The 144,179-nt window shown below is 36.5% G+C and overlaps 2 protein-coding genes and 2 pseudogenes across 12 annotated transcripts in view; 3 read left to right on the forward strand and 1 right to left on the reverse strand.

Moving 5' to 3' along the window:
* The window catches only part of FAM221A (family with sequence similarity 221 member A), a 22,780-nt gene extending 20,689 nt beyond the window's left edge, over nt 1–2,091 (forward strand). For all 3 annotated transcript variants that reach the window (XM_025993129.2, XM_025993131.2, XM_025993130.2), the window contains one exon: nt 1,570–2,091. In XM_025993129.2, coding sequence (XP_025848914.1) covers nt 1,570–1,638 — 69 coding nt within the window. In that variant the 3' untranslated portion in view covers nt 1,639–2,091. The remainder of the gene's footprint in view (nt 1–1,569) is intronic.
* Nucleotides 2,092–9,937: 7,846 nt separating this feature from the next.
* STK31 (serine/threonine kinase 31) lies at nt 9,938–97,127 on the forward strand. 9 transcript variants are annotated; one of them, XM_072764554.1, is made up of 25 exons: nt 9,961–10,159; nt 10,502–10,713; nt 11,568–11,614; nt 11,701–11,753; nt 17,406–17,504; nt 20,420–20,494; nt 21,946–22,104; nt 27,998–28,356; nt 29,528–29,702; nt 33,258–33,373; nt 35,428–35,587; nt 38,419–38,541; nt 45,102–45,281; nt 46,868–46,984; nt 48,570–48,689; nt 50,179–50,310; nt 51,476–51,577; nt 53,525–53,605; nt 55,448–55,573; nt 56,373–56,498; nt 56,680–56,766; nt 57,431–57,580; nt 60,772–60,894; nt 78,999–79,067; nt 96,742–97,127. In XM_072764554.1, the coding sequence occupies exons 2-25, from the start codon at nt 10,685–10,687 to the stop codon at nt 96,967–96,969; spliced, it is 3,036 nt and encodes a 1,011-aa protein (XP_072620655.1). In that variant the 5' UTR covers nt 9,961–10,159; nt 10,502–10,684; the 3' UTR covers nt 96,970–97,127. The 9 variants fall into 9 exon arrangements, with proteins under 9 accessions (XP_025849127.1, XP_025849128.1, XP_072620657.1 ...); XM_025993342.2 differs by lacking the exon at nt 10,502–10,713 and having other exon boundaries at nt 9,938–10,159; XM_072764555.1 differs by lacking the exon at nt 78,999–79,067 and having other exon boundaries at nt 10,005–10,159.
* LOC112915787 (acireductone dioxygenase-like) lies at nt 66,874–67,506 on the forward strand (annotated as a pseudogene).
* Nucleotides 97,128–118,904: 21,777 nt separating the features above from the next.
* Nucleotides 118,905–120,672, reverse strand: LOC112915806 (large ribosomal subunit protein uL4-like; annotated as a pseudogene).
* Nucleotides 120,673–144,179: the final 23,507 nt, after the last annotated feature.

Below are 144,179 nucleotides of genomic sequence, written 5' to 3' on the forward strand. Positions count from 1 at the left end.
ATTGTGATTGCAGGGTCCTGGGATCGAATCCCACATCAGGCTGCCTGTAGGGAGCCTGCCTCTCTCTCTGTGTCTCTCATGAATAAATAAAATCTTTTTTTAAAAAAAGAGAGAGAAAACTGTTGGTTTAATATTTTGCCTCAAGTAGTTAATAAATGGTAGAGTTAAGATTCAAATACTCATACTCAAATACACTTGCTCTTCTATGTGACTCCAAAGCCTATAATCTTTGCCTTAGTGAAGGGTATGCCTTTGGAGGTCCTGCAGATGACCTGCTGACTAATATAGTGTACAAGTGATATGAATGTATGGTTTTTGAATGAGATTCCCAACCAACTCAGGAGGGAGAGGGGAAAACGGGGGATGAGACAGAGGTGAGATATATAAATTTTATTATTGGGAAGTTATTATTTACAATTTGATGATTGGGTAGACTGGTTTGACTAGGTCCCTTCTGGTTTCTTGATATTATTCCTATTACCTTAAAAGGTAGGAGGCCCTCCACCTACCATGCCCCATACTTTCCATCCCTTTCTCCTTGAAGGATAAGGTAGTGGGTGCTGCTTCAGGAAATTTTAAGAGGCAGTGGGCTTTGTGTTCTTTGTGGCCTTTTTTTTTTCCCATAGAAAGGGTTTAAATGTTTTTAAAAGGTCAGAAGGCCACTACTTAGGATATGTAAAGATATGTCTTTGCTTCACTGACACTGGAAGGCAGCCTTCAAAGAGTTAACTGTGGAAATGTAAAATCCAGAATTATAGGTATCTGTCCTCAAAGCAGTCCATGTTCCAGAGATAATCCAGCTGCATCCTGTGTAGGGAATGTGCATAGACTGGATGTAAGGTTAGGTATTTAAGCTTTTGTAAAACAATTTTTTTAGTGGCAGGTAAAGTTAACTTATGAATTTTCTCCAAAGCAATATTTACTATATGTTATTTTTATAAAATGCTTCTGCAAAGTTGTAATCATACCATATTTTTTAAAAAATATTTTATTTATTTATTTGAGAGGGAGAGAGAGCACAAGCAGGGGGAGCAGCAGAGGGAGAGAGAGAGAAGCAGGCTCTCCACTAAGCAGGGAGCCCAAAACAGGGCTTGATACCAGGACCCCAGGATCATGACTGAGGTGAAGTTGGACGCTTACTCAACTGAGTTACCCAGGCGCCTTAAAATCATACCATATTTTAAAAATGCAATTAGGTCCCTTTGACTATTAGATTTTGGCTTTAAAATTTAGCAGCTTAGGGATGCCTGGGTGGCTCAGCGGTTGAGCGCCTGACTTTGGCCCAGGGCGTGACCCTGGGGTCCTGGGATTGAGTCCCACATTGGGCTTCCTGCATGGAGCCTGCTTCTCCTCCCTCTGCCTATGTCCCTGCCTCTCTCTCTCTCTGTGTCTCTCATAAATAAATAAAATCTTAAAAAAAAAAAAAAGAATTTAGCAGTTTAGTCACAGCTAAATAACTGTGAAATGGCTGTGATAAATGAGACATGATTCCAGATAAGGTGTGTATAACCTTTTTTTCTTTAGAATGTTTTACAGATTATTTTATCAACAAATATTTTAATTTTACAGATAAAGATGGAAAAGGTTGCTAAGCAGAAAGGAAAAGCACCATTGCCATCAAGTAAAAAACCTTCATGAAGACTATTGGGAAAATTAAAACCATCATCCAAATAGATCTTGTTTGTGTTTATTTAAATATAATAATACACTTTATTTTCTCTCAGATTATTTACTTCTCTTACTATGTAAAAATGTCATTTTGATTGTTTCCTTTATTTAAACAAGTGAAAATACTTTATATTACTTTTGTCAACATTCATGATTTAGTATTTTGTATATATTTTTATCTCTCCTAACAAATGAGGTTATTTTCATATTGGTCAAAGTCTGAAAATACAGTAACTGTTTTTAGTTTGTCATAATTTAACTTTTTGAGGCTATTTAAAAAATTAAACATGTTATTGGGGGTCTTGAACAAATATATAAGGAGGGAACACTGTTTAAAAATAGTAAGTTAAAAATATCTTTTTTATTTGTCAAACTTTGTAATCTTGATTTATGTATTTAAATAAAAATTGTATTTAAAAATTATTTAATCATTTTTTAGTGGTGTCTTCTTTTTTTTTTTAATAATCTTTTTTTAAGATTTTTTATTTATTCAGAGAGAGAGAGAGAAAGGCAGAGACACAGGCAGAGGGAGAAGCAGGGTCCATGCAGGAAGCCGGACGTGGGACTCAATCCCCGGTCTCCAGGATCATACCTCAGGCTGCAGGAGGTGCTAAACCGCTGTGCCACTGGGGCTGCCCTAGTCGTGTCTTCTGATTTTTAAGTTGTTTTGTTGAGGGGATCCCTGGGTTGCTCAGCGGTTTGGCGCCTGCCTTCAGCCCAGGGCATGATCCTGGAGTCCCAGGATCGAGTCCCGCATCAGGCTTCCTGCATGGAGCTTGCTTTTCCTCTGTGCCTCTGCCTCTCTCTTTCTCTCTCTCTCTCTGTCTCTCATGAATAAATAAAATCTTAAAAAAAAAGTTGTTTTGTTGATTATGCATTGTATGTAATTGTATTGAACTTCTTGTGCAGCAATTCAAATCCTCTTGGCCCCACCTCTTACTCCAAGACTGCCGTGAAACAATTCTAGGCAGGCTTCTGATGGCTTCTCATGGAAGCCATTTGATGGCATTTCATCTTGAGAACATCTCATGATTCTCTTGTCTTTTTCTCCAGGGATCCTCTGATTGTGTGGCTTGGGATGCTTACTGGAGCTCCTTTGCATCATAGTTGTATGAAAGTTCTGGGAGTGTTAATGACCTTGGGACCATCCTTGACTTATGGATAAATGCTCTTTTTTCTGCTGGGAAGAGAATTCTGAGATGCCTTTCATAAGCTTCCTCAGAAAATCCTGTGGGATTGACTACCAGTTACCCATAGCAGTGGCCAGCTCTGTAATTCATTCTTATGTTAGCTTTCTCTAACTTCTCCCTTTCTGATCCCTCTCTCTGGTTCTCTCAGATTACTTCTCAAAGAATACTCACCTGTATGAATATTTGTCTTAGGCTTGCTTTTGGGTAGTGGGTAAACCCAAGCTAAGATGGGTACCAGGAATGGCCTTAGAAAGCAAACCCTCTGGATGGGATTCTGTGACTGGACCATTCACTGGACAGATGACAATAAAGACCCCATAGCTAGAGGTAAGTGGCATAGTGATAACTCCTGTCATGTTGATGTGTCACAGTTACTGTATTAGATTAGGGCAGCCCCAGTGGCTTAGTGGTTTAGCGCCACCTTCAGCCCACGGCATGACCCTGGAGACCCAGGATCGAGTCCCGCATCGGGATTCCTGTATGGAGCCTGCTTCTCCCTCTGCCTGTTTCTCTCTCTCTCTCTCTCTAATATTATATTATATTATATAATATTATATTATATAATTATATATATATATATAAAAGATGTGGGTAGAGTGTGGGTGGAAGGTGAAGTATTAGGTTATATAGTAGCTGTGACATTACAATGGAATGGGACTAATGGAAATTATAAAAATGGAGGTGTTGGTTAGTTATTGTTAACTGCATTAACAAAACTTTGAAAAAAGAAAATGACATAGATTCATGTTAGCTATTTAAGTCAAGGCATGCTGTGAAAGCCAGAGTGTCTCTATAGCACCCTTTAAGGAAAATCTAATCAGCAGATGTTGGCAATCTGTGCTGACAATCCAACCCAAATAGTAAAGGAAACTGAAGACACAGCCTTGATTATCTCCTCCAACAAAGTCAGCATGTTGACAGGAAAAGACTGGAACTTTGAATCATAGGGTGGGAACATTTGTGTTTGTGAGTCTGAGAATCTTGAGCCTTCATGTTTCCTTGATTCTCTGAGCTGCAGAAGTGGCCTCCCCTCCTCCACTTTTTTGGATGGAGAGCAGCCTTCACTTACGTGGAGATCCTACAAAGAATTTATCTGGGGCACTTGCATTGTAAGATGACACTTGTCGTCCTTAAGACTTATCCCTGCTACCTCTCCTTAATTCCAAACTGATAACTAGGGTCAGGTCTCAGCATATCCTTACTGGGGAAATACAGTCCTTTCTAATAGGAGGATAGGTTACAATCTGAATAAGCTGCAGGTTCTGGTTAAGATGTATTGACAGGAGCCCATGAAGCATGCTTGGGAGTAGATCTTGAGGGTGTTAGAGGGGATGGAATATAAGGCCTGATAGGAGAAAGTAACATGGTAGCACTTAAACTCTTGACTTGAGTTTTAATACCTTGGGTATCTGGAGTTCGTCCTAACACACTGCTAGGATGGCATCTGGAAGGTATGGTGGAAATGCTAGAATGTATTTGGCATGGTATTGCGGAAGGGGTCACAAAGCTCAAGGAAGTCACAGTGTTAGAATGGATTTGTTGTTTGAAACTTGAGAAGCTACCACTGAGTGCTTTCCCTGGGAAGGCTCAGATGACACTCATAACTGAGGCAATAAAAAATGTAATGGTGAAGAATATACTGGCGACTTTGAGAAGCCTGGCTAAGGCTGATCTCTATAGGCTAGAATTGATGGTAGAAGATGCTGCCATGACACTGGGCTCCTTGATATCAGCATCGATGATGGGATGCAGAAGGGCTGAAGGCCAAATTGTGGAACCTAATTGTCAGATACCAATGGATATAATTTTTTTAAAGATTTTATTTATTTATTCATGAGACACGTGCAAAGAGAGGTGGAGACATAGACAAAGGGAGAAGCAGGCTTCTTGCAGGGAGCCCGATGCGGGACTGGATCCCTGACTTGGGATCATGCCCTAAGCCAAAGGCAGATGCTCAACCGCTGAACCACCCAGGATGTACCCCAATGGTCGTAATTAATGGGTACCAAAACATGGATCTGTGAAGGAGTTTAAGATCATGATGTTTCAAGGGGCAAGACAGAAGGACAGCTGATTAGTTTGTTATTTGACTTGTTTCTTTTTAAGACTTTATTTATTTATTAGAGACAGAGAGAGGGAGAGAGGCAAGAGACACAGGCAGAGGGAGAAGCAGGCTCCATGCAGGGAGCCTCATGTGGGACTCGATTCCGGGTCTCCAGTTTCAGGCCCTGGGCTGAAGGTGGCGCTAAACCGCTGAGCCACCGGGGCTGCCCTGTTATTTGACTTGTTTATCCACTTGTATAACTACTGGATTCCTCACCCAGTTTTCAGTCTCAGGCAGGTCAGATCTAGAGCCCACTGATGGAAGGAAAAGCCCAGATTCCCTTAGGAAGAGTCCTCAAGTATATATGATAAACAACACTTTTATCCTTCCCTAAAGAGGCAGCCATTTACCAGGGTATATGCAGTGGAGAAAGAGAAATACTCAGATTTTTCAACCAAGGCTTTTTTTTTTTTTTTTTTAAGATTTTATTTATTTATTCATGAAAGACACAGAGAGAAAGAGAGGCAGAGACACAGGCAGAGGGAGAAGCAGGCTCCATGCAGGGAGCCCAATGATCCCGGGTCTCCAGGGTCACGCCCTGGGCTAAAGGCAGCACTAAACTGCTGAGCCACTGGGGCTGCTCTCAACCAAGGATTTTTAGATATAGAGTCTGAGCTAATATGGATCCCAAAGGACCCAAAACACAATTGTAGTCCTCTGGTTTTATGCAAGCCCAGTGATAAATGGAGTCCTGACCAAAGTCCATCTCAGTAAGTATAATGGGTCTGGCTCCACTCTTTATTTCTGAAGTACCTAAATATACATAATTGAGATATACTCAGAAGCTGATAGAATCCTACATTGAAAGCTCTTGCTTCATGCCTCAGATACTTTTCAGGTTCTACAGGCTTGTGTCAGAGTTAATGACCCAGGGGGCTCCCTTGACCAAAGTGTTTTGTAGGTCAGTGAGATATAGAAGACTTGAACTATTAACCAACTTTATGTAATTGACATTCATGGAACTCTCAACACAATAGTAGTAGAATTACCCACCTCCCCCCCTTTTTTTAATGCTCAGGTAACATTTACTAAGATTGACCATATTCTAGGTCACAAAACAAGTCTCAATACCTTTAAGATGATTCAGATCATGATGTTCTCTGACCACAGTGAAATTAAATTAGATATCAATAACAGATATCTGGGAATCTCCAAAATTTGAAAGTTATATAATACCTATCTAAATAATCCATGGATCAAAGAAAAAAAATAAAGGACTCAAAGTACTTTTAACTGAATAAAAATGAAAACATAACAATATCTGTGTGATTCAGCTAAAATAGTACTTATAGGAAAATTCATAGTACCAAATGCTATATCAGAAAAGGAAGATCTCAAGTAACCTCAGTTTTCACCTTAAGGAAGCAGAAAAAGAGCAAATGAAAACCAAAATAATTAGGAAAAAGGGAATAGTAAAGACTAGAGCAAAAATAGGAAACAGAAAGGCAATAGAGAAAATTAATAAAACAAAACACTATTTCAGAAGACCAGTAAAATTGGTATAGCTAGACTCATCAGAAAAGGATAGAGAGAACAAATCACCAATATTAGGAATGAGAGTGATGACATCACTATATATTATACAGATATTAGACGGATAACAAGGGAATATTATAAACAACTTTATGCCAATGAATTTTTTAAAAAGATTTTATATATTCACGAGAGACAGACAGAGAGAGGCAAAGACACAGGCAGAGGGAGAAGCAGGCTCCTCGCAAGGAGTTTGATGTGGGACTCGATCCCCAGACTGGGATCACACCCTGAGCTAAAGGGAGACGCTCAACCGCTGAGCCACTCAGGTATCCCTATGCCAATGAATTTGACAGATTGAAATAAATTCCTTGAAATACAAAAACTGAAGCTCATTCAATAATAAATAGAAAACCTGATTAGCTCTATATTATATACCATTAGCTCATATATCAAATAAAGAAATTAATTTGTACTTAAAAACCTTCCCACAAAGAAAATTCCAGGCCCAGGTGGCTGCACTGTGAATTTTACCAAATATTTAAGGAGTAAAGATTACTAATTCTATGTAGCCTTTTCTAGAAAATTGAACTTGGGAATTCTTTACAACTTATTCTATGTGGCCAGCATTACTCAAATATGAAAACAAAACAAAGACATCACAAGAAAACAAAGTTTCAGGCTAATTCCTCTCAAATATATATGCAAAAATTCTTAACAATTTTAGCAAATATAATACAAGAAAAGGGGCACCTGAGTGGCTCAGTTGGTTAGTTGTCTGCCTTTGGCTGAGGTCATGATCCTAGTTTCCTGGGATTGAGCCCTATGTCAGGGTCCCTGCTCAGGTGGGAGTCTGCTTCTCCCTCTCCCTCTGCTTCTTCTCTTGCTGGTGCTCATGCTCTCTCTCTCAAATAAATAAAAAAACCTTTAAAAAAATATGAGAATGTATAAAAAGGAAACACATCATAATCAAATGGTATAATCCAAGGAATGGAAGCTTGGCTTAACATTTGAAAATTAATCAATGTAATTCATCATATTAACAAACTAAAAAAGAACCACTTGATCACCTAATAGATGTACACGCATTTCACAAAATTCAAGACAAAATTCAACACACATTCAAGACATTAATTCAAGAAATAAGGCAATTTCTTCAATCCGATAAAGGCTATTTACTAAAAACTGACAGTTAACATCATACCTAATGCTGAAAGCCAAATGCTTTCCTCCTAAGATTAGGAACTTGGTAAGGATGACTGTCCTCAGCACTTCTATTCCACATAGTGGAGGTTCTAGCCACTGCAATAAAGAAAGATAAATAAAAGATCTGGATAGATTGGAAGGAAAAAGCCTTTATTTGAATATGATATCATATAGGTAGATAATTCTATTAAATACATTTTAAAAACTCACTAGAAATAAATGAATTTAGCAAGGGTGCAGAAGATCACTATGCAAAAATTATATTACTATATACTAACAATAAAACAACTAAAAATTGAAATTAAAATAATACCATTTACAATAGTATAAAAATTGTTAGGGATAAGTTAGATAAAAGATGTAAAATAATTTTACATTGAAAAATACAAAACATTGCTCAGAGAAATAAAGGAATATCTAAATAAATGGGGATATATAGAATGTTCTTAGATCATAAGACTCCATATTAAGATGTCAATTCTCAAACATGTATAAATTCAATGTAATTCCAATAAAAATCTCAGCAGACTTTGTGTATGTAGACATTGATAAGTTAATTCTAAAATTCACATAGAATTGTAAAGCTAAAACAACTTTGAGAAAGAACAAGATTGGAAGCCTTTCAGTACCTATCTTTAAGACTTATTATAAAACTGCTGTAATATAAAATTACTATAAAAGACTTACTATAATCAAGATGATGTGGTATTAGACTAAAGAAAGCAAACAGATCAGTATAACAGAATAGATAATCCAAAAATAGTCCTACACAAATACAGTCCATTGATTTTTGACACTGACGTCAAGGCAATTCAATGGAAAAATAAAGGTATTTTCAACAAATGGTGCGGGAAAAACTAGAAATCCAAATGTAGAAATACAAACTTCTCATGCTTTGCATCTTATACAGAAAATGAACTCAAAAAGGATTATAGATCTTAAAAAAAAGAGGCTAAATTAAACATATAAAACTTCTAGAAGGAAATATAGAAAACGTTTGTAAACTGGGTTAGCTAGTGATTTATTTTTTTATTTTTTTTTAATTTTTATTTATTTATGTTTTAGCTAGTGATTTCTTAAATACAACACAGAAGTATGATCCATTAAAGACAAAACATAGATTGGATTTCATCAAAACTAAGAACTTTTGTTCTTTGAAATACCCTTTTTATTTTATTTTTTGAAAAAGATTTTAAAAATTTATTTATTCAGGAGAGACAGAGGCAAAGGAAGAAGCAGGCTCCATGCGGGAGCCCCACATGGGACTCGATCCCGGGTCTCCAGGGTCATGCCCTGGGCCGAAGGCGGCGCTAAACCGCTGAGCCACCCAGGCTGCCCCAATACCCTTTTTGGGAGAATGAAAAGATAAGCTACAAACTGGGAGAAAATATCTGCAAATTTGAAGGTTACCATTAACATCAAATTCTAGAAAATGCAAACTCATGTAGGACGACAGAAAGCAGAACCTGTCACATAGGGTAGGTGCGGGGAGCCACGTATTTCAGGGGTGCACGAGGAAAACTTTGGGGGGCGGGCGAAGGAAATGATTGTTACCTTGTGAGGATGTGTACACATATGTTCACTTACCAATTGTGCACTGTTAATACCTGCAGCTTACGGAGTGTCAATCACACCTTAATCAAGCCGGAGATAATTTTTAACTGTTGAGCAAGGTTTGCCACGAAGTGTTAAGATCTGCAGATAACCGCAGAGCCAAGCTGTATTAATTTTTGTCCTTTAGTGTCGTGAAAAGGCTGCAACATGAGAATGATCTGGTGCCAACGTGGGGCTAAGAAATGCTTGTAAAGCCACTAATCTAGAAACCGCGTTCTCATTTACCAAACTCACTTTTCATCTTGTAAAACGAATGTTTGGGATACTTCTAATTTGGCTCTTTTAAATTTTTTAGTTTATTTATGATAGGCACACAGTGAGAGAGAGGGGCAGAGACACAGGCAGAGGGAGAAGCAGGCTCCATGCACCGGGAGCCCGACGTGGGATTCGATCCGCAGTCTCCAGGATCGCGCCCTGGGCCAAAGGCAGGTGCCAAACCGCTGCGCCACCCAGGGATCCCGATTTGGCTCCTTTAAAATTTAAATCACTGTGAGCCAATTAGCAAAGACTATGGAATCCAAACCACTATCTATCGTCCTTATTTGAAGCCTTGTAGAGTGAATCGCCATCAAGACACCCAGCGAGGGGCGAAGAGGCCCAGAAACAATCCCAGAGACACGGACTCCGTGCGCAGCTCCCCGCATGCGCGGCCCCGCCCCCGCGCCAGGCCCCAGGCTCTGTTGTCACGTGGACGAAGCAGCCCCTCCCAGCAAGCTTGGCAGAAGGCGCAGCGTCGTGCGCGCAAGCGCAGTGCGAAGCCGGAGCGGCCTCTGCGCGCGCTGTAAGTGTCTGCACGTGCGCGACGGCGGGCTGACGGCTGGCTGCGGTGGCGCGTGGAGGGCCGAGGGCCCAGCATGTGGGGCCGAGGACACTTTTCTAAAACTTCTGTGGCGGAAAGTGTGAGGTCAGTGGTAGATATTTTGGTAGGTTCGGTAGCGGCCACCTAAGGGACCGTCTTTTCCCCCGTCGTTGCGGTTTCGGTGCCCCACGTATGGGCCGAGGCCCGTTTCCTGGCCTGCCTTCGCCTAGGAATCGCCGCCCACTCCTGAGGGGGAGGGCGCCCCAGCTTTTGCGGGTGGTGCTGGGCGGCGAACCGGCTTGCAGGTAGCTCGGGCCTGAGTGTTCTCGGTGGAGATGGGGTCTCTTGGGCCCGTAGTGGGGTGGAATTTTCCCTGCCCGCAAGTTCTGTGCCATTTAAGCTTCAAAATACCTCATAAAGTGAGTGACCAGGAGCTGCCCATTCCAGATTCTTGCCATGAATTCGAGTTTGGGAAGTGCCGACCGGTAATCCAGTTTCGTCGGAAGCAGGCGCGGCGTCAGTTTCTTCATAGTCGTCGTGGGTGAAGTCCCGACCGCCTTTGAAATAAGGTCTTAAGGATGAACTTGGGATTTCTGACATTTTCAGTTTGAATCAGTGGCTTCTAGAGAAATGAGCCTCTTCAAACTGATTCCAACTTGGTATTACGACTTTTTGCTCAATTAAAAATTTTATTATTTTTAACCATTGGTGGAGAACAGTACTTGTGAAGATATATTCATGCCACTTAATGTACAGGAAACTTTTTCAGGTGTAACAAATCAGAAGAAATGAAACTTTTTTTTTTTGATTTTTTTTTTCTTGTGACAGCTTAATTTATCTCTTTCCAGAGTTGAGAGAGCATTTGAAACTTTAGTGTTAACTTTTAAAGCTCTTAGAGCCTAAAGTGCATTAATGATGAAACGATAAACGGGTAGACATTTGTTTTGAAATATTTCGGAGCTGGAAAGTATATTATGTAATGAAAATTAGTTTTGATGTAATGGGCAAAATTTGATTCATTTTGCAGCCTTTGGTTGCGGGGGTATCTTCAGAAGTAGAGACCACTGTACCTTTTAAGTAAGATTGATTACCAGTCTGAAGCATTCCTTCTCTGTATATTTGTAGTGTTCCTTTTTGTTTGAACTCTAGAATCCATGCTCTCCTCTGGGAGGGCATCGGTTACTTTGAAACAATATGCACATTGTTCTGAAGTATTGATTTATGTAACTGATCTAAATATGCCTAGATATCCACTACAGTGTAAATTTGTTAAAGCCTAGGGGAAGAGAGAATTTCAAAGATAGATTGTATATGGTGAAATGCAGAATACAGTATTCTCAGATAAAAGAATTAAATATTGAAGAAAATCCCTGAGGTCTTTTTTGGTAAGAGTTTGAATTTTGATTATTTAGGAAAAAAAAAAAAACATACCTGTATGAATTTGAACATTATATAGTCGTTATTCATTGTAAATGCACAGATTTTTAGAACTAAATTCAAGGTATTGTTTTAGCTTTTCAGGAATTGTCCAGATGGAGGAAGATAAGCATTACAATAAAGGTACTGACCCCAAATTATTTTTCGATGTAAGAGCTACATGGTTTTGATTAATTTCTAATTTTCATTGCATTTTGATTTGGTTTTAGTTGAAGATGTGGTTGGAAGTCATGTGGAAGATGCAGTAACATTTTGGGCCCAGGTAAATAGCCTGATTGATTTCCTCCTCCCTCTCCTTCCTCCACTAACCCAGGTTCTGCCCAACAAAAACAAAAATAAAACCCCCCAAATACAGATATCCTTGTCATTCTCAGTGCCTCATTATTCTTTGCATTAACACAAGAAATTAGAAGACAAGTGGCTACAGCTGAGACTTACTATCTGCCTTATGAGTAGTATGCTTATAATACACTGAGTTAAAAAAGAAAGCAAGATTATAATTGTGGTTTCAGTATTACACTCAATTGAACACCAAAAAGCTAGGCTGCAAAATTACTGAATGTGCTAAGAAACTTGTATTTGTGAAGTTACAGCCCCATCTAGGGGTCTTTTATAAAATTGTTTCTTAAAAGATTATGTTTTTAAGTGTCTTTTTTTTTTTTTTTTTTTTAAATGGCTTGGTTTTGAATTTGAGATAGAATAACTTTTTCATCATAAAATTGGAAGCACTAGTGGAACATTTATAATTTTCTGTTGTCATACTTCAAGTCAGATAAGTTTTCTTAGTTTTAAATATAATAGCACCAAAATGCTTATGTTCCAGAATTTAAGGTAAATCCCCCTAGTGCACGTAATTACTTGCTAATTTTTAACTTTGCGAACTGCGTGTGATGTGAGAGGGAAGAGAATGACATTTTTCTATACTTCCTGCAGTATGAGGGTAGAGTGAATTGGCAATGTGGGAAATAGAATTTATGAGAAGAAAACTTGTAGAAGACTGTGATTAGCCCAGAGTTTTAAAATCAATATAGAAAACATTGTAGAAGGGTGATATTCATAGAAAACTTGTGGTAATTTGTGTCTCTGCTTATGCAGATATTTTCTAAAGGACGCCAGTATATTCTATGCCAGTTGTCTCTGTATTAGTAACAGCTGTGTCATTCTCAACAGCGTCCCAGTTTAGGTGATAAATATGCTTAAGCTGATAGCATAAAGATTTTCTAGGAGCACCTGGGTAGCTCAGTCAGTTAAGCATCCAGCTCTTGATTTTGGCCCAGGTCATGATCTTAGGGTTGTGAGATCTAGCCCCACATTGGCTTCTGTACTGGGTGTGAAGTCTGCTTAAAATTCTCTTCCTAACCCTTGCCTCCCCAACATCTCTTAAAAATATATATATAAATAAAGATTTTTAGATCATCCCTGCCCAGTGGAAATATGTGAGCCGCATAAATAATTTGAAATTTAGCAGACACATTAAAAAGAGAAACAGGTGAAATACATTATATTAAATATATTTTATTTAACTTAGTGTATCTAAAATATTTCAAAATGCAGTCCACACAGATATATTTATAGGTATTTCATTTTCCTTTTTCATATTAAGTTTTGAAATCTGGTATGTATTTTAGACTTAGGGTATATCTCCGATCAGACTAGCTACATTTCAAGTGGGTATTGGCTATTATATATGGTCAGTGCAGCTGTAGACTTTGATTTCAGTTGACCATTATGTGAAGCTGTTGATTGAATTTGGAGGTATTACTTAAACCAGGAGTCAGCAAATTTATCCTGTAAAAGATAAGATAGTAAATATTTTAAGGATAGTAGACCATATAGTCTATAGAAACTATTCAATCCTATCAGCTCTTCTATAGTGTTTTGGGTCAGTTTAAATTCAGTTTCCTTTTTTCCTTTGTAGTAATACTGATACTCAGCATGATGTCTTTGGAATGGCTCTTTCCGAGTTTTTTTTTTTTTTTTCCAGTAATCAGAGATAATCATGTTCTTTCTAGCCTTACTGAATATTTTGCTGATGTATTTTTAAAGAACATATGTATATGTTTATTTTGAAATAACACTTATAGGAAGGTCATAAAATTAGTACAGCCTTTTTAAAGAATTTTTAATTTAAATTCATTTTAGTTAACTTATAGTGTATTATTAGTTTCAGAGGTAGAATTCGTGACTTAATTGTATAGAACACCCAGGGTTCATAACATAAAGTGCCCTCCTTAATGTCCATCTCCTAGGTACCCCATCTCCCTAGCCACCTCCCCTCTAGCAACCCTCAGTTTGTTTCCTATGATTAAGAGTTTCTTATGGTTTGCCTCCCTCTATTTTTTTCTTTGTTTTTGTTTTAAAGATGTTATTTATTTGAGAGAGCGAGCACAAGTGGGCTGAGGAGCAGAGGGAGAAGTAGGCTTCCTGCTGAGCAAGGAGCCCGATGTGGCGCTTGATCACGGAATCCCGGGATTGTGATCTGAGCTGAAGGCAGACACTTAACTGACTGAGCCACACAAGCACCTCCCTCTCTGTTTTTATCTTATTCTGTTTTTCCTTCCCTTCCCCTATGTTCATCTGTTTTACTTCTTAAAATCCACATATGAGTGAAATCATATATTTGTCTTTTTCTGACTTACTTGGTTTAGCATAATATCCTCTGGTTCTTTTTTTTTTTTTTAATTTTTATTTAATTATGATAGTCACACACACAGAGAGAGAGGCAGAGATATAGGCAGAGGGAGAAACAGGCTCCATGGGGATTCAATCCCGGTTCTCCAGGATCGCGCCCTGGGCCAAAGGCAGGCGCTAAACCGCTGCGCCACCCAGGGATCCCATATCCTCTGGTTCTATCCACATCATTGCAAATGGCAAGATTTCATTTTTTTGATGGCTGAGTAATATTCCGGGGGGTGTGTGTGTGTGTGTAGGTATGTGTATGTATGTGTATCACATCATATTAATCCATTCATCTGTTGATGTACATCTGGGCTCTTTACATATTTTGGCTTTTGTGACATTGCTTCTATAAACAGGGGTGCATATGTCCCTTTGAATCTGTATTTTTATACCTTTTGGGTAAATACCTAGTAGTGCAATTGCTGGGTCATAGGGTAGTTCTATTTTTAACTTTTTAAGGAACCTCGTTGCTGTTTTTCAGCTTGACTGCACCAGTTTGTATTCCCACCAACAGTGTAGAGGGTTCCCCTTTCTCTGTATCCTTGCCAACGTCTCGTTTCCTGACTTGTTAACTTTTGCCATTCTGACTGGTGTGAGATGGTATCTTATTGTGGTTTTGATTTATAGTTCTCTAATGCTGAGTAATTTTGAACATTTTTTCACGGATCTGTTAGCCATTAGTACAGTCTTTCTTTATACCCTTCATCTAGCTTTGGTTATTGCTAACATTTTACATAACCACAATATAATTATCAAAGCCAGGAAACTAACATTGGTATCATGTTGTTAACTGCAGCCCTTACTCAAATTTCAGGAATTTTTTCATTGTGTATTTTTCTCTTCCAAGATCCCACATTGTATTTAGTTGTCCTGTATTTTTAGTCTCCTCTGACATTAAGAAAAAAAATTTTTTTTAGGATTTTATTTATTTATTCATGAGAGATACAGAGAGAAAGGCAGAGACACAGGCAGAGGGAGAAGCAGGCTCCATGCAGGGAGCTGGATGCGCGACTTGATCCTCGGACTCCAGGATCACACCCTGGGCCGAAGGCAGGCGCTAAACCGCTGAGCCAAGGGATCCCCTCCTCTGACTTTGATAATTCTTTTATTTATTTTTGTCTTTCATGACTGACATTTTTGATGAGTACTGGTTATTTAATAGAATATTCCTTAGTTTAGATTTGATAGTTTTTCATAGATTGGCAATAATACTACAGAAATGATACCGTGTCCTTGTTAGTGTATCATATTGGGGATTCATGGTATTGCTATGTCATTATTGAAAATGAGGTTGCTTCGCTTGTTTAAGGTGTTCATTCACTGCTGAGTTCCTTCACTTTAAAGTTCTTTTTTAATTGATGTTTTAGAGGGAGATACATTGAAATTATCTAATCTTGTTTTTCTTCTACCTTTTCATCCACAAATTTTATTATTTATTACTATGGTCTTTGCCTAAAGATTTTCTGTTTCTCCCAGCTGCATTTATTAATTGGAATTCTTCTGTAAGGAAGAACTCTATCTGCTTCAGTCATTTATTCAATTATTTAAAGAAATATGGGCTCATGGTTATTTATTCCATGGGTTATAAACCAATTCTGTCACTATTTTGTTTGAATTATTCCAGCTTTGGGCATCAAGAGGTTGTTTACATTGGCTGCTATGCCTTTTAAACATGCCTCCATTTCTTTTTTGAGTATTTCTTTACTTTCTGGCACCACCAGAAGTTCCAGGATCATCGTTTACTTTCCTAACTCCTGAAATCTATCACTTTCCAAGGAACTCTGATTCCTTTTATTGGAGAATGATGTTTAGAAATCAAGATCTGGACACTAGGTTTTTGCTTATTGCTACAGGAGTGTCATTGATTTTTAGGCCCTTTCAGCAGAAAGAGCTGGGAAATATATATTTATGAAAACTTACACATATACACATCTATATTTTTGTGTTTTCTTTTCATGTATGCATATACACCTACACAAATACGTATACACATACTGATGCCTACTATGAGTTCATACGAATACCTTCCAGTTTTCATCTAACAGTGCAAGATCATACTAGCCTTCTCCCCTTGTTTGTAATTTCTTCCTCCCTGCTATCATTATGGTATATATACTATTTGTTCAATTGTAGTATATACTTAAACTATTTTAAAAGAGTTTCAGAATTTTAGCCTATATCCATGAGAAATGAATTTATTACCTAGACTGCAGTATTTGTGTATAGTGAATCATATACATTTTGAAATTTTTAAAAAATTTGTTTATTTGAAAGAGAGCATGAGGCAGAGCACAACCAGCAGGGGAAGGGGTAGAGGGAGAAGCAGGCTCCCTGCTGAACAGGGAGCCCAGTGTGGGACTTGATCCCAGGATGCCGGGATCATGACCTGAGCCAAAGGCAGACACTCAACCAACTGAGCCACCCAGGCACCCCTACATTTTGAAAATTTTTTTTTTCATTTTGAAATTTTTTACATTTGTTTCCTTTACCCAGCAACAAATATAAGAGAAAACTCATGTTATTTGACTAAAAAATGCTGTCTATTTTGAGCAATTAGAATTTGATCTGAAGAACAATCCAGAGATAGTTGTTTAAAGTTACCTCTTCTCGGGGATCCCTGGGTGGCTCAGCGGTTTAGCGCCTGCCTTTGGCCCAGGGCGTGATCCTGGAGTCCCGGGATCGAGTCCCATGTGGGGCTCCCGCCATGGAGCCTGCTTCTCCCTCCTCCTGTGTCTCTACCTCTCTCTCTCTCTCTGTCATGAATAAATAAATCTTTAAAAAATATAAAGTTACCTCTTCTCATGATTTAATAGTATTTGATTTCTTAGTTTGAATTCCAAGTAATTTGAACTCACTGCAAAGTAAAAATTCCTTACCTAGAACCATTTCTTACAAGAATTCATTTGAATTACAAAAAATACTGCTGTAAGAATTTGATTTTTTTTAAAAGATTTTTATTTTAGAGAGAGAACATGAATGAGGGGAGGGACAGAGAGGAGAAGCAGACTCTCTGCCAAGCAGGGAGCCCCATGCAAGTTCGATCCCAGGACCTCAAGATCACAACCTGAGCTGAAAGTAGACACTTAACCGAGTGAGCCACCTAGACACCCCTAATTTGATTTAATTTCTAATGCTTCAGAATCTTTTAAGTATTATGCTAATAGAACTCTCAATTATGTAACACCGTCAAATAATAGTTTACCGAATTTTATAATACAACTATTCTTCCTTCTAGAGTATTAGTAGAAATAAGGATATTATGAAGATTGGTTGTTCACTCTCTGAAGTTTGTCCCCATGCCAATTCAGTTTTTGGGAATCTTGATCCAAAGAAGGTGAGTAATATTCTTGGATATAATTATTTCATCTCTCTTGATAGCTTTTTTATGTCTTAGATTTTATAATTGTTGGAATTTTTTGAACAGAAAGGGCAGATTTTTAGAACTTATGTAAACTGTAGTCATAGGAAGTTTATTCTTTAAAAAATACTTATGGACTATATGCCATGTACCAGGTAAGCATTGAGTATACAGTGGTGAACAAGATAGAATCCTTGCGTTTGTTATGGATTGGAAAAAAAAAAAAATCCGTAAAAGTTATCTTTATAGAGTAGTTTAACGATCTTTTCTTTTTTTAAATAACTTAAGACATACAGTAATGTGTTCATGTCTTAGCTGTATAGCTGAATGAATTTTTATGTATCTATGCATCTATATAATCACCCAGATCAATACAGTCCATCGTCCCAGAAAATTCCTGCAGGCCCTTTCTCAGTCAATTCTTGGTCAGTAGTCCCTCTGACAAGAGTTAATTATTCTGAATTATGTCATCATAGATTCACTTGACTGTTCTTAAATACAGTATGTACTCTCTTGTGTATGTCTGGCTTCATCCAGCAGTTTCTGAGATTCTTCCATATTGTGCATATTTGTGTCTTGGTAGTTCCTTTTTAAGCTATGCAAATTTCATTGTGTAAATACACCATTATTCTCCTTTGATGGACATTTGCATTGTTTGTATTACTGTCAATTAAGCTACTGTGAAATACTTATATAGCTTTTTGTTGGATGTATTAATTCTTTTGAGTTTATACCTAGGAGTAGAATTGCTAAGTCATACAGGAGGCAAGCTTCACTTTGGTAGATACTAGCCAAATAGTTTGGTGAAATATTGAACTAGTTTTCATTCTTACCAGCAAAGTATGAGAGTGATGAGGAGGTATTTAAATTAAAGGAGGCACTCTAAGGCACAGAGTGAGTGCCTATTTAAATTTTGTGTCATGTGGGATGCCTGGGTGGCTCAGCAGTTGAGTGTCTGCCTTTGGCTCAGGGCATGATCCCGGCATCCCAAGATCGTTCCACATTCGGCTTCCTCCATGGAGCCTGCTTCTCCCTGTGCCTCGTCTGTGTGTCTCATGAATAAATAAATAAAATCTTAAAAAAAAAATTGTGTCATGGATGCCTTGTTTGCATCACCCAGCTCAGAGCTCTGGTTATTTAAGTAAGAGGGCTAGACATTATATTTTGATATGGAATTAAGTGTATAGAATAGTGTATGTAAAAGGAGCCCATTTGTGTAAATAAAAAGCATAAACATTCTAGCACATATGTAAAATTAGTGTAAATGTAAAATTCTTTTCAGGAGGTGCATGGTGAAGAGGTTTGGGAAGGAAGTCTTACTCTTTACCCTTTTTGATGTATTTTGATTTTCTTTTAATAATGTGCTTCTGTTTTATTTTAAAATAATTAAAATCCTGATGGCATATATAAAAATGTGCAAAAAGAAGAAATTAGAAGGAAAGAATGTAGCTTGGCATGGAACATCAGAATGGATAAGGGAATGCAATTTGTAAATTTTTAGGATTTTTTTGCTTGCTGAAAAATGAAGTAGGATAGTTAGGATAGTGTACCATGCTGCTTGTGCCCTCTCTTGACCTCCAGTTGTTGAAGGTTAGCTGAGGGAATCAGAATTAGTGCTTATTGAACACATCTATCCTTTGTAACATTTGCTGTTAGATATCTGTTGTGTGTCTGAATTGATTGTACTTTGTTGCTTTGGGGAGTTGAGGATTTTTGTATTTCATACTGTATATGTCTTTTGCTTCAGAATCTCTGAGTTTGTCCTACCTCAGAGTGATATACCTAAAAGTAATTTTCTATTTCACTTAAAGCAGTGTTCCTCAACTTTTCATTATGCCCTTCTAAGGCATTTTTTCCCCTAATGATTCTCCTTCCTTCAAGACATATTGACAATCATATTGTATGTTTATGTTTTCAGGTAGGTTTGAACTTTGGAATGATATAAACCATTGTAAATTTGAAGACACCCCTTACCCCTGAACCAGTTTTCATTCCCTTGGGAATGAAATTTCCTGCATTGAAAATGTTTGATTTAAAGTGGTTATCAACCTGGGCGATTTTGTATTCTTCACTCCCACCCTCAGGTGATACTTGGCGATATCTGGAGACATTTTTGGTTGCTACAACTGGAGGGTATGCACCTGGCATCTTGTAGGTAGAGGCCAAGGGGGAGGCTGCTAATCCTGCAGTGCACAGGACAGAGAGCCTGTGACCCATTTCCTTGCCAAAGAATTATTCTGTTTGAAATGTCAATAGTGCTGAGGTCTTGAAGTATGTAAATTTTCCTTTGTTTTTTAAAATTAAACGTAATTAAATTAACATAAACTTATATGAAAATTCAGTATTAAGGATATCTAATTTAATTTTATTCATTTAATAGCACTAGAGTCTTTTTATAAAAAGTAAAAAGTCTAAAATTTTTTCTTGGCTGGTAGGACACATGGATTTCCCACATGGTTGTGAATTAGACTTAAGTGGTATGTACTTGGCATGTTTATATTTTAAGAACAATTAATTGTACCAGTTATGTCTTCAGATATTGAAACAGCGTGATTTTAAGACTTTGATGCTTATGCTTCCTTTTGAATTTTGTTTTTATGTCTTTCCTCTTTGTTTTTGGAAGCAGAATTGCATTATGGACTCTGAAGTCAGATTGCCTGACTTTGAATTCTGATTCTGTTGCTTACTGGTTCATGACTTTGGGCCTATAATGGTGAACACAATATATCTGCCTCATACATTTGTGAGAATAAAATAAGTTGTATATAAAGTGCTTATTGCCGTATAGTAAGTACTTAATAAATGCTAACCATTATTCTGATCAATAGATCAATAGCATGCTTTGAATCATTAAAATGCCAAGTAATTTCACTTTCTTTTTCTCTTTACAGATTTATGGTGGATTATTTTCTGAAGATAAATGTTGGTACAGATGCAAAGTACTGAAAATCATCAGTGATGAAAAGGCAGGAACAAGTGTTCAGCTTTTTTTTTTGTTTTTTGTTTTTTTTTTGCCCTGAGTAATGATTATCTTGTTTCCAAAATATGATGCTTATTTAGCCCTTCTTTGCTTATACATAGTAGTAATAAGATCTGGTTCAATTGAACTTATAAATTGATTAAAACATGTTTTTTTCCTGGTGAACAGAAAAGAAATAAATAGCTTAAAAAAAATCCAGGTCAGGTTCAGGAATATTCTTCTGAATTTAAATTGTCATATAATCTCCACAGATTGTCCAAGAGTAGATTACGTAATTTGTAGATGATATTTGCTGACCAGTGGTTCTTAATCATTAATGTTTGATCCTTGCTAAATAACTTTTAAAAGTTCATTCTATTAAGATTGAGTAGGGAAAGAACATTTGATCTATCCTTAAGAAGTTCTTTTTATCTTTTGCTTAGTTGATTTGCATATTATTAATGAAGATTTGCTTGCTGCTTTCTCATGCTTTGGTTGAATGTAATGAATTTTCCTTGTGTATTTGATTTTTTTACATTATGAACTCAAGGGAGATTTTAAGATTTGTGGAGATGAGATTCAGAATAGCTGGTGGCAGTTGCACTTTGCAGCCTGTGTAAAAACATCTCTGTAGGCTTTCCTTTACTGTTTTTTTTTTCTTGTATTGCTTTACTGGATTTAAAAATATTTTCTTGTGTATATATTTTATAAATTTTTTAAAGTGTAATAAGGAGATGAGATGAAACAATTTGAATAATGCTCAGAATAACTTTAAAAAAGTTTATTGATTTATTACCATCCTAGCTAATGGTTTATCTTAGTGAAATAGACCTAATTAGACGTTCTCCTCACTGTTTGACAACTGGAGATATATTGTGTTTGTTTTTGCCTGGGCTTTAACTTTTTTAAAGTAAGGGGCAAGATGGCTTTTGACCTTGTGATATAAACTCTTTTTCTTTTGTTACTTTCTAAATTAGATACAGAACTGGAGGTGAGGGTGAATTTGATTCATTTCCTAGGTTTGACACCTGGGGTGGGTTTAATTTTATCCAAGGAAGTTTGATAGTTTGGCCTTTCTTTTCAGATTTTACTGTTTCCAACTTGAATTTAGGAATGTTGATTGATTTTAACATTTGAGTTAGGAGAGGTCATAAGCATCACAGATTTATGTTTATTGAAATACTAGCTGTTTTTAAAAAAAAAAGCCAAAATGAGAAATGGTACTGTTGGAAATAGTACTGTTTGGCATTTGTTGTTAACTAGTTAAATGGAAGTTCCTGGGATCTGATAGACTATTGATTTTCTTATTTTGAGGATATTGTTGGAGCTCTTGTTTTTGTCAATTTGAGGTAAAATGCTGTTTTGATTTATAGGTAATTAACAGAAAGCAAATTCGTAGTTTCTTTGGAGATGTTTAATCTAAGTTTTGTGTTAGTATTTGTCTCATTTTTTTCCTAGTGTCTGGTGAGATACATTGACTATGGAAATACTGAAATTCTGAATCGATCTGATATAGTTGAGATTCCTTTGGATCTGCAATTTTCTAGTGTTGCCAAAAAATACAGGCTTTGGGGACTGCAGATTCCATCTGGCCAAGAAGTTACCCAGTTTGATCAGGCAAGTCACAGATTTTAAATATTTTTGTTAATGGAAGTAAAGCTGTATGCTTGAAACAAAATATAAATGTAGTTAAATTTTGCTGATTTTCTTTAATATAAAAAGCTTGTATAAATTAGTGAAAATATGAATTATAGGATAATTCAAAAGTAATTGTAATAATTATAAAATATGAATTATAGAATAATTCAAAGCAATTATTTGTGTTCCTCTTTGCTAGGTGAATGTGATTATCAGAGTGATAGGTATGTGTATATATTTACATAGTAAGTGTAGATTCTTCTCATGTGACTGTTTAAGAGAGTCAATGATGGAGAAAATGATGAATATAATTACTGTTATCTCTTGCTTTTGAGAAAGTATTTATTAAATAAAAGTGATCTTCAATAAAAAAAAAAAAAAAAAAAAAAGGGATCCCTGGGTGGCGCAGCGGTTTGGCGCCTGCCTTTGGCTCAGGGCGCGATCCTGGAGACCCGGGATCGAATCCCACATCGGGCTCCCGGTGCATGGAGCCTGCTTCTCCCTCTGCCTGTGTCTCTGCCTCTCTCTCTCTCTCTGTATGACTATCATAAATTAAAAAAAAAAAAAATAAAATAAATAAATAAAAGTGATCTTTAACTTAGCCCTGGCCATAAATACCACAAAACTGAAATTAGTGGAGTTGTGAATTAGTCAAATTTTTATCACTTTGGCAAGGGTTCATACTGTTTGGTGTAGTAGTTTTCAGTGGTGTTTTATATAGATTTCAGTTTGTATCCATTTCAATTAAATTCGGGTTAGTAGCCTAATTCTGGCAGCCACCTGATAATTTTAGAGGTAGTCTTCTGGGAATTCTTCCTCCTTTCAAATCTCCGGTGCAATAATGATACTCTTTTGGTGGGTATTACTGCTGTTGAGATACTATTGCTAAATAATCAGATTTGTATTTTTTTTTAGCAGCTCAAATAACTTATGTAAAAATGTTTTAACCAGTACTATATGGAATAGTAAGATTCAGAAACCTTTTTGTTTCCATTTTGTTTTGTTTTGAGAATCTTAGGGGTTGTTGGGTATAGCTTTGTCTGCAGTATAGCTACTTATAAGAAACATTTCTGTTCTTGGAACTCAGACGTTCATAAATACAGAGTAAAGCTTAGATATTAAAAAAAAAAAATAAAGCTTAGATATTACTGTAAAATTACACCCCTGAGTTTATGGTTTAAAAATCTGAAGTTTTTTGTTTTTTTTTTTTAAATTTTTTTTTAATTTTTTTTATTTATCTATGATAGTCACAGAGAGATAGAGAGAGAGGCAGAGACACAGGCAGAGGGAGAAGCAGGCTCCATGCACCGGGAGCCCGACGTGGGACTCGATCCCGGGTCTCCAGGATCGCGCCCTGGGCCAAAGGCAGGCGCCAAACCGCTGCGCCACCCAGGGATCCCAAATCTGAAGTTTTTTATGTTTTCCTTTAATATAGATGTTTTGACCAAGGCGAGGTTTGTTTTGAATTTCTTGTATGCCTAAAACTCTAGAATCTTAAATTTGCTGACCTTAGAAATTATCTGCTCTCACTTTGTTATTTTACAAATAAAGAAATTGGGTCTAGAACAATTAGATGACTTTTTTAAAGTCATAAAGCTAATTATGGCTGGATGAGAGCTGGAAATCAAGTCTGTTGCTATTCTTATAGTAAGATGATGTAAAATTTATGTTGATTGAAACAAACCTGAATCAAGGATAAGAAGTCATTTTTATTTTTTTTTATTTTTATTTTTTTTAAGAAGTCATTTTTAAAAGTTAGTTTTAGGACTGAGGAGTAAACTTTAATTATTGGGAATGTTTTGTATGCTTTATAGATTCTTTACAGTTGATACTATTTGTATTTGCATGGTTAAGTTAGTAAAAAGAGTACTGATTAGAGTTCAGCTGTATAGCAAACTGGACGTTTTCTGGAAAACAAAAAACATATTTAGCCATTAATTCTCAGCTCAAGGCTCAAATATAATTTCCTATATAAAGTCCTTTGCTAATACCCACTATCCATTCCCCTGCATCTGTTTCAGTCACTCAGTAGTAAGGCATGTAGAATTGCATTTTTCCCCTCCCCAAGATAGTGGGTTTACAGCGATAAGACTGTCTTTTTTTTTTCTTTTTTAAAGATTTATTTATTTATTCAGAGAGAGTGAGAAAGAGGCAGAGGGAGAAGCAGGCTCCGTACAGGAAGCCCGACGTGGGACTTGATCCCGGATCTCCAGGATCACACCTCGGGCTGCAGGCGGCGCTAAACCACTGCACCACTGGGGCTACCCAAGACTGTCTTAATAGAGACAATATTTTATTCATTTTTCTATGCCCGTTCTCCTTGCTTTTGCGTGTTGAATGTTAGGTGAGCATCCAAACTTAACCTAGCATTTGAACAAATAAATGAGTAGTAGGGAGTTAGTTTAAATATAAAGAAAGTGAGTGAGAGAGAAGAGAGGCTTCCAGAGGGTGACCTAGGCACTGGAATACCTTCAGTATTTTTAAACCAACACTTTCTTATGTTATAGCACAGTTGAAATTCATAACTCATAATAGTGGTTATAACTGCTGTAGATCAAATGAAGATTTACGTCCTAAATGCCTTCCTTATTTTAAAAAATTTATGTAGAACCAGGGAATGAGATCGAAAGATGGAATTTGGGTTTAACAGATTAAAGGCTTTTTAGTCTTTTTTTCTAATATATCCAGACAAGATTAGGTAGACTAAAGTAGCAAGCAAGGGATGCTTTTTTTTGTTTCTGAATAAAGCTTACCAGTTTAGAAACACAATGAAATATATCTTAGAAAAATGACATCATTCATCCTTTTTTTAATCGTTGAAAGCTGTGTGTGTGTGTGTGTTTAAAGACTGTTTTATTCATTCATGAGAGACAGGCAGAGACACAGGCAGAGGGAGAATCAGGATGCTGGACTCAATCCCAGATCCCAGAGATCACGCCCTGATCCAGGCATCCCAAAGGCTTTGTGTTCTAAAACAATCGCCAGATTTTTTAAAAAGATACCTAAGTGTGTTTTAAAAATAGATAAATATATTTCTTTTTCTTGCAGGATTTAATGGAACTCTAACATTTCTCATTATAAAAACTAAATATTTGACATTTAAAAAAGAATATGTAGAATATGTATTTATGGCAAAGTATAATATTAAAAAACCTGTGTAATCCTCTATTTGGTTATTTTTTTTGTTAGATTTTAGGAGAAGAAGTTAGATTTTATTCCAAGTTTAGGGTGTTCTGTCTTTGTGGATTGTATATGATTTGGGAAGAATTTTGTTGAAGAACTAAATGTGATTGGTGACATAATGGAATTTGACCTCAGAGAAAAGTCTAAAAATCAGATTTTTGTATAAAACATTTAAAGTAGGAGTAGTATACCTTTAGAACATTCAGCTTTACGTGATTGGAACTCTTGTAGAAAATAGATTATTTGCATTTAAATCTGTTGCCCAAAGACAGAGTTTCTTGAAATATTAAGAATTTTGCATATTCCAATAATTCTCAGACACTGTCACTCCCATTAACATTGGTTAGGAATGGAAGTCATACTTGATTTTACATAGACCTCCAGCATAAAGGTGATGATGTGAACAAAGGCAAAAGAAAAAAAATTAAATTTCCTTAAAATTTACAGCCATTGACAAGTCCTTGGGACAGGCAGAGTGACCTTCCTCTAGGAACTTAACTGTCTCCTTGTTAATACTTTGCTAAAAGCAAAAGGCAGCCTTAGCTTCATATTAGCTCGATCTCCAAGATCCTCTAAGTCTCCTTTAACATGTAAAAATTCCTTTGGAGATTTCCTTTATCTCTGCCCACCTCTCACCCCCAAGATACATGCTAGCAGTCATCCTCAAAGCAAATGGCCCACTGATAAACACCTGAAGGATCTCATGACTAAGGTTTTACTAGACAATAATAAGTTACCTTTTCCTAACAACAGCTAGCCCCTCAAGGCCCTGGAAACCTTGCTTCTGAATTCCTTAGGGACTTAATGCTGTCATGCTATCCCTGACCCCCTCCCAACCTGAAAGTCTGTAATGGGTCACTCCTCCTGACCCCAGTGCAGCATTCTGCCCACGGATCCTGTCCCCGTGCTTTAATAAAACCACCTTTTTGCACCCAAGATGTCTCAGGAATTCTTTCTTGATCATTCCTGAACCCTAGCATTTCACATCAGTTGAAACCAAAGTTTCTGTGTGAAAGAGATTAACCCAAAACCACATTCTGATTGATCGGAATCTTAATCTGATACATTTTTATGAATTATATTTTGAGTTTGTTAACTTTGCTTGTTTGATCTCATTTGTTGGTGATGCCTTCTGAATCATCTTTGCTATCTATATTAGTATTCTTGGAAAATTCAAGCCTCTCAGGATGTATGTATTTTAAAATTTTATGATTGGAAAAATTTGTAAAACCCGTTTTTGTAAACTTAAAATACTTTGTCATTTTGGTTTGTGGATTAAAAAAACATTTTTTGTTTTTTTTGGATGGTTGATGATCCTTGAGCATTTATAGTTTGCTGCCTTCTGCCCTTCCAGGTGCACCCTTCCAGATCCAGGGGTTTTTAAATTGGGGTTAAAATGTATCATAGGTAATTTTTTCTGTAATGCTATGTTTTTTATTTTATGCATTTAAAAACATTTTTCTGTGTGAGATTCCAAAGATTTCACCAGCCTGATAAGGGAGCCCATGGCATAGAAAAGCTTAAGAACTCTTACATAGGTCTCATTTCTACTCTTTATAATCTTGTGTAGTTGAAAAAGAGAATATAGTAGTTACTCCCTACCAATGTTTTTTAGTTTTTTGGACTTTGACATTTTTTTTCTTTCTGTTCTTCCTTCTCCTCCATGGACTTTGAAATTTTTTCTTTACTCTCTCTTCTTCATCTTCTACCTTCTCTTCCTCTTTAGTTTAGTTGTGGCCAGCTTGTATTTTCTAGTTTTTAGTTTGGTCTGTCTCTCTTTTTTTTTTTTTTTTTAAGATTTTATTTATTTGAGACAGAGCATGTGTGTACAGGATGTGAGAGAGCTTGAGCAGGGGTGGGCAGGGCCAGAGGGAGAGGGAGAAGCAGGCTCCCCCCTGAGCAGGGAGCCTGACTCAGACTCAGTCCCAAGACCTCCCCCACTCCATTATGACCTGAGTGGAAGGCAAGGCAGAGACACCCAGGTGCTGTTAGTTTGGTCTTTATGCTCTTGTTACCTGGATTATCGTTGGTATGATTTCCTTTTTTTTTTTTTTTTTTCTCTCCTACCCTTGTCTTACTTTAAAGCCAGAGTACCTAACTCTTTTTTTCTTTTCATTTTTTAAAAAATTTTATTTTTAAGTAATCTCCACACCCATCATGGGGCTCAAACCCAGAACCCCAAGATCAAGAGCCAGCCAGGCACCCCTATCCGGAGTACATAATTCTGCCTATAAAACTATTTTTAAAGCTTTGTTGACTTTGAGTACCTTTTCTAGATACTAGAATTCATTTTTATGTGCTGTACTCCTCAGGGCACCATTTTATTTCATTGGGCCAAAATGGTCAACACAATCTGCTTGGTTTAAAACAATTATTCTAGGAAAAAAACCCAAACAGTTATTCTAGGATGTTTAATTGGTACACATTTAAGAATTTATAAATATGGCTGCCTATACAAGTATTAGCTCTACTTCTGGAAAGAAAGATTTTAGTAAATGTGTAATTAAAATATATTCATGCAAGTGGAGAAGTATATTTGTATATAACCAACAACAAGGTAAGAGTACTTTTATAGAGTTTTCAGAATGAAGAAGTATGACTATTTGAAAAACTGGGTAGAAACAAAATAAATGAAGAAAAATATGTTGGTGTAGTTGGTTTACATCTCTTTTCCCCCTATCTTTCTTAGGGCAGAACCTTTTTGGGGAGCTTGATTTTTGAAAAGGAGATAAAAATGAGAACTAAAGCAACCTATCAAGATGGAACAGTTATTGCTCAGGCTGAGTATGGCAGTGTGGATATAGGGGAGGAGGTGGCTAAGAAAGGATTTGCAGAAAAATGCAAACTCCCTTCCAGCACTAATGCCTGTGAGGAAAAAAAATCAGATCCTGGTCAGCTTGTCCTCAAGAACCTCAAAAGCCCCATTCCCTCATGGGGGCATAGATCAAACCAGTCAGCCTTCACCCGACCAAAGGGGCGCTTAAGTGGGAGGATGACTCTTGACTTGAAGAATGAGAATGATGCAGGAAATCATGTGACATTTCCAAAGTAAGACTGTTGTGGGGTTTTTAGTCTTAACTAGTTTCTAATTCATGGTTAGAAGCTCTTGTCAGAGTAGAGGTCAAGGCTTACGTTTTTGGAGTCCTCACCTGTGTCAGTGATTTTGAGAGATGATACTCATTTCTGCTTGTCTCAAACATGTATTCCTTTCTGCTTTAGCAGGAAAATTTTCATTAAAAGCCATTTTTTTTAAAGATTTATTTTTATTTATTTATGATAGTCACAGAGAGAGAGAGGCAGAGACACAGGCAGAGGAAGAAGCAGGCTCCACGCACCGGGAGCCGGACGTGGGACTCGATCCCGGGTCTCCAGGATCGCGCCCTGGGCCAAAGGCAGGCGCCAAACTGCTGCGCCACCCAGGGATCCCTAAAAGCCATTTTGAAAGAAAAATCGTTCCTCAATGGTCTAAAGTTCATATATCAGCTCTTCATAGTAATTCTTTTGAATATGTTTATCAAAAATAAAAATATACCCCTAAATCTGAAATATTCAGGCAGAACCAGAATTTCAAATAAACTCTGAAGTTTTCCCATGGCTTTAAGACTATTTTAATGAATGTCAGGGAATCACCTTTTCTTTGTAACGAAAGAGAAAGTCTTTGTTCCTCCTGTGATGACTTATTATAATGAAATTTGATTATTAAAAAGGGAATTCACTTTTTAGATAATTTTGAATTATAAAGTTGAAGCAGAAACCCAGGTTTAATAAGTACGAAACCTAAGTACCAAACCATTTATAAGCTTCTGTATCATGATCCAAGCCATGATGCCATGTCTTGGGTGATGTAGTTTTTTTTGGGATCTTGGAAATAAAACTAACAACTGTCAAATGGATTGGGGTTGATGGGGAGGGGGAGGAGGAACTGGAAGAAACTGATAAAGGTCGCTTTTTACTATATGTACTGGAGTTGATTTTGCTACAGTTTGGATTATATTTGAGCGTTGGTAGCATTGTTTTTGAAATATGACTCAGTTATAAAATCTAGCTTGCATTAAAATATTTTTTAGTGTTATAGTAGATAAAGGCTTTAAATTAGTTTTCAAAATAAACTTAAGATATATTACGGTATAAAAAGCTCCAAATGATTTAGTTTAGATTTATGACCTCTGTCAGCCTTATACAGTTTGGTTTTTAAAATGAGTGAATTTGTTTTTAATAGGGAAAATTTGGCTGTTGGAGACTTTAATTTAGGGTCTAATGTCAGCCTGGCAAAAATTAAGCAGGACCAGAAACTGATTGAAGAAAATGAAAGACTTAAAACAGAGAAGGAAGTTCTTCTTGAAAGTTACAAAGCTTTAGAGTCCAAAGTAGAACAGACTGCCCAGGAGCTGCAGGTATAGTATGTTTGATGGTATAAAGTAAAGAATGGCCATCTGGGAAATCTGTACACTCATCTGCTCTTTTTTGTTTAATTTGCTATCACTTTTTGTTTTCTTCCCTTTCTTTCCCCCTTTTCTCATTTTCTCCTTTCTTTATATTTACAGATGAAGTTTTTTCTTATACTTCCAATTTACCATCGTTGGATTTCACTTAATGTTTGCAAGATTAGTAATCTCTCATTTACATTTCCTTTTATGTTCTTTTAACAACTTTTAACTGTGGGAAATGTCAAACATTCTAGAAGGAGAGTTGAATAATTAATCCTTAGGTACTCATCACTTGATTTTTGCAATTGTTAGATACATGGTCAGTCTTTCTAAAAAAAATTACACCTCCTGAGTTACTACTTTTTTTTTTTTTCCTGAGTTAAAGATTTTTTATCCACTTGTTAGAGTGAGTGAGAGAAAGAGAGCAAGCACGTGAGTAGGGGCAGAAGGATAGGGAAAAGCTGACTTCCTACTGTGAGGCTGGATCCTAGGACCCAGGATCATGACCTGTGCTGAAGGGCAGACACTCAACTGATTTAAGCTAGCCCGGTGCCCCAGAATGATTTTTAAAACAAATCCCATTCATAATATTCTACTGTATATGTTTTAGTGTGTGCCTCTAGTAGAAAATAACTTCAAAAAAGACAACCATAATACTGTTTATACTTAAAAATTAGCAATAGTTCCTTAATATCTTTTAATATCTAGTGTTCAGATTTCTGGATTGTTCTATGAATGTCCTTTCATTTCTTCCAGTTGGGATCCCAGTTAGATCTGTGCGTTGCATTTTGCATGATAAATCTCTTAAATTGTTTAATCTGTGATCCTCTGTTGCTTAAGAAGGTCCTTTAACTCCGTATGTTTGCTTTTATGGTAGTTAGGTCTCAAGGTTTGCTCAGATTCAGGGCATTTTTCCCCCCAAGAATACTGTGTATTTTTCAGTTGTGTAAGTTTTGTCTGACACTAATTTGCCATCCCATCATTGTTTCTCCAATTCACCATCACCAACTGGATGTCCTACAATTCACTTGTGATACTAAATACCAGCTAGGATTTGCCACAGAACCCCACAAGTTAAGGATTCAGTCCCATAAGACTTCTTCCACTTCAGATACCAGCCACAGTCAAGTTCCCGGACTACCTATACTTCTGCTGTAAATTTGAGGGTTCCTATGATCCCTACTTCCCTTGTTTAGTAATTCACTAAAACAACTCACAGAACTCAGGGAAGTGCTATAATTATGATTACAGTTTTATTATGAAGGATATAACTCAGGAACAACCAAATAAAAGGAGGTGCATGGAGGAAGTTATGATGGGGGTGGAAGGTCGGTTAGGGGACCTGGGAGAATCTTAGCCAAATGTTCTCCCAGTACATAGGTTTGTTCACTAATCTGGAAGCTCCCTAGAACCTAATTATTTGGAGTTATGTGCGTGTTTTTTTTTTTTTTTTTAGATGAGAGTTTCATTAGGTCTGATTGATTAAATCATTGACCATTGGTAATTGAACTCAATTGTCAGCCATTAAATCCATATGTGGTATTTTCCAGAGAGCATTACCAAAAATGAAGTGGCTTGTTCTATCAGTACCCAGAGAGGAGTGTTGAAATCTCCAGATACTATTGTTTTTGTCTGATTCTTCCTTTTTTCTGTTAAGTTTTACTTTGTGAATTTGAAACTTTGTTATTGCGTGTACATTTAGAATTTTGTCTTTCTGATGAATTGACTCATCTTTATGTAATACCCCTATTTATTACTGGGGCTCCCTGTATTAAAGCCCACATTGCCTGATATTATTATAACGAGGTTATATCTTTTCCATCCTTTAATTTTTATCTGTCTCTTTGTATCTATGAGCAGCATATAGCTGAATCTAAGCTTTTTCATCCAAAGTGATAATCTCCTATGCTTTAATTGGAGCATTTAGCTAATTTTCATTTAAAGTAATTATTGATGTGGTTGGGTTTAAATTTGCCATCTTCTCTGTTTGTCTTAAAAACCATACTTATTGTTTTTATCTAATTTCCAGTTTTTTTTTTACAGTAAGTTCAAGATATTTGTGAACCAGTTTAATTTCACAGTTCTTTTAGATCTAAATGATTCAGTATTTTATATCTCTCTTTTACATATAATTCATTAATTTGTATCAAAGATTTGTTTTAATGGAGTCTATAAAACATTAAGCATATTTTCAAAGATTTAACAACTTTTTATTTTCCCACTCCTGTTTCTTAGATTTATGTAATTTTGGAGTAATTCTAATAACAATTCCATGTAATGTAAACAGAGTTAAGAACAAACATTACTGATTCTTCATGGTCATCCTGCTCAATGAATGGGAGCAGAATGACATGCACATACCTGAGCGTAGCATACTAGTAATAAGCATTCAGCTTGTGCTGGTTCTGTCTTATTATTTAACTAAAGAATTGGAGAGAATGTGAGGACTAAAGAGTGTGTTCAAATACTGAGTTAAATGTCAATGTTTATGTAATAGCTGGTTTGTAGTATGATTAGAATAAAACTGCCAGGTGTTTTTCCATATTACTGCTTGATACGTTATTTTGGGTAATCATGGTACACTTGTATTTGGGATAATACTCAGAATCAGGGAATTTATTCTAGGTTGAGTCAGTGAAGTGATGTTTTTGATTCTTTTGTAATGTAGAATGACACAGGACTTTATAAAAATAGTCATTAATCTTTTGGTGTCTGTAGGGATCTTTTACTTATCTTTTTAAAATTTAAGTATTGGGCAGCCCCGGTGGCGCAGCAGTTTAGCACCGCCTACAGCCTGGGGTGTGATCCTGGAGACCCGGGATCGAGTCCCACATCGGGCTCCCTGCATGGAGCCTGCTTCTCCCTCTGCCTGTGTCTCTGCCTCTCTCTTCGCTCTCTATGAATGAATGAATAAATAAATCTTTAAAAAAAATAAAATAAAATTTAAGTATTAAGAGATAAAATATGTGAAATTTATTTTTATTTGGCTTCTTTTTAGGATGAAATATAAGTCATCTCTGTGGAGACAGAAAACTGGAATAGACTATCTTTTTCAGATCCCAGCTACTAGGGAAATCAGTTGTCCTGTGGCTTAACATTAAAAAAAGTTTGTTTTAAAGATTTTAAAATTTATTTTAGAGCATGAGTGAGAGAGAGTATGAGTAGAGGGAGTAGTAGGGGGAAGAGGAGGATCTCAGACTCCACACTGAGTGTAGAGCCTGATGTGGGGCTTGATCTCATAATCTTGAGATCATGACCTGAGCCAAAGGCAAGAGTAAAATGTTTAACTGACTGAGCTACCCAGGCGGCCCCCAATTTTTTTAAAGTAATCTCTATGCCGAACATGGAGCTTGAACCCATGATCCCGAGATCAAGAGTTGCATGTTTCACCAACTGAGCCAGCCAGGCAACTCTGGTGTTCTTTAACCTTTAAAATTTTAGTTATGGCTTAAGATAATTTAAGTGACAGAAATACAGTTTCTTGTTTGAGACTCACTAGGATGTGCTTGTTTTTTGTTGCAGCAAGAGAAAGCGACCACCATGGATTTGACTAAACATTTAGAAAGTACTCTGAAGACTCGTGTCGGTACCAGAATGGAAAACCTGGCAGCTAAGGTTGAAATATTGAAAGAAATTAGGTAGGTAAAAGCATATTTTTGAGAAGGATAATTTAATTTTGATTTTTTAACGGTTTTATTTATTTACTTAGAGAGTACAAGAGTAAGGAAAGGGGCAGAGGGAAAAGAGGAGAGATAATCTCAAGCAGACTTCATGTAGAGCATGGAGCTGGACTAGGCCTCTATCGCACAACCCTGAGATCATGACCCTGAGCTGAAACTAGATTCGGGTGCTTAACTGACTGAGCCACCCAGGCGCCTGAAGAAGGAGAATTTAAAATAATTGCTAATTAGTACTTTGTTTAAATTATATGCCCACCATTTTTTCTTTGACATTTAATCTATATATTTTTATGCCTTTAAGGAAAGAGACTAAAAACAGTTACTCCCGAGATGAATTTTACAGTGTTTTTGTCAGCATTTCTTTGTCACTACATGGAGTTAGATTGTTCAGTGTCCTATATGAGAGTGAAATTAAAATCAACGCAAGTTCTAAGTAGTAGTTTGATGTGAAACTGTTATGCCCAGTTTTGTTGCTTGGTGTTATTTTTAGGCTTATACCCAAACTGAAGACTTCAGTAATTTAAATTACCAAATAATACACTATTTAAAGAAAAAAGTGGTTTTCATACAGTCAGAAGGAAAATGGTCTTCATGGAGTCAGAAAAGAGGAAATTGGTTAGCTAAAGTTTTGTGCAGAGTATATTTAGCATTTCTCTGTATATGGCTTATGTAGATATTTTATATTAATAGATGATTGCCTTATTGTTGGTTAGGGATAATTTGTACCCCTTTCTGGAATGTGGAAAAAAAATAGTTGTCAAGACAGCCTAGTTCTCTTTGCATGCTACACTAAGAACTGAAATCAGGAATTCATTTTTTCAAGTACTTTGAAACAGTAAGAAGATGTTATCTGAATTAATACTGTGTGTTGGTGTTTTATCCAGTGGAAATTTATATTTTCCATTATAAATCTATCAGTTGGCATCTGGTTTATAAGCCTCTAGATTGACTAATTTTGTTCTCTAGAGGCTAATTAACTTTTGATGCATTACCAAAAATGAAGTGGCTACACTGGAACAGCTATGAGACAGACTTAGGACCAAAATAATCCAATACATTTTGGTACATCTTTGAGGAAATGATGTGTTATTAGAATGGTGGCAGTCTAGTTGGAAAGTAGAGAAACGAATATGGATGGGCCTTGTTGGTTTTGCTAGCTGTCCTGCTTATCCGATTGCTTTTTTTCTTTTCCTTTTTCTTTTTTTTTTAAAGATTCTATTTATCTATTCATGAGAGACACACAGAAAGAGAGAGGCAGAGGGAGAAGCAGGCTCCATACAGGGAGCCTGATGTGGGACTTGATCCCGGGACTGCAGGATCACGCCCTGGGCTGAAGGCAGGCGCTAAACTGCTGAGCCACCCAGGGATCCCCTTTTCCCTTTTCAATGCCACAAAAGCTAGTCTGTGTATTAGGGCTACATAATCTGTACCTGTAGTCTTGGTAAACAAGATTGGCTAAATCTAACAGTTTTAAAGAATTGTCCAGAAATCTAACTGTAGACCAAAATTGAAGGTTTATTTGACATCATTTAAAGTTCTGCAGACTTTTGAAATTCTCCTTTACGTAAAAGTTTTTTAATAAAAGTTTTATTTGATTTTTTTCTCAAATGTATATTTATTTTTAAGAGCACGTGCCCGTAAGCATGAGCGGGGGGGGGGGGGGGGGCAGGAGCAGGAGCAGAAGAAGAGGGGGGAATAAGAATCTCAAGCATACTTCCTACCTGCATGGGACCCAAAGCAGGGCTTGATTTCATAACCGCAATATGATGGCCTGAGCTGAAATCGAGTCAAACTTTGACCAACTGAGCCACCCAGGTGCCCATCGATCAAATATATTTTTAATTACAAGTTATACCAGTTAATTTATGATTTTATATGAGGTTTTAACAAGTATCTCTTCATAGCTGTGTTAAAAATAATAACTTTAGACGATTATTATTTAAGGGTAACTTTTTCTCACATCAACTTACAAATTTCTTGATCTTTTCGTTTTCACTTCTGTTTTTAAATAGACGTGTCAACATCAATGTTCGTTTTGGAAATGACCTTTCAGATGCTATGCAAGTGCTAGAAGAAGAGTCCTTTACCATCCCAGCTTCTTTGACTGAATTAGAGAGAATTTGGGCAGAATACAGTCTTGCTCAGGAGAACATACAAACTTGTCAAAATGTGGTGGGTCAAGACTTTTTCTCTATTATGGTTTTATTTGTTGGACATAAAGGGATATCGTTTGGGAAAGCAGAAGGATTGTAGATATTGTAGCAATACTTTGCATGAAATATTTAATTTTTATAGCATATTCATATTAATAATTTGATTCTAATTTTATTACCTTGTTAAAGGTAGAATAGATAAATGGTGATTGTGGATAAAGTGTTAACAAGATCTTTTCCCCTTTTGCATTTGACCATTGGTCAGTTCCTTCTCTCTCCCCTTGGTTATTTGATAAAATGATATCTTAGTCATATTACTAGGCAACAATAGTTAGGTAAATAAAAGTCCTAGCGAGTAATTTATATCTAGACTTGAGGAACTGTAAACTACAAATACTTGGTGGGGGCTTTTGTAACTGGACATACCATCCTTGAGGAACCTTGGAAACTGTGCCTGTAAAGATGGTGGCTTTTGAGGGGGTTGAACCTTATAAGCCAGGATGGCTCTGACACCTAATGTATCTTGTTTTTGAATTTGAGTGGTGTGTTTTATGTTGCAGTATTGGACTGTGCCTTACTATTAAGTGCTATTTAAGCTACCCATTACTGAGAGGTGGTTATTTGTGGGTAGGGGAATGTATGAAGAACAGATTATTTCCTATGAAATCTTTATTAGCATAGGTACAAATATATTGCCTGTCACAACTTTATTTAGATTATTAAGCTGAACAGAACTCCTTATTTTTCAGATAAAGATACCACAATCATAGCTTTCCATAGTGTCTGTGAGTTCTGTACTTGTGTTTGGAGTTGCCCCATCTGAATTGGTGGTGGTTTCTGCCCCTGGGGATTGTACTCTGAAATTCTTATAGCCAGTTCATGCCTAGGTTGCCCAGTTGGCAACCTTGCTGGCTTTAAGTGAGAAGTGAAACAGAATAACTAGGCCTTTGGAAATGGCAGGAATGTTAAATTTGGAGAAGAGATTATATTTGTGTCATTTTACATGTTAGACCCTAACCATTTACTTCTGATTATGGAAGAAAACAATGTGACAGAAGCAATAAATTTTGTATCTCTATGAAGCACAGGTGATGGGTACTTTATAATCTTTTTCTTATACTTTTAAAATGTTTATGAGAAATTAATAAAAAATTGAGGAAATTGAGACCTACAGGATTTAAGGAAATTGCTTACATAAGATTACATAGTTCTAAATGTTACTACAGAATTTGAACTCCAGTATGTCTGACTGCAAAGTGTATTCTTTTTCCTCAATTAAACTATGTTGTTAATATTAAAATAATTCATGATGTATTTTTATGTAATAAGATGAAAAAGAACTACATTTTATTTTTTTTAAGAACTACATTTTAATTTTTGTTTTTGTGGTTTGATTCAGGAGAAAGAGAAAGAGGGCTTAATGTAGCTGTAAGACTTGATATTCTAGTAGATTTAAAAAAAAATTAAGTAATCTCTACACCCAGTGTGGAGCTTGAACTCATGATCCTTGAGATCAAGAGTCATATGCTTTCCAGACTGAGCCAGCCAGGTGCCTCTGATTTTTATTTTTTAAAGCATTTACTTGTTTCTGCTTACTGCTGACATTTCAGGACTTACTTTTTTTTTTTTTTTTTTTAAGATTTTATTTATTCATGAGAGAGACACAGAGGCAGAGATGTAGGCAGAGACATAGGCAGAGGGAGAAGCAGGCTCCCCATGGGGATCCTATGCAGGACTTGATCCCAGGACCCTAGGATTACAACCGAGCCAAAGGCAGACACTCAACTACTGAGCTAGCCAGGTACCCTGATTTTTAGGCTTCATTGCTCTGATGTTCATTTGATAGATAGAAGAGTGGTTTATTGAATAAATACAGAGTTAGAACTGCTGCTTAAAGTTGCCTTTATTTTTTCAAGAAGGGGTAAAGAGGGGGCAGAGGGAGAGGGAGAATCTTAGGCTCCATGCCAAATGCAAAGCCTGATCTCACAACCAACCCTGAGATCATGACTTGAGGTGAAATCAGGAGTTGGATACTTAATTGAATCACCCAGGTGCCCCGCCATTTTATATCCCTTACTGAACTTAACTTGTGTCTTAATATTATTATTTTCATTTGTGTATTTTGCACAGTACCTTAAATTGATTGCCATGTATATTTTCGGTGAAGAGATTCTTTTTTTTTTTTTTCCCTATATACTTATAAAATGGTCTGGTTCAGCTTACACAAAGAATATTCTAAAATTCAAGCTTTTAAGTGTATGTGCCAGAAACTATTATAGTAGCAGAGACACAAATTGATTTAAGACATGATCCTTTCTCTTGAATATGGGATATACATATAGTTTCAATACAGTTTGGTAAGTACTATCTAGAGTTAGTGCATAGATTCTTAGATGTCTGTCATATGCTTGTTTCCAAACATAGCCTCTTAGACCTAAAATTGGAGTTTTTACCATGGTGGAGATTAACTGAATCTTGAAGGATAAGTAGATGAAGGAATTGGAGGTGGAATGGGAACAGGAGGGAGTTACTGTGTAATTAATAATAGGACTTGTATAATTTTTTAAGAAAAAATTCATTGCATATATAATGGAAAAAAATTAGAGCAGGATTATTAAATGTCATTTCTAATTAAGGGAAAGAAAGCTCGGTGAGTTTGGTGATCTCAGGAGAGAGATAATTTGTCTTAAAAGCTACTGTTTGGAGAACATAATGTTAAATTTTACTCTAAGACATCAGGTTTTTTTTGTTTTTGTTTTTTAAATAGGTCAATGTGTTAAAAAAAAAAAAAACCACAGCCCACTTGATATATACTATTAATGATGGTTATTCTTTGTTTTCTTTCTCCAGGATGAAGGGAGTATTTTGATTGCCAAAAGAAACGAAGTGCAACAGAAGCTGAACATGGCAATAGAAGTTTTTATTCTGGAAGTAGATGAGTTACCTCTTAATAAGCGCTTGAAAACATTGCAGGTTAGAATTCAAAAAGATATATTTACATTAAAATGTTTATCATTTGATGGTGAAATTAGCATTTACCTTGAAACTTCACATAGTAATGATGGCTGCAAGAATTTTTCTTTGATGAATTCTAATTTCTTAATAGAATTAAAATTTTACATAATTTAATGTTTGTGTACGTATGTGTGTCTGTCCTGCAAATAAGGCAAAATAGACCTATCAGGCTTGCTAGAGCAGCATTCACTGGGAAAATTCATGAAGATAGAAGTAGTAGCAGGCATGTGAGTCCCTGTTGTCTATTGGATTCTAGCAGAAAATCTAGTAGGGTCACATGCCAAGAGTTGAGGAGAGGAGTCCTGATCCAGGATCAGGGGCTAGAGTACCATAGCTATAGGATGTTATGGAACCTTTCTTCAGCCTTCTCCTGCCATCTCAGCAATGACTTTAATTTGGCATGAACAGGCATGACAGTGTTCCATTCGACCTATTAACATAATTTTTCTCTTCACTTATTCAGATATTTTTTTAATGTCCTTTAATGATGTTTAAAATAATTCTCTAAAAGGCCTCGGCATTTCTTCACTTAACTCCAAGATATATATGCTTTTGGTTACTTTTGTGGATACTATCTTACTTTCCATTCCTTAGTTATTTTTAATGGTTGGAAGAATACTGTTGAGATATATATGTGTGTATGTATGTATTTATTTTTACTGTTGATTTTTATATATTGATGTCTCTGGCAACTCTCCTGAACTCTTTAGTTCTCATTTCTCTAATATTCTTTGACCTTTCTTTGTGGACATACCATTTGAAAACAGTAACCCTCTTCTCCATTTCCTTTTGATGTATCTTTGAACTTTTACTGCTTTGGTCAATATCTTTAGGACGAGGTTAAATAGTGGCTGTGCTAGTTGACAGTCTTGTCTTATTTAGGACTGCAGGGAATGAGCTTGCTAGAGAGTTGGAAAAAAGGATATTCAGGGACATCTGGGCACTATCTCTCTCTGCCTGCCTGGAAGAAGATATAGTTTAGATCATACCATGTAATAGTATAAGTTCTTCAAGAATAGCGAAGTAAACTTTGCAAACAAAACGGCAGTGGTGTAGTGAGAATGTACCTATCTACAGTGCAATTTTTACTTCACCCTGTGAAGATTTATTTCTTCTCATGAACTGTTAGTAAACATAGGTTTGCAACCAATATCGTTTTAAAAACTCTTTTCTTCTTAAAGTTTAATTTTATGGGACTTTTTGCTATATCTGGTTTGTTTCCCTTCCTACTGTTCACCTAGATCACCAGAATATTCTTTAAACTTCTCTCTGTTTTGGTGAGAAGTTGTTTAATATTTACTTGTATTCTTCAAATACTTAAGAAATAAAACTTAAAACTTCAGTAATGGAAGTCAAATTAAAGTTCATGATTTCTGATTTCCTCAACATTTATTGAGACTTCTTTTGTGGTCTAAAATGCAAACCTTATTTGCAGGTTGGTTGTTTATGACTGTTCCTTGTAACTTAAAAAAAAAAAAAGTATATTCTGGTTATTCTTGGTGTGAAGTTCCTGATGTATAGCCTTTATTTTTATTTTTATTTATTTTTTTTAGCCTTTATTTTTAACCTTTAATCTTCTGTATCTTGGGCAGCCCCAGTGGCTCAGTGGTTTGGCGCCACCTGCAGCCTGGGGTGTGATCCTGGAGACCCAGGATTGAGTCCCACATCGGGCTCCCTGCATGAAGCCTGCGTCTCCCTCTCCCTCTACCTGTGTCTCTGCCTCTCTCTCTGTGTCTATGAATAAATAAATAAAATCTTAAAAAAAATCTTCTGTATCTTTGGTTTTGGGTCTGATCAGTTTATCAGTTTTGAGATATTTTTGATATATATTCTAGTTAATATATTTTGTGGTATGTTCTAATTCTTTAAATTGTTAAAATTTCAGTGTTTTATTGTTGGGTATTAATGTATTTATGATTGTTATGTATCTTAAACTTTTTAACCATTATGTAACTTCTTTTTCTTTTATGGTGTTAAAATATTGTTTCCTTTTAAAATTATTTTTCCACCTATTCTCTTTTTGATGGATGACTTGATTAATGTATTTATAATTACTGTTTTATTAGAACTGATTTCTGTAATTATTTCATGTTTCTCTTTATCATGGTTTTTTTTCTTCCCCTTTTTCTACTGTCTACCCCTAGTATCTTAGAACATTTTTTTTATAAATTTATTTTTTATTGTTCAATTTGCCAACATATAGCATAACACCCAGTGCTCATCCCGTCAAGTGCCCCCCCTCAGTGCCCGTCACTCAGTCACCCCCACCCCCCCGCCCACCTCCCCTCCCACCACCCCTAGATTGTTTCCCAGAGTTAGGAGTCTTCCATGTTCTGTCTCCCTTTCTGATATTTTCCACTAATTTTTTCTCCTTTCCCCTTTATTCCCTTTCACTATTTTTTATATTCTCCAAATGAATGAGACCATATAATGTTTGTCCTTCTCTGATTGACTTATTTCACTCAGCATAATATCCTCCAGTTCCATCCATGTCGAAGCAAATGATGGGTATTTGTCGTTTCTAATGGCTGAGTCATATTCCACTGTATACATAAACCACATCGTCTTTATCCATTCATCTTTCGATGAACGCCAAGGCTCCTTCCACAGTTTGGCTATTGTGGACATTGCTGCTAGAAACATCGGGGTGCAGGTGTCCTGGTGTTTCATTGCATCTGTAACTTTGGGGTAAATCCCCAACAGTGCAATTGCTGGGTCTTAGGGCAGATCTATTTTTAACTCTTTGAGGAACCTACACGCAGTTTTCCAGAGTGACTGAACCAGTTCACATTCCCACCAACAGTGCAAGAGGGTTCCCCTTTCTCCACATCCTCTCCAACATTTGTGGTTTCCTGCCTTGTTAATTTTCCCCATTCTCACTGGTGTGAGGTGGTATCTCATTGTGGTGTTGATTTGTATTTCCCTGATGGCAAGTGATGTGGAGCATTTTCTCATGTGCTTGTTGGCCATGTCTATGTCTTCCTCTGTGAGATTTCTGTTCATGTCTTTTGCCCATTTCATGATTGGATTGTTTCTTTGGTGTTGAGTTTAATAAGTTCTTTATAGATCTTGGAAACTAGCCCTTTATCTGATATGTCATTTGCAACTATCTTCTCCCATTCTGTGGGTTGTCTTTTAGTTTTGTTGACTGTATCCTTTGCTGTGCAAAAGCTTCTTATCTTGATGAAGTCCCAATAGTTCATTTTTGCTTTTGTTTCTTTTGCTTTCCTGGATGTATCTTGCAAGAAGTTACTGTGGCCAAGTTCAAAAAGGGTGTTGCCTGTGTTCTCTTCTAGGATATTGATGGACTCTTGTCTCACATTTAGATCTTTCATCCATTTTGAGTTTATCTTTGTGTATGGTGCAAGAGAGTGGTCTAGTTTCATTCTTCTGCATGTGGATGTCCAATTTTCCCAGCACCATTCTTAGAACATTTTCACTTGCTTTGGGTGTGTCTGTCATCTTTGTATTTCCCACCCAAAATCAGCTGATCAGACAACTACAATTGTTGTTTAGGTTTTAGTCACGGAGTGTTATGGATATTGTATATGATAACTCAGATAATAAACTTTAGAGTTATTTGCTCATTCTTCATAAGTTTTTGGATATCTTTTGGTTTTCTCTGTGTATTGGAGTATTTTTTCTAAGAGTATTTTCTTTTTTTTTTTTTTTAAGTTATCTGAGAGAGCACAAGTACGTGTGAATAGGGAGAGGAGCAGAGGGAGAGAAACTTTAAGCAGACTCTCCACTGAGTGTGGAGCCCAGTGCAGGACTCTGTCTCATGAAAGTATGACCTGAACTGAAATTAAGAGTTGGATACTTAACTGACTGAGCCACCTAGGGTCCTCTCTCTAAGCGTACTTTCATTTTTTTAAAAGATCTTATTTATTCATGAGAGAGAGAGAGAGAGAGAGAGAGAGAGAGAGAGGCAGAGACATAGGCAGAGAAGCAGGCTCCACATGGGGAGCCCGACGTGGGACCTGATCCCGGGACCACAGGACCATGCCCTGGGCCGAAGGCAGGCGCTTAAACCGCTGAGCCACCCAGGGATCCCCTCTAAGAGTACTTTCAAAGAGGTCTTTGTGTGGTTGATTTCATAAAATATTAAATGTCTCAGGTTATCTTTTTTTTTTTTTAAGATTTTATTTATTTATTTGAGAAAGAGAGCATGACGGGTGGGGGTGGGGTGGGGGAGAGATGAGGAACAGAGGGAAAAGGAGAAGCAGACTCCTGCTGAGCTGGCCTGATTTGGGGCTCCATCCCAGGATCCTGGGATCATAATCTGCGCCAAAGGCAGACACCTAGCCGACTGAGCGACCCAGGTGCTCTTGTCTCAGGATATTTAAACATTTCGACGTTTAAACAAATGCTTGCATTTAAGTACTTTTAAATTTTTTTTTTTAAATTTTTATTTATTTATGATAGTCACAGAGAGAGAGAGAGAGAGAGAGGCAGAGACACAGGCAGAGGGAGAAGCAGGCCCCATGCAGGGAGCCCGACGTGGGACTCGATCCCGGGTCTCCAGGATCGCGCCCTGGGCCAAAGGCAGGCGCCAAACCGCTGCGCCACCCAGGGATCCCTACTTTTAAACAGTTGTTTAATTGGCTATAAAATAGTAGTCCAAAGTCCGTATTTCTTTCAAACTTTTGACAATAATCCATTGTTTTCTTATTCCCATAGTTGTTGTCAGTCTGATTTTTACTCATCTGTGACCTTCCCAAAGCCACTGGAAACTTCAGTGTTTTGACTTTGTTCCTAAATTCCACTAACCATATTTAAGTTTAGATTTAATCTGAGTTAATTCAGTCTGAGATTTTATATCTTTCATTAACTCTAGAGAATGTTTGATAATTATTTAAGAATTATCTTTCTTTTCTCCATCTCCCCATCTCCCCATTTACCTTTTCTCTTATCCTGGGACTTCTATTAGAAGGACATTTAAATTTGTTATATCCTCTTCATGCATATTTTAATTGTTCACCCATTTTTTCTTTTTATCCCTTTCTGTGTCTTTTTGGAGGGATCTGAGGCATCCTTGAGTTAACCATCTAGTTCACTAATTGATTCCCCAGCTGTATTCTTTTTGCCATTTAGTCAACGTATTGTGTTATTTCAAAGATTATTTCTTTTACCAGTTAATTTCAGTTGGTTATTGTTTGTAACTACTTGGTTTTGCTTTGTGTTTTTAATATTCTTTTTGTTGAGAATGTTTGTTATGCTTATTTTGAGGTTTTGATTTTGCTTTTTTTTTTTTTTATAAGTTATATTCGTTTCAGAGTTCTTGTATTAGCCATACATTTTATCCTCCTCTGTACCTCCGCTTAAAGATCTCTTATTTCCCTTGGAGAACTCTAAGCTTAGTCCTGTGCTATTATGTAGGTATGAAGTAGGGCGGTAGAGGGGTTTTAGGGAGGGGTGGAAGCTTGGAACATAACTTCAAAGAGTTCAGGTGGGTTTAGGGAATAGGATGGGGTTGTTTCTCAGCTTCTAGGGTTATAGTCTGGACTCAACTACTTCTCCTTGGCTTTTCTTCTTGATGATCTTACTCTTCAGTGGACTTCTCAGTTCCTCTGCCTAAGCTCCTCTTTTCTAGGAGCTACTACCCTTGGGTGTAAATGCTACCAGGTATTCAGGGGAAAAGGGAAGGAAAGAAAATGCTTAGTGGAAGGCCAGCATTTTTGTAATGGTTATCAGTTTTTGCCTCATTGAGGTTCCTATACTCTACTTGTATAAACCTGTTGCTGCTTGCTTTGTGCTACTGCTTTCCAATGTATGAGAGAAGGGCATCTGAAGAAGGTTCTCTTTTCCCACATGATATTTTCTGCTGTGGTGGCAGGCCTTCTTCTTTGCAGTGACTTGCTTATTGCTGAGCATCAACTATCTTCTGTCTTTCCAAGGGTTTCTCAGAGTTTTGTAATAAAAATTTCTGGGATCTTTTAAGTTTTCCTCTTGTCTTGGCAACATTTCTAGACTTTAATTCCTAGGGAGAGCTAGTAGGCTCTCTTGTCTCTTTTAGTTCTTTCTTTTCTTTCTTTTCTTTCTTTTCTTTCTTTCTTTCTTTCTTTTCTTTCTTTTCTTTCTTTCTTTTCTTTCTTTTCTTTCTTTCTTCTTTTTGCCCCCAAAGACTTTATTTGTTCATGAGAGAAACAGAGACAGGGGCAAAGACATCAGGCCACAGGGACCCTGATGAGGTACTTGATCCCTGAACAAGATCTGAGCCAAAGGTAGAGCCCAACCACTGAGCCACCTAGTCCTTTCCAAAATCCTTATTAAGTACATACATATTTTCAGGGTCTTCCTTAATTGGAATTTTTTGTCTAACTTTTACTGTTATAACCCAAATAAATCCCCTTCTGGGTAGTTTTATATTTTCATATCTAATTTTTCTAAGTTTTATTTATAAGATGCTTAAGTATAGGGATTCAACATACTACTTTTTTTGTTTCAGATTTTAGTACAGTGCTTGAATCCTAATATGAAGTTAATAAACTTTAATAAAGAGAAATATATTTCTGTAGGATTTGTCAACCTCTTTAGAGGCAGTGTATGGACCGGCCAAAGAAGGGACAAAGTCTGAAGAAATACTTAAGAAATTTTATGACTGGAAGTGTGATAAAAGAGAGGAATTCACCAGTGTTAGAAGTGAAACAGAAGTTTCTCTACAACGTCTTGTAGCATGGTTCCAGAACACTGTAAAGGTAATAAGAGCTCTTGCCCAGTGGTGGTTTTGGTGTTGTAGTGTAAACCAGGGGATATGGGTTTTTTAAGAATAATTTTCCAAATATAATTTACTTGTTTTCTGAAGGGAAGAAAGGAAGAGGAAGAGAGGGATTAAGGGGAACAGGGCTTGGGTGGAGGTGTGGGGGATTTACATAATTGTATTCTCTAGGAACTTAAATGAAAAACAGCTTCATAAACCATTGTAGGTATAAGATAGTATCACTGGAATTTATTACAAGTGTAATGTATATTATTCTATAGTTAATGGTGTAGAGATAAGAGTCTGTATATACAGATAGTAGAGCTTTCCTCTAATTTCTTTTTTTAGTAAAACATGTGTTTTAGTATTAGTTGGCTAACTGGTTGTGCTGAAAATATATTATTTGGCAGTGTTTAAGGTTTAAAGTTTTAGGTATCTTAAATATTTCTAACATAAATGGAGACTACTAGTCTCGGTTGATACTAGATATTAGATACGGTGTTTTGTGTATTATTCTTTTTAGTTCTTAACTAAAAAATTTTCCAAAAGCTCTTGAGGCATGTGGTTTTGCATTAATGTATTTGGAATTCTAATTAAATTTCAGCCTCACTTTATTATTGATTCTGTGTTTTCTCTGTTCTTCTGTCTGCTGTGTGACCTTCTCAGCAAGGGCAAGGACACCCAAGTTGTCATTTATCTGTGTGAATGATTTACATGTATGCATTTCTAGCTTTGTCTTGGGGTGGGGTGGGGGAGTCTTTAATCTCCAGCTACCTCCAGAACTCTTCATTTTGGTAATTTTTAATGTATATATTAACATAACTAATTACTTCTTTGTTGTCTTTTGTTATTGATCAGAATGTCTTTCTGCTTAGGTTAACTATAATGTATCCTTTTCTTTCATTTCCATAGCTTTTCCTAAAAACAAATCTCCATAATCACATATCTAATGTCTGAAATCAAGGTGACTGCTTATGACTTTTATGTTCTATGTTATAATTTGGGCCCTTGATTTTATTCTAGTAACATTTGACTATAAAGTCTGTTTCCTGATTTGTTTTCCCAATGAGATGGAAGTCATCTGGGTTAATCTTTAATTTTTAATCTCCAGATTCCTAAATACTTAGCATATCATCACTAAGTAACAGATATAATCATATGCCTCTTTTTTTTTTATTTTTTATTTTTATTAAAGAGCTGACATCGTCTGCCTGCTACCTATCAGATTTAAATTTTTTACCTGAGCATTTATGGTTCTTACCAGCTTTTAATCAGAGTGTGCTGCTTTTACTATTCCTCACAGAATCTTGGTCTTATTTCTGTTTTTTTTTTTTTTTTCCATACTTTTCCTCTTATGTCTCTTACCCACAGATTATGTTAAAAAAATCTGTTTTATGTATGTAATATGTGTGTGCCTTTTCTTTTTTGATGTGTAAGTTTTGTGAGGGCGGTACCTTATTGTTTCCTATTTCCCCCACATTGCCCATTGCATAGGCTAATGCTCTGCTCTAGGTCTAAGGATACAATACCAATTGGAATAATTAAATGAATTCCTTTCATGTTTTAATTTTTTTTGCACATGAGGCTTTTGATCTCTCTGTGGAAGAAACACGAACTTCTAAAGACACAATCAATAATGTTGATGAAATCCTCGAGAAGACTGAGTCAAGTGTCTGCAAAGAACTGGAGATATCTCTGATTGTGAGTGTTGATATTCTTTTTACTGTTTCCTTTGAAGCAATATGATTTTTCTTGTTAATTAGAAAGGATGAAGACTGATCTTAGTTCTCCTCTACTGTTTGAAATAGTAACACTGTCCAGTTCTAATCCAAACATAATACAAACTCTTACCCTTCCTCAGTGATAATTTCATTTTTTTAAAGTTTTTATTTTAATGCCAGTTAGTTAACATACAATGTTTTATTAGTTTCAGGAATACAATACAGCTAATTCAACACTTCCATACATCATCCTGTGCTCATCTGACAAGTACACTCCTTAATCCCCATCACCTATATATCCCACCCCCTTAGCCCCTTCCCCTCTGATAACCATCACTTTTTTACACATGTACTTTTTTTTTCTTCCAAATTTTAATTTAAATTCTGTTTAGTTAACATATAATGTAATACCAGTTTCAGGAGTAGAATTTAGTGATTCATCACTTATATATACCACGCAGTGCTCATCATAACAAGTGCCCTTCTTAATACTCACCACCTGTATTTTCATTTTAATAGTACATTTCACATTAAAAAAAATAAAACCTAATGTTTAATTCTAGGAAAACTCCTCTTAATCTGAATACATCAGCTTTCTATGTCATTTGATTCTTGAGTCCATCGTACCTAATGACTGTAAGAAAAGACTCTTTAGAATTGTGAAAAATTAAAATCTGAGAAACCTCTGGAAGTGTATATGCAAGACTGATTAGTAGTAGCTCCTTTCTGTACCATGTATATTCTCTGTTGTACCAAGTTAAAAATTAATGTAGCTCCTCAAAAGCATTTTGTAATGTTATTATTGCTTACTGAAACTCTTTCCCAGTCTTTTGGGCTGCTTACCAAAGTCTCATTGATTATATTGTTCATTTTACTCGTTTCTTTTTACCTTTTGCAGTTTTATTCAGGTTGGCATTGAAAAATAAATATATGTTACTATATTTCTCTATTTTTAAATAATATATCTTTAATAGTATTTATATGGTTTATTCAGGCTTTATTTTTCTATTGTTGAAGTATGATTAACATACAGTATTACATTAGTTTCAGGTGTACAGCATAGTAATTTAAAAGTTCTCTACATTACTCAGCGCTCGCCAGGATAAGCTTCATCACTGTCACTTTGCAACACTATTAAAATATTATTGACTAGGTTCTCTATGCTGTACTTTTCATCTTCATGACTTATTTTATAGCTGGAAGTTTGTATTTTTTTGTCAGATTTAATTTATAAGTGGTGTTAATAGATGATTTCTAAAAATAAAGTGTCGGAGTTGTATTTGTTGTTTAGTTCTTAAATTTAGTGTAGTGATATCCCTGATTTCCTTTAACACTGCTCTAGAAAGTTGTAGGGATAATGTGTAATGGGAGCAAAATTTTCTATATGAACATCTTTAACATCAGTCTCTCTTCTGTCTAGAAAAAGATATGTTTAAGAAATATTTTGAAATGGAAATAGAATTTTGTTAAAGGCATTTTAAAGTTTATTCATTGTTATTGAAAGTTTAACTTATTTTGGATACTCCATTTTGAATAATTCCATGTGTATGATTTATTTCACTTAGGAGCACGGTGATGCAGACAAGGAGATCATTTTAAATACATACAGTCAAATACTACAGAAGATCCATTCAGAGGAAAGGCTTATTGCTACAGTACAGTCCAAGTATAAGGACAGTATTGAGGTTGGATTATGCTTTATTTTTTTGGTCTTCCATATTGATATCTTGAGTTTTTTAATGCTTAAATTTTTCTCAAGGAGTTTAATACCCATTGTGTAAGTCATTATTATTACTAGAAAAACAGCATAACTATTATTAGGTGGTGTGTAATCAAATTCACCCTATAGTGAAAATAGTGATTTAGTTGATAAAAATATATTGATTTTTTTTGATTGTCTTAAATCTTTGCTTTCCTTGTATACTTCAAAACCTAACCTTGACTGGGGCACCTGAGTGGCACAATCTGTTGAGCATCTGACTCTTGGTTTCAGCTCTGGTTATGATTTTGGGGTTGTGGGATGGAGCCTTGCATTGAGCTCCACTCTCAGTGTAGAGTCAGCTTGGAATACTCTCTTAGTCTCTTTCTGACCCTCCTGCTCGTGCTCTCTCTCAAATAAATAAGTCCTTAAAAAAATTATAAAACCTAACCTTTACCATCATTATCTTTATGCCTGTACAGATGTATAGTAGAAAATTTGCTAAATACAGAAAGCTAAGAAGAAATAAAAACATTGATTATAATCTCCTTAGCCTAAGAGATAGATACTCAGAGCTAACTTCAGAGTGTTTTCTTTATGGATAGTGACTTTTGTATGCATACATATATCATGTACATTGCATTATTTTGTAAACTGTTTTGAAAATGTTTCTTCATTTAATGGTATATTATGAATACTGCCCCATATGATTCATGATTCCTCTACACTGTCATTTTGAGCAACTAAAGCATCATCACTGCATAGATGTCCAACATTATTTAACCTTTCATTTGTGTTAGATATTTAGGTTACTTCCAGTCATTTTTAACCATAATCAACACTGTATGTAATCTTTGTACTAATCTTCAGATAGTTTCCTAAAAATTCTTAATTACTAAGTCAGAAGGAATCAACATTCTTAAAAATTGATACATATTGTCACACTACTTTGGGGAAAAGTAATTTTAGTTTATATTCTTACTAGAAGATTCAGTTTGCATCATATCTAGCAAAGATGTCTTACAGTAGTTCTCAGCTTGAAAATATTTCTTTTAACTTTGCTACTCTGATTGCTGGGACTCATGTTCTCCTGAATAGAAATGTGGATAACTAAGAAATCAGTTAGTAGATTATCTTTTTGAAAATTGTGGAATTTTTTTTTAAATTTTTATTTATTTATGATAGTCACACACACAGAGAGAGAGAGGCAGAGACACAGGCAGAGGGAGAAGCAGGCTCCATGCACTGGGAGCCCGACGTGGGATTCGATCCCGGGTCTCCAGGATCGCACCCTGGGCCAAAGACAGGCGCTAAACCGCTGCGCCACCCAGGGATCCCAAAAATTGTGGAATTCATTTCAATCTGAACTCAGTAAATAGTAGTTGAATCTTGATAGAGAAATAAATGGTCAGTAAGTGACTTCAATAAATATTTTTGTCGCTTTTGAAAATAAAATAACTCCTTTTCTTTCTTAGTTTAAGAAGCAGATTATTGAATGTTTAAATAAGAGCCCCAATGTGGATCACTTGCTGTCCATTAAAAAGACACTGAAAAACTTAAAAGCTCGACTGAGATGGAAATTGGTTGAAAAGAATAATTTGGAAGAAGTAAGGAAACACTTGGTTTTTACAAAATTCTGTGTACCTTATTTTACTCTGCTATGTGAAAGTCATGCATAAATACATTCCTTAAAATAGAACCATTACTTACATTTTGTTTTATGTATTTTATCTTTTTTCTGTATATGTAAATAAGATTATTACATTAATGATGTCAACATTTTACCATGTCATTAACTGTTCTTTGAAAACATTTTACATGGCTGCCTTTGTTTTTAGTAACATAACTATTTTAGAACAATTTAAAAATTATTTTGGTTTAGACTGCTATAATACCTATTATAATATAAACCTATTACCTGCAAGGTACTCTCCTACAGGTAGAATTTAAGATCATGATATTTTTGTTGGCTCTCTTTTTAATGGCTGGACATACCATTCCTCGAAAATGCTCTACGTCGTTTTCATATAATAGAACTGGAAGAATTCAGACACTAATCTGGACTCACCTTTTGGTTTGAAACTGAATAAGCTGGTAATTATTTGTGTCCCTTGAGGACTGATTTGTGAACTAAAGGGATCTATATTATATCTTAATCCAACTCGATCTATTTCTTCCTCTTTGGAGAACTTAATTGGACTTGGAGTGAGACTGATTTAATGGTTTAAGATGTTTCTAGTTTTTTGTCCTATTCTGGACTGGGGAGTGGGGTCTTTTTTAGTTTAATTTTTTTAACTTTTGGAGAAATACAACATTTTTAAGGTGGCTTATTTATTATCATTGGAGTTTTATGGAGTTTTTGTGAGTCCTACATTGTCTTTCCTCTAATAGACACATTTACATTTTTTTTTTTTTTTAAAACAGATCTCATGTAGAAAACAATTCCAGGGAATTTAGTTGTATTCTGGTTCCTCTTCTTGACATTTACTATATGATGGCAGTTGGTCATCTTCTTAGAGAAAATCTACAGCAAATTAAGAGACAAGAAAAATCTGTGTTGATTTTTTTCCCCCCTTTTTGTAGGTTTGGGAAAAGTCTCAGTGTTAGAGTAATATATAGTCAGCAAGTGATATGAGGGTCTGTTAGGTGCTAGATACGGAAGGAAACATATAAATCAGTGATTTGCTGTAGAAATTACATTCTTACTAGGAAGATTTGTTTTCAGTCTACTTTAATAAGCTCAAAAGGTCACTTTTTTCTTTTTGATTAAAGTCTGATGACCATGATGGATCTGAAATTGAGAAAATAAAACAAGAAATAACTCAGTTGCGTAATAGTGTCTTTCACGAAATTTATCGTGAGCAGGAGGAATATGTAAGTATTCTTCGAAGTTTTGAATTTTTACTGTAGAAATTGAATTCACATAGCCATTTTATGAAGTGGACTATAATGACAAGGCTGTGGATTATATTGGTATAGTTATGTTTGCATAGTAATGTTTATGTGAATTTAGAAATTCATTTCTGATGATAATTCACAACCACTGTACCAAATGTGGAAATTACAGAAAATTATAGAGAAGAAAAAATATCACCTGTAATTAACTGTTCCATTCAGTTATAACAGGAATAAGCACTGTTAACATTTCACTTGTTTTTAGTCATCTTTCTGCCTATTTTTACAAGAGTGGAGATTAGAGCACAAATATATTTTTACATGCTGTTTGATTTCTGTTTCACATAAAGATTTTTTTCCTTTAATAAAATCTAAGTCAACACTGTTTTAACCTAATGCTGCAATGAAAACATTAATAGAGCAATGTAATTTAGTTGAAGAATATAGCAATGCAACTGCCTGAATTTTGGGAGTTACATCTTTAAGTCTCCACTCTTATAACTAGTATTTTGTGGCCTTGGGAGAGTCTGTCAGTGTATTTTCTCTTTAAAATGGAAAAAATAAGTTTTTCTGTATGTTGGTAAATTGAACACCAATAAAAATTAATTAAAAAAAAATAAAATGGAAAAAATATGGGGCTCCTGGGTTGCTCAGTCTGTTGAACATTAATTAGACTTATGACTTCAGCTTAGGTCATGATCTCAGGGTTGTGAGAATGAGCTCTGTGTCAAGCTCCATACTGGGTGTGGAGCCTGCTTGGGATTCTCCGTCCTTCTCTCCCTCTGCCTTTCCCCTCCTGCTTGAGTGCGTGCTTGCTTGCTTGCTTGCTTCCTTGCTCGCTTGCTCACTCACTTTCATAAATGAATGATGAATGAATGAATAAATAAAAATTAAAATTTTTATGTTTCAGGGATGTAATGGTGGAATAAAGGTAGACACTACTTTGAACAATAAAAATACAATGAAAATAATATTGTATTCTAATGTCTATATTAATCAGAGAGGGAGAAAAACCGTAAGAGACTTTGAACTATAGGAAACAAACTGAGGGTTGCTGGAGGGAGGGTGGGAGGGAGGAGGGATGGGGTAACTGGGTGATGGGCATTAAGAAAGGCATTTGGTGTAATGAGCAATGAGTGTTACATTCAACTGATGAATTACTGAATTCTGTGGCTGAAACTAAATACACTATGTTAATGGAATTTAAATAAAATAAAAAAGAATAATAGACATTTTAAGTGTTATTATGCTTTATTTAGCAAACTCATCTGTGTGTGTTTAATTATTCAGCTTATGAACCTTGAATAAAATAGCTATATTACAGTCATATCACAAGTGCCTAGAAGTTTTACTTAATAAATGTGACAAATGACTTTTCTAAGGAGCCTCAGTTTTCATATTTGCTTCAAAGTGGCTTTTGGAGAGCCTCATATTTGTTTCTTCTTTCAAGGCTTTTATGATTTTTTTCCCTTCTAAATAGCTATTATTTTAAAAAGTGTGGTCTTAATATTTTGAGAAATGATAATTTTATGATGCAAATTGGTATTATCAAACACATATTTTCATGTTAGCTTGGAAGTGAATATGTACTTTGATCTTAGGCAAAATACTGTGCCCATATATATATATATATATATACCAAGCTTAAAATTGATAATTAAATTTTTCTTCTTTTAGTAAGATGGTAACTTTGACCCAAGATGGCTCTTGGTTTTTATTGGATATTTCTTGTAGTAGAAGGCAAAATCAGTGATTATGTATCGTTTTAGGTTATACATCTTATTAGATTGTGTATCTTGTTAGATTTATAATAAAGGAGATGCTTTATTAGATTTTTTTGTTATTTTGTGTTATTTTTTCCTGAAGGGCAACATGTCACAATTGAATAGATATTGATTCTTAATAAAAAATATTTTTTAAATTTAGGAGAAGCTGAATTGCTTGGTGCAGAAATGGTTCCCTGAGCTGCCTCTGCTTTATCCTGAAATAGGATTACTTAAGTACATGGTAAGGTTTGTTGCCCCTGAGAATTATTATTCTATAGAAGGTTGAAAAGTGATGATATTAAAATCGTGTGTCAATTATTAAGTTTATGATATCCTTACTATGAAGATGTTTCTGATGAATAACTTCTGGCATGGTTAGAACTTTTCTTTAAGACTGTCTTTAGTATTGGGGCACCTGGGTGGCTCAGTCTGTTAAGCATCAGCCTTTGGCTCAAATCATGATCTCACGGTCCTGGGATTGAGCCCCACATCAGGCTCCCAGCTCAGCAGGGAGTCTGCTTCTTCCTCTCCGTCTCCTCTCTCCCATGGATGTTCTCTCTCTCTCTCTCAAATAAGTAAAAAGTCTTAAGAAAAAAAAGGTTAAAAAAAAAAAACTTTAGTATTGGCATACTGTATTCTAATGTTTGTATTAATTTGCGTGTTTTTCTCTGTTTCCTCTTTTCCTTGTATCTGTTCAGTACATTGCATGGCACTTGTTTGAATTACAGGTGTTTATTTGTTGAGGTGATAAAGCAATTTTAGCTGTTGTTTCAACAGACTAAAAGGAGGATGCTGACAGTCATGAGGAATTTAAGCTGAATATATCTTTTCAGTTAGAGCAGAATATATCTTTTCAGTTAGAGCAGGCTGGGAAAGAATTCTAGAGAATTGGTTTAGTAGAGATGTTGACATGGCCATAGTTTTCTAGGCAGGCAGGATTCAAAGCCTGGATAAACAACGTATTTGACAGAAGAGCTGTATGGAGCAGGATTGGTAAACTGGCTCTCAGAGTAGAATCTGTTACCTCTGTGTCTTATATTACCTGATAAGGATGAGGGACTAGATGGAAACTCTATTCTTTAAGATTGTCATTAAATTCATGATAATAGCTTGACTATAGTATAGAAATGGTTATATACATAGAGTTTATGAAATCATGAATATGTAAGATTAAAGTCCCCTTAAATTGTTAAAGCAATTATTGTAAGATTTTTCCAGACTAGACATTAAAATAATGTGAGATTTTCTTCACAGTTATTTAATTTTAGCTTAGACACTCTCTCATGTAGGATAGATGAGTATGTGGTGCTGTGTAGGACTTGACAATTAGTTTTTAAAAGTATGCTAATCTCTTTACTGTGGAAGATTATAAAACTTTTTAGTTATAGCTGATAGGCTCCTTTAATTATTTTAAGATGTTTGACTGTGATGTTTGCGCAGGAAACTCCTGTAAGTTGATTGTATTTTGTGGTTTACTTAAAAATATTGGCAACACATAAAACTAAAAAACAGAAAACAATTTCACAACCCCTTACTAAAACTATACCACAATAATGCTTACCTTGATCTAAAATGTTGATAGATTTTATCCAAAAAAATTATTCCTTTTAAAAAGTGGCAGAAATATCTAATAGAATTAAAATATTTGAAAGCCATTTTCACTTTTGAGACTTCTACTTCAGAGGTAGAAGTGTTAGAATTCATAGTAGTCATAATTTTTAGACTTCTCATTCTACAGCTATTTTTGTATCTATCATTTTAATATTTTTAAGAAACACGTGAAGTCTTCCAAGTAAACATCAGGGTTTTCTTGGGTGCATATCTGGTTAATCCCAGTCATATTCGAAATTTGTTCTAGAACAGTAGCAGTCATTAAATGTATTTTGATTACACTTAAAGTGAGAGGAGTTCAAGAGCCAGCAACTAGAAAAACTAGGAAGCTTTCAGTATTTTTATTTTATTGGTTTCTCCAGTACAGTTGATGATGTCTAAATCATCTTCTAGCGTGTAGCTAATTATGTTGATGATTTAAAAGTACTGGGATGGTTTGCATTCTTTAACTGTAATAAAAATTTGTGCCTAGAACTCTGGTGGTCTTCTTACTATGAGTTTGGAACGGGATCTTCTTGATGCTGAGCCCATGAAGGAACTTAGCAGCAAGCGCCCTTTGGTTTGTTCTGAGGTTAATGGGCAAATAATTCTTTTAAAGGTAAGTTTAAGTTCTGATCTGTGTAAGATTCAGAAGTATAAAGGGGAGTGGTGGTTATTACTTTTCAGGAAAGTGAAAACCCACTGCTTGTTTTCTAAATTGTATAAGTTGAGGGGCGCCTGACTGGCTCAGTTGATTAAGCATAAGACTCTTGATTTCTGCTCAGATCATGATTGCAGGGTCATGAGATTGAGCCCCATGTCAGGCTCCACTCTGGGCATGGAGCTGGCTTGAGATTCTTTCTCTCTCTCCTCTCCCACATCTCTCTCCTTCCCCCTCTCAAAAAAAAAATTATATGTTTTGACTGGCACTATGATGATGTTTCCAGTTTGGCTGCCAGAACTAATTTTGAATTCAGTTTTCCTCATTTCCCTCAATAATACATACCTTTAATAGGATATAGTTGGCTTTTCTTTTTTGGATGAACCTACTACATTCTATAGAAAGGCTTTTTAAAATTCTTGCTTTACTTACACTCTCTTTGAAATTTCAGCTGTTTTACCAATACAGTTTTCTGTTCTTTGATTTCTTTATTGATCTGAGGAAACTTGATCATAGTAGGATAATTAATTTTGCTCAAGTGTCAATGCATTATAGAATGTATATTAAGGTACAGGTAGAATTGTTTTTTCCTTTCTAAATTATAGCATTCAAAGCAGAACAGGTACTTATACAATTAAAAAATAAAATTAGATGTAATTTAACTTCTATAAAAATACTGTGTTTAAGTTGAAATGGTATATAATTAGAGTAAGATTTTTAATGTTGGAATTACAATTGCCTCTCTTTTTGGTACCAGGGCTATTCTGTGGATGTGGACACAGAAGCTAGGGTGATTCAGAGAGCAGCTGCCTATCACAGAGCTTGGAGAGAAGCTAAAGAAGAGTCTGGGTTACTACCGTTGATATTCCTATTTTTGTGTAAGGTAAAGTTCTTATGCTTGTGTGTTGCAGAAAACATTTTATTTACAATAAGTTTTAGCTCCAAGCTTTAGAGAGGTGGTTTATTCCTTTTAATGTAAAGAAAAAGTTACTTTGTATAATCAGTGTATACTAAAAATACATTGAAGAATTTTCACTTTGAGTTTTGTTCTGTTTTGCTTTTAGTCTGATCCTATGGCTTATCTGATGGTCCCATACTATGCTAGGGCAAACCTGAGTGCTGTTCAAGCCAGTGTGCCTTTAACTTCAGAAGTAAGTAAAAAACACTATTTTCACGGATATATTAAATGGGAAAGTAACACCTAATGTTAGAGGACATGCTATATGCTTTATGTACTATGTAAAATTTTGACTGGTATTATGCTGTGTAATTGCCACATCAACCCTGTGATATGACTTACCCCGTTATATACAGATGAGAAAAATAAGGCTCACAGAGATTAAGGGACTTGTACATGGTCCTCAACAAAGAGGCAGATATGGGGGTTGAAATTACCAAAGCGCTTGCTTATAACCATTAAACTGTGCTGTGTGTAAATTGTGTAGTATGGTGCTTAGTATTATAAATGCTTAACTGGCAGCTTTAATTTGCATTGTAAATTTGGATTAGTAGTAAAAATAGAGGATGCCCTGATTCTTCTTACAAACACTATTTAGTCTTTTCTAGATGCTTTTTATGCTCATTATTTGTATAATCTAAGTCTTCATAGGGACTGCAGTGTTTTAAGTTATATGTATATGATGTTACATAATCTGGGCTTCTGGCCTTTTATTCTTTCTCTATCCTGTATTCTTATTAAAGATTGATTTGGAAGAAGGTTTACTCACTTCTGGGAAGTCTTTTAATTAAAAAAAGGTTCAAGTATTAAAATGATTTGCCTACTTCCTGACTTCTTTTGTGTGTACTTATCTGTAGGAAGCTTTAAAGGTCATGAAAGGTGTTGCCCAGGGCCTGCATACATTGCACAAGGCTGACATAATTCATGGATCACTTCATCAGAACAATGTATTTGCTTTAAATCGTGAACAAGGAATTGTTGGAGATTTTGACTTCACCAAATCTGTGGTAATATATTGTGGTTTTACAAATAGGTTCTAGACTTCATTTAATATTATTAGACATTAGTTCAGCTTTTTACATGATATGGTAATTTATTATAAGATCTTTGTCATGGTTAAGGCATGTAGTGTCATGTAGGGTAAGCAGTTAACTGTTACCAGCTAGGGATTATAATAAGAGTTTCTAAATTTGTGCATTATATTTTTTAACTTTTTAAATATGAGGAGTAACCTAACATTACAGTCAATGGCACTGACAGCAACAATTGTTACCTTCTTTTATCATCATCAAGAAATATTTAATTGCTTGGAAATACACAAGGAAAACTAGATGGACATCTGTCTCTGCTGGTGCCCTCCCCCACCAGTAGATTAAATATAGATATACATACTTTGCTAATTTTTGATTAATGGAATATTTTAAGAAACTTAGGAACCTTGAACTTTTTCTTTTTTTATCATTCATTCATTCATTCATTCATTCATTCATTCATTCATTCATTTATGATACAGAGAGAGGCAGAGACACCGGAGGAGGGAGAAGCAGGCTCCATGCCAGGAGCCTGACTTTGGACTTGATCCTGGGATTCCAGGATCGCTCCCTGGGCCAAAGGCAGGCATTAAACCACTGAGCCACCCAGGGATCCCCCCACCTTTTTTTTTTTTTTTTAAAAGATTGGAACCTTGAACTTTTCCACTTAGTTTAAGTGATGATTCAATTATGTTAGCTGTTAATTTGGTGTCATAATATTTAGTGCCTCAGAAGAGGAACTTTTTGACGTAGGAGATATCAGACAATGAAAGAGCATATTGTGCTATTGTGCTTCTTTTTTTTTTTTAATAGAATGGGAAGGCTCAAAATATACACCATCACATGGGAGCAGTTTTCTTTTTCAAAATAACTTTATTGAGATACAATTCACATAATATAAATGTTCACAGTTCAGTACTAGCTTTTAGTGTAGTCACAAAGTTGTATATTGATCACCACTTTTTAATTCCAGAACATTTTTAACATCTCCAAAAAGAAACTCTATACAAATTTATAGTCATTCCCCATTTCCTCCTTTACTCAGCCCCTTGGAAACCACTAATCTACTTTCTGTCTCTGTAATTTGATATTCTGGATATTTCCTATAAATGGAATCATACAATATGTAGTCTTATGAAAGGCTTATTTCATTAACGTAACATTTTCAAGGTTCATGTGTCTTGTAGTATGTATCTGAACTTCATTTCTTTTTAAAAATGCCCAAATAATATTTTGTTGTATGGATGTACCATATTTTGTTTTTATGTGCTTTAGTTGGTGGATATTTGGATTGTTTCTTTTTTTGATCATTATGAATAATGCTGTTGTGAACATTATTATACAAGCTTTTGTGTGGACATATGTTTTCATTCCTATTGGGACTGAGATTGTTTTGCTATATGGTACTTGTTTCACTTTTTGAGGAATCAAACTATTTTCCAAAGTGGCTCCATCTATTTATGTTCTCATCAGCAATGTATGAGGATTTTAATTTCTCTACATTCTTGCTAACATTTTATTGTCTGAGCAGTTCCCTTTTGATTAGTAGTAAGTCTTAATGTTTTATATTTTCGTTGTCTGCAAGTCATAGGGTAATGCCACCTGTGTATATGTAGTCTTAATGGTTTTCATATGGTAGCTCAAAAAAGATGAGAAAATGGAAATGTAAAACTGTAACAAAATGTTGGATTTTAAAAGACTTATTCAGAGTAGGTGTATTGAAATATTTTTATTATATTAATTTTTCTGAAAATTAAGGTAATGTCCTAAGAAAAATAACTGAATTAGGAGTTTAAAAAAGTTCTCAACTCTTAAGGATCCTGGTTAGTTTACCTTTTGAGCATGCCATTTGCACAATTGTGTATATATATCATGACTACTCCACGAATTATTCTTCCTCTTTTACTAATCTGTCAACTGTTCTTATCTCCCCATTGTTTTAATCTTCATTTAAAATTATTTTTCTGAGATACTGATTAAACTCACCTTTGCTCTACTCTTTTCATACTACTCTCAGATTGAAGTATTAATCAGGAAGAAAAATTTGAAAAGTAGTCCATTGTCAAGATCTTTGCTTTTATGGTGCATATGAATCACCTAGGATCTTGTCAATATGCAAATTTTTATTCATTTCTAGGGTGGAAATTCTGCATTTCTAACAAGATCTCAGGTGATGCCTTAGCTCTAGGTCTTTTTGACCACACTGTGAGAAGGAAAGATAAAGATAGTGGAAGAAGAGATAATTAACACTTATTGGTATGTGCTAGGTATTTATTGTGCTAATTTTATCTTTTTTCAGTATTTTTGTAAGATAGGTATTATTTCCATTTTACAGTTAATTTAGGTTCAAGGGGTTAAAGCCCAAGGTCACACAGCAAGTAAGTGGGAGAGTGGGAATTGCAGCCAAGGTCTGTCTGAATCCAGGGTTCACGTTCTTACCACTCATCATCTTTTGACACATAAGAAATAGTATACTTAGAATATAATCAGTAAGGAAGGAAAGTACTTTGTAGACTTTTAGTTTTTAAAAACGCTGTTTAGAATTTTCAGAATTAAAAAATAGCACTCCTTTTTGCACTTATGTACCTTATTTTTAAAAGAGGTTCTAAATGTTTAGATAATCGGTGTTTCTTTCTTCTTTCTTTCCTTCTTTCTCTTTTCTTTCTTTCTTTCTTTCTTTCTTTCTTTCTTTCTTTCTTTCTTTCTTTCTTTCTTTCTTTCTTTCTTTCTTTCTTTCTTTCTTTCTTCTATTCATTTATCTATTTATTTATGATAGACATAGAAAGAGAGAGAGGCAGAGACACAGGAGGAGGGAGAAGCAGGCTCCATGCAGGGAGCCCAACGTGGGACTCGAACCCGGGACTCTAGGATCACGTCCTGGGCCAAAGGCAGGCGCCAAACTGCTGAGCCACCAGGGATCCCCTGTTTCTTGTTTTGAATCTACTTGAGTCTGTAATGTGAAATGTAACCAGTGTCTCACTGTTAATTTTATGAAACTGATTTTGAGTAATTTATAATAGCAGAAATTGAGTAAAAATATTTGAAAGCAAGAGAGAATGAAATATTTCAAATGAATTAGTTTTTTGTGTTGATTAAATGCAGAGGACTTCACAGAAGGCTATCTCATCTGTGTTGCCTCTAAAATATTTAACCTATTGTTTTTATAGAGTCAGCGAACTTCAGTGAACATGATGGTTGGTGACTTGAGTTTGATATCACCTGAACTAAAAATGGGAAAGCCTGCTTCTCCAAGTTCTGACTTGTATGCTTATGGTTGCCTTTTATTATGGGTATGTTATTTTTTATTGAAATAGATCAGTCATATATATAAAAATATATATAAATATGTACAAATATATTTATATATATTTAAATATGTAAAGTGATGATTTTATAGTGGTTTTCCTCAACATATTGCTCTGGGTAAAAAGCAGTGGTAGATTTTTAGTAGAAAAATTTAGTAGAATTCGTTTTTTTCCTTTTTTTTTTTTAAGATTTTATTTATTTATTCATGAGAGATACAGAGAGAGGGGCAGAGACACAAGCAGAGGGAGAAGCAGGCTCCATGGAGCCCGACGTCAGACTTGACCCCGGGATTCCAGGATCATGCCCTGGGCTGAAGGCAGGTGCTAAACTGCTGAGCCACCCAGGGATCCCGTTTTTTCCCTTTTTAAAAAAAATTTATCGTAAACTATACTTCCTATCTCCTGTTGTGTACTTACTACAAATTAGCTTGATATGTATTTTACATATGCTATTGTCTTAGTTTTATTAAAGTCAAGATTAACAGTAAAGATTTTGTCCTGTATAAATCTATAAACAGTTCATGCATATGTGGAAAATAAATGAGCCCTGAGTAAGTGTTCTGTTTTCACTATAAACCACGTAGTTGCTTTTTTATCCATGGCTTAAATTTACTCTTCCTACAGATTATGAGGGATTAAGTATTAACAAGGGAGGGATGTCTGTTTTTACTTCTTTTGCTTAACATTGTACTGAAGATTCTGGCCCAGGGGTCCAAAGTTTTTTTTATAAAGGGCCAGATGGTAAATATTTTAGGCTTTGTGAGCCATATGTTCTTTCTTGCTGTAGAAAGTAGCCCTAAACACATATGTAAATGAATGGCTCTGTTCTATTAAAATTTTATTTATGGACATTGAAATTTGAATTTCATGTAATTTTCATGTGTCATGAAATAGTATGCTTTAATTTTCTTTTAAACATTTAAAAATGTAAAAACCATTCTTGGCTTTTTTTTTTTTTTTTTTTTTTTTGCTGATCCTGGTTTTAGCCAGTATAATAAGGCAACAAAAAGAAATAAAATGCATACAGTTTAAAAGTGAGGAAGAAAAACTGATTATGAGATGATTAATTATATGCAGTCTTTAGGAATGTACTTAAGAGCTACTGGAATTAGTAAGTTTATAAAGGTTGTAAGACGCAAAATTAATAATTAACTATGTTTCTATGTAGTAGCAACAAACAATAGGGAATTGAGATTAAAAAGTCATTTACATGAGTATCAAAAATACGAAAATAAAATTTTTAGGGATAAATATGACAAAAAATATGCAAGACCTATACCCTGAAAACTATGATGTGACTAAAGAAGACATAAATAAATGGAGAGCTGTATCAGGGTTATGGACTGGAAGACTCAGTATTGTGTGGATGTGAATTACTATATAGGTCTATGGGGTCAATACAATTTCAACAAAATGCTTCTAGGCCTTTTTTTTTTTAAACAGTAATTGACAATCAGATATAATTTATATGAAAATACATAGAACTGAGTTAGCTAAAATAATTTTGAAAATTTAAACTACCTGATTTTAAGACTTAATAAAGTTATAATAAATCAGGATATTGTGGTGTTGGTTTAAAGTTAGACATAGAGATCAATGGAACAGAATAAAGGCAGTTGAAATAGTAAAAATATATGGTTTGATTTTTGACAAAGATTTCAAGGCAATTCTGTGAGGAAAAGGATCATCTTCAAATTGTACTCTAACAGTTGAGTATCTGTATATAAAAAATAAACTTTGATTTAATCCTTTCACAATTTATAAAAATTAAGTCTAAATGTGTATTAGACCTAAATGTAAAACTGAAGCCTTTATTTTATTTAAAATGAATTAGCATATAGTGTATTATTAGTTTCAGAGGTAGAGTTTAGTGATTCATCAGTTGCATATTCCAGTGCTCATTATATCATGTGCCCTCCTTAATGTCTAACACCCATCTACCTCACCCCCCACCCCCTTCTACTCCAGTAACTCTCAGGAGTCTCTTGTGATTTGTCTTCACTCTGATTTCATCTTATTTTTCCATCCCCTCCCCAGTGTTCTACTGTTTTGTTTCTTAAGTTCTACCTATGAGTGAAATTATATATTTGTCTTTCTCTGATTGACTTTGTTTAGCACATAATACCCTCTAGTCCATCCAGGTCATTGTAAATGGTAAGATTTCATCTTTTTGATGGCTGAGTAATACTCCATTTTGTGTATGTATATATATACACACACACCACATCTGCTTTATCCATTCATCTGTTGATGGACATCTGGGCTCTTTCCATATTTTGGCTTTTGTGGACATTGCTGCTGTAAACATTGGGGTACATGTGCCCCTTTGAATCATTATTAAAACTGAAGTCTTTAAAATTGGAATAAAACATAGTAAATTTTATTGACTTTGAGTTTGGCAAAGATTTCCTATAAGAGGATATTTAAAAACGTCAAGTATAAAAGAAAATCAGTAATTTGGATTTGATCAAAATTCAAAACTTTGATTTTCAGAAGACATTGTTACAAAAATGAAAGGCAAGTCACACACAGACTGGGAGAAATATTTGCAAAAGACTTATATTCAGTTTACAAAAAACTTAAAACTCAGTAATAAGACAACTCAGTTTAAAAATGGGCAGAATTGTTTAAATAGACATCTTACCAAATAAGATACCTAGATGGTAAATAAACATGGGAAAAGATGCTCTCAGTATCTTTAATTATTAGAAGCAAATTAAAACCAAAATGATCTACTACTATGCCTCTGCTAGGAAGCCTAAAATTAAAAAGATTGACCATACCAAGTGCTGACTAACATGTATAGCAGCTATAACTCTAATCTATTGCTGAGAGAAATGTAAGTGGAGCAACCATTCTGGACAACAAAATTTGACAGTTTGTTAAAAGGTTAAACATGTCCCAACCATGTGACTCAGCCATTTTTACTCCCAGGTAGATAGCTAAGAGAAATGAAAGCATATGTCCACACAGAATTGGACACAGATACTCAGAGACATTTTATTTGTAATAGCCCAAAACTGGAATTAAACTGAAATATCTATCTAACTGAATGGTTAAACAGTGCTATATATCCATTGAAATACTACTAGCAATAAAAAGAAAAGAACTATTAATATAACCAATAATATGGAAGAATCTTGAAGTAATCCTGCCAAGCTAAAGAAGCCAGGGGAAAGAAAAAGTACGTATTTTATGGTTCTATTTATATAAACTTCTAAAAAATATATACTTATCTATAATGACATAAAGGAGATCATTAATGTCCTGGAGTCTTGAGGGTAGAGGGGAAAGGAGGGATGGATTACAAAAGTGGCATGAGGAAATTTCTTGGCATAATCACTATGTTCCATTAGCTTGATTGTGATTTTGTAGATTATGTACATATATCAAAACTAATCATATTACTTTAAATATATGTAGTTTGTTTAACAGCAATTATATCTCAATAAAGCTGTTACCAAAAGAGTGTTTATACCTATGCATGTGGCAATCATTGGGCATCTTGCCTCCCCATTTAATTATTCACAAGTTTTAGCCTTTTGCTGGCTTAGTATTTACAGCTCATCATAGTCATAGAGATGATTAAACTGGCATCATTTTAATCTTTGCTTCAGTAATCTATTTCTTCTTCACATCAGAGGGATGGAAATAAAAGTCTTGCATATTTTTATGTTCCTCAGAGCTGTCGTAAAATATCATTTGAGTATGGTAATAGTCTTTATTTCATCTATTTTCTTTCTTCATTGAATGGTAGTAAGGGACTATATGAGTCAGTATACTGTTGTGCTAAATTTCTGCTCTTTATTGTTAAGGTCTTTTTAAAACTTAATTTTATTTTTCTTAAGTAATCTCTTTGCCCAGTGTGGGCCTTAAACTCACAACCCTGAGATCAAGAGTTGGATGCTCTACCAACTAGCCAGCCAGGTGCCCCTAAAACTTTATTTTTTAACTAACGTGTGTAGTACAGTTCACTGTTTTTTGGCATACAGTCCTATGAATTTTAACATGCATATAGATTAGTGTAACCATCACAATTAGGATACAGAGCACTTCCATAATTCAAAAAAATCCTATATGCTGTGCCTTTGTAGTCCCTCCCTGTAACTCTTAAGCCTTGGCAACTACTGATGTTTTCTCTATCACTGTAGTAGTTTTTTTTTTTTTTTTTTAAAGAATGTCCTATAAAGGACTCTGGGTGGCTGGGTGGCTCAGTTGGTTGGGTATCTGCCTTCAGCTTGGGTCATGGTCTCAGGGTGCTGAGATCAAGCCCTGCATCCGCTCCCTGCTTGGCTTCTCTCTCTCCCTCTCCTCACCTTGTGCTCCCTCTCTCTCACTCAAATCTTTTTTTTTTTTTTTAAAGAATGTCCTATAAATGGTCATTATGGATCTTTTAAGACTAATTTCTTCACTCAGCATGATGCCTTTGAGATTCATCCAAGTTTTTCAGTGTATCAGTAGTCCATTCCTTTTTTATTGCTGAATAGTATTTTATCAATGTACCGAGTTTATCTGTTTACCTATTAAAGGACATTGGGTTGTTTCCAGTTTTTGACTATTATAAATATAGCTGCTGTGAACATTTATGTATAGGTTTTATATGAACATGTATTTTACTTTCTTTAGGATTGAATACCCAAGAGAGAGCTAGTTGGGTGAATTGTAATTATATGTATAACTTTATAAGGATCTGCCAGACATTTTCCTATACACAGCAGTGAATGAGAGTTTTAAATGCTCTTCATCATTGTTAACATTATTGCCATTATTTTCTTTTAGCCATTTCTCATAGGTCTATAGTAGTCTCATTGTGGTTTTAATTTACATTTCTCTAATGGATAATGATGCTGAATATCTTATTTGCTTTCACATATCCTCTGTGGTGATGTGTCCATTCAAGTATTTTGCCCATTTTCAAATTGGATTTCTTACTATTGAGTGATGAGCATTTAAAAATATATTCTAGATGAGGTGCCTAGGTGGCTCAGTTGGTTAAATGTCTGCCTTTGGGGACGCCTGGGTGGCTCAGTGATTGAGCATCTGCCTTTGGCTCAGGGCATGATCCTGGAGTACCAGGATCGAGTCCCACATCAGGCTCTGTGTATGGAGCCTTCTTCTCCCTCTGCCTGTGTCTCTGCCTCTCTCTCTCTCTGTCTCTCTCATGAATAAATACAGAAAATCTTAAAAAAAAAAAAAAAAAGTCTGCCTTTGGCTCAGGTCATGATCCCAGGGATTGAGCTCTGCAGTGGGCTCCCTGCTCAGCAGGAAATCTTCTCTGCCCCTCTTCCCACTGGTGTGTGCACGTGCGTGTGCGCGCAGTCCCCCCCCCCGCCCCCCGTTTCTCTTTCATAAATAAATAAAATCTTTATAAAAAAATACATTCTAGATGCAAATCCTGTGTATCATTTACAAACATTTTTCCTAGTCTACAGCTAATTTTCATTTTCCTAACAGTGTCTTTTGCAGAGAAAAAGGTTTTAATTTTGATGAAGCTCAATTTGTTATTGTTTTTCTTCTATGGGAGTGGGAGTGTATTTTAGTATTCTAAGAAGTTTTTGCCTAACCCAAGGTCATGATGATTTTCTCTTGTATTTACCTCTGAAAGCTTTGCAGTTACATGCTTTACATTTAGATCTAGGAAAAGTTTTGATGTAATTTTTGTGTAAGGAGTGAGATTTATGTCAATGTCTGTGTGTTTTGCATATGGATGTCCAATTGTTCCAACACCATTTGTTAAAAAGACTTATTTTCCACTGACTTTCTTTTACATCTTTGTAAAATATTAATTGGTCATGTTTGTGTTAAGTCTGTTTCTGGACTCTTTATTTGTTCCATTAATACCACACTGTCTTGATTACAGTATCTTATGGTAAGCCTTAATTAAGTACTGGGTAGTAGGTACAGGGTCAGTGGACTGGGACAAGGCCCAATGAAGGCAAGTGCTTGTGGTGCCCTGGCCCAGCCATGGTGCAGACCTGGTAAATGGATATGTCTGCCAGTGACCCAAGATGGCCCCATCATGCTGAGCCCAGCCACCTGATCAGCCTGGAGCAGCTACATCCGCTTAGGGTTTTTTACTGAAAGCTGGCTGCTGACAAATAGGAGAATGATCTAGAATTAGAGAAAATCTGAAGAGAGAGAAACTACTCCTGAATTGACATAATAACCATATGTGAAGATAAACTACCAAATTATGAAGAAAAGATTAAGATGTTCTATGAGGAGCATTTGCACCTATATGATGAGATCTGGTACTTCGATGAGTGGGTACTTTGATGTGAGAGATAAAGAGCTCCAGTGGATCCGCATTTTCATGGAAAAAGGAAACATGATAAGTCTTCCTGCATGGATTTATCACTGCTTTACCCTGGAGGAAAAGAACTATGTGAAGGCCATAGGGCTATTTGTGGGAGAACCAGTGTGCATGGTGTACAACTGGCCAGCTGACCATTGTGAGGCTCAGGGGAAGAGCAGTACATGGAAATTTTGGCACAGTGTAGAGATGCTTCTGGGCCCAGCTCACCCTTTGCCCTTGTCAATGTCCTGAACATGATCAAAGCAGTGAACCTGTCCTTTCTCATTGTTTCTGTATTGTAGACTTGAGGCCAGGTGAGCTTTCCTTTACATTATATGGTCAGACTATGTTTTCATGAAAGGAGCTTTAACATAGAAGTGATTTTTACATGGGAGGAACTGGGAATGTGGACAAATCCATTCATCTTACCTAATTTAAGATCAGTGGTCAGCCACCGTGTGTCAGCACATCTGCTCATCTTCAACTGAATGAGAGTCCCTCTCTCTAAATGTAAGTTCCAAGCTATTCCATCTGGACCTGTTTTTTTTTTTTTTTTTTTTACTGTAAGCAGATGTTGGTTGATGACATGCCTGCTTTGTAAGAAGGTATCATAGTAGATGATAGTACTGGCCTGATAGAAGACACTTTTCTCCCAAAACTGGGTAGGGAGTGTTGTTGGGCGTAAGCTCCCATGTTAGTGGGTGGAAGGGGAGCAGGATACTCAGAGTTGCTTATGCCACTGTCTTGTTCAAAACAAAATAGCTGCCTTGATTTTATATTCTTAGCTTGGAGTCCTTTATATTCAGGTATGTATTCATTAAAATACCCTCATTTAGAAAAAAAAATTGGGCAGTATAATTAGTGTGAATTCCTTTGTCAGATTTTACCTATTTGGATATGTTTGCCTTTCCATATACATTTCAGAAACAGCTTATCTATGAGTACCAAAAACCCTGCTTTGATTTTAGTTGGAATTGCATTAACTGTAGGTCAGTTTGGGGGAGAATTGACATCTTTACCAGACTGATCCATGAACTCCATTTATTTAGGCCGTCTTTGATTTTTTTAATCCGCATTTGTTATTTTGAGCTTACAGATCCTATATATGTGTTGTTTCCTTTTTTGGAGCTATTGTGATATTTTTAAAAAAGTTTTTTTAGTTCAAGTTCTTTTTTTATTTTTATTTTATTTTTTCAAGTTCTTTTTTTTAAAATTATTTTATTGATAGGAAACTTAGTTTAGCACCAAAGATCATGTATACTTTTATCTTCCTTCTTAAAGAATTAGGCAAGTTACAACAAAAGCACATAGTGCAAAATTTATAAAATGACAGAAAGCCAAGATCCAAGGGCTATGTTTGAAAAGGCAGTATTCAGAGTTCAACTGGAACATCCAGTTCATTATCAAAGGATCTTATTCCAGGGACAGGAATGGATGACTGTCACTCTATGGCTTTAAAAAGTTTTAGAATTGGCAAAATTAAAATAACAGTTTATTTGATATTAAAACTCTAAAATAGACCCTGGAATAGATTAGGTATTTTGATGATCATAAGATATTTTGGTTTTAAGTAATTTTTTGCTTTATGATACCCCCATTAAATGATAGGAATATTATGAAGACTGCTTTTAACTATAGAAAACTAGTGTTTGAGTATGCAGGACCCTTTTACCTCCAGTAAACCATAACTTTTCACTGGTACATTTGAAAGGTAATGTTTTATCTTAAAATCATTTATATTCTTCAGATATTTTTTAGGTTATAATGAAATTCTTTTTTTAAAGGTTTTATTTAAGAGAGTGAGCATCTGTGCACACGAGTAGGGGGAGGAGAGGTAGAGGGAGAGAATCTTAGGCAGACTTGGAGCTGAGTGTGGAGCCCATCACTGGCTCTCTCTGTCTCATAACCCTGAGATCATGGCTTGAGCTGAAACCAGGAGTCAAATGTTTAACTCACTGAGCCACCAAAGTTCCCTGGTTATAATGAAATCTTTAAAGGCTTTGCTGGAAACCAGTTTTAAAAATTAGAGCAATTTGACATTGTTATATTGAAAAAAAGTTTTCAAAACACAAAAGTTGGGGCTGGTGGGTGGTTCAGTTGGTTAAGCATCTGCCTTTGGCTCAGGTCATGATTCTCAGGGTCCTGGGATCAAGCCCTGTATCGGGCTCCTTGTGCAGCATAGAATCTGCTTCTCCCTCTCCCTCTGCCCTGCATGTGCACGCATGTGTGCGCGCTCTCAAATAAAACCACAAAAATTGTGTTTTTGTGTGGGTGCTGCTGGGAGGAAACAATAAAAAGAAGTGAATGATATTTTTCTTTTATTCAAATGACACTTTTTCAGCCTTATCTAGCCTTAATCTAAAATGCAGTCCTTTTCTCTGCTTTAGTTTTCTTTTAACATTCTGTGTATTTCTTTTATTTGTGGTTATTATTTGTCTGCTTTTGCCAATAGAATGTAAGCTGCTTGGGGGCAGCTTGTGTCTTATTTGCTGCTATAACCACAATATGCCTGGTGTAGAAGAGGCACTCCTATTAATGAGTGAATGCATGTCTTTATAGTATCAGAATGAATGTTTAAATTTTAGTCACAATTATGTACTGAAATAGTACTCCCTTTTTTTTTTTTAAAGTATACCATGTGTTTTGTTGAGTTCATCTACAGATTTCTTGTTTATGGCTCCTTGTACATTTCTTTGGAACCTTGTTTGAAGATTTTTAAAAATTCCAACTCCTAATGTAATTCTGGGAGATGTTAGTAGTCATTCGGATCACCCATTGCACAACTAACCTTGGATTTTCTGGACCTTCTTAATTTGAGATGCATACTTTCTTGCAATTTAAGTTATCTTCTAAAACCAGGGTTTTGTGATCTTTTTAATAGAAGTAGTAGAATCCAGTCCAGTGCGTTTTTATCCTGGCAGGATTCTCTAACCTCTTATTTTACAATAACTGCTTTTATATCTCCAATATGTTTTACCCACTCTTTCTTTTCTCCCAGTGTATCAGCAACCTCTTAGCTTTTCTTCTTTCCTTCCTCAGCTTTGAACTCCATCACAGAACATCCAGACTACCCTGAATTACCCTTTTATTCTTTTTCTTCTATGTAAACCTCTTTAAGACCTTAATTCTAGGTATGTTTTATGGCCTACTATATATGCTTAAAATAAAAAGGTTTTGCCCTTTTTTTTTTGTTTTTGACCATTTTAAAAGAAGTTTTAGTTTCATGTGAATAAGTTTTATAAAAATCATATATTTGATTTTTTCCCATAGTATGGCCAAATATTATTAAGGATATTATTATATCTGTTTATAATATGATAACATCCTCACTTGTTAGGAGCACATACTGCATGTTTGGCATTTAACTAAAGTGCTTTAAGAAACTATCTCATTGCATCATCCTAAATAGTCATGTGGTGGAACACATGGTTATCCCAAGTGTGGATATGAGGATTGTGTGACTTAAGTGAAGTCCCATCACAGAATTTCAGTCTTTTGAGGCTCTGTGCAGACCACCTTCTGCCTTCACTAAACATATTAAGTCTTGAAGGCATAGTCTCCACTGAAGCCAGTGATGAACAGTTGCAGAAGGGGGTCCAGGGCTTAGAAATAAGTTACCAATAAATGTCATCATACTGATTACTGTGGAGTCCCTTACATTATATAATCTGTTTATCAAGGTATCTCTAACCTTATCTTCTGTGAATGGTTTGGTGAGAAGTCCTCTTCTTAGAAAGTCTTGCGAGGATGTGTTTAACACTTCTTTTTAGAATTTGGATATACTTTTCACACATTATGCATTGTTTTGAGTCTTAATCCAAAAATCAGTGGGAAAAATAATATTCCTTGTCCTATTATTTCTTTAGACCTAGGTCATGTGGCCTATGATGTGTGCCTCTCAGGAATATTCCAATAAAGAAGAAATCTTACAAAAGGAAAAGGGATGGCAGCCCCCTAAATTCTGGAAGTGATTTTTTAAAAAGTTTGCTATTGTGATTCCTTCAATTTTGAGCTTTCTTTTTTCTTTTTTTTTTCCTATTCATTTATTTATGTATTTTAAAAGATTCCATCTGTTTGAGAGATAGAGCAGAGCAAGAGAGAGCAGGAACAGTGGGAGGAGCAGAGAGAGGGAGAGACAGACTCCCCACTGAGCAGAGAGCCTGACTCTGGGCTCTATCCCAAGACCCTGAGATCATGATCTGAGCTGAAGACAGATGCTTAACCAACTGAGCCATCCAGGTGCCCCTGGAAATGATTCTAGCATCATAAGCAGACTGAGTGGAATTGATCTTACTGTTGTAGAGTTGGATGCAAGAGAATTATGGGTTCTAGACTGAATGGATCCACTGACATTTCTAGTGTTCTCTGTACAGGAATTTCTTGTTTCTGAACCTGCTTTGAGGACCCAGTCAAGAGCATGAGACTCATTATTCTTTTTTTCTTATTGGATCCAAGTGCAGAGAGCTTGGAGGAGTTTCTCAAAATGTTAATTTTGAGGATAGTTTATTCTCTTTACCCATATTTTTACTCTTGTAATCTTTTTTCCTTCCTGATATTTCAGTATTTCTTGTTTTGTCATTTGCTTTGCTTGAATTTCTTTTCACCATTCCTTTAAGATAAATCTGCCAATGACAGATTCTTAGTTTTCCTTCATCTGGGAGCACGTTGATTTCATCTTCATTTCTGAAGAATACTTTTTGATGTGTGTAGAATCCTGGGTTTATATTTCTTTTTGTACTTGAAAAATGTTGTGCCACCTTCTTTGAGCCTTCATGGTTTCTCTCATGAGAAATCCACTGTCATTTGAATCATTATTTGTCTCAGGTAATGTGATGTTTTTCTCTAGTACTTTAACAGTTTTCCTTTGTCTTTAGTTTTCTACAATTTGATTATGACGTGTCTTTGAATGTGTTTTTTGAGTTTACTCTCTTTGAGGCTTGAATTTACAGGTTTATGCTTTTCACCAGATTTGTGAAATTTGGTTCAGCAGTTATTTCTTCACATATTTTGTTGGCCTTGCACTCTTTTTTTCTTTTCTTTCTGAAACTCTGATGACATAAATTCTGGGTTTTTTTGTTACTATTCCACGGGTCCCGAGGTTATGTCCAGTTTTTGGCTGCTGTTCAAGTGAGTGTTTTCTATTTTTTTTTCTTTAATTTCATTGGTGCTTTGCTCTGTCATACTCCTTATGCCATTGACCCAGTCCAGTGAGTTAAAAAATTTACGTTTTTTTTTTCAGTTCTAATGTTTTCTTTTTGGTTTTCTCTTTTCCTCATGTTTTTTCTTTGCTGAGTCTATTATTTTGTTTGTTCCATATGTGTTTGTAATTTGTCTCTAAGCATTGTTATGATGGCTTCTTTAAAGATCTTTGTCAGATAATCTCTACGTCTGTGTCACCTTGATATCTGTTGATTGTCTTTTTCTTATGCAGGTTGGGAATTTTTTTTTTTTTTTTGGATCTTAGTTTGACATGTGGTTTTTGATTGTATCCTGAACATTTGGGTATTATGTTTTGAGACTCTGCATCCTATTGAACCTTTATTTTTTGCAGACTGGTCCTCATTTAGGTGTAGTGTTCAGTTTCAGATATGGTTCGATCTTCATCTCCCCAGTGGTCTCTGCTGACCCCAGCAAAAGCAGAATGCTGATTTGCAGTGAGTTCTTGCTGCTTCTCATTGCTGATGGTGGTGGAAATTCATCTCTCCATTGAGTTTTGTTGGCACTGGGGAGCAAGAGCCATACTGAAATAACTGCTTTACCACCACCACCTTATTTTACTTCCTTGTGCTGCCTGGTAAGCATGGAAGTTCTAGTTCCACTGGGTCCTGCTGACACTTGGGGAGTAGAGAAAGAAAAATAGAGTCTCACTAACACTATCACATTGCTTTGTTCCACTTTGTTGCTGCTGAGTAAGGTTAGAAGTTAGCTTCCTTGCTAGGTCCCACTGACAGTATCAGTTGGGTAGATGTGCCAGCTAATGCAGTGTCACACTGCCTTGTTCTGTCTCTTTGTTGATGGTGGGAGTGGATGTCCAGCTCCCCACTCAGCCCTGCTGACACTGTGAGTAGGATGGGATAGTTTTTCATTTGTTACTTGGGTGGAGTAGGGAATGTTACCAAAAATTTTTTCTGCTGCTGGACCACCCTCTTCCTGATTCTTTGGGTAGAGGGAGTTGGCTTTCCCAGGGGCTTTTTTTTTTTTTTTTTTTGGATATATGGCTCTTAGTGTTTCTGAGTTACAGGCTTTTCTGTACTCCCTCTGGGATATAGGAGGATCGAAAGAAAACCCAGGAAATTCACCATTGTGTCATTCCTCAAGTTCCAAGGTCCCTAGCGACTTCACCTTCTTTCCGCTTTTCAGAGTTGTCTTATGTTTGTGTGTTGTACTATATCCACACTTTCTTTTTTAAGACTAATGCTAGGGGCATCTGGGTGACTCAGTTGGTTTAGCCTCTGACTCTTGACGTTGGCTCAGGTTATAATCTCAGGATCTTGAGATTGAGTCCCGCATTAGGCTCTACAGTCATGTGGAGTCTACTTAAGAATCTTCCTTTCCCTCTGCTCGCTCTCTCCTCCTTTCCTCCTCTCTTGCTCTTTAAGTAAATAAATAAATACATAAATCTAAAAACAACAAGATCACACCTGTTTTCAGAGGTGCTAATATACAATTCATATGTTGTCATTCTTCTTTGTAGCAGACACTGCAAAATGATTGTGGTCATGTTTATTGAGCTCAGATATGACCTCAAAATAGTACCTATAAGGAGTACCTATAAGGAATAGTATTGATTGAAGAACAAGCCTGTTTCTCATCCTGGATGAATATATTTTTTTGTGAATAAACCGCTACGATAGCTCTAATCTTCTAGCCATTACAGGAAAGGAAATCTGGTCTGTCATGTAAACCATTATCTCTAAGATAAAAGTGGGCCACTTAGGACAAGCAAAACTATTATCTTAATTTTTGTTTTCTTGTGGAAAGTTTTACACAAAAACAAAGAATAAATGATGAAACCCTTTATACTACTCGTCAGCCAGATTCAACTATTGTCAATGTTTAATTACCAAGCTATTCATAGGGATAAGACTAGGGGTCCTCATAAAGACAGCATTTCATATTGCTAACCCAGATGTCCCAAGTTACCTGAAATTTAAAAAACAAAAATAGGTAATACTTAATTGACTGCTTACTATGTATCAGTTACTTTGCAGGTATTTATCCAACTTAATTCTTTTTTTTTTTTTTAAGATTTTATTTACTTATTCATGATAGACATGGTGAGAGAGGCAGAGACACAGGCAGACGGAGAAGCAGGCCCCATGCAGGGAGCCCGATGTGGGACTCGATCCCAAGACTCCAGGATCAAGTCCTGGGCCAAAGGCAGGCGCTAAACCCTGAGCCACCCAGGGATCCCTATATTCATCTTAATTCTTGTAGTGGGCTTATAAGTGAGGCAACTGAGGCAAAGAGAAATTAGGTGATTTGTCCAGACCCCATGGCTGCTAAGTGGTGGAAACAAAACCTATTGAGTCTGGCTCCAGAATGTGCACTCTCTACCCCTATCCCATTTCTCCTAGCTTCCTCCAAACAGTCTGGTCATCTGAACCGACAACTTACAGTCATCTTCTGTTCCATTTCTATCGCACCCTTCTAATTAATCATGCTTTAGCGTTTTTATTATCTTATGAATTCTTAAGTTCCCTTATATCTCTTAAACCAGTGTGCTGGTTCACTATCTCATTTTTTACGGCTTATTAGTAAGAGGCTTGTTAGAAAAGTAAGAGGCTTATTAGGAAGCATGTACTGTGCTCCCTCTACCTTGTATAAAACAATCTATTGCCTCAGAATTAAGGGAAAGACAGGCATTGGATATAATGAGGTAGAATCATGCACAAAACAAAGTGAAAAGGAATTAAGACTCAATGTGGGCATATGAGAGAAAGAATGAACAGAAAGATAAGCATTATTAGAAGGTAAGACATTGTTAAATAATTAAAAGTCAACTTTAAGTAAATTTTAAAGATCTAATTAGCTTTATTAATCAGTTCACGAATCTGGCAGCATCCCATCTAGTAAGTAGAAGGGAGCTCCAGAATGTTACAGAATAGGAAAGGTTTTTAAAGGTAAAGAGGGAGTAGAAAAAATTATTTGCAAATAATCCATTGTTTTAGGCAAGATCATCCTATAGGTAATGGAAGAATCTGTCAGTAAATTTCCTGGTGCTGACCAGGAAATTCCTATGTTGGTTAGGTGGAGATTACATTTCAGGGAAGGTGATGGGGAGGTTGAAACTGCAGTTATGTAGTAAGTCTTGGTTTACTGATGTGAGACCTTTACCAAGTGACACCATTTTTGAGCCTGTGGTTTTCTTTTAATGCTTTCTAATTTATAATCTGCAGTTTGCTTTGCTTTGATGCAGGATATGACAGTTGTGAGGACTCTGTTAGAGTTCAGTCAGGAAAACCAAAGTTACCCTTTACGTATTTCAGTTATAAAGGGTTTTAATACAAGACCTTAAAGCTTTCATATACTTTGGAAGTGTAGGATAACAGAGATAAGGGAAATTGTAATCTATTTTGGCATGCAATGCTCTTTTGTCTGTTTTGTTTTTTAGATTCCACATATAAATGAAATCATATGGTACTTGTCTTTCTCTGACTTATTTCTTATAGTATAATATTTTCTAGGTCCATCTGTGTTGTTGCAACACTTAAGGTGATTATTGATATATTGGGGGTAAATCTACCACTTTCTTGTGTTTGTTTCTTGTGTTTCTTACTCATTAATTTCTCTTTTCTTGCCTTTCTTTGGGTTGCTTGAATATTTTTTAAGAGTTCATCTTGATTTATTTATGGTGCTTTGAGTGTATTGCCTTTTATAGTTTTCTTAGGTTGGTATGGTTATTACAATATATGTATGTGTCTTACTGGATTCTACTGGTATCAGTGTTCTAACACTTTGAGTAGTGTAGAGGCCTTTTGTTTAGGTTCCTTCACCCTACCCACTTTTAGCTATCATTGTTTTGAGTGTCACATGGTGTGATTGAATTACTTTTGTTTCAGTCATTGTATATGATTTAGGAAACTTACGATGAGAGGGATGGTCTTTGGCATTCCCTCATATTTCTGTTCTTTCCATTGTTATTCCTTCCTGATGCTCCATTATATTTTTTTTTTAAGATTTTTTTTTTAATCTATTCATGAGAGACACAGAGAGAGGCAGAGGGAGAAGCAGGCTCCATGCAGGGAACCCAATGTGGGACTCAATTCTGGGACCCTAGGATCACATCCTGGGCTGAAGGCAGCGCTAAACCGCCGAGCCACCGGGGCTACCCTCCATTATATTTTTTAAAATTCATTTCCTTTTTTTTTTTTTTTTTAAAGATTTTATTTATTCATCAGAGACAGGCAGAGGGAGAAGCAGGCTCCATGTAGGAAGCCCGATGTGGGACTCAATCCTAGGGTCCCCTGGATCACACCCTGAACCAAAGGCAGACACTCAACAGCTGAGCCACCCAGGCGTCTCTCATTTCCTTTTTTTAAAAAATATTTGAGAGAGCCTGTACACAAACAGGGGGAGGGGCAGAGGGAGACTGCTGAGAGGGGAGCCTGATGTGGAGCTCAATCTCAGGACCCTAAGATCATGACCAGAGCAGAAAGCAGATACTTAATCAACTAGGCCACCCAGGTGCCCCAATTCATTTTCTTTTTTTTTTTTTTTTAAATTCATTTTCTTTTTGATTGAAGTACTTCCTTTAGTCTTTAAGAATGTATTGTCTAGTGATATATTCTTTTCTCCTTCTTGAGAACATATGATTTTACCTTTTTTCTTGATGGATAGTTACACTGGATATAGAATTTGTGGTTGAAAGTTCTTGTCCCTTAACAGTTGAAAATGTTGTGCCACTTCCATCTGGTTTCCATGTTTTCACATAAGAAATCTTCCGTTCAAATAGGTAATGTTTTTCTTTGGTTGCTTTCAAGATTTGTTTTGTTTTTAGTTTTCAGAAATTTCATTGATTTGAGTTTATCCTAGTTGAGTCACTTTCTGTTTTTTTTTTTGGATGTAGGGGGGTGGGTCATAAGACACCCTTTCACTGTTGTTCCTCCAGTCCTGGGGTCTTTAGCCAGTTTTTTTCTTTAACCTTTCAGAGACCTCCTTTAGCTATGTTTTTTACTTCCAACATAGTTTTACTTAGTGGTGAGGAGCAGAAAGAAACCATAAGTCCTTTTGCTCATTTTAAAATTACAATGTATGGAACTTATTTGGATCTGGATTTAAATAAACTATATACAAGTAAAATAATTTTTGATCTTTATGAGATGATTAAAAATTTGAAAACTTGGGGTACCTGACTAGTTCAGTCTCTGGAGTATGTGACTTGACCTTGGGGATTGTAAGTTTAAGTCTCACATTGGGTATAGAGATTACTCAGAAATAAAATCTTTTTTAAAAATTTTTTTTTTAATTTATTTATGATAGTCACAGAGAGAGAGAGAGAGAGAGAGAGAGGCGCAGAGACACAGGCAGAGGGAGAAGCAGGCTCCATGCACCGGGAGCCCGACGTGGGATTCGATCCCGGGTCTACAGGATCGCGCCCTGGGCCGAAGGCAGGCGCCAAACCGCTGCGCCACCCAGGGATCCCTCAGAAATAAAATCTTAAAAAAATTTGAAAACTGGATATTTTATACAGGCATATATTGTTTCATTGTGCTTCACTTCATTCCATTTTGCAGATGCTGCATTTTTTACAAATTGAAGGTACAGAATTCTGTGTCAGGCAGGTTTGTTGATGTCAGGTTTTCAACAGCATTAGCTCACATAGTGTCTCTATCATATTTTGGTAATCTTGCACTGCTTCAGACTTCTTTATTATTATTATATTTATTATGATCTGTGATTAGTGATTATGACTTATTCAGAGTTAGTTGATGGTTAGCATTTTTTTTAGCAATAAAGTTTTTTTAAATTAAGATATGTATATAGGTTTTTTAGGCATAATGTTATTACACACTTAAATATTATTACAACTTTTACATGCACTGGGAAACTAAAAGATTCATTTGACTTGCTTTATTGTGATAGTTGTTTTATTATGGTAGTCTAGAATCAAACCCCCAATATTTCTGACATATGCCTGTATTGAAGAATTACTAAAAAAAAAAAAAAATTACTGACTTTTTGGTGTGATGATATCGTTGTGTCAAAATAAAGACTTTATCTTTTAGAAATATGTACTAAAATATGTACAAATGAAATTATGAGATGTATAGGATTTACCTCAAAAATAACATATGTAAGTTTATACATAAGGCTGATGGTTTTTGGGGCTGGGTGATGAGTATATAGGATTCAGAAAATTTGGGTATGTAAGAAATCTCCACATGTAATAGTTTTAAAAGTTTAATATGTATTTATTGAACATAGGTTAAGTATTAGGAAGAAAAGAAACATGCTTGATTTACTTTATTTGTACTTAATGTATGAAACCAACATGGTATAAGCCACAAAGTTTCGATGTATTTGCTTGAAATGTGAGGAAGTATTGCAGTTTCTTATATTATATTCATCAACTCTGATTAATACTTGAGGAGCCCCGGGAACTGTTTAGTTACTTGGAACAAGTGGTTATTAACATGAAAGTTTTTTTTTTTTTATCCTGTAAGAGCTAATATATGTCCTTTGAATGAGTTGTTCTCTTTTCTCCAGAATATGAACAGTTCCAGAATTGACTGCTTATAAGATTGGTATTTTGCTACACTGGGGATTTATCCATTTTCGTTTTCTTTAACAGCTTTCTGTTCAAAATCAGAAATTTGAGACAAATGAAGATGGAATTCCAAAAGTGGATCAGTTTCGTTTGGTATGCGACCTTTTTGTCATTTACTGGTTGGAAACATATGCTGTAGTTGTACCAGTAACGTAAACATAAATATTGGGCTGAAAATGTCCTCTACTTTTTTTAAGAATGCAAAATAGCATTCATAATAAATAAGAAAAATTCAAATGCCTTGCTTACACCACTGCCAGAGAATTGTTGCTAGAGAATACTGCTGGATTGTACATTTTTCACACAAATTATGTAATATAAGTAATAAAGAAAAAAATAGTCTTTGCTGTATCTTCCAAGATCATATTATTTAAAATATTAAAAACATTAGTTTAAAATATTAGTATTTTACTAGTTTTTATAAGTATCTAGCTGTGTCTTTTCTTTGTCATATATCTGTCATTCATATTGCTTTGCCAAATATAAACATACATTTATATATGTATTCAGTCAACATATTTTGTGTATCTAGTCCATACTAGGAATTGAACTAGATGCTGGATTACCAGGATTGCGGTTTTGAATAAATAATTTAGAAATATGAACAGGTAAACAACCACGATCTCTAAGTAGGGTATTAAGAAAGTACTTTGGAGGAAGCTAATTTTTAACTCTGCAGAGAAAGGGGGAGGGAAGAGAGAGGTAGAAGATTCCAGCAAGTAGCTTGAGGTGAATCTTCAAGATTGAAGTAGGAGTTTACAAGAGAGAGAATGAGGTGCTGCTATACTAGGTAAAGGCAGTAATACATGAAAATATTAAATTATTCCTGTAGGACTAGATATTAAGAGGTTATAAATATGGCAGTAAATAAGTTTATGGAAGTATAATCTCTAAAAATTTCTCATGCAATTTTTTAATAAAAAATACTTATTTTAAAATATCTTACAACTGTTTTTATGACTTTTTTTAAGAGCAGTTTTAGGTTCATAGCAAAATGAAGAGAGAGGTACAGAGATTTCCTGTATACTTCCTTCTCTTACATATGTATAGTCTGTCCATTAATATCCCCCATCATAGTGGTCCATTTATTACAATTGATAACCTGTATTGACACATCATTATCACCTAAAGTCGGTCATTTACATTAGGGTTTTCTCTAATGTAATTGAGGAAAGGCACAACCCATTGAAAGCGTTGTGCCTTCCTATGAGTTTGGACAAATATATAATGGCATGTGTTCACCACTATAGTGTCATACAGAGTATTTACATTGCCCTAAAAATCCTTTGTGTTCTGCCTGTTTATCCCTGCCTTCCCCAGACCACTGGTTACCGTTGACCCTTTTACTGTCTCCATAGTTTTGTGTTTCCAGAGTGTCATGTAGTTAGAATCATACAGTATGTCACCTTTTCAGATTGACTTTTTTGCACTTAGTAATGTACATTTAAAGTTCTTCTAGGGCAGCCTGGGTGGCTCTGCGGTTTAGTGCTGCCTTTGGCCCTGGTCGTGATCCTGGAGACCTGGGATCAAGTCCCACGTTGGGCTCCCTGCATGGAACCTGCTTCTCCCTCTGCCTGTGTCTCTGCCTCTCTCTCTGTGTCTCATGAGTAAATAAATAAAATCTTAAAAAAAAAGTTCTTCTAGATCTTTTCAAGGCTTAATAACTCATTTCTGTCTAGTGCTAAATAATATTCCATTTTCTGAATATACCACAGTTTATTTACCTGTTCACCTGCTGAAGGTCATCTAGGTTGCTTGTAGGTTTTGGCAGGTATGGATAAACATCCATGTGCAAGTTTTTGTGTAGACATAAATTTTCATTTTAATAGGTCAATACCAAGGAGCATAGTCACTGGCTTGTATGGTAAGAGTATGTTTAGTTTTGTTAGTGTCTAAAGGACTATACCATTTTGTATTACTATTCCTGTTGCTTCACGTCCTTGCTAGCATTTGGTATTATCAGTATTCTAGATGTATAGCGGTATCTTGTTTTAATTTACATTTCCTTGAGAGATGATGTGTGGAGCATTTTTCATTCATATGCTGATTTGCCATTCATGTATCTTTGGTGAGGTGTCTGGCAAGGTCTTTGGCCCATTTTTTTTTCATGTTTTCTTACTATTGAGTCTTTTTGTGTGTGTGTTACTGTTTTAAGAATTCTTGTATATTTTGAAAAACAGTCCTTTATCAGAAAATCTTTTGCAAATATTGTCTCATAATCTGTGGCTTGTCTTTTTAATTTTCTTGATAATGTCTTTTACAGAGCAGACATTTTTAATTTTAATGAAGTCTGATTTATCAGTTTTTTCTTTCATGGCTTTGGTGTAGTATTTAGAAAGTCATCACCAAACCCAATTTCATCTAGGTTTTCTCCTATGTTATCTTCTAGGAATTTTATTGTTTTGCATTTCACTTTTATTTTATTTTAATTAATTAATTTTTAAAGATTTTATTTATTCATAAGAGACAGAAGGGCGGGGCAGAGACACAGGCAGAGAGAGGGAGAAGCAGGCTTCATGCAGGAACCCTGACATGGGACTTGATCCCCGGTCTCCAGGATCACGACCTTGACTGAAGGCAGTGCTAAACCGCTGAGCCACCTGGGCGGCCTGCATTTCACATTTAGATCCATGACCCATTTTGTGTTACTTTTTGTGAAAAGCATAAGGTTTATATTTAGATTCATTTTTTTGTGGATTCCAGTTGTTCCAGTGCCTTTTGATGAAAAGACCCATCTCCACTGTATTGCCTTTTCCTTTTTGTCATATTATTAGTTGAGTATATTTTATGGGTTTATTGTATACCATTAATTTATTGGTTTATTCTTAATACCACACAGTCTTTTTTTTTTAAGATTTTATTCATGAGACAGAGAGGTAGAGACATAAGCTGAGGGAGAAGCAGGCTCCCCATGGGGAACCTAATAGAGGACTTGATCCCAGGACCCTGGGAACACACCCTGATCCCAAGGCAGATGCTCAACCACTGAGCCATCCAGGCATCCCTATACCACAAGTCTTGATTACTGTAACTTTATATAGCAAGTCTTGAAGGTGGGTCGTGTCAGCCTACAACTTCATTCTTGAATATTTGTTGATTATTCCAGGTCTTACTGCCTCTCCATGTAAACTTTTAGAATTAGTTTGTTCATATCCACAAAATAACTTGCTAGGAGCTTGGTTAGAAATATACTGGATCTATAGATCAAGTTGTGGAGAATTGATTCCTTGACAATATTGAGTCTTTATCCATAAATATGGAATATCTTTCCTTTTATGTAGTTCTTTTTAATATCTTTCATCAGAGATTTGCAATTTTCCTCAGGTAGATTTTCTACCTATTTTGTTAGATATATACCTAAGTATTTTGTTTTTTGGTGTTCAAATTCCACTTGTTCATTGTTGTATATAGGAAGATGATTGAGTTTTGTATGTTAACTTTATATGTAGCAAGCTTGCTATTATAATCAATTACTAGTTTCAGGAGGTTTTTTTTTTTTCTGATCTTTCAGATTTTCTATATAGACAATCCTGTCATTTGTCTATGAACCAAACAGTTTTATTTCTTCCTTTCAGATAACATGGTCTCATGCCTTTTTGATTATTTGGACTCTAATGAAGGAACACATATAGTTTTATTTAACTCTGTAGTCCTTTAACTTATTTGACCACAGAAATACTGTGTTTTATAACATCCAATATCCCATGAAATTAGCTTTTCAAAAACACACATTAGAAATGATTCCTAAGGAGCTTTGCTATACTTCTTGGATATGAATAAAAAACATTGGAGACAAGTTTTGGGAGACTGTGAAATTATTTATTACACTTACTGGCTGTAGTGTAGAATGGGATAACAAAAAAGGTGATAATACTTAATAATTTTAAAGCTTAGGATATGGATTTCTTGCCATTAGAAAAATACCGGTATTGCTGTGTTAGAGGTTGTATCTTCACACAAAGTGAACCACTTGAAATTCCTGCTCTTTCAAACTTGATATAAAAATGATACTTTAACAAATTTTACTGAAATTTAGCGATTTAACACAGACTTACTGTTTTACTCCTTGTGAGTCAGGAATCTGGGCTTAGCTTATTTGGGTTCTTTGCTTCAGGGTCTTTCATAGGCTGCATCAAGTTGTTGACTGGGCTGTCATAGTCATCTTAATTCTTGACTGAGGAAGCTCTGCTTTATTTTAATTTTTTATTTTTTATTGGAGTTCGATTTGCCAACATAGAGTATAACACCCAGTGCTCATCCCGTCAAGTGCCTCCCTCAGCACCCATCACCCATTTAACCCATCCCCCTACCCACCTCCCCTTCCACTACCCCTAGTTCGTTTCCCAGAGTTAGGAGTTTCTCATGTTCTGTCTCCCTCTCTGATATTTCCCACTCATTTTCCCTCCTTTCCCCTTTATTTTTTTTTTCCTCCTTTCCCCTTTAATCCCTTTCACTATTTTTTATATTCCACGAATAAATGAGACAATATGTTTGTCCTTCTCCGATTGACGTACTTCACTCAGCATAGTACCCTCCAGTTCATCCACATGGAAGCAAATGGTGGGTATTTGTCATTTCTAATGGCTGAGTAATATTCCATTGTGTATATAGACCACATCTTCTTTATCCATCCATCTTTTGATGAACGCCAAGGCTCCTTCCACAGTTCGGCTATTGTGGATATTGCTGCTATACACATTGGGGTGCGGGTGTCCTGCCATTTCACTGCATCTGTATCTTTGGGGTAAATCCCCAGCAGTGCAATTGCTGGGTCGTAGGGCAGTTCTATTTGTAACTCTTTGAGGAACCTCCACACAGTTTTCCAGAGTGGCCGTACCAGTTCACATTCCCACCAACAGTGCAAGAGGGTTCCCCTTTCTCCACATCCTCTCCAACATTTGTGGTTTCCTGCCTTGTTAATTTTCCCCATTCTCACTGGTGTGAGGTGGGATCTCATTGTGGTTTTGATTTGTATTTCCCTGATGGCAAGTGATGCGGAGCATTTTTGCATGTGCTTGTTGGCCATGTGTATGTCTTCCTCTATGAGATTTCTGTTTATATGTCTTTTGCCTATTTCAGATTGGATTGTTTGTTTTCTTTGCTGGTGAGTTTAATAAGTTCTTTACAGATCTTGGATACTAGCCCTTTATCTGATATGTCATTTGCAACTATCTTCTCCCATTCTGTAGGTTGTCTTTTAGTTTTGTTGACTGTATCCTTTGCTGTGCAAAAGCTTCTTATCTTGATGAAGTCCCAATAGTTCATTTTTTTTTAATTAACTTTTATTGGTGTTCAATTTACCAACATACAGAAAAACACCCAGTGCTCATCCCGTCAAGTGTCCACCTCAGTGCCCGTCACCCATTCCCCTCCAACACCCGCCCTCCTCCCCTTCCACCACCCCTAGTTCGTTTCCCCGAGTTAGGAGTCTTTATGTTCTGTCTCCCTTCCTGATATTTCCCAACATTTCTTTTCCCTTCCTTTATATTCCCTTTCACTATTATTCATATTCCCCAAATGAATGAGAACATACACTGTTTGTCCTTCTCCGATTGACTTATTTCACTCAGCATAATACCCTCCAGTTCCATCCACGTTGAAGCAAATGGTGGGTATTTGTCGTTTCTAATTGCTGAGTAATATTCCATTGTATACATAAACCACATCTTCTTTATCCATTCATCTTTCGATGGACACCGAGGCTCCTTCCACAGTTTGGCTATTGTGGCCATTGCTGATAGAAACATCGGGGTGCAGGTGTCCCGACGTTTCATTGCATCTGAATCTTTGGGGTAAATCCCCAACAGTGCAATTGCTGGGTCGTAGGGCAGGTCTATTTTTAACTCTTTGAGGAACCTCCACACAGTTTTCCAGAGTGGCTGCACCAGTTCACATTCCCACCAACAGTGTAAGAGGGTTCCCTTTTCTCCGCATCCTCTCCAACATTTGTTGTTTCCTGCCTTGTTAATTTTCCCCATTCTCACTGGTGTGAGGTGGTATCTCATTGTGGTTTTGATTTGTATTTCCCTGATGGCAAGTGATGCAGAGCATTTTCTCATGTGCTTGTTGGCCATGTCCATGTCTTCCTCTGTGAGATTTCTCTTCATGTCTTTTGCCCATTTCATGATTGGATTGTTTGTTTCTTTGGTGTTGAGTTTAATAAGTTCTTTATAGATTTTGGAAACTAGCCCTTTATCTGATATGTCATTTGCAAATATCTTCTCCCATTCTGTAGGTTGTCTTTTAGTTTTGTTGACTGTATCCTTTGCTGTGCAAAAGCTTCTTATCTTGATGAAGTCCCAATAGTTCATTTTTGCTTTTGTTTCTTTTGCCTTTGTGGATGTATCTTGCAAGAAGTTACTGTGGCCAAGTTCAAAAAGGGTGTTGCCTGTGTTCTCCTCTAGGATTTTGATGGAATCTTGTCTCACATTTAGATCTCTCATCCATTTTGAGTTCATCTTTGTGTATGGTGTAAGGGAATGGTCTAGTTTCATTCTTCATGTGGCTGGCTGATTTTCCCAGCACCATTTATTGAAGAGACTGTCCTTTTTCCAGCGGATAGTCTTTCCTGCTTTGTCAAATATTAGCTGACCATAGAGTCGAGGGCCCATTTCTGGGTTCTCTATTCTGTTCCACTGATCTATGTGTCTGTTTCTGTGCCAGTACCACACTGTCTTGATGATCACAGCTTTGTAGTACAACTTGAAATCCGGCATTGTGATGCCCCTGGCTCTGGTTTTCTTTTTCAGTATTTCCCTGGCTATTCAAGGTCTTTCTGATTCCACACAAATCCTAAGATTATTTGTTCCCAACTCTCTGAAGAAAGTCCGTAGTATTTTGATAGGGATTCCATTAAATGTGTAAATTGCCCTGGGTAACATTGACATTTTCACAATATTAATTCTTCCAATCCAGGAGCATGGAATATTTTTCCATCTCTTTGTGTCTTCCTCACTTTCTTTCAGAGGTGTTCTGTAATTTTTAGGGTAGAGATCCTTTACCTCTTTGGTTAGGTTTATTCCTAGGTATCTTATGCTTTTGGGTGCAATTGTAAATGGGATTGACTCCTTAATTTCTCTTCTGTCTCGTTGTTAGTGTATAGAAATGTCAGTGATTTCTGGGCATTGATTTTGTATTCCTGCCACACTGCTGAATTGCTGTTTGAGTTCTAACAATCTTGGGGTGGAGTCTTTTGGTTTTTCTAAGTACAGTATCATGTCATCTGCAAAGAGGGAGAGTTTGACTTCTTCTTTGCCAATTTGAATGCCTTTTTTTTCTTTTTGTTGGCTAATTGCTGAGGCTAGGACTTCTAGTACTATGTCAAATAGCAGTGGTGAGAGTGGACATCCCTGTCGGGTTCCTGATCTTAGGGGAAAGACTCCCAGTGTTTCCCCACTGAGAATGGTATTTGCTGTGGGCTTTCTGTAGGTGGCTTTTAAGGTGCTAAGGAATGTTCCCTCTATCCCTACATTCTGAAGAGTTTTGATCAGGAATGGATGCTGTATTTTGTCAGATGCTTTCTCTGCATCTATTGTGAGGATCGTATGGTTATTTTTTTTCTCTTGTTGATATGATGTATCATGTTGATTGCTTTATGAGTGTTGAACCAGCCTTGCATCTCGGGGATAAATCCCACTTGGTCATGGTGAATAATCTTATTAATGTATTGTTGGATCCTACTGGCTAGTATCTTACTGAGAATTTTTCCATCTGTGTTCATCAGGGATATTGGTATATAATTCTCCTTTTTGGCGAGGTCTTTGGTTTTGGAATTAAGGTGACGCTGGCCTCATAGAACGAGTTTGGAAGTATTCCATCCCTTTCTATCTTTTGGAACAGCTTTAGTAGAATAGGTACTGTTTCTTCTTTCTAGCATTCCCCTGGGAAGCCATCTGGCCCTGGACTTTTGTGTCTTGTGAGGTTGTTGATGACTGCTTTAATATCCTCCCTGGTTATTGGCCTGTTCAGGTGTTCTATTTCTTCCTGTTCCAGTTTTGGTAGTTTGTGGTGTTCCAGAGATGCGTCCATTTCTTCTAGTTTGCCTAGTTTATTGGCGTACAGCTGCTCATAGTATGTTTTTAAATCGTTTGTATTTCCTTGGTATTGGTGGTGATCTCTCCTTTTTCATTCATGATTTTATTCATTAGTCTTTTTTCTTTTTAATAGGGCTGGCTAATGGTTTATCTATCTTATTAATTCTTTCAAAGAACCAACTCCTGGTTTTGTTGATCTGTTCTACAGTTCTTCTGGTCTCTGTTTCATTGAGTTCTGCTCGAATCTTTATTACCTCTCTCCTTCTGCTGGGTGTAGGTTTTATTTGCTTTTCTTTCTCCAGTTCCTTTAGGTGCGAGTTTAGCTTGTGTATTTGAGTTTTTTCCAATTTTTTGAGGGATGCTTGTATTGCGATGTATTTCCCTCTTAGGACTGTTTGTGCTGTATCCCAAAGATTCTGAATGGTTGTATCTTTTTTTTTTTTATCTTCATTTTCATTAGTCCATGAATCTTTCTAATTCTTCTCTAATTTCCTGGTTGACCCTTTCATCTTTTATCAGGATGCTCTTTAACCTCCACGTGTTTGAGTTTCTTCCAAATTTCTTCTTGTGATTGAGTTCAAGTTTCAAAGCATTATGGTCTGAAAGTATGCAGGGGACAATCCCAATCTTTTGGTATCGGTTGAGACCGGATTTGTGACCCAGCATGTGGTCTATTCTGGAGAAAGTTCCATGTGCACTTGAGAAGAATGTGTATTCATTTGCATTCGGATGCAAAGTTCTATAAATATCTGAAATCCATCTGGTCCGGTGTATCATTTAAAGCTCTTGTTTCTTTGGAGATGTTGTGCTTAGAAGATCTCTCATTTGCAGAAAGTGCTGTGTTGAGGTCTCCTACTATTAGTGTATTATTATCTAAATATGTCTTTTCTTTAGTTGTTAATTGATTGATATACTTGGCAGCTCCCACAATAGAGGCATAAATATTCATGATTATTAGATCCTCTTGTTGGATAGGGCCCTTTACGTATGATATTGTCCCTCTTCATCTCTTACTACAGTCTTTGGGATAAACTTTAATTTACCTGATGTGAGGATTGCTGCCCCAGCTTTCTTTTGAGGACCATTTGAAAGGTAAATGGTTCTCCAACCTTTCATTTTCAGGCTATAGGTGTCCTCAGGTCTAAAATGAGTCTCTTGTAGACAACAAATAGATGGGTCTTGCTTTTTTATCTGGTCTGAAACCCTGCGTCTTTTGATGGGATCATTTAGCCCCTCCCCGTTCAGAGTTACTATTGAAAGATATGAATTTAGTGTCGTCATAATACCTATTCAGTCCCCGTTTTTGTGGGTTATTTCTTTGGGCTTCCTCTTTCTTTTACAGGGTGCCCTTTAATATTTCTTGCCAGAGCTGGTTAGGTGGTCACCTATTCTTTCAGTTTCTGCCTATCTTGGAAGCTCTTTATCTCTCCTTCTATTCTGAATGAGAACCTTGCTGGATAAAGTATTCTTGGCTGCATGTTCTTCTCATTTAGGACCCTGAATATATCCTGCCAGCCCTTTCTGGCCTGCCAGGTCTCTGTGGAGAGGTCTGATGTTAATCTAGTATTTCTCCCCATATAAGTTAGGGATCTCTTGTCTCTTGCTGCTTTAAGGATTCTCTGTCTTTGGAATTTGCAAATTTCACTATTAAATGTTGAGGTGTGGAACCGTTTTTATTGATTTGGGGGGGGGGGGTGCGAGGATCTCTATCTCCTGGATCTGAATGCCTGTTTCCCTCCCCAAATTAGGGACGTCCTCAGCTATAATTTGTTCAAATATGCTTTCTGGCCCTGTGGCCCTCTTGGCGACCTCTGGAACCTCAATTAAATGTAGATTTTTTCCTTCTGAGGCTGTCAGTTATTTCCCTTAACCTTTCCTCATGGTCTTTTAATTGTTTTTCTCTTTTTTCCTCAGCTTCCTTCCTTGCCATCAGCTTGTCTTCTATGTCAGTCACTCTTTCTTCTACCTCATTAACCCTTTTTGTTAGGACCTCCAGTTTGGATTGCATCTCATTTAATTGATTTTAAATTTTGGCCTGATTAGATCTAAATTCTGCAGTCATGAAGTCTCTTGATTTCTTTATTGCTTTTCTCCAGAGCCACCAGTAGCTTTATAATTGTGCTTCTGAATGGCTTTCTGACATCAAATTGTAATCCAAATTCTGTAACTCTGTGGCAGAGAGTACTGTTTCTGATTCTTGCTTTTGTGGTGAGTTCTTCTTTCTAGTGTTTTTGCTTAGTGCTGAGTGGCTGTATGAGTCGGCTGAGTTAAGAATGTCAACCATGACCAAATATATATCACCCTAGATGATTCTGCTGAGTTCAGAGTCAGAGACCAAAAATTGAAAACAAAGTTCAGAACTTAATAAAACAAAAGTACCACTAAAGTGAAAAACAAATTTTAAAACAAAGTAGTAAAAAATAAAAGGCCAAGAATCCCAAAGAAGAGACAAAAAAAGAAGAAGTATTAAAAAGCGGGGGTGGGGGGGGCACTGGGAGATGGTGGTGGTGACAAAGTTATAGTGGAGGGAGAATCCAGTCTACCTGAGGTGTTCTAGAAGGTGATCCTCTTGTTTCTGAGTATATTAAGTTTTGTATGTTAGAAGATGCTCAATATAAATTTATATAAACCAGTAATACTTGTAGAGGGCCCCAACGTTGACAAGCAAAACATAAATGAGATAAAAGAGGGGGGCAGAATGGAAATGAAGAATCTCTTGTAATGAACCAGCATGGTATACCACTTGGTTCTGGGTGCGTGCTGGTCATGTTTTAGAAGGTATTAACTTATGCCATTGTAGAACAAAATGAGGCAGAGAAAACAAAAATCACAAAACATAAAAAACATATCTTGAATATCTCCCAAAATCAAGTTGAATATGTTGAAGGGAATCTAGAAGTAGAAAATATATCTAGGAGCTGTAATTGTAGAAATATGAAGGTCAAAAGGAAGAATCTTAAAAATGAAGAGGTGGTAAAATACTGTAGTTACGTTGGGAAAAGAAAAAAATTGGAAATTTACAGTCTGATATAAAAACGAGTTGTACCGGAAAAAGGAAGAAAAAAATAGGGGTCCCCCTCTGATAATATATACTGTAAATCCCTCGACTTCCCCTGGAGCTTTCCAGTGCTGCTGGGTCAAGAACTTGCTCTTCCCTTGTGCTTCCAGTTGGTCTTCTGGGGCAGGGGCTGCTGTGCTGATTCTCAGGTGTGTGTACCAGGAGGAGATGCCCCGCCCCCTGCCAGGTGCGGGCTCAATGGGAGCTGTTTACCCTGTGAGGCCCCTGTTCCCTGGTGGCCCCGGACACAGCTCCCCCAGTAACTACTGCAGTCTCCCAGTCCACACTGGCCTAAATGGTCTGGGGGCAGTGTGGGTGAGCTGATCTGCACAGCTTGGGGGCGGGCGCCTGGCAACAGGAGAGTCCTCACTGTCCTGTGTCCTCCCCGCCTCCCCCTGTTCCAAGGAGAATGCAGGATCGTGGATTGTGTCTCCTTGGCACCTTGGGATTCGGGGCCCTGTGCTGTTGGAATTGTGCTTGGGACGTGGCTCCCAAAGGCAGTAGGGCGTGCAGATACCTCTGTTGGGAGCTGCCGCCTGACTGACCAGCTTCTCCCTAGTCGGAAGATCTGCTTTCAACCCACGTGATTGTTGGTAGAATTCAGTTCCTCTTCAGGTTTACAAGAAATTGCACTCCATTCTTTGCCGTATTTCCATCATGGTAGCTTGTTTCATCAAAGTGTAGTAGAGTAAGGATAGAAAGTCTGTTAGCTAGACCCAAGTCACAGTTTTTCATAACTAACTCTGTAGGTAATCATACACAAAAGGGAGGGATTACATGATGACATGAATACCAGGGATTAGGGATCAGTGGGGAACATCTTAGAAGTTTGCCTGCTACGGTTCTATTCTGTTAGCTGAGTGCTAGACACTGCTAGGTGTATGTATAAAGGTGAATAAATATAAGAAGTTTTTATTTAATGTGTTTGATATAACTGCTAATGGAGATCAAATTAGAATACTTGGCTGTGTAGTATTTGCTTGGGTAATTTTTTAAAAAAAGATTTTATTTATTCATGAGAGACACAGAGAAAGAGAGAAAGGCAGGGACACAGGCAGAGGGAGAAGCAGGCTCCATGCAGGATGCCTGATATGGGACTTGATCCCAGGACTCCAGGATCATGCCCCGGGCCGAAGGCAGGCACTAAACTATTGAGCCACCAAGAGATCCCTTGCTTGGGTGATCTGAGGCAGCTGTTAGTGCTAGAAATGGGGTTGTCTTTATCTATATTCTATAATCACATGTAGTTATCAAACAAATGAGGGAACTATAATTTAGACAATATAGGGGCCATATCACAGGTGGAGAGAAATCATAGAATTATGCAATTATTAGATATTATTAGATATTAGAAGATAATTCACTAATTCTCAGTCCCCAGAAGAATTTAACAGTAGGTCCAATCAGATGGCCTTCAGTCTTTGCTTAATTACTTTTAAGTTCAGACAGCTTCATTCTATTCTCTATTGTACAACCCTTATGTTTATTTGAAGGTAGTTCCTTTAAATAGATGTTCCTTTATATACATGTGTGTGATAAGATATTCAAAAATTACAAAAAGAAGCACATCCCTATTGATATGTCCCTCAGCTACCCAGGTCTCTTTTCTGGAAACACCAGTGGTATTGCTAGTTTCTTGTGAATCTTGCCAGAAAGATTCTATGTATGTATCATAGATAGGTATGTGTATATATCTGTCCTTTGAAAAACAGATTATTCTTTCATTAAGTTTTTTAAAAAAATATTTTGTATGCTCAGTAAGGGCCTACAAGGCTGGGGTTTTGCGTGTGCATCATTGTATCCCCAATGTCAGTAGTTGATACATAATAAGACTTAAATAAATATATTTTGAATGAATGGATGAATGAATGAATCTTTACTGTATTTTTTCTGATAAATGTTCTTCATGTGCCATTTTTTGGACCTGCCTTTTTCCTCTATTTCTCTTCTGTATTTTTAATCTCTCTGAAGTCCATTTTTTGTATATATGAAGTAAGGTTCAATTTTTTTATATATATATGTGGACAGATAGTTGACCCAGCACCATGTACTCAATAGTCAGTCTATCCCTACTGATTAGTAATACCACTCTGTGCTGTGCCAAGTTTCCATGTACTCATGAATCTGGGGGTCTGTTTTGTTCTTTGGATTATTTATTGATCCCTATGCCAACACTCTGCAGTTACACATTTTAAAATATTGTGTCTTTATAGAGAGTGGACTTTGTTTGACTTTCCTTCCTTAGGTTTTTCTTCAACGTTGTCTTGGTTATTCTTGCCGTTTTATTTTTCCTTATGAATTTTGGCACCAACTTAAGTCCTCTGAAAAAATTATTGAGACTTTGTAAGTATTTTGATTAATGGGTTAATTTGAGAATGAGAATTGAATATCAGTAGTATCTTGATATTCTGTTGTAGTTGGGAAAATAATACCTCCATTTTTTTTGGATATTATTATTATTTTACTCTTTTTTATATTGCATGGACTATAAGATAGATTTTATTTTAAAAACAATTTCATAAGTGGTTTAATTATATTCAGAAGTACATATATCATGTAGCAGAACTTGATTATATTGAGAGGTAATTGACAGATAATATTAGTTAATATATAACATTAGATTAGTTTTATAATGATTTGATATTTGTACAGAGTGGGAAATAATGACCACAATAACATCTAGTTAACATCCATCAGCATACATTGTTATAAATATTTTTTTTCTTGAAGTGAGAACTTTTAAGATTTACTCTTAGCAATTTTCATTTTTTAAATAAATTTATTTTTTATTGGTGTTCAATTTGTCAACATACAGAATAACACCCAACGCTCATCCTGTCAAGTGCTCACCTTAGTGCCCGCCACCCAGTAACCCCCACCCCCCGCCCACCTCCCCTTCCACCACCTAGTTCATTTCCCAGAGTTGAGTCTTTCATGTTCTGTCTCCCTTTCTGATATTTCCCACTTATTTTTCTCCTTTCCCCTTTATTCCCTTTCACTATTTTTTATATTCCTCAAATGAATGAGACCATATAATGTTTGTCCTTCTCTGATTGACGTATTTCACTCAGCATAATACCCTCCAGTTCCATCCATGTCGAAGCAAATGGTGGGTATTTGTCGTTTCTAATGGCTGAGTCATATTCCATTGTATACATAGACCACATCTTCTTTATCCAGTCATCTTTCGATGGACACCGAGGCTCCTTCCACAGTTTAGCTATTGTGGACATTGCTGCTAGAAATAGAAACATTGGGGTGCAGGTGTCCCGGTGTTTCACTGCATCTGTATCTTTGGGGTGAATCCCCAGCAGTGCAATTGCTGGGTCGTAGGGCAGTTCTATTTTTAACTCTTTAAAGAACCTCCAACGCAGTTTTCCAGAGTGGCTGCACCATTTCACATTCCCACCAACAGTGCAAGAGGGCTCCCCTTTCTCCACATCCTCTCCAGCATTTGTGGCTTCCTGCCTTGTTAATTTTCCCCATTCTCACTGGTGTGAGGTGGGATCTCATTGTGGTTTTGATTTGTATTTCCCTGATGGCCAGTGATGCGGAGCATTTTCTCATGTGCTTGTTGGCCATGTCTATGTCTTCCTCTGTGAGATTTCTCTTCATGTCTTTTGCCCATTTCATGATTGGATTGTTTGTTTCTTTGCTGTTGAGTTTAATAAGTTCTTTATAGATCTTGGAAACTAGCCCTTTATCTGATATGTCATTTGCAACTATCTTCTCCCATCTGTAGGTTTTTAGTTTTGTTGACTGTATCCTTTTTTGTGCAAAAGCTTCTTACCTTGATGAAGTCCCAATTATTCATTTTTGCTTTTGTTTCTTTTGCCTTCGTGGATGTATCTTGCAAGAAGTTACTGTGGCCAAGTTCAAAAAGGGTGTTGGTGTTGCCTGTATTCTCCTCTAGGATTTTAATGGAATTTTGTCTCACATTTAGATCTTTCATCCATTTTGAGTTTATCTTTGTGTATGGTACAAGAGAGTGGTCTAGTTTCATTCTTTTGCATATGGTTGTCCAATTTTCCCAGCACCATTTATTGAAGAGACTGTGTTTTTTCCAGTGGATAGTCTTTCCTCCTTTGTCGAATATTAGTTGACCATAAAGTTGAGGGTCCACTTCTGTATTCTCTATTCTGTTCCATTGATCTATGTGTCTGTTTTTGTTCTTAGCAATTTTCAAATAGGCAACACAGTATTATTAAGTAGTCACCATGCTGCTGTACATAATATTCTCATGATTTACATGTAAAATAAATACTTATAGTTTGTACTTTTTGACCCCTTCACCAGTTTTGCCCACCAACTTCTCACCACATTGCCTCTGGCAGCTTCTAATCTGGTCTCTGTATCTGTGATCTTGGTAGTTGTTTTTATCTTTTTCTGACTTAGTTCACTTAGTATATTGTGCTTAAGGTCCATCTATGTTATCACAGATTGCAAAATTTCGTTCTTTTTTTATGGTTGAACGATAACTTCCATTGTGTGTGTATCATTTTCCCCCCTTTTTTTGGCTACAGAATAGCACTTTATTCTTTCAAAATTCCAAATTGCTTAACATACAGTGTTATATTAGTTTTGGGTATACAATATAGTGATTCAACAGTTCCATACATAACCCAGTGCTCATCATGACAAATGAACTCCTTAATACCCATCCCCTATTTCAAACATTGCCCTACCCACATTACCCTCTGGTAACCATCAGTTTGTTCTCTCTGGTTAAGAGTCTCTTTCTTGGTTTGTCTTTTCCTTTTCCTTTCCCCTCTCCCCTCTCCCCTCTCCCCTCTCCCCTCTCCCCATTTTTATTTATTCATGAGAGGCAGAGATACCAGCAGAGGAAGAAGTAGGCTCCATGCAGGGAGCCCGATGTGGGACTTGATCCCGGGACCCCAGGATCACACCCTGAGCTGAAGGCAGGCGCTAAACTGCTGAGCCACCCAGGGATCCCATCTTTTTTCTTTCTTTTGCTTATTTGTTTTGTTTCTTAAATTCCACATGAGTGAAATCATTCGGTATTTGTCTTTCTTTGACTGACTTCTTTCACTTAGCATTATACTCTCTAGGTCCATCCATGTCATTGCAAATGGTGAGATTTCATTTTTTATGGCTAGATAGTATTCCTGTGTATGTGTGTATACTACATCTTCTATATCTGTTCATCTACGGTGGACACTTGGGCTACTTCTATAATTTACACCATCTTTTCATATCCCTTCATCTGTTGATGGACATGTAGGTTGTTTCCATATCCTCGCCCTTATAAATAATACTACAGTGAACATGGGGGATGCATATATCTTTTTGGGTTAGTGTTTTTTCCTTCAGAGAAATGCCCAGATGTGTAATTGCTGCATCATATGGTAGTTCTATTTTAAATTTTTTGTGGACCTTCCATACTGTTTTCCACAATGGCAGTACCAGGTTACCTTCTCAGCAATAATTTTTTTATTTTTAGAGGGAGAGAAAGAATTGTATGCAGGGGTGGAGGTGCAGAGGGAAAGGGTAGAAAATCTCAAGCAGGCTGTGTGCCCATTGTGGAGCCTGATGGGCTTGATCTCATGACCCTGAGATCATGACCTGAGCCAAAATCAAGAGTTGTATGCTTAAGCGACTAAGCCACTAGATTTTGTAATTTTTAGTTTATACTTGCTGAAGGTGCTGTCCTTAAATATGTTTAGAAACATATTCTATAGAGTACACTATGGCATTAATTTAAAAGTATTTATTTAATATTTGTTATATTACTGCCACTGTGCTAGTTGTTGAGGATGAAGTGATAAACTAAAATTCCCAGTCTTAAGGATCTTAGCGTCCAGGGAGAACATTAGCAATAAACAGGTGATTTTTATTCAGTGTAGAATATGTTTGTTTCAGGTGCCCGTGTGGCTCAGTTAGTTAACCGGTTGCCTTTAGCTCTGGTCATGATCCCAGGGTTCTGGGATATAGGCCCACATTGGGCTCCTGGCCCAGGGGGGAGCCTGCTTCTACATTTCCCAATTGTTCATGCTCTCTGTCTCTTGAATAAATGAAATCTTAAAAAAAGGAAAGAAATGTGTTCTGTTTGGAGTCATCATACAGGGGCAAAAAAAAAAAGAAGCATATCCAGGTGCTTTGTCAGGTGGAAATAATAGAGCAGTTATTACAGTGTGATAGTACAAATAACTTTTAAAAAGTTCTTTGAAATAGTGGTACCTAATAAATTCTGGCTCCCCATAATGATAATGGTAGTGGTGGTAGAGGAGTTCCTGGAGATCACTTCAAAACTGATCCATAGGCAGTTGACCAGTAGAAGAGGTTTCCCTTCTAAAGAAGCTTTAGTGTAAAATTTTCAGTGTCAAACTCTGACCAGTGCCATAAAAAAAGAGGAAGAAGAGGGTAGCCTTAAAATGTTCTTTTTAAAAGTTTCCCTTGTTTTTGAGATATTTCACCTATGATCTTATTACAGGTTTTCCCTGTGATTTAATTCCATTGTTTATTATTGGAGTAGTAATTGCTTTCCAATAAGTAGTTGAATTTTATAGAAATCTTAAAAAATCTAAGTAGGAAAAATTGATGTTAGCTCTGTTTATTGATTAAAAGTATTTTTGAGTTGGGTCCTTCTTCCTTATTTCAGATTTGCCCTTTTGTTTTGATTTTACTTTTGTTCTGTAACCTGTCTTTTTCCTTGCAGGGTGATAATGTCAAATCCCTCCTCTATAGCTTGATATATTGTAGAAGTTCAATGACTGCTGAGCAAGTTTTGAATGCAGAATGTTTCTTGGTGCCAAAGGGGAAATCAACTCCAAACCCAGAAAAAGATACTGAATATACGCAATATAAAGAAAAAGAAGAATTAAAGATGGAGAACTTGGACCAATATAAGGAAAAGACAAGAAATGGTGAAGCCAGCTTTGATTGATGGATTAGTATTTTTTTTGTTGTTGCAGATGTTCCTTTTAAAACTTTTTTTCAGTTGGCTAAGTAAACAAAAAAATTCGGAAGTGTTCTGGAGCTGGTTGGGTTGTGTCTTTGGTATTCCATTTGTGAAAAATAAAAGATGTTTGGCTGTGCAAAAAATTATGTACTTTGAAATCTCATTTAACTGGAGTTGTTAAGGAATGATTTTCTGTGTATAGTACATTTTGAATTTGCATAGACGATACTTGTAATAGAAAAGGTTATTAGATATTTGGACAAATTCTATACAGATTTTCAGTTATATGAGCCAGCTGATGGTGAAGGGTGATACATTCAACAAATAATTGGCCATATACCCAGTTTTGGGGATATAAAGGTAATTAAAACATTGTCCTTACATTTACAAAGCACACAATCTATTGAGAAAGTCAGAGATATAAACAAATCTTACTAATACAATGTGGAGTATCCAGTGGTAGCTCTGTACAGAGCTTTACGGGAGTACACTCTGTGTAACTGTGGAAGAGGGATGTCATGGTAGGCTTTTCTGGAAGAGTACATTAGTTAGATTTGATAGAATGAGTAATAAAGTTGAAGGAGGGGCAAGAGTATCTTAATTGGCAGGGAAATATGGTTAAGGCACTGAAGGGAAAAACTTTTTGTTGTGCTTAATAGTATAAAATAGGGAATAGTTATAGAGTAGGTGACTAAAGGCTTTGTACAAAACAATAAAATCATACCTACCTAATCATTTTATAGAAAATGTAGAGTCATTGAAGAATTTTAAACAGCTTAAGTTCCTTCAAAATCCATCTATGTACCACCAAGATAGGAGGTAGGGAGACTGTTTAGAGGGCTAATATAATAAAGTAGATGAGAAGTGATAAAAACAAGGTCTAGGGAAATAGAGATAGTGATGAAACTTATGGGACAAATTTATGAAATAATTAGAAGGCAGACCGGTTAAACTTGGTGATTGAAGTGTATGTGGACTAAAGTAGTATGGTAGTCTCCAGTTGTCTAATTAAAACCCAGCCTTCCTTTCTTCCTTGATAATAGATTCCAGTTTCATTTGGGATGGCAGTGTGTTTGTCTGAAAGACTGTATTTACCATTTCCTACATTAGTTGAGGCCTTTTTGAATAAGTTCTTGCAAATAAGGCTTCTTAAAAGGAGCTTAGCTACGAGATGTGCCCTTTAGCCCTTATTTCTTTTTTATTGCCGAGAAGTGAACATGGTGGTTAGAATTTAAGCAGTCTTGTTGGGTCATGAGGTGACCTTGAGGATGAAACCCATGACTGGGATGATGGAGCAGCACATTAGAAGGAACTGATATCCTTAATTATTCTGGAGCCTCTGGACTAGCCTCAAGTTTTAATACTACTTGGGAGAATAAATTCTTATATCAAAGTATGGTTCCTGTACCAGCAGCCTCAGCATCACCTGGGAACTTAATAGATATGCAAATTCTTGGCTCCACTCCGATATACAAAATGAGAATCCAGGGGTAGAACCTGAATATCTGTGTTTTGGCAAGTGCTTTAAGTCATTCTAATGCATGCTAAAGAGAACTATTGCCACATGTTCAAGCCATTGCTACTTTTTGGGTTTCCTATTTTATAGTAGACCTTAAGCTTAGCTTATTCAGTTATAAAGATACTGTAGTTAGATTTATTTTTTTAAATTATTTATTCATGATAGAGGCATAGACACAGGCAGGGGGAGAAGCAGGCTCCATGCAGGGAGCCCGACGCGGGACTCTATCCCAGGTCTCCAGGATCAGGCCCTGGGCTGAAGGTGGTGCTAAACCACTGAGCCACCGGGGCTGCCTGGTAGTTAGATTTAAAGTAAAGTTGAATAATTAAAGAGAACAAAGAATAGATAACTTTATACCAGTGTTTAAAATAAAGAATTAGACTAGCATTTTCCAAATGTGTTTTGCTGAACCCTTGTCCCTTGGGATGTCCAGCACAAAAAGTTCTGTGATTAGTTGTTTGGAAAATAACAAATGGTAAATTGGAGATTGATTATGCATATTAGATGGCAATGTTTCTAAAAAGTTGTCTAGAAAAAATTCCTGTTTAGTTTTTTTTAAAAGATTTTATTTATTTGAGAGAGAGAGCACAAACTAGGGGAGCAGGAGAGGGAGAAGCAGACTCCCTGTTCAGCAGGACCCAATGTGGGGCTCAGTCCCAGGACCCTGGGATCATGACCCGAACCAAAGGCAGACATTTAACTGACTGAGCCACCCTGGTGCCCCTGAAGCCTGTTTCGTTTTATTTAGCCCAGTGTTTGCCAAAATTGATGAGATCCCCTTTTTCACATAATGCCTAGCAACTTCTCTCTTGTGAAACTAGGGTAAGAATCAGATTTTTTTGGCATACTAAGGTAGTATTATTATTTATAAGTATTAAAATGACAAATGATGTGTGATGGAAAGAGACAAATTTGTAAGTATCTCTTCAATGCCACAAATATTTATTGAAATATGGGTGTATATATATGTAAAAGCAATGCAAAGCCAAGCAGAAATGTTCACTGCTGTAGGGGCAGTTTGAGAATGATGCAGTATGTAATAAGTTCTAAGAAAAGCAATAATGAGCAGCCTGGGCGGCTCAGTGGTTTAGCTCCGTCCTCGGCTCAGGGCGTGATCCTGGAGACCTGGGATCAAGTCCCACGTCAGGCTCCCTGCATGGAGCCTGCTTCTCCCTGTGCCTGTGTCTCTGCCTGCCTCTCTCTCTCTTCCTCTCTCTCTCTCTCTCTCTCTCTCTCTCTCTCTCTCTCTATCTCTCATGAATAAATAAATAAAATTAAAAAAAAAAAGCAATAATGTATGTCAGTACAAGAAAGGAAGGCCAGAGAAGAATGATGAGATTGAGGAATAGACATTTGAACCATTGTAGAGGAGCTTTTGGATTTTACTTGTTTGGAACTGTAGAAGGTATTTCAGGCCAAGGGAATTAAGAGAACTCAAAGAGTAGATTTGGGAAAAGGCAAGAATTTGGCCAGAGTATAGGACATTAATGGAGGAGCTGAGAAATAGGCTTGGAAAAGTATTTTGGGGATGGATCACAGAGGGTTGTAAGTTGCTTTATAAGAGATGAGGCTATTATAAACTTATGAGCAGCTGAATCACACAATCCTGTTTACTTTTGAGTAAAATAGCTAACCAGAGAGGCAGGGAAATAAAGGAGATGAGGAAGGAGTCAGGATGGCACATTTCACCAAAGTAAATGAGGAAAAATGTCCTGTTTTAGATCAAGATACTGAAGAGAGAATTAAGAGTACAAACTTTTTCTCAAAAGAAATTAGTGGGAAGCCTCTGGTCCATTTCATAGTGTCAGTGCCAAGTCATTTCAGGCTGTATTTAAATGTCAACATTTGTTAAATTCTTAGCATCTTTCTTTTAACTCAGAAAATGACATGCTTTGTCATTTCTTCATTGTTGTATAACCATATCTTCTGCTATTTAAACTACATGTGGAAGCAGTTCTGGATTGGCCAAAGTAAGGACTGTTCCATAAAAGCAGTAATAAGAACACTGAGAACATTGTCAAAATCAACTTTTTCAGAACTCTGGGGACTATCAAGGACTTGGAATAATTTGAAGAGTATACTTAAGGAAAAACAGCTGAATCTTGGTAAGAATTGCAAGTTTTGTCGTGTTTTAACTTGCCCTATTTGGATCTCCCTGTCCCCAGCCCTGCGGTAGCCTTGTAAACCAGCAGCCTCACAATTATGTTAGCTGTTTAAAACCAGTGGCTTAATAGCCAGTGGAAGTGGCAGGATGTTTTGAGCTCCTCAAGACGCACCATTGCCAGAGAATTGTCACTATTTGACCTATTTGGCAACTCTCTAGGAAAATTCCTTGCATAGTGCTTGTCCTTATTTGACTTGATTTAGACTTTATTCAATGGAAAAACTCTTCTTCCAGGGCATTTGTTGAAAAAAAAAATCATGGCAGTTTAACATCACAGCTGCCTGAGGTGGTAACGCCTGGTGAGGGAAAACAGTGTAATAGGAAAAATCTGAGAGTGATATTCATAGGTTGCACTGAAAAGCTCTAATGAACTCCTGGGGTTCTAAAAGGCTATGGACATGTTCAAGGCTATGAGCATGTCCTGCAAAGGCTCGATCTTTCATCTCTGGTTGACCTTGAGATTCTGGAAAACAGGATGTGAAGGCGAAGGCAGACTTTTAAACTGCCAGGGTGTTGAAGGTGTGGTCCAAAATATAACCTCTCAGCAAAAGTTGGGAAACTTACTGGTTTCAGGCATTTTAAGGAAACGTCTGTCCAATTATTAGCTGACCACTAAGCTAAGCTGAACATGGAAAGAATATAGATTTCATAGACTTAGTCCAGGAAAGTAAACATCATCATCATTGTCAATAAAAATCACAGTAACAATAAACTGGATCTAGAGGGGGAAGTCTGATTTCTAAAGTTGGAAATTATTACATGTAAAATTTCCAGTTTTGAGCAAAAAAAAAAAAGACGTGAAGAAACGGGAAAATATGTGCAAGAAAAAAATAATAACTGTCTAAGAGCAAGCTTGGATGTTGGACTTAGTACACAAAGAGTTTTTATCATCTATTCTAAATATGTTCAAAGAACTTTAGGAAACCGTATCTCAAGAATTAAAGGAGGGGTGCTTGGATGGCTGAGCTGGTTAAGTGTCTATCTCTTGATTTTGGTTCAGGTCATGATCTCAGGGTTGTGAAGTCAAGCCCCATGTCAGGCTCTGTGCTGGGTGTGGAGCCTGTTTAAGATTCTCTGCTTCTCCTCCCCACTCCCTCACTGAAAAAGAAGGAAAGTGTGAGAACAATATCTCACCAAATAATACCAATAAGGAGAAACTATAAAAAATAAATAGAAAATTAGGTATCTTAAAAATATAATAATGAGTGAAAAATTCATTAGGCTTGAGCAGATTTGGATTGATAAAAGATCAGTGAATTTAAAGATGGGTCAACTGAGATTATTTTGAATGAGGAACAGAAAGAAAGAATGAAAAGGACTGAAAAGACTAAGAGGCTTGTGGGACTTCAAGGATACCCATAGCCTAGTGGGAATCCAGGAAGAGAGGTCAGAAAGGGATAGAAAGAATATTTGAAGAAATAATGGCTGAAAAATTTCCAAATTTGATGAAAAACATGAATCTGCATATTCAAGAAATTTAGAAAACTCCAAGTAAGATAAAGAGATTTACAAAGTCATCATAATCACACTACTAAAAATTAGAGCTGAAGAAGGAATCTTGAAAGTAGCAAGACTAATGACTCCTTGAATACGAGGTATCTCAATGAGAATAACACCTGATTTTCATTAGAAGTAATAAAGGCTAAAATTCTGTTGGATGATATATTTATTTATTTTTTTTTAAATTTTTTTTAATTTTTATTTATTTATGATAGTCACACAGAGAGAGAGAGAGGCAGAGACACAGGCAGAGGGAGAAGCAGGCTCCATGCACTGGGAGCCCGACGTGGGATTCGATCCCGGGTCTCCAAGATTGCGCCCTGGGCCAAAGGCAGGCGCCAAACCGCTGCGCCACCCAGGGATCCCCCTGGATGATATATTTAAAGTGCTGAAAGAAAAACCTCTCAACCAAAATTTTATATCTAGGAAAAATAAAGGCAAGGCATGTCTAGGTGGCACTCTAGACGGTAACTTCAATCCATACACAAAAATAAAGACACTGGTAAAGATAACTACATAGGTAAATATAGATGACAGTATATTTTTGTTTGTAACTCTTCTATCTGAAGAGTCTGTAAACTCTCTGATTTGGAAGAAAACTGTATAAAGCATTATTTATAAAAATGTATTAAGGGGCTTACCATGTGTAAAGATACAGTTTGTTTGACAATCAGCACAAAGAAGAGAGGAGCAAATGGAGGTATATTTGTTTGCTGTTGGACATTGAGATTTTTGGTATTGAAATAAGTTGGTATTAATCCAAACTAGATTGCTTTAAGGTTTTAATTGTAATTACCAGGTAAACCATTAAGAAAATAAAAAATGTGGTAAAGAGGAAACAAGGGAATGGTATAATAGAAATACCTAACACTAAAGAAGATAGTGATGGAGATAGAGATAGGAAAGATAACTGAAAACAAAAAGCGAAATGAAAGATGTAAAATGCACCATAGTTACTATATTAAATACAAATGTATTAAGCTTTCCAATAAAAAGAAACTAAAGGAATGTATTTAAAATAATAAGGGGCATCTGGGTGACCCAGTTGGTTACATGTCTGCCTTTGACTCAGGTCATGATCCCAGGGTCCTGGGATTGAGCCCCCCAACCCCCACCCACATTGGGCTCCCTGCTCAGTGGGGAGCCTACTTCTTCCTCTCCCTCTGCCACCCTCTCTGCTTGTATTCTCTCACTCTTTCTCTGTCAAATAAATAAACAGAATCTTACAGAAAAATTAAAACATAAAAAATTTTAATTATGTACTGTCTGTACGAGACACAATTTAGAATCACTACCAGAGGGCAGTGTTGACACCTTCAGATCAGCATGAGGAAATGCTTTTCTTTCTTCCTTTCCTTTCCTTTCCTTTCCTTTCCTTTCCTTTCCTTTCCTTTCCTTTCCTTTCCTTTCCTTTCCTTTCCTTTCCTTTCCTTTCCTTTCTCTCCCTTTTCTTCTTTCTTTCTTTTCTTTCCCTCCTCCCCTCCCCTCCCCTCCCCTGCCCTCCCCTCCCCTCTTTCTTCTCTTTTCTTTCTAGATTTTATTTGTTTATTCATGAGAGAGACACAGAGAGAGGCAGAGACATAGGCAGAGGGAGAAGCAGGCTCCATGCAGAGAGCCCAATGCGGGACTCCAGGATCATACCCTGAGCCAAAGGCAGACGTTTAACCACTGAGCCACCCAGATGTCCCAAGATATGCCTTTCTATTAACATTGGAAAAGCTGGCATTCAGATTGGGAGCACTTTCTGGGCACACTGTTGCCTGGAATGTGGAATCTAGCCAGATGACATCATTCTGGACAATAAAAAGGATCAATTGGAAAATACTAAAATGGAGACTATGAATGCCTTTTGATATCTCTTGTGAGACAAGAGCTGGGATGTGTGTGCCTAGAAAACTCTTCCCAGACCCGGAACCAAGTATTATAGTTGGAATTCTTACATGGAAGTACCATTCACTCTTCCACCCAGAGCAGCTTCTTACCATAAAGGAAGACACTGCCAACAACCATGCCTGAATTCACAACTTTGTGGGGTCAAAGATTGTCAACCTCGAACTAGAGTGGATCCAAAAGCTGGCATAACATTGCAGTGAACTTAGAGGATTTTTAATTTTCTGAAGCTTTGAAGGAGGTATTGAATCAGGGTTTACATCACTCTTAGTGCTGTGGCTTTTTTTTTTTTTTTTAAAGTAGGCTTCATGCCCAGTGTGAATCCCATTGTGCAGCTTGAACTCATGACCCTGAGATCAAGACTTGAACTGAGATCAAGAGTCAGACTCTTAACCAATTGAGCCACCCAGGTGCCCCAGTGGTGTGGCTTTTGTTAGAGTTCTTTGTATATCCAGCCCTCAGGGTCTCCACTGCTGTGGCAGAGCCTTACAACTGTATCCTCACCGTCTAAGGTATGTGCCATCATATACTTGTAGATGTAGAACACTCCTCTTATTCCTGCATAAATAGGCTGATAGGTCTTCTGTTACTGTGTCCCTTTGATTTGAAGGGCTCTTGAATGTAGACCTAATAATTGAGTTCCAGGCCAACATTGTACCTTATCTGAGAATACATTTCCCCATGACGACCTTTGCCCTCATCATCTCTGCTGACAAAACTTACCACGAGTAGCTCTCTGTGTCAGACACACCACTGCTTTCTTTAAGTTCTCTAACCAGCTGGTCTAGTGTGATTTTCAACTTGGCAAGTATATGGCCTGCTGCTTACTGTAGAGTGGGAATACGGTCCCTAAGGATGTAAATGCTGGAATTGCAGCCATAAAGTCAAGGAATTCTGTTTAGTTTATAGATTGGTTTACAGCTAGTTTCAACACCATCCAGCCATGATGCCAGAGGCAACCTGGCCAGAATCCAATGTACTATTTGCTTGCTGAGTGGCACCATGGCAATTGTGGAGGTCTGAGACTTACTGGACCACGGCTTACTGAAAAGGAAGTAAGATGTCAATCAATAATCTAACCTAATCTAACAACCTAACCTAACCTTAATTTCTATCTAGTTAGGAAAGATATGGGCAAAGTAAAGCCAAAACAAGTAGAAGGAAAGAAATAATGAAGATGAGAACAGAAATAAAGAATAGAAAAACAATAAAGAAAATCAGTGAGACCAAAGTTGGTTCTTTGTAAACATCAGCAAAATTGAGAAAACTTCAGCTAGACCAAGAAATAGAACACTCCAGTTATTAAAATCAGAAATGAAAAAACTTCACTACAGATATTAAAGAATTAAAAAGGATTATAAGGGAATACTATTAACTATATGCCAATAAGTTAGATAACCTAGTTGAAATGGACAAAGTCCTAGAAAGATGCAAATCTGATACTGATGCAAGGAGCAGAAAATCCCAGTAGATCAATAATGAGGAAAGAAAGAGAATTAGTAATTAGAAAATTTTTACAGGCATGCCTGGGTGGCTTGGTCAGTTGAGCATCCATCTCTTGATTTTAGCTCAGGTGATGATCTCAGGGTTGTGAAACTGAGTGCTGCATTGGGTTCTGTACTCAGCAGGGAGTCTGCTTGAGATTCTTTCCCTCTCACTCTGTTCTCTCTTTCTCTCACAATGGATGAATCAATCTTAAAAAAAAAAAAAAGAAAAGAAAAAAAATCCTTACACAGGAAAGCCTAGGCTAAGATGACTTCTTGGTGAATTGACCAAATGTTTAAAGAAGAGGTTTTAGTTTTTTTCCTTTTAATTAATTTCTAGTTTCATTGCATTGTGGTTAGAAAGATAATACAATATCAATTTTCTTAAATTTATTAAAGCTTGTTTTGTGACCTAAGGTGATCTATCTTGGAGAAGTTTCATGTACACTTGAAACAAATATGTACTCTTTTTTTTTTTTTTTGGATGGAATGTTCTGTATTTATCTGTTAGGTCCATTGGGTCTAATGTATTATTCAAAGACACTTGTTTCCTTATTGATATTCTGTGTGGGTGATCTATTCATTGATGTAAGTGGAGTGTTAAAGTTTTGTACTATTGTATTAGTGTCAATTTCTCCCTTTATGTCTGGTAATACTTTTAGGTATTTAGGTACTTCTATGTTGGATGCATATATCTTTAAAATTGTTATATCCTCTTATTGGATTGATATTTTATCATTGGGTAATACCTGAAGTCTCTTGCTACAGTTTTGTTTTAAAGTCTATTTTGGGGATGTCTGGGTGGCTCAGTTGGTTAAGCGTCTGACTCTTGGTTTTGGCTTGAGTCATAATCTCACCATGCGGGGCTCTGTGCTCAGTGTGGAGTCAGCTGGAGATTCTCCCTCCTTCTCTCTCTGCTCTTCCACTCCCCTCAGCTATGCTCTCTCTCTCAAATAAATAAAAAATCTTTTAAAAATAAAGTCTGTTTTGTCTGAGAAGTATTGCTATCCTGGCTTTTTTTCTTCCATTTGGCTGAAATACATTTTTTAATACTTTCACTTTTAGTCTGTATTTGTCCTTAGGCCTGAAGTGAGATTCTTGCAGGGAGCATATAGATGGGTCATGCTCTTTTTTTTTTTTTAACCATTCTGCCATCCTTTGTTTTTTGATTAAAGTATTTAGATCATTTACATTTAAAGTAGTTAAAAACAGGTATGTACTCATTGTCATTTTGTTAATTGTTTTTTGGTTGTTTTGTAGATCTTTTCTGTTCCTTTCTTCTCTTGCTCTCTTGCTCTCTTTACAAAGACTGTAGCAAGAGAAGAAAGGTTAAATGGCACAAGGTTAGATGGCTTCCTTTAGTGTTATTCTGGCTTTTATACTCTTTATTTTTTATCTATTATAGGTTTTGGTTTATGGTTACTGTGAAGTTCATCTATAACATCTGAAGTATATAGCAGTCTATATTAAGTTGATGGTTGATTAAATTTGAACACATTCTAAAAGTAGTACATTTTTAATTTACCTTCCACATTTTATGTACATATTGTCATATGTCTTTTCATTTTGTGAATCCATTAACTAATATTTTAGATATAATTGATTTTACTATTTCTGTCTTTTAGCCATCATATTAGCTTTATAATAGTGATTGATCCTTTAAAAGTGATTATCTTTACCTTTTCTTTTACCCATTAAATTTTTTTCTTGTACAATTTTCTTCTAGTTATGCCCTTTTCTTCTTCACTTAAAGGATTCTCTTTAGCCCCAGTAGTTCAGTTGGCCATTTGACTTGAGGGATATTTATTTATTTATTTATTTATTTATTTATTTATTTATTTATTTATTTATTATTTATTTATCATAGTCACACACACACACACAGAGAGGCAGAGACACAGGCAGAGGGAGAAGCAGGCTCCATGCAGGGAGCTCGACGTGGGATTCGATCCCGGATCTCCAGGATTGCGCCCTGGGCCAAAGGCAGGCGCCAAACCGCTGCGCCACCCAGGGATCCCTTGACTTGAGGGATAAACATTAGTAGTTTTCCTGCTTCATGGGTTAAATGTTTGGTTGCCTGCTCTACTGCTGAGATATTTCATGGATGATCCAGGGGAAACAAAATATGGGACAGGTAAATATCAGATCCTTTGCTGTTCTCCTGGATACAAGGTATTGTAAAGAAAGCTTCAGGGTGCAAGGCAACAAAACACCAAAGAAGTCTCTTGTGTTCTGTAGTGTGCCTCGTGATATGAGGAATAATAATGTGACATATGGAACCTAATCTTTTATGTTCCAGGTGGCAGCAAGGGAAGAACTTATGACTTTAAACATAATAATGTGGAGAAGGACCACAGTCTAAAGAAGGGAGGTTATCTGCCTCTGGGTGTGCTCCTGGGGAGAGAAAGAGCTTAAGAATATTATCTATCTGAAAGCTATAGATGTTAAGCTAAATTTTTAATATCTTCAATTAAAAAATTGTTTTCTAAGTATGCAAAGATGTAAAAAGCCCCAAAACAAAACAATGATCGTGTGTATATTTATTTACTCTCAACAGAAAAAATGAAAATAAAGTATTATCAGTACAAGTAAAAATCCTCTTTATCATTTTTATAAGACTGGTTTAGTGGTGATGAATTACTTTAATACTTGTTTATTTGGGGGAAGACTGGGCAAGATGGCGGAGGGGTAGGGTCCCCAAGTCACCTGTCCCTACCAACTTACCTAGATAACTTTCAAATCATCCTGAAAACCTATGAATTCGACCTGAGATTTAAAGAGAACAGCTGCCATGCTACAGAGAGAAGAGTTTGCACTAACAACAGCTCATTTTTAGCCACTCTGCACTGAGCAAAATGACTAGAAAGAACTTACCACAAAAAAAAGAAATCAGAAACAGTACTCTCTGCCACAGAGTTACAGAATTTGGATTACAATTTGATGTCAGAAAGCCATTCAGAAGCACAATTATAAAGTTACTGGTGGCTCTGGAGAAAAGCAATAAAGAAATCAAGAAACTTCATGACTGCAGAATTTAGATCTAATCAGGCCAAAATTTAAAATCAATTAAATGAGATGCAATCCAAACTGGAGGTCCTAACAAAAAGGGTTAATGAGGTAGAAGAAAGAGTGACTGACATAGAAGACAAGCTGATGGCAAGGAAGGAAGCTGAGGAAAAAAGAGAAAAACAATTAAAAGACCATGAGGAAAGGTTAAGGGAAATAACTGACAGCCTCAGAAGGAAAAAATCTACATTTAATTGAGGTTCCAGAGGTCGCCAAGAGGGCCACAGGGCCAGAAAGCATATTTGAACAAATTATAGCTGAGGACGTCCCTAATTTGGGGAGGGAAACAGGCATTCAGATCCAGGAGATAGAGATCCTCGCACCCCCCCCCCAAATCAATAAAAACGGTTCCACACCTCAACATTTAATAGTGAAATTTGCAAATTCCAAAGACAGAGAATCCTTAAAGCAGCAAGAGACAAGAGATCCCTAACTTATTTGGGGAGAAATACTAGATTAACATCAGACCTCTCCACAGAGACCTGGCAGGCCAGAAAGGGCTGGCAGGATATATTCAGGGTCCTAAATGAGAAGAACATGCAGCCAAGAATACTTTATCCAGCAAGGTTCTCATTCAGAATAGAAGGAGAGATAAAGAGCTTCCAAGATAGGCAGAAACTGAAAGAATAGGTGACCACCTAACCAGCTCTGGCAAGAAATATTAAAGGGCACCCTGTAAAAGAAAGAGGAAGCCCAAAGAAATAACCCACAAAAACGGGGACTGAATAGGTATTATGACGACACTAAATTCATATCTTTCAATAGTAACTCTGAACGGGGAGGGGCTAAATGATCCCATCAAAAGACGCAGGGTTTCAGACCAGATAAAAAAGCAAGACCCATCTATTTGTTGTCTACAAGAGACTCATTTTAGACCTGAGGACACCTATAGCCTGAAAATGAAAGGTTGGAGAACCATTTACCTTTCAAATGGTCCTCAAAAGAAAGCTGGGGCAGCAATCCTCACATCAGGTAAATTAAAGTTTATCCCAAAGACTGTAGTAAGAGATGAAGAGGGACAATATCATACGTAAAGGGCCCTATCCAACAAGAGGATCTAATAATCATGAATATTTATGCCTCTATTGTGGGAGCTGCCAAGTATATCAATCAATTAACAACTAAAGAAAAGACATATTTAGATAATAATACACTAATAGTAGGAGACCTCAACACAGCACTTTCTGCAAATGAGAGATCTTCTAAGCACAACATCTCCAAAGAAACAAGAGCTTTAAATGATACACCGGACCAGATGGATTTCAGATATTTATAGAACTTTGCATCCGAATGCAAATGAATACACATTCTTCTCAAGTGCACATGGAACTTTCTCCAGAATAGACCACATGCTGGGTCACAAATCCGGTCTCAACCGATACCAAAAGATTGGGATTGTCCCCTGCATACTTTCAGACCATAATGCTTTGAAACTTGAACTCAATCACAAGAAGAAATTTGGAAGAAACTCAAACACGTGGAGGTTAAAGAGCATCCTGATAAAAGATGAAAGGGTCAACCAGGAAATTAGAGAAGAATTAGAAAGATTCATGGACTAATGAAAATGAAGATAAAAAAAAAAAAGATACAACCATTCAGAATCTTTGGGATACAGCACAAACAGTCCTAAGAGGGAAATACATCGCAATACAAGCATCCCTCAAAAAATTGGAAAAAACTCAAATACACAAGCTAAACTCGCACCTAAAGGAACTGGAGAAAGAAAAGCAAATAAAACCTACACCCAGCAGAAGGAGAGAGGTAATAAAGATTCGAGCAGAACTCAATGAAACAGAGACCAGAAGAACTGTAGAACAGATCAACAAAACCAGGAGTTGGTTCTTTGAAAGAATTAATAAGATAGATAAACCATTAGCCAGCCCTATTAAAAAGAAAAAAGACTAATGAATAAAATCATGAATGAAAAAGGAGAGATCACCACCAATACCAAGGAAATACAAACGATTTAAAAACATACTATGAGCAGCTGTACGCCAATAAACTAGGCAAACTAGAAGAAATGGACGCATCTCTGGAACACCACAAACTACCAAAACTGGAACAGGAAGAAATAGAACACCTGAACAGGCCAATAACCAGGGAGGATATTAAAGCAGTCATCAACAACCTCACAAGACACAAAAGTCCAGGGCCAGATGGCTTCCCAGGGGAATGCTAGAAAGAAGAAACAGTACCTATTCTACTAAAGCTGTTCCAAAAGATAGAAAGGGATGGAATACTTCCAAACTCGTTCTATGAGGCCAGCGTCACCTTAATTCCAAAACCAAAGACCTCGCCAAAAAGGAGAATTATATACCAACATCCCTGATGAACACAGATGGAAAAATTCTCAGTAAGATACTAGCCAGTAGGATCCAACAATACATTAATAAGATTATTCACCATGACCAAGTGGGATTTATCCCCGGGATGCAAGGCTGGTTCAACACTCATAAAGCAATCAACATGATACATCATATCAACAAGAGAAAAAAAATAACCATACGATCCTCACAATAGATGCAGAGAAAGCATCTGACAAAATACAGCATCCATTCCTGATCAAAACTCTTCAGAATGTAGGGATAGAGGGAACATTCCTTAGCACCTTAAAAGCCACCTACAGAAAGCCCACAGCAAATACCATTCTCAGTGGGGAAACACTGGGAGTCTTTCCCCTAAGATCAGGAACCCGACAGGGATGTCCACTCTCACCACTGCTATTCGACATAGTACTAGAAGTCCTAGCCTCAGCAATTAGCCAACAAAAAGAAAAAAAAGGCATTCAAATTGGCAAAGAAGAAGTCAAACTCTCCCTCTTTGCAGATGACATGATACTGTACTTAGAAAAACCAAAAGACTCCACCCCAAGATTGTTAGAACTCAAACAGCAATTCAGCAGTGTGGCAGGAATACAAAATCAATGCCCAGAAATCACTGACATTTCTATACACTAACAACGAGACAGAAGAGAAATTAAGGAGTCAATCCCATTTACAATTGCACCCAAAAGCATAAGATACCTAGGAATAAACCTAACCAAAGAGGTAAAGGATCTATACCCTAAAAATTACAGAACACCTCTGAAAGAAAGTGAGGAAGACACAAAGAGATGGAAAAATATTCCATGCTCATGGATTGGAAGAATTAATATTGTGAAAATGTCAATGTTACCCAGGGCAATTTACACATTTAATGGAATCCCTATCAAAATACTACGGACTTTCTTCAGAGAGTTGGGAACAAATAATCTTAGGATTTGTGTGGAATCAGAAAGACCTTGAATAGCCAGGGAAATACTGAAAAAGAAAACCAGAGCCAGGGGCATCACAATGCCGGATTTCAAGTTGTACTACAAAGCTGTGATCATCAAGACAGTGTGGTACTGGCACAGAAACAGACACATAGATCAGTGGAACAGAATAGAGAACCCAGAAATGGGCCCTCGACTCTATGGTCAGCTAATATTTGACAAAGCAGGAAAGACTATCCGCTGGAAAAAGGACAGTCTCTTCAATAAATGGTGCTGGGAAAATCAGCCAGCCACATGAAGAATGAAACTAGACCATTCCCTTACACCATACACAAAGATGAACTCAAAATGGATGAAAGATCTAAATGTGAGACAAAATTCCATCAAAATCCTAGAGGAGAATACAGGCAACACCAGCACCCTTTTTGAACTTGGCCGCAGTAACTTCTTGCAAGATACATCCAGGAAGGCATAAGAAACAAAAGCAAAAATGAACTATTGGGACTTCATCAAGATAAGAAGCTTTTGCACAGCAAAGGATACAGTCAACAAAACTAAAAGACAACCTACAGAATGGGAGAAGATAGTTGTAAATGACATATCAGATAAAGGGCTAGTTTCCAAGATCTGTAAAGAACTTATTAAACTCACCAGCAAAGAAAACAAACAATCCAATCTGAAATAGGCAAAAGACATATAAACAGAAATCTCATAGAGGAAGACATACACATGGCCAACAAGCACATGCAAAAATGCTCCACATCACTTGCCATCAGGGAAATACAAATCAAAACCACAATGAGATCCCACCTCACACCAGTGAGAATGGGGAAAATTAACAAGGCAGGAAACCACAAATGTTGGAGAGGATGTGGAGAAAGGGGAACCCTCTTGCACTGTTGGTGGGAATGTGAACTGGTGCAGCCCCTCTGGAAAACTGTGTGGAGGTTCCTCAAAGAGTTACAAATAGAACTGCCCTACGACCCAGCAATTGCACTGCTGGGGATTTACCGCAAGAGACAGCTGCAGGGAAAGGGCCGGACACCCGCATTCCAATGTTTCTAGCAGCAATGTCCACAATAGCTGAACTGTGGAAGGAGCCTCGGTGTCCATCAACAGATTAATGGATAAAGAAGATGTGTTTTATGTATACAATGGAATATGACTCAGCCATTAGAAACGACAAATACCCACCATTTGCTTCGACATGGATGGAACTGGAGGGTATTATCCTGAGTGTAGTAAGTCAATTGGAGGACAAACATTATATGGTGTTATTCATTTGGGGAATGTAAAAAAATAATGAAAGGGAATAAAGGGGAAAGGAGGGGAAATGAGTGGGAAATATCAGGGTGACAGAACATGAAAGACACCTAACTCTGGGAAAAGAATAAGAGGTGGTGGAAGGGGAGGTGGGCGGGGGGTTGTGTTGACTGGGTGATGGGCACTGCTCGGGGCATTTGACGGGATGAGCACTGGTTGTTTTGCTACATGTTGGCAAATCGAACTGCAAGAAAAAAAATATACAAAAAAATACTTATTTATTTGGGAAACTCTTGTCATCTCTTTCTAATTTGAATGGAAATCTTGCTGGGTAGAGTATCCTTGGTGGTAGGTTTTTCCCTTTCAGCAGTTTGAATATATCATACCACTCTCTTCTGGCCTGCAATATTTCCACTGAAAAATGGCGTTCTACCCTTATATGGTTTCCCTTACATGTGAGTAGTTGCTTTCCTCTTGCTGCTTTTATAATTCTCTCCTTATCTTTAATCTTTGGCATTTTAATTATTATGTGTCTTGATGTGGACCTCTTTGGGTTTATCTTGCTTGGGGTTATTTGTGTTTCCTGGACCTGGATGACTGTTTTTTATCCTCAGATTAGGGAAGTCTTCGGGTTTTATTTCTTCATACGTCTTCTTCCCCGTTCTCTTTTCCTTCTGGGATCCTGAGAATGTGAATGTTACTATTCTTGATGATGCCATAGATTACCTTCAACCTATTCTCATGTTTTATTATTTTTTCTTTTTGCTGCTCATCCTTGTTGCTTTCCCCTATCCTGTCTACCACTTCACTGTTCTATTCTGCATTGTCTACTCTGCTTTTGAGTCCTTCTAGCATATTTTTCTTTGCAGCTTTTGAATTCTTTAGGTCTCACTGGTTCTTTTTTCTTTTTCTTTTCTTTTCTTTTTTACATTTTTAATTTCTTTGTTGAAGTTCTCATTGAGTTCATCTACTCTTTTCTAAAATCTGATGAATATCTTTACTTTGAATTTTTTTTAATCAGGCAATTTCTTATCTCCATTTCATTTAGTTCTTGTACTATTGATTTTGTCTTGTTCTTTCATTTGGGACATAATCTTTTGTCTCCTCATTTTGTCTACTTTCTGCATTTGTTTTATGTATTTGGTAGGTCAGCAACATTTCAAGAGGTCTTGTACCTCTTCTACAATAGGTACCCTATTGTGCAGTCTCTCCAGCCACCAGAATCAAACACTCCAGGGTTGTCCGATGTATGGGCGCGTAGGCCCTCCTGTTGTCTCTAAACAGTGATTGTTTGTAGGCCTGCTGGTTGCAATGGACTGCTTTGCCTGCTGTAGGTGCACTGAGTATGATTTGTACCCTGTACTATTTTTTTTCCTGTATATATTTTTTATTTGAGTTTGACTTGCCAACATATAACACCCAGTGCTCATCCTGTCAGGTGCCCCCCTCAGTGCCTGTCACCCAGTCACCCTGTCCCCCCCCCACCTCCCCTTCCACTACCCCTTGTTTGTTTCCCAGAGTTAGGAGTCTCTTGTGTTCTGTCACCCTCTCTGATATTTCCCACTCATTTTCTCTCCTTTCCCCTATAATCCCTTTCACTATTTTTTATATTCCCTGTATGAATGAAACCATTTAATGTTTGTCCTTCTCTGATTGATTTACTTCACTCAGCATAGTACCCTCCAGTTCTATCCACATTGAAGCAAATGGTGTGTACCCTGTACTATTAAATGGCCTGGTGGAAGCTACTGCAGCTTTATTGGTAGGTGAAGCCAGCAGTCAGCATAGCCATCTATAGTTAGCCTTTCTGCCATAGCTGCAGACCTACAGAAAGACAGGGCTTGCTCCCTGCACAGCCAGCTAAGAGGCTTGCTGCATGAACTGAGTACACTGGTATGTGTAGTTATCCCCTCTGCTTTCCTAAGGGAGGAATCACTTTGGAGGGGCACTGGTCCTGGCTGAGGCTTCCTACTGGTGTGGTGGAGTAGAAGCCACTTTGGAGAGATGCTTGCTGAGGTGGGTTGGGGTGAAGCCACAGGGGAACATTGGGGCAGGGTATGAGGTGCTAGTAAGGTAGATGGAGAGTGTTGGCATTGGCTCCTACAAATATCTGGTTATCTAGACTTGGAGAGAGGAGGAGAAATGGTGTCCACTAGCACTTCTGTTCCTGTAGAAATCTGCAGATGTTCCCCCCATGGCACACATTCTAATATTAATCAGTAAATTTCCTTTATGTATACTCTAGGCGGGATCCCTGGGTGGCGCAGCGGTTTAGCGCCTGCCTTTGGCCCAGGGCGCGATCCTGGAGACCCGGGATCGAATCCCACGTCGGGCTGCCGGTGCATGGAGCCCGCTTCTCCCTCTGCCTGTGTCTCTGCCTCTCTCTCTCTCTCTCTGTGACTATCATAAATAAATAAAAAAAATTGAAAAAAAAATTTATGTATACTCTAGGTGCTGTTTCTGTGCTGTGTCTTGGGCTGAGTTATTTAGTATGCTGGCTATTAAGGGCGAGAACTTGGTTTCCTGTTGCTCTCCAGCTCTCCTGGAGTTAAGCCCACTGATTTTTAAATCTCACAGAAGTAAGCCCTGCTGCTTTTCAAAGCTAAACATTATGAGGGCTTGTCTTCCTAGTGCATTTCTCCATTGCTGGATATACCTAGCGTGGAGTCTGATTTTCTTGCTTCTTTTTGCTTGTGTTGGCCCTCACATTTGTGGTTGGTCACTCTGGGGGTCTGATTTCCAACAGCATCTCTGCCCCTCTTACCCTTTTTAATGTGGCATTTTCTCTGAGATAGCTATGGAAGGTTTGTTCTGCCTGCCAGGCTTCAAGTGATTTTCAGAGTTAGTTGCATAAAGGTAGCTGTTACCTTGGTGTGTCTTTGGGGCAAGGTAAGCTCAGGATCCTTCTCCTTTGCCATTTTCCTTCCTTCCAAATTTAGCAACATTTAAAGAGGATTATACCCATGAACAACCGGAATTTTTCTCAAGAATGCAGGCTTAATGTTTGAAAATTGATCAATATAACATACTGTATCAACAAAATAAAGACAAAACTTGACCACGTTAATAAATATAAAAAAGCATTTGACAAAATCCAGTACCTTTTCATGATAAAAACACTTTACAAACTAAGAGTAGTAAGGAACATCTTCAACTTGATAAATAATATTTATAAATTGCCCACAGTTAACATTATACTTAATGATAAAACACTATGCATGCTTTCCTATAACAAGACAGAGATGTCCACTCCTGCTACTTCTATTCAACATTGGACTGTTTTGTTCTAGCCAGGGCAATTAGACAAGAAAAGGATATAAAAGGAATATAAATTGAAAAAGAAGATGTAAAACTGTCCCTATTTGCAGATGACATGATCTTATACATAGATAATCTTAACGAGGCCATTAAAAAACTTTTAGTAGTAATAAGTTCACCACGGTTACAGATACAAGATCATTACATGAAAATTAATTGCATTTCTATACCCTGGAAATTTCTGTAACTGAAAGTGAAATTAAGAAAACAATTCCATTTACAACAACATCAGAAAGAATAAAATAATTATGAATAAATTTAACAAAAGTAGTGTAAGACTTGTTTGTAACATTGGTGAAAGAAAGTAAAGAAGACCAAAATAAAGTAATGTTAATGGATTGGAAGGCAATATTGGCAAGTTGGTAATACTCCCCAATCACTTAAATATTCAAAATCTCTATCAAAATCTCTGCATCTGTTTTTACAGAAATTGACAAACTGATCCTAAAATTCATATGGAAACGAAATGGACCCAGAATAATGAAAACAATACTGAAAAGAAAGAGAAATCTAAATTTTTCTGGGAACACACTCCTAATTTCAAAACTTACTATTAAGTAACAGTAATCAAGATGTGTGGGTGGCATAAGGATAGACATATAGATCATTGGAATAGGATTGATAGTTTCTATTATAAATTTCAAAATGGTCAGCTGATTTTTGACAAGTGTATTAGGACAATTCACTAAGGAAAGAAGTCTTTTCAACAAATGATACTGAGACAACTGGGTATATAAAAGATTGAAGTTGGACCCCTTTCTTATACTACATGCAAAAATTAACTCAAAATGGTTCACAGATGTAAGGTAAAACTATAAAACTTTAGAACTCTTAGAAGAAAACATAGGTGTATATGTCTGTGACCTTGGGTTAAAGTTTTCTAAGATATGATACCAAAAACACAAGTGAAAAAAAATTAGATACATTGGAATTTATTAAATTACGAAGTTTTATGCTTCAAAATATACTATTAAGAAATTAAAAAAGACTACCCACAGGATGGGAAAAGTAGTTTCAATTCCTATGTTTGCTAGAGGACTTGTATTTAGTATAAAGAACTCTTATAACTCAATAATAAAAAACAAACCAATGGGCAAAGTTTCTGAATAGACATTTCTCCAAAGAAGATACACAAATCACCAGTAAGCACATGAGAAAATAGTCAATATTAGTCATTAGAGAAATGCAAAGGAAACTACAATGAGATTCCACTTCAAATCCCTAACTAGGAGGGCTACAATTGAATAGTCAGATGGCAACTGTTGGGGAAGACTGGTAGAAACTTGAATGCTGGTGGAAATGTATAATGGCATAGCTTTGAGAAACAATTTGACAATTTCCCTAAATATTACACATGGGGTTACCTGATAGCCTGGTGAATAACTCTAGCTAATTACCCAATAGTCACGAAACTTACGTTCACACAAAAACCTCGTACATGAACATTCATGGCAGCATATTTATATAATAGCCAAAGAGTGGAAACAATCCAAATATCCATCTACTGAGGAAAAGATAAACATAACGTTGTGTGTCATATGGTGGAAGTTACCTGGCAATAAAAAGGAATGAAATACTAATACGTGCCACAATATGGATGAATCTTAAAGACATTACAGTAAGTGTAATGTCAGAAGTTAGTCACAAAAGACTGCATACTGTATAATTTAATTTATCTGAACATTTCATATCTGGGTATTATGCAATGCTCAGAAAAAGAAATTTATCAAGACAGAAAGTAAATTAGGGATTGCCTGGAGATAAGGAATGGTAGGGAGAAGATATGACTGCTGATGGATGTGGGATGTCTTTTTTTTTTTGGTGTGATGGAAATGTTCTCTAAATAGTGGTGAAACTTTCAAAATTCTGGTTATATGAAAACCACTGAATATTTGCTTTTTTAAAAGGGTGAATTTTGTGGTGTGCGAATTATACCTCAAAAAAGCTATCCTATAAGAAAAAAATGCATATATGTGTTCATTCAGAATGTATTCGATTGTCTCCTGACTGTCTGGCATCTAAATAATCCCACTGTGTGTGACTCACTAAAATCTTTCTCCTCGTTTGTAATTTTAACCTAAATCTGCATGAGAATCATCTAGTTTTCTTTTTTAAAAATGAAAGTTTCCCAGTGTCCATACCCAGAGATGAGATGGGGACTTGAGGATCTATGTTTATAACAAGTGCCCTTAAGTATCTCTGATGCAGCTACTTGGGAGGACTACATTTAAAAACTGCTCTGGGAGAATGAAGTCTCAGTTTTTTTTACTGGCCATGTTTTAAAATTTTCCTTCTCATCTTCTTAAAGGGAATTTTACTTTCTGAATTGAATGTGTATAGATTAAAATAAAAATATTTATTTATTTTTTCATGTTTCTCACTGCTTTTGATCAAGCCTTTTTTCCCCCTAAATTAGCTGCCCATAACAATTTGACATTTATGGAGAGAACAAATTAAAGTTATTCAGCAGGTTCTTTTCTTCTGTGGTGGATTTCTTTCTGTAGGCTTCTTCTCAGCTGCTGGTTTTTTGGTAGCTGCAGCCTTTTTTCCCACCAAACATTTCTTCTGCTTCTGAACATGAACAGCCTTTTTTCCTTTCTTTACTCCCACAATTTCTTGCCTGGAACCCCCTTTTTATTTGATTTGGCTTCTAAGGCTGCTGCCTTATCCATCTGGAGCTTGTGATTCTTGGCCTGGCAAAGAATGGTGTTCCAGTGCATGGTCTTTGCTTATGGGTTTAGCTTCAATATTTTTGCCTGGTTTTTCAGTGGATTCTTCTTTAAGACTCTGTGATGACTTCTTGCATGGTGCTCAGAGGGCTCTTTGGATCTCTGGGCTTTTCAAGATTCTATTAAGGTCTGTATTAAGCATATTGTGCATGGGAAGGTTGTAGTTACTCTTGAGGGACGCAGCCTTACACCAAGTGCCATATAGGTCATCTAACTTGCAGAAAGGTCTTTTCAGTCAAAACTCAGAAATGTTCCACTTGCCCACCAGGAGCAAATTTCAAAATGTTCGGTGTGCTTACATCAAGTAGATCGATTCCAGGGATGTTTCTGAAGGCCTTGGTGGTACTATTTCCCTCATTACAGATGATGCAGGGTCCCCTTTGCTGGACATGATGTCTGTTTCTCATTTTGCCCTTGTCAGCCCTCATTTGCAGAGAGGCATAGACCTTTTTGATATTATTTCAGGCTTTAAGCCTCTTCTCTTTTCTCTTTCTTTCTTTCTTTCTTCTTTCTTTCTTTCTTTCTTTCTTTCTTTCTTTCTTTCTTTCTTTCTTCTTTTCTTTCTTTCTTTCTTTCTTTCTTTCTTTCTTTCTTTCTTTCTTTCTTTCTTTCTTTCTTTCTTCCTTTTTTTTTGTGGTTTAACAAAAGTTTATTTCTCATTCCTACAAAGTCCATCATAGGACTGTGGGACTCTACAGAACAGCTGCTTTCCATGTAGAGGGCTCAGCATTCCAAACTACTTTGAGTTTCTGGCCCCTTTTTCTGTATGGGCTTCCATGATGGAGGCAGGAAAAACACTAGAGTCCTGAACCAACAAATAAAGGCTTCAGCCTAGCAGGCTTTAAGTTTCTTAAGAAACAAAATAGCCTTGATCTTTGTCGTCGTTGTCGTCTTCTTCTTCTTCTTCTTCTTCTTCTTTTAAGATTTATTTATTTTTTTAGAGACAGAGGGAGTGCTTGTATGGCGAGAGGAAGGGGCAGAGGGATAGGACAGAGAGAAAAATCTCAAGCAGACTCCCACTGAGCATGGAGCCTGACACAGGGCCTGATCCAATGACCCTAAGATCATGACTTGAGCCCAAATCAAGAGTCGGATGCTCAACTGACTGAGCCACCCAGGCACCCCCCTCCCTTTTCTTCTTGTAGCCTTCAACTTTATCTTCAACCACCAAAGGAAGTTCAGGAACTTCCTCAGTGTGATGACTTTTAGACATGACCTGTGGTGGTACGGTTGAGGCAGCCAAGGTAGAGCTGATGGTATATCACTTGTGTTGTGTTCACTCTGCAGTGCTAATGGTTCCAGGTTTTGGTTGGTGCAAACATGCAGCCCCCACAATACATATTTCCAAAAGCACCCTGTCCAGAACAGTGAGTTGTACCACCTTGAACTTTTAGAACTCAAGTCACAGCTCTGCCAATACCCCAAGACTCAGCACTGGTTTGATGACTGGCTAATTCACTAACAGTATAGGGCTGTCTGTCATTTTTGCACAAGTTGGTGAACAAAGTTCACAATAGGGAACAATACCTAAAACAATACCTAAAAAGGTGTTTGTGTTAAAAAATAATGGTGATGGAATATTTTTTAAAATCCTTAATTTTTTCGACATTTTATTTTGAAAATTTCTCAAAATATAGCAAAGTTATAATAATTGTCCAGTGAGTATCCATATATCATCACTTAAATTCTGCCTTGTTAGAATATTAGTACATGTTATACTTTACCATATTTTTATTTTTCATGAAAAATTTAAAATTTCCCTCAGTTATCATAACAGTTTCTTGAGAGATGCTTATTTTTGGTTAATGGAGGCATAGCTTCTAAATTTCCATGGTTTACAACAGTTTCCTGCAAGTTTGTGTATGGCCACCAGGTGTAGCTCTGAACCCACAGCATCCTGGGAGGAAAGGTTTTAGCAAAGGTAACTTCCAAATGGAATCATTATTATTTTGTTTATTCGGTAAGGGTACATAAATCTCTTTTTCATTAAGATCTAAAGTAATTTAGGTTATATATTTATTTTATTGTTTAGAAAGTCTTTGCCACAATTTCTTTCACCTGGAGTTTGACTTTCTGACTCCACAGCGTCCAGGTCAAAACTTTTGGTTATACTACAAGTATGTTTATATTATCACCTATTTGAAATGGTTATTTTAAGAAGGTTAAATTAGTTATGGAAATGGAAATGTTCGTATTTTTTGTACAATGAAAACTCATCACAACTATAATTTTTCTTTAGTGTGATTTACGTCTTTATCTCTTTAACAGAAACTCTATAAGGTATTGGACTATACCTAGCACAATGGCAGGCATTCAGTGAATATTTGTTAAATACACATAAAGAATAATTTGAAGCATTTTTCTGAAGGCTGTTTTGTAGGAATTGATAAATCCATTTTTTAAAGAAGTGTGATTGTTCCATTTTTATTTTCTTTTAATAAAGGTTAAAAGATTAAATATTCTTCATAGTTTAAAAATAGCTCGTGGATAGAAATGTTTTTCTGGTTTTTTTTTTAATATTTAATTTATTCATTTGACAGAGAGAGAGAGAGAGAGAGAGCACAAGCAAGGAGAGCAGGAAAGGGAGAAGCAGGCTCCCCCCACTGAGCAGGGAGCCTGACTCAGGGTTGGATCCCAGGATTCTGGGATCATGACCTGAGCCGAAGGCAGATGCTTAACCCACCGAGCCACCCAAGTGCCCTTCTTTTTCTTTTCTTTTCTTTTTTTTTTTTTTTTAAGATTTTATTTATTTATTCGTGAGAGACACACAAAGAGAGAGAAGCAGAGACACAGGCAGAGGGAGAAGCAGGCTCCTCGCAGGGAGCCCGATGTGGGACTCAATGTGGGACTCGATCCCTGGTCTCCAGGATCACGCCCTGGGCCAAAGGCAGGCGCTCAACTGCTGAGCCACCCAGGGATCGCTATTTTTCTATTTTTAATTGCAAAAAAAGAATATTGTCATTTTTAAAAGACAATAGAGCCTAACTATGTTGAAAGCCCTTTTAATAAAAAATACTCTCTCTTCTTTTTCTTCTCCTTAAAGGAATCATCAAATTTTTGCTATGTTAGATGTCACCAACTATCAATTTGTTTCTACATACCAGAGAATAAAATCATCGAGGCAAGACTCTAATAGCATAGTCAAATAAATTAAACTGTCTCCTGGAATAACCAGGGGGAAGGATTTTTCAATTTAAAATCTTTTTTTTTTTTAAAGAAGACATATGAAACATAGTAGTTTTTTTTTTTTTAGTAAAATGAAGCTATTCAGAATAAAAGGTGTTGGGAGAATTTTAGTGTAAGTAGAGATGTCTTTCTCAAAGAATTTAATGTTATGTTTTGGAATTTTTGATAGTAAGATGAAAAGATTCATCAAGAATAAATGTTACAGTTGTTTTTAGAAGGATTTTTGTTTTACAGAAAGAGAATATTTCAGAGAAATAGGACCACAAAATTACTTAGCTCAAGAATTAAATTATTGGCAAGCTTTATGTTTTATCACTGTATTCTGCTTTTACATGTTTTCTTCCAATTGTACTTGACAAGGAAGAGTCATTATATATATAAATCTCCTTATCTCTCTCTCTCTCTCTCTCTCTCTCTCTCTCTCTCTATATATATATATATATATATATATATCCTTATATATATAGCCTGGAGAGCTGGAACTTTGAAGATCTTTACTGTTCTTCATTTCCTTGAGGTAAATAATGTCTATATTGCATACCTGTCTTACATACCTTCTCTCGCTTCCTTTGTCTTCTCTCCTCTTTCTCCTCTTTTCTCCTCACTGAACCTACACTCCACGCCTTTTTTTTTTTTTTTAATCATTGCCAGTTTGTTTAGAGAAAAATTAGTAACTGCTGAGGGAATTTTACAACAGATATTTGGAGAATGTAAAATATTTTTTGAACAACTTTTTAAAAAGTTTTTATTTATTTATTCATGAGAGACACACACATACACACAGAGGCAGAGACAGGTAGAGGGAGAAGCACGTTCCCTGCAGGGAGTCCCATGAGGGACTTGATCCTAGGACTCTAGGATCATGCCCTGAGCCAAAGGCAGATGCTAAACTGCTGAGTCACCCAGGCATTCCTCTTAAAGAACTTTGTAGTAAAGTACAGACTTAGGTCATTATCATCATGTTTTTATTACTGTCCAAAAATATTATATAGATTAATATTTTAACATCTATTTGCTTTTACTTGAACATCATGATTTATTTTTACCTAACATTAGCTCCACTCATGATAATCAGCTGATACTACAAATTACAATTGCTATGACAAAAAATATTTTTAATATAATATAATATAATATAATATAATATAATATAATATATTTTATTATATTAATATATTAGTTTAATATATTAAATATTATATTAATATATATTAGTTTAATATAGTAAATATTATATTAATATAAATATATTTAATTTAATATTAATATATTAATATGATATATTTAATATAAATATAATATAAATATATTGAAAAATGCAAGCATAATTTTGATCATCACTATTGTACTTGCCTGAGTCATGAGTTGCATCATCTTCTGCAATCTGATTTATGATTCTGCAGATTTTATTTCCACTATATCTTTTCAGTCCCCATATAAGCATCAGTCATAGCAGATAAATATGCGATTACAGTTTGCTAGAGTAGGAAAATGTGGATAATTTCTTTTGGGCTAATTTAAGAATTTTCACCTTTTTCTTTGAACAATAAGTTTTATGCTCTGCTAAATAACATTTTTTTCTGTTTCATAGTGATTAGAGGTTATTTTAAATTAGATTTTTTATTAATTACTGAGTTTAGCAAAATTATTTTATTTTATTTTTGGGAAGTTGGGAAGCATGTGGTTTGTTCTAATATGACTAGCACATTCATAGTAAAGCTCTGAGCCAGAGTAGCCATTGATAACTTTAATATTGTAGGGGAAGAAAATTGGTCTAATAATTACATTGAAATAAGACAGATTAACTAAACAGCAAATTTAATTTTGTATGTATGTATGAGAGCTTGACAGAGGCATGAGAGTGTCAAAGGCAGTTAGACAATTGAGGCTTAAATGCCACCCTGGGCTAAAGAGAGAAGGATAGGCATCTGGGGCTCCAAAGGGAAGCAAGACATTTCACAGGAAGATGGGAAGAGCAAATGTTTGGTAAACAAATGTTTGCCATGTCATGTGGATAAGTCTTTCTGATTAAAAGTTTCTCTCTGGTGATAACTTTCTTCCTGGTACGGACCTCAAATCTAGATTTTTTTTAGGTAGTTAAGGGAGGAGGTAAAATCTCTTCTTGAGTCTGGTAGGCCTTGATTCCCTTTTGCTCAAATAATCTATATGCCAAAGTGGCACATTCTGGGGTTGCCTGCCGGAACCCCATCAATATAATTAAGTAAACTTTCAAACCCCAATATAGCATATGATTTTAAAATATACTTTGGTTGTTAGTTTGATCTACTGGTTTCAATTTTCTCTTCTTTTTGTGTTAAAAATTCATTAAGTGTGGAAACATTACTTTGTTTTATCATGAAAGCCTATGTACAATCAATTCATAGTGTACAAGGTGAGGTGGATGCTAGGCATTATGTTGCCATTATATTAATCTTCATAACAACCCTATAAGGTATATTTAATATTCTTCTTTTACAGAGGAGGAAGGAAAGTGAAGTATGAAAGGCCAAGTTCTTGGTAAGGATCACATTTATCATCGTTGAAATTATGTGCGGGGCATCAGGATAGATACTGAAGACACTAAGAGGTAAGAGTCTTTATTCTAGAAAGTCTTCAGTATGGTTGTTGAGACAAGGTATATCTACAAAAGAAAGAGAGAAAGGGAAGTCTGGGTGGCTCAGCGGTTTAGCGCAGCCTTGATCCTGGGCTTGATCAGGGCTTGATCCTGGGGTCCCGGGATCCAGTCCTGTGTCGGGCTCCCTGCGTGGAGTCTGCTTCTCCCTCTGTCTATGTCTCTGCCTCTCCCTCTCTCTCTGCGTTTCTCATGAGAAAATAAATAAAATCTTAAAAAAGAGAGAGAGAGATAAGAAATGCTTTGTAAGTGCCATTAATCCTACAGTAATATCTCCAAGAGGAAGTGAGTAAATCTTGGGGTCAGCAAACTTACCTGAGATTCTATTCTGGAGACCAAAATGAAGTGCATCTCCACTATTTTTGCATGAATCTGTTTACTGCCCTTATGTTCTTGAGAGTTGAAATCTATGTCCCCTTATTTTTAAAAAGTGAAATGGAGGTATAACTTCTGTGTGGAAATGAAATGTGTTTAGGTAACAAGCCATATGTTATTTCACTACTTTGGTAAATTAGGAGCTTGTTAGTTTCATGTGTAGAGATAATTTTCTTGAATGGCTGACAGAAAGATTCACTATACATGTAAAGATAAATTTTAATTTCTGTGCAAGTTTAATTTTTTAGTAAAAATACTCTAGGAGATACACTTCTTTTAATAGAAACAGTTTGTAATTGGAGCTCATTTTTCAGGCCAAAGTCAGTGCCAGGAACCATCTATGTAGAACAAATAAATAATGTAATACGGAATACAAAACTGTCAGTTCTGATTTGAGTAAGAGATTAAAGTGAGTTTATTAACTCTCACACCAGTTTTAGGGAAATGTCTCTCAATTTTAGTAGGGAAATCAGACACAAGCTAAATAGTTTTTGCTTTCATTTTTTATTATCAGTGTTTGAGAGAAAGGGAACAGAGGCATTACATGTAGAGAGAATAGAAAGAAGTGTTACCTACCTCAATGTTCTCAAACTTTTTGTGTTCATTATACATTTTTGAAGAGTAGAAATTGTAGCAGGCCATTTGAGGGATTTAGAAGATAGATATTTTCTTTCTTTTCTTTCTTTCCTTCTTTCTTTCTTTCTTTCTTTCTTTCTTTCTTTCTTTCTTTCTTTCTTTCTTCGTTCTTTCTTTCTTCAGATTTTGTTTATTTGTGAGAGACAGAGGGAGGCAGAAACAGATGGAGAAGCAGGCTCCCCATGGAGCAAGGAACCCAATGTGGTACTCAATCCCAGGACCCTGGGATCACGACCTGAGCAGAAGGCAGATGCTCAACCGACTGAGTCACCCAAGGCACCTTCCTCTTTTTTTCTTAAAAAATTTTTCGGAAATAGGGGATCCCTGGCTGGCTCAGCGGTTGAGCGTCTGCCTTCAGCCCAGGGGATGATCCTGGGGTCCCAGGATCAAGTCCCTCATCGGGCTTCCTGCATGGAGCCTGCTTCTCCCTCTTCTCTCTCGCTCTGTCATGAATAAATAAAATCTTAAACAATTTTTTTTGGTGGGAAATAGAAAATACATTTCATGGTTATTGTATTCTTCACTGTTACTGTTTTAAGACTGTTGACTCTTTTGACTATATTTTCCTGCGTACTCAGAGCATTCGGTTCTTAATGTTCTAGCAAATCAGGAAGATTTTTTTTTTTTTTTTTGGCATTGGCCAAATGCTCCATCAGGTGTTTTATAGCTAATTTATGACAAGTTTTATCTTCTCTGTATCTAATCTTTCACATAACCTATAAGTCTAATACACATTTATCATTATTTATCTTTATATTCTTATTTGTAACAAAAATAAGTTTTGTGTGTATGAAGTGTTTGTAGTCCACTAATGAGGAGTGACCTACATTAAGATAAGACTACACAGCAAAGGTGCTGGGACGGAAAAGACAACAGGCATCTAGGAATTAAGAAATTGGGACCTTTGAAAATTATGACAGTCTAGAAGTTGAGAATCAACTCCTAGGTAGAACTTCTGACAATTTTAGGATTCTGGTTGAGTTGACAAAGGAAAATTTGATTATTTGTGTATTGCTTTTTAAAAATTAATAAATGAGAGGTATTAAACTATACTTTAGACTTTTTATTGCTTCTTAAAGTTGTATTTTTCATATTTATTTGTTCTTACTAAATGTAGAATAGAAATAAAAGAAATATAAGGGGCTCCTGGGTGGCTTCGTTGGTTAAGTGTCTTGGTTTCCACTTGGGTCATGATCTCAGTGTCTTGGGATCAAGGTCTGTGTTGGACTTCAGGCTGGGCATGGAGCCTGCTTGAGAGCGCTCTCTCTCGAAAACAAACAAACAAACAAACAAAACAACCAGGCAGAAATAAAATAGCACATTTCAACCACTTAAAAAATAATTTTTAAAATGTTAGTGTTTTCCATTCTATTTTTCCTGCAGAGGTTAAAAAAATCTGTTATTTTCGGGATCCCTGGGTGGCGCAGCGGTTTGGCGCCTGCCTTTGGCCCGGGGCGCGATCCTGGAGACCCGGGATCGAATCCCACGTCGGGCTCCCGGTGCATGGAGCCTGCTTCTCCCTCTGCCTGTGTCTCTGCCTCTCTCTCTCACTGTGTGCCTATCATAAATAAATAATATTAAAAAAAATCAGTTATTTTCATGTTTTATATGTATAATAATTTGTTCAGGTTAAAATTGTATCATAGTTTTTCCATATTATTATAAAGTTTGCATAAGCCTTTTAAAATGGCTTTAGAAAGTATTTTTTAAGTAAAATAGGTCACTTCATTTCATGTGGGGTTTTATTTTATTTTTTCTTCAGTTTATTCTGGGAGGTGAAAGGAGATAGGGTTAAGTTAGATAGGTGAACTGGACTTAGAGGGTGGAATAGAAGTCTGGATTCTGAACCATTAAGTTAATGATTAAAATTACCCAAATTAGAAGCAACTTAAAGATCAAGGTCCGGGACAAGATTAACAAAAACTATAATGCTACCCTCTGGCTCCATGGTTGATCATTTTGTAGATCATGGCATTCTTTCCCATGAGCCCAGGTACTTTTGCCATCACAGTCTAGATATTTAAGATATTCAGTTTCTAGGTGTAAACCAAGAAAGGATCTGAAATTAGGGGCTGTAATGACCAAGTCTAATTTGTCAAAGAGAAAATACAAAGATCAGGAAACAGGAGCAGAAAAAGACAGGTAGTATCAGTAATCAGAATATAGGAATTTGAATTGGGGGTAAAGGTAATTTTCCTACTGCTTGTCTTATACTTATTTGCTAAATGTATTTTAGCTAACTATATTCAAGAAGTTTCTGCATTATGGTACACTCTTAAAGGGAAAATAATAAGGTTGTATGTTAGAATAATAGTAATTTTTTCCTTAAGTTTCTAAATTTTCTGTAGTCTGATTATATTTACTGTTATAATTAAAATAATTTAAAAATATTTAAATAATTTAAGGACTATCAATTATTATAATAAATTCTAACCAAAAAATTCTTAGTAGATAATATGTGTTTCAGATGCAGATCTGAATTAGCCCTAGACTGGGGATCACAGGAATTAGGTTTTAGGCCAAACTGCTCCATTACTTTGTATGCTTTTGATTCCAATTCTGATATATATTTTTCCCCCACACTATCAAGTAGTTCTCTGATACCAGTGGTGGTGGGGGGGTGTTCCTACAATTCAACTCATTTCTGATACTGTTTTTCTAGAGATAGTGTCAGATTCCACAGGTTAATGGCTCAGTTCCATCAAACTGCCCCTACTTTAGATGCCAATCAAAAGTCCAGGTTGTTACCTGTGCTTCTGCCCAACTGACTCTAAATTAGTTTCCCAAGTCCCCTTTCTTAGGTTTGATTAATTTGCTAGAATGGCTCAAGAACTCAGGGAACTATTTTACTTAATAAATTATCAGTTCAGTGTAAAAGGATGTAACTCAGGAACAGCTACATGGATGAGATGCATAGGATGAAGTATGTGGGAAAGTATGTAGCCACGGAGTTTCCATGCTTTCTCCGAGTGTACTGTTCTCCTCTATTCTCCACGTGTTCACCAACTCAGAAGCTCTCCATACCTATTGCCTAGGTATGATTGATTAAATCTTTGGCCATTGATTATCAATTCAACCTCTAGTTTCTCTTCCCTATTGGGATGTGAGGGTAGGTGGGATTGAAAGTTCTAATTGTGGGACTGCACGGTGGGTTCACCTAGCTTTTTAAAATTCACTACGTTAATATAACTGTGGTGTGTTTGAAAGAGCTTGGTTATGATATCAAACACCATTATGGTTCTTATCACTTTTGAAATTTCAAGGGTTTTAGAGTTCTGACAGAAACAGGGACAAAGACCAAATGTATATAATTCTTATTATAAGTGACAATATTACACTTTGCAAGTCATTTTTTCTATCTGGGTTTCTGTTTTCTTTTCTATAAGATTCAGATAAAATAGCATCTACCTCTTGGGCCTATTGAAGAGATTATGATAATGTCTTTGAAAGAGCTTGGTAATATGCTTCACAAATGTAAACTACTGTGGAGATTTTAGGATGATATAAAGCAAAAGAAAATACTTTCAAGTTTTGAAAAATGTTTAAAAATACAAAGTGATTGGGCAGCCCCTGTGGCACAGCGGTTTGGCGCTGCCTGCAGCCTGGGGTGTGATCCTGGAGACCTGGGATTGAGTCCCATGTTGGGCTCCCTACATGGAGCTGCTTCTCCCTCTGCCTGTGTCTCTACCTCTCCCTCGCTCTGTGTCTCTCATGAATAAATAAATAAAATCTTAAAAAAATAAATAAAAATACAAAGTGAAGGTGAAATAAATGTTGTATTCAAGGAACATGGCCTTTTTCTAAAAGCTGCCTTTTCCTAAAAGAAGTATCTGGAAGCATAAAGTATAAAAAAAAATCTCAAAAATAGTTGGAATAATACAATACACTAAACAACTAATAAGGAGGATATAGCTGAAGAATGAATAAGTGTAAGGAAGACTCTTAGAAGGCACATTCCCAGAAGGATAACTTGAGATATGGAAGATGAAAATGGTAGTGTCAATAATAGAAATTTCAGAAACAGAAATAAGACTGGAGAGGAGGAAATAATTGATAAATGTAGTATAAATATATTTCTCAGAATTAAAAAAAATTACCTCAGATCAAAAAGGCACATTTTTTACCAATAAGAAGAAAGAAAAATCCACATCTAGACATATAGAATGTTTAAGAAATTCAAGGGTAGGACACCTGGGTGGCTCGGTGTGCCTTTGGCTCAGGTCGTGATTCTGGGGTCCTGTGATAGAGTCCTGCATTAGGCGGGGAGCTTCCTTCTCTCTCTAGGACACCTGGGTGGCTCAGTGGTTGAGTGTCTGCCTTTGGGTCAGGACGTGATCTCAGGGTCCTGAGATCAAGTCCCGCATTGGACTCCCTGTGGGGAGCCTTGGCTCCTTCTGCCTATGTCTCTGCCTCTCTCTCTCTGTGTTTCTCAGGAATAAATAAATAAAATCTTTAAAAAAAAGAAATTCGAGATTAAAGAAAAATTTTAAAGCTTTTAGAGAAAAGGAAGCAACTTGCCTAAAAATTAACAAAAATCAAATTGACTTTAGATTTCTTAACAGCAATATCGAATGCAAGGAGACAATGGAGTAAAATTAAAAAAAATTTTTTTTTCAAATTGAAGTGTAGTTGACACACAATGTCACATTAGTTTCAGGTGTACAACAGTGATTTGACAAGTGTATAATGTTATGCTAACTCCCAAGACGTATAGCTACCATCTGTTATCATACAATGCTATATACCATTGGCTATATTCTCTATGTGTTTTTTTTTATCTCCATGACTTATTCATTCCATAACTGAAAGCCTGTATCTCTCACTCCCTTTTACCAATTTTGCCCATTCCCACCACCTCCACTCTGGTAACCATGGGTTTGTTCTCTGTATTATGGGTTTGTTTCTGCTTTATTTTCATTTGTATTGGTTTTTAGATTCCACGTATAAGTGGAATCATGCGATATTTGTCTCTCTGACTTATTTAACTTAGCATAATACTTTCTAGGTCTGTCCATATTTGGGTCCATCCATACATACATATACCCACATCTTCTTTATTCATTGCTCTATTGATGGACATTTGGGCTGCTTCCATATCATGGACATTGTAAATAATGCTGCAATAAACATGCAGATAGGTGCATATATCTTTTCCAGTTAGTGTTTTCATTTTCTTTGGGTAAATACCCAGCAGTGGAATTACTGGATTATATGGTAATTCTATATTTAATGTTTTGAGGAAACTCCATGCTGTTTTCTACATTACATTTCCATCAACAGTGTATGTATGAGAGCTCCTTTTTCTCCACGTCCTCATCAAAATTACTTGTCATTTCTTATCTTTTTGATACTAGCCGACTGACAAGTATCAAGTGATATCTTATTACAATTTTGATTTGCATTTCCCTGATGATCTGTTTACTATTTCTATGTCTTATTTGGAAAAATGTCTGTTCAGGTTCTCTATCCATTTTTTTTTAAAGGTTTTATTTATTTGTTCATGAGACACACAGAAAGAGAGAGGCAGAGACATAGGCAGAGGCAGAGTGAGACACAAGCAGGCTCAATGCAGGGAGCCCGATGTGGGACTTGATCCCGGGTCTCCAGGATCATGCCCTGAGCCGAAGGCAGGTGCGCCTAACCGCTGAGCCACCCAGGCGTCCCCTCTACCCATTTTAAAATCAGATTATTTTGTATTTGTTTTTGTGTGTGTGTTGAGTTGTTTTAAGTTCTTTACATGTTCTGAATATTAACCCTTGTCAAATGTATCATTTGGAAATGTTTTTTCCGAGTCACAAGGTTGTCTTTTTCTTTTGTTGATGATTTCCTTCACTGTGCAAAAGCTTTTTATTTTGCTGTAGTCCCCATAGTTTAATTTTGCTTTTGTTTCCCCTGCCTGAGGAGACATATTCATAAATACATTGCTAAGGCTAATGTTCAGGAGATTACTGCCTATGTTTTCCTTTAAGAGTTTTATTATTTCAGGCCTTATATTTAGATCTTTTATCCGTTTTGAGTTTATTTTTATATATGCTGTAAGAAAGTGATCTAGTTTCATTCTTTTGTACTGTAGCTGTCCAGTTTTCCTTATTAAAGAGATTGAAGAGATTGTATATTCTTGCCTCCTTTGTTGTAGATTAATTGACCATATATGTGTGGGTTTACTTCTGGGCTCTCTGCCCTGCTGCATTGATTAATGTGTTTATTTTTTATGTCATTACTATATTGTTCTAATCACAATAGCTTTGTAGTATAGCTTGAAATCTGAGATTTTTTTCATCAGAGTTAATAGTTTCCAGAATACAGATCTTTCTTCTTTCCCCTTGATTTATTCCTAGGTATTTTATTCTTTTTGGTGCAATTGTAAATGAGATTGCTTTCTTTCAGTTTTTTAGAGGGTGAGGGGCAGAAGGGGAGAGAGAGAGAATCTTAAGCAGGCTTCATACCCAACATGGAGCCTTTCATGGGGCTTAATCTCACAACATTGAAATCATGACCTGAGCAAAAATCAAGACTTGGACACTTAGCCGACTGAGCCACCCAGGTGTCCTAAATGGGATTATTTTCTTCATTTCTCTTTCTACTGCTTCATTATTAATGTATTGAAATGCAATGGATTTCTGTATATTGATTTGATATCCTGTGACCTTACTGAATTCCTTTATCAGTTGTAGTTTTTTGGTGGAGACTTTAGGGTTTTCTATACTCTATCATGTTATCTGCAAATAATTACAGTTTTATTTCTTCCTTACCAGTTTGGATGCCTTTTATTTCTTTTTGTTGTCTGATTGCTATGACTAGAACTTCTAGTACTATGTCAAATAAAAGTGGTAAGAATGGTCATCCTTGTCTTTTCCTGACCTTCAGGGAAAAACTCTCAGTTTTTCCCCATTAAGGATGTTAGCTGTGGGTCTTTTCATATATAGCCTTTATTATGTCTCTCTAAACCTATTTCATTGAGGATTTTTATTGTTAATGGATGTTGTACTTTGTTGAATGCTTTTTCTGCATCTGTTGAAATGATCATATGCTTTTTATCCTTTCCCTTGTTGATGTGATTGTATCATGTTGATTGATTTGCAAATGTCAAACCTCACTTACAGCTCAGGAATAAATTCCAGCTACTCATGGTGAATGATTTTTTTTAAATGTATTGTTGAATTCAATAAGCTAATATTTTGTCGAGATTGTTGCACCTATGTTATCAGATATATTGGCCCATAGTTCTCTTTATTTGTAATGTCTTTATCTGGTTGGTTATCAGGGTGATGCAAGCTTCATAGAATGAATTTGGAAGTTTTCTTCCTTTTTTTCTCTTTCTTTCTTTCTTTCTTTCTTTCTTTCTTTCTTTCTTTCTTCTTTCTCTCTTTCAAGAATACTTTGAGAAGAATAGGTATTAACTCTTCTTTAAATGTTTGGTAGAATTCCCCTGGGAAGCCATCTGGTCCTGGACAAGCCAGATGGTTTGTTGGGAATTTTTAGATTACTAATTCAATTTCATTACTGTTAATCAGCCTATTCAAGTTTTCTATTTCTTCCTGATTCAATTTTGAGAGATTATGTTTCTAAGAATTTATTTTATTTTATTTTATTTTATTTTTTTGAGAGAGAGAGAGTGAGCATGAGCAGTAGGAGGGGAGCAAGAGAGAGAGAGAGAGAGAGAGAGAGAGAGAGAGAGAGGAAAAGAGAGAGGGAGAAGCAGACTCCCTGCCAAGCAGGGAGCCTGATGTGGGGCTTGATCCCAGGACCACGAGATCATGGCTTGAGCTAAAAGCAGACACTTAACCACCTAAGCCTCCCCAGGCACCCCCATTTCTAGGAATTTATCTATTGTTTTTTAGGATGTCCAATTTTTTGGCATATAGTTTTTCTTAATGTTCTCTTATAACTGCCTGTATTACTGTGGTGTTGGTTGTTATTTCTCTTCTCTCATTTGTGACTTTATTTATTTGAATCCTGTCTCACTCTCTCTCTCTGATGAGTCTGGCTAAAGATTTATCAATTTTGTTGATCTTTTCAAAGAACCAGATCCTGGTTTCATTGACCTGTTTTTTGTTTTTTTCCACTTTCTGTTTTCTTTCTTTCTGTTCTAATGTTTATTATTTCCTTCCTTCTACTGGTTTGGGGTTATTTGTTTTTATTTTTTAAAATTCCTTTAGGTGTAAGGTTAAGTAGTTTATTTAAGATTTATCTTGCTTCTATGTGTAGGCCTGTATTGCTTATACTTTCCTTTTATAACTGCCTTTGCTACATACCAAAAATTTTGGACCATTTTTATTCGTCTCCATGTATTTTTGGATTTCCTCTCTGATTTCTTGGTCGACCCATCCATTGTTTAGTAGCATGTTTTTTAACCTCCATGTATTTGTGTTCTTCCCAGATTTTTTTCTTATGGTTGATTTCTAGTTTCACTGTGTCATGGTCAGAAAAGATGCATGGTATGGCTTCTATCTTTTTGTATTTGTTGAGACTTGTTTTGTGGCCTAATATGATTTTTTTCTGGAGGTTGTTTCATGTGCACTTGAGAAGATTCTGTATTCTGCTATTTCAGGGTAGAATGTTCTGATTATATCTATTAATCATCTGGTCCATTATATCATTCAAAACCACTGTTTCTTTGTTGATTTTATGTTTGGATGATCTGTCCATTGATGTAAGTGGGGTGTTAAAATCCCCTACAATTACAGTATTATTCTTGATTACTGCTTTATGAATGTTATTAGGTGCTTTTTTTCTATTTGGGTGCTCCCATGTTGGGTGTGTATATATATAAATATTTACAATCATTGCATCTTCTTGTTGGATTATGGATTATTCCCTTTATGATTATATAGTGTCTTTTGTCTCCTGTTACAGTCTTTGTTTTAAAGTCTATTTTGTCTGATATAAGTATTGCTGCCCTGGCTTTCTTTCCTTTTTTTCTTAAAACTATTTTTCTTTAAAGGTTTTATTTAATTATTTGAGAAAGAGAGAAAGCAAGAGACAGAGAGCAGGAGTAGAGGTGGAGGGGCAAAGGGAGACTCCTGGCTAAACAGGGAGCCCTATGTGGGGCTCTATCCCAGGACCCTGGGGTCATGAACTGAACCAAAGGCAGACACTTAACCAACTGAGCCACCCCGGCATCTCATTATGCTGGCTTTCTTTTTACTTCCATTTGTATGGTAAATGCTTTTCCTTTTCTTCTCTTTCAATTTGTGTGTATCTTTATATCTGGAGTGAGTCTCTTGTAGGGAGTTTATAGATAGGTCTTGCTTTTTTTATCCATTCCATTACCCTGTCTTTTGATTTGAACATTAGTCCATTTTTGTTAAAAGTTATTATTGATAGGTATGTACTTATTGCCATTTTGTTACTCATTTTATGGTAGTTTTCATAGTCTTTATTATTTTCTTCTCTCGCTCCTAGCCTAGATCTCCCAAAGTGCAGTGGTGGCTAGGGGTGCAGCAGTGGCCAAGGGTGCAGCATGCATTAGTGGCAGCAGCCTGGGGTGCAGAGCAGGGCTGGGTGTCTGTATGTGCAAGGCTGAGTGGGAGCTTGGTGGTGATTGGGTGGGGCTCCTGGTGACATTAGCAAAATTTGCACTGAACTTCTGGTCCTAGGCTGGATCTCCTGATGGCTCCTGAGGGCATGGCATTTGAAGTGGTAGGGCAGAAACAGTGTTAAAAAATTTGCACTGAAAAAAAAAATTGCACTGAGCCTAGAGCCCCAGCCCACAGGCTTAGAATGGGCAAGTTCTCAGGAGAACTCATGGACAGAGCATACCACTAACAGGTTAGGTAGCAAGTGTCTGTGCAGCACTGCCTCCTGGTAGTTCTGTTTATGCTGAGGGGCAGGTGAGGAAAATTGTACTTGCTAGTTTCTTTGTTTTTAGACAAGTCCTTCAACATCTTCTGAAATCCTTATAAACAGATATTCCTCCCTTTTGCCCAGGCATTGTGCAACCTGTTGACTCTATGTTGCCTCTCTATGGGCTACTGTCTCTATAAGGGTGGGGATCCAGCTATATCACTCACCCTCCCTGCTTGCTTAGTGCTGAGTCAACAGATTTTTAAAGCTCCAGGCTCCAAGTCCTGCTGGTCATACAAACTCATGGAATTCATCCCCTCTGGTTTTCAAGACCAGACATTGTGGGGACTTGTTTTCCCTTTGTGGGCTCCCAGGTACTTTTTCCTCTTTACACTCACAGTCCTGTCCCTCCTCTGGGTATCTTCCAACCACTGTTTCTGCCCTGCATAACCTTTCCGATGTGGCTCCTTCTCTACCTTTAGTTGTGGTTTGTTCTGCTAGTCTTTCAGTGGCTCTCCAGTTTGTTGAGTTCAACGGGAATGATATCTAGTTCTAAATATGGGTTTGGGGTGAGTTTAGGGTCTTTCTACTTCATATTCTCAGAACCCCCACTTAACTCCACCCTGTGTCTTTTGATTAGAACATTTAGACCATTTATATTTAAAGTAATTATTGATGGTTATGTACTTTTGTTATTAATTTTGTGATTGCTTTTGTAGGTCTCCTATGTTCCTTCTTTTGTAGTCTTTCCTGGTGATTTATGACTGTGTGTGTGTGTGTGTGTGTGTGTGTGTGTGTGTGTGTTAGATTTGGCTTTCTTTCTCTTTATTTCTTATGTATCTTTTATAGGTTTTTGGTCTGTGGTTATACCATGAGGTTCATATTTAGCATCCTAAGTATATAGCACTAAGCATCAAGTTGATGGTCACTCAAGTTTGAACACATTTTAAAATAATTTCTCTTTTACCTTCCTCCATATTTTATATGTATGTTGTCAGATTTTACATCTTTCTATTTATAATCTTCTTCTAATTATGGCCTTTCTTTTCTACTTAAAGAGGTCCCTTTAACATTTCTTGTAAGGCTGGTTTATTGATGATGAATTGCTTTAACTTGTTTGTCTGGGAAACTCTTTATCTCTCTTTTAAATCTTAATGATATCCTTGCTAGGTAGAATATTCTTAGTTGCAGGTTTTTTCTTTTCAGTTCTTAGAGTATATAATATCACTCACTCTGACCTGAAAAGTTTCTACTGAAAAATCAGGTTATAGTTTTATTTGGCTTCCTTTATATGTAACTATATATATTTGCCTCTTTTTGGATTTAAAAAATTTCTTTATCTTTAATCTTTATCATTGTAACTGTTATGTGTATTTATTTATTTATTTTTAAAGATTTTATTTATTTATTCATGAGAGAGGCAGAGACACAGGCAGAGGGAGAAGCAGGCTCCATGCAGGGAGCCCAACATGGGACTCAATCCCGGGTCCCCAGGATCATGCCCTGGGCTGAAGGCAGGCACTAAACCACCAAGCCACCCGGGCTGCCCTATGTGTATTCATTTAGATATCCTTGGGTTCATCTTCTTTGGAACTCTCTGTGCTCTTTGGGCTAGGATGTCTGTTTCCTTCTCCAGGTTAGAGGAATTTTCAGCTTTTCTTTCTCTCTTTCTTTATAACTTTAGTTTAGCATAGACAGTTTCTAAATACTCTGTTCCTAGTTTATCCTATTAATAACATCTTACATTACTATGGTACATATATCACAACTAATGAACTAACATTGATGCAGTATTTTTGTTTTTAAATATTTATTTTAGAGAGAGAGAGAGAGAGTGAGCACATGAACGGTGGGTGGGAGGGGTAAATGAGGGAGAGAGGGAGAGTCTCAAGCAGATTCCCTGCTGAGCACGGAGTCTGATGCAGGGCTGATTCCCATGACTCTGAGATCATGACCTGAGCTGAAATCAAGAGTTGGTCACTTTACCAACTAAGTCACCTTGGTGCCCTGATGCAGTATTTTAAAACTATAGTCCATACTTTATTCCAGTTTTCCCTAGTTTTTACCTAATGTATTATCATAAATTATTTATTATTTATTTATTTATTTATTTATTTATTTATTTATTTATTTGGAGTGTGTGTGTGGAGGAGCAGAGGGAGAGGGAATCTTAAGCAGGCTCCATGCTCAATGCAGAGCCAGATGTGAGGCTCAAGCTCACAACCCTAAGGTCATGACCTGAGCTGAAATCAGGAGTCAAATGCTCAACTGACTGAGCCACCTAGGCACCCCTTTTTCATAACTTTATAATGTGTGTTAAATACTAAGTAGTTGTGCTATATGGAAGAATATTCTCATCCAACTAGTCTCAATCTTTAAGAAAATATTTTTCCTTCAGTATAGTTGACCTACAATGCTACATTAGTTTCAGGTATATAATATGTTGATTCAACATCTCTATAAATTATTTTCACAAGCGTATCAGCTATTTTTATTTTTTTTTAGATTTTATTTATTTGAGAGAGAGAGAGAGAGAGAGAGAGAGAGAGAAGGAGCAGGGAGAAGGGCAGAGGAAGAAGCAGACTTCCCACTGAACAGGGAGCCCAATGTGGGGCTTGATCCCTGGACTCCAGGATCATGACCTGAGCCAAAGGCAGATGCTTAACCAACTGAGCCCTCCAGGGATCCCAGCTATTATTTTTTTCAAATAATTTTTCTGCTTTTTTCACTCTCTCTTCTCCTTCTGGGACGCCTATAATGTGAGTGTTATAATGCTTGATGTTGTCCCAAAGGTTCTTTAACCTGTCCTATTTTTTAAGTCTTTTTCCAAATAAGTGGGAAATATCAGAAAAGGAGACAGAACATGAAAGACTCCTAACTCTGGGAAACGAACTAGGGGTGGTGGAAGGGGAGGTGGGCGGGGGGTGGGCCTGACTGGGTGACGGGCACTGAGGGGGGCACTTGACGGGATGAGCACTGGGTGTTATTCTATGTGTTGGCAAATTGAACACCAATAAAAAATAAATTTATATAAAAAAGTCTTTTTCCTTTTTGTTGTTCAGCTTGGGTGCTTTCCATTTCCATTCTTCTAGGTTGCTGATCTGTTCTTCTGCATCCTTTAATTTGCTGTTGATTCCCCATAGTGTACTTTTTATTTAACTTATTGTATTCTTCAACTCTAAGTGATTCTTTTAATATTTTCATTGTTGAAATTCTCACTGAAACTATCCACTCTTCTCTGAAGTCTGGTGAGGGGCTTTATGAGCAACACATTGAACTCTTTATCAGTTAGATTGCTTATTCCCATTTTGTTTACTTTTTTTCTCAAGTTTTGTCTTAATTACTTCATTTGGAGCATATTCCTCTATATTCTCCTTTAGTTTAATATTCTGTGCTTGTTTCTATAAATTATGCGAAACAGCTGCCTATCCCAGTTTTGAGGCGGTCTTGTGTAGAATGTCCCCTTTATAGACTATGTGTGCCTGATAGTTTTGGCTAATTGGCTGGAGCTGGGGTGGGTGTGAGCTGAGACACTCTGTGCAGATGATGTCCTATTGGGATGGGTGGAGCTGAAGTAGGTCAGCTGGGGATGTTGTGCCAGCAGCTCTATCTCTGGAGACAGTTCCAGCAGTTCCTCCACCATTTGGTGAGTGCTCTAGGGTTAGTAAATGGGTTTCCTTCACTTAAGTCTAGTTGCCCTTTAAGTTGTTTTTAATGTTGTGCCCCAGGTCAAGTAAATCTGTGTTTTGCTTCTTAGTGCTATTCTTTTTACTGAAGTTCCTAGTGTTTGCGGTACAATTCCCAATGTTATCATGTTTCTGTCTTTCCTGCCATTTTTTATGTGGTCCCTCTACCCATTCATACAGAAGCTGTTCAGTCAGTCCTCAGTTCTTCAGGAGGAATTACTGTATTTGTAGGTATAGATTCACTACATCCATGAGAGGAGGTAAGTTTGGGGGTCTTCCTATGCCACCATCTTGGACCAGGCACTCCTTTGAAATATTTAGTAGGTCTTTATATATTAGAGAAAATTCCCCTTTGTTTATGATAGGAGTTGGTGATGCTTTTTTAATAAGTTCAACAAAAAGGCTGTTTTGTGTTCTCAAAGTTACTCACACATCCCAGGGCTTGGGTATCTCTTGTAATCTCTGGTGCTCTTCCCCGTACCCTACCCAGGCTGAATAACTAATGGAGATAGTTCTTAGAAATGACTTGGAAAGCCTTTGAAAGATAGAACAATGGAAAGAAAGGAACAGTATTGCAGTATGGAGGGATGGAGAGTACCAGATATGTTTGGGGGGTAGTTTAAAAACCACTTTGATTAAAGTAAAAGTTTTGTGATGGAAGATTATTAATTGGAATCAGATCATGCTTGACCTTGATTAGCAGGCTAGATAATGTGTACTTCATTCTGTAATCTTTGAGGTACCATTTAAAAAGAGTAACAACATGGTCAAAGAAAGTGTTTTCTGATCTTTAACCTGGCCTTGGATAGATTGGAGTGGAGATATTCTAGAGGTAGAGAAAAGACTCCAGAGGGAATAGTTGAGACTTGAGGTGACTAAGGCACTTCACATTCCAAAGGACAGAATGAGAGATCATGGTGCCTGATTGATGGAAAGAGAGAAATCAAAGAAGGTTCAATTTGGAAAACAGTGATGCTGTGGAGAGAAATAGTAAGATAATGAGGAAGTGACTTTAAGGGGGCCATGGTCTCACCTTTAGATAGATTAAACATGTTGTAATGTCATAACATTAGTTATGTTAATGTGAATGGAAATGTCTGGCAGGCAAAGAGAAAGGCTAAACTGGAGTGTCAATAGAGAAATGAGAGTTGAAGGGCTGGTCTTCGGGTCATCTACTTATAAAAGGGAGGTAGAGAGAGAAACATTATTTATTGCATGATTATCATGTTCCAGACTCCATTCTGTTAATTTACTCTGTAAAGTATATTTTATTGCCCCATTATATAGATGAGGAGATGGGGTCTCAGATAAGTTAAATAAATTTACTCAGGTGCTAATTAGAAGAGCTGGGGCTTGAATTGAGGTCCAAAAGCTTCCACACCGAATATCTTTCTATCATAGATCAAATTAAAGCTATGAGCATAGATAAAATCTCTCAAAGAAAGTATATAGCAGAAGATCAGCAGACTAAGAACTAACCCATGGCAGGTTAGCCAGGACCCTTGGTTGCAAGCTATAGAAATCAAATTGAAGTAGTTTGAACAATTAAATTGGTTTTACTGGTTCTTAAACAACTGTGGGGAAGGCAACAGGTCACAGGGGAAGGATAATGGGAAAGAACACTGGGTTTAGTGATTAGGTTGTTGGTTTTCATCTTTTGAGATTTGATGATCTCTCACCAGAAAAAATCTGTGGTCACAATTAAAAGAATGGTCATGAGAAAGTGAAATCAATTATGTAAATTATAAAATAAGTCATGGCATACCTATCAGAATGGTTATATTAAAAGAGAAAATCACAAGTGTTGGCAGACATGGTTGATAGAGAAACTGGAATTTTTATACATTTATTTATACATTTTTGGTAGGAATGTAAAATGACTCAACTGCCTTGGAAAATGTTTTGGCAGTTTCTTAAAAAGGTTCAATAGGGTTACCATATGATCCAGCCTAGGAATATACCCAAGAGAGATTAAAACCCATGTGCATATAAAGAACGTGTACAGAATGTTCATGCCAGCATTATTCATAATAGCTAAAAAGTAGAACAACCAAGTGTTCATCAACTGATGAATGGGTAAATAAAATGTGGCATATCCATAAAATGAAATATGATTTGGTAATTTGTTTGTAAAAAGAAGTGAAGTACTGATACATTCTACAATATGGACTAAACGTGAAAACATTATACTAAGTGAAAGAAGCCAGTTACAAAAGACCACATATTGCATGATTCCAGTAATATCAAATATCTGGAGTAGATGAATCCATAAAGACAGGAAATAGGTTAGTGGTTGCCAGGGACAAGGGGAATTGTGGGGGAAATGGGTAGTGATTGTTAATCCATATGGAGTTTTTTTTTGTTTGTTTGTTTGTTTGTTTTTGAGTGACGGGAATGTTCTAAAATTGACTGCGGTAATTGTTGCACATTTCTGTGAATATGCTCAAAACTATTGAATTATATACTTTAAATGGGTGAGCTTTATGGTATATATAAATTGTGTACCAATAAGATACTAAAAGTAACTCATGGTTCATCTATTTATAAATATTTTCATTATTATAAAAAATAAAGGCAAAGAATATACTGAGAGCATTAGTGTTAATTGGTCAAAGGCTCCCAGTGAACCAAGGTACTCTGGCTTGTAATGGCTATTCAAGACCATAGACATCAGTATACAGTCTCACTTCAGTGACAATACTTTTAATACTGCACAAATGCAAGTAAGCTAGAAGAAAAGGGAGTGTGTTAAAAGATTGTATTTTTTAAATCTTTCTTTCTTTCTTTCTTTTCTTTCTTTCTTTCTTTCTTTCTTTCTTTCTTTCTTTCTTTCGAGAGACAGAGAGACAGAGGCAGAGACATAGAGGGAGAAGCAGGCTCCTCACAGGCAGCCCAATGTGGGACTCCATCCCTGGACCCAGGATCATACCCTGAACCTAAGGCAGATGCTCAACCACTGATCCACCCAGGCATCCCAAAAGATAGTATTTTTAAAAAGGTAAAGTCATGGTTCGCATACAGATTTACAAATGAACATGTTAAAGATTTTATTTAGGTCGTTCATTGAAGGAGCTAGGTTTAGATGTTATAACCATTTCAAAAGAGAATTAAAAGAGCAGACATATTTATACAGAGTTGTAAAACAAAGACAACAAATAGGGCTAGAATCAAATAACCTGGCAGAGTGTGCTGTATGTAGAAAGTGTTCAAAGATGAAAGGCTAGAATCATATGACTTAGAAGGATATCCTCTAGACAATGCATACTTCTCTCTTGAAACACATTTTCTTTTTTTCACCAAATGTTTGCCTCAAATAGGCCACAATGTGGATGGAGGCTCAGGGTAGAAATAGGTAAAGGTGGAAAGGACAAAAATATTCAACAGTTTGTGCTTACAGTGGCAGACCTGACAGGAATGATGGAGGCATATACTAAAGATAAGAGAAGGGGAAATTTATTGTGACAGGAGGCAGTAGCTACAGGAGTAGAAGGACACATAAAAGGGAAGGGGGGAGGGTTAGCTAGGTGAAGGAGAAGAGAACTTAAATAGATGGATTTTGACATATGACTTGATCAGATGGACATTGCCAGAGAGACAGTCCAGGCTAGATCCCTGCTTTAATTTTTAAAAATTTAATTTTTTTAAAAAGATTTTATTTATTTATTCGAGAGAGAGAGAGAGAGAGAGAGAGGCAGAGACACAAGCTGAGGGAGAAGCAGGCTCAATGCAGGGAGCCTGATGTGGGACTTGATCCTGGGACTCCAGGATTTTTAAACATTTTTTTGAGAGCAGGGGTGGGGGGAAGAAGGGTAGGACAGAGGGGCAGAAAGAGAGGGAGAGAGGATCTTAAGCAGATTCCACACCCAGCGCAGAGCTGGATGTGAGGCGCAATCTCTTGGTTCTGAAATCATGACATGAGCCAAAATCAGGAGTTGGGCACTTAACTGACTACACTACCCAGGTACCCCTAGATCCCTACTTTTAAAATGCAAGGCTCAATCATTGCTCAAGAAGTGCTTTAAAAACAATGACCAATTTTTCAGGTGACCAGTTTACCTATTAAGTGGTTTGCCAACATCAATTTACCAAATGATTAATATGTCAGATAATCAATCCACCAATTTGTTTCAGTTTTGCAGTAACATTGGCAAATTGCTCATTCAGTGAATTGATTTCCAGTGAATTGGTCTACTTCCAGATTCTGATCTCCTAGGCAAACCTTTTTGCCAAAGTTGAGCTACCTTTTGTAAGCCACACTCTGCATTCATTAATTTATGCATTCATTCACTGGCAATTTCTTAAGTACCTACTATGTATCTGGCATTATTTGAGAGAACTTTCTGTCAAAAGAGCTGGAGGGGATCCCTGGGTGGCGCAGCAGTTTGGCGCCTGCCTTTGGCCCAGGGCGCGATCCTGGAGACCCGGGATCGAATCCCATGTCAGGCTCCCGGTGCATGGAGCCTGCTTCTCCCTCTGCCTGTGTCTCTGCCTCTCTCTCTCTCTCTCTGTGTGACTATCATAAAAATAATAATAATAATAAAAAAGAGCTGTGGAAGGAAATGCTTTCATCCACTGTATATAATACATATTTGACAAAGATGTCTTATTTCCATAAAAATATTTTTACCAAATATTAGACAATTATGAGGATTTACCTAAAATAGAAGTCTAAATGGATAATATTAAGACATGGGAATCTGGTTAAAAA

This window comes from Vulpes vulpes, chromosome 7, assembly GCF_048418805.1.
Source record: "Vulpes vulpes isolate BD-2025 chromosome 7, VulVul3, whole genome shotgun sequence".
Lineage (NCBI taxonomy): Eukaryota > Metazoa > Chordata > Mammalia > Carnivora > Canidae > Vulpes > Vulpes vulpes.

Coding starts and splice junctions, on each gene's coding strand:
- STK31 (XM_025993342.2), top strand. CDS start 10,110: ATGTGGGGCCGAGGACACTTTTCTAAAACTTCTGTGGCGGAAAGTGTG. Junction 22,105..27,997: donor AAGTTACCCAGTTTGATCAG/GCAAGTCACAGA, acceptor TATCTTTCTTAG/GGCAGAACCTTTTTGGGGAG. Junction 48,690..50,178: donor AGTATAAGGACAGTATTGAG/GTTGGATTATGC, acceptor TTTCTTTCTTAG/TTTAAGAAGCAGATTATTGA.